This window comes from Lotus japonicus, chromosome 4 (assembly GCF_012489685.1).
Source record: "Lotus japonicus ecotype B-129 chromosome 4, LjGifu_v1.2".
NCBI lineage: Eukaryota > Viridiplantae > Streptophyta > Magnoliopsida > Fabales > Fabaceae > Lotus > Lotus japonicus.
Window position 1 is genome coordinate 82,929,198 of NC_080044.1, and position 121,930 is coordinate 83,051,127.

Consider the following 121,930-nt stretch of genomic DNA (forward strand, 5'->3'; position numbering starts at 1 on the left):
CTAGCTGATTCTATGAGTGTCTCATCTGTGAGGCCTTAGCTCGGAGTTTTCTCGTTTTCCTTTTCTTTTTTTTATGAACTGTAAAAAAAAATGGATTGCCAAAATAGAAGAAAACCTTAAAAATGTTTCAATTCGAATGAAAATTCTTATGATCATCCGATAATTTGAGTATCAATATTATATTAGCCTAACTGACAAACCCCAAGAACTAGTTCAAAGAGAATATCTTGAGGATCGTTCCAAAGTGTACACTTGCCTGGTCAACTTGAAAAACAAACTCTAAGTATCATCTCTTAATGCTAATGGTCATGACTAGCTCAAATGCAAATCATGATTATCTCGAAGACCAACTCCAGACATAAGCTCTGAGATTAAAGCAAAGGCAAGCCTCTATAGTCTATAGGGCCAATTCAAATACAAGTCTTCAATACCAAGTTCTCCATGTTAATTTAAAGTCATGTTGTACAAGATCCGTTGGAAGAGGAGAGAAGCACTCAAGGTTGAAAAGGCATGTTCAGAACTTGTTACGATAATCGATCGTCATCGTTTAATTAAGTGTATGACACTATATTAGAAAGTTTCTTTTAAATTGTAATGTAATCCGTAGGATCTAATTGACAATTATTTTCTTTAAGCATCATAAGTAGATGATTGTAATTCAAAATAAGGGATTTTTTTTTTACAAAGAAGCTTAAAGAAAAAAGAAAAAAACCACAACACTAGCACCTAAAAAATGAGGTGTCGCGGTAATCAACCGCCAACTGGTCATTGTTTCTTCAATGAAATATCTTCTTGCTTATAAAAAAATGCAATATCTTCTTTTACATTACCTATAAGTGCAGTTCAGTTTTTCATTATTTCTTTCGAATCAATATTCACCGGAAACTGTTGATTTCTCAGCTGGCCATTGAACAACTTGTTCTCGAATCAATATTCACCGGACTATTGATCTTTCAGACGGTAATGGATAACTTATTTGAAGTTTCTTATAAATTTACCATATAACTCATAATTATTATATAGTCACTTATACTGATAAAATTATAAAATTATCACATAATTTATCCTTATTTATGAAAAAAAATGTATTATATTAAGCTCCTCATGTGTTGGTTCCAATCTTTAGGAGGGAAAACGCAACAGGTGTTGGTGATGGTGACGAAAGCAATGAGTTCCATACAAGACGCGATCACACGCATTCTCAGAAACCCAAACACCGTCACTTCCACCCACCACGCCAAGCAACTCCATGCTTACATTCTGAAGACGAGAGGAACACTTCACTCCGACAACTCCCTCGTACTCTCACTCTACTCCAACCTCAACCTCCTCCACCACTCCCTCCTCCTCTTCCGCTCCCTCCCCTCTCCTCCGCCACCTCTAGCATGGTCCTCCCTCATCAAATGCTACACCTCTCACTCCCTCTATCACCTCTCCTTCTCTTCCTTCAATGCCATGCGCGCTCTGGGAATCTCCCCGACCCGCCACTTCTTCCCTTCCCTCCTCAAAGCTTCCACCCTTTTGAACCACCCCCACCTCGCTCTCTCCCTCCACGCCGCTGCCATTCGGCTTGGTCTTGATTTTGACCTCTACACTGCCAATGCTTTGATGAACATGTACTGTAAGGTTCAGAACTTGGGTGGGTTCGGGTCTGCTAACAAGGTGTTTGATGAAAATCCTCAGCGAGGGAAGGGCTGTAAGTGTGAGATAGATAGTGTTAGGAAGGTTTTTGATTTGATGCCCGCGAGGGATGTTGTTTCCTGGAACACTGTCATTGCTGGGAATGCTCAGAACGGGATGTTCCGGGAAGCGTTGGACATGGTTAGGGAGATGGGGGATGATAAGTTGAAGCCTGACTCCTTCACTTTATCCAGCATCCTTCCCATTTTTGCAGAGCATGTTGATGTTGTGAAAGGAATGGAGATTCATGGGTATGCTATCAGGCATGGGTTTGATGGGGATGTTTTCATTGGAAGTAGCTTGATTGACATGTATGCAAAATGTAATCGAGTGGAACATTCGCTTCGTGCATTTTACCTTTTGCCCTACCGAGATGCCATCTCTTGGAACTCTATCATTGCAGGTTGTGTGCAGAATGGCAAATTTGATCAAGGGATTGGTTTTTTTCGGCAGATGTTGAAGGCGAAAGTGAAACCTATGCAAGTCTCCTTCTCCAGTGTCATACCCGCTTGTGCTCACTTGACGGCTTTGAATTTGGGGAAGCAGCTTCATGGATGCATAATTAGGCTTGGGTTTGATGATAACAAGTTTATAGCTAGCTCTCTGGTGGACATGTATGCCAAATGTGGGAACATTAAGATGGCAAGGTATATTTTTGACAAGATAGAGACACGTGACATGGTGGCATGGACTGCCATCATTATGGGATGCGCCATGCACGGGCATGCCCTTGATGCAGTTTCCTTGTTTGAGAAGATGTTAGAGGATGGAGTAAGGCCCTGCTATGTGGCATTTATGGCTGTTTTAACTGCATGTAGTCATGCTGGGTTGGTAGATGAAGGCTGGAAGTATTTTAACAGTATGGAAAAGGATTTCAGGATTGCTCCTGGCCTGGAGCACTATGCTGCTGTTGCAGACCTGCTTGGCAGAGCTGGAAGATTGGAGGAAGCCTATGACTTTATTTCTAACATGGGAATACAGCCAACAGGAAGTGTGTGGTCAACATTGTTGGCTGCTTGTAGGGCTCATAAGAGTGTAGAATTAGCTGAAAAGGTTGTTGACAAGATACTTTTGGTTGACCCTGAAAACATGGGTGCATATGTTTTAATGTCAAACATCTACTCAGCTGCCAAAAGATGGAAGGATGCTGCAAAATTGAGAATCCACATGAGGAGTAAGGGTTTGAAGAAGACTCCAGCGTGCAGCTGGATTGAGATTGGAAACAAAGTACATACTTTTCTGGCTGGAGATAAATCACATCCATATTATGACAAAATTAATGAGGCGTTGAATATTTTATTGGAGCAGATGGAGAAAGAAGGTTATGTCCTTGACACGAGTGAGGTGCTCCATGATGTTGATGATGAATATAAGCGTGACTTATTACGCACTCACAGCGAGAGACTTGCCATAGCATTTGGCATCATTAGCACTACTTCTGGTACAACCATCCGAGTAATAAAGAATATTCGGGTGTGTGTGGACTGCCATACTGCAATTAAATTTATTTCAAAGATTGTAGGCAGGGAAATTGTTGTACGGGATAATAGCCGGTTTCACCATTTCATGAATGGGTCATGTTCATGTGGAGATTATTGGTGAAATAACAATCATGATTGGAAATCCTGTGTTCATAGTCCTAGCCTCTGGTTGTCATGGCAACTAAGTATGTTAAGATTGTGGCTGCACAAGTAGGACTAAACTGAGGTGGATTCAAATGATACAGAACGAGTGTAGAAGCAGACAAACTGAAATCAGGGCCATAAATGGGTTTGGATATTGGCTGTTCTGCTCATGCAGTAGGAAAGCCAAGCAATCAAAAAAATTGTAAGGCGATAGAGCCTGTTTGCTCTCTGCTTGGTGAAGAGAACTTGGATCCTGATTCCACATTGTTGGATTTCATGTCAAACATTTGACTTGAGTTCTGATTCCTACCTTATTAACAACACTGTGAGTGTTCAATTACTTTTGCAACCTCCTGTTTAGTTCAGCACAATGTTTTGTTTTGTTGATGGTGCGTTTTAACTTTCATTACATAATTCAACAAAATTAATTTTAATTAACTGTTGTAAAAGATCCATTTCAGTTCTGGTTGGTGAGCCTTGTTAATATCCAATGTCTTTTTCTCTGTTCTCATAGACTATACCATTATTGATTCCAGGGAACTAGAATTGTATAAGCATTGTGAACTTTTATTATTTTGAGATTAGGGCATTCCATAAATGGATTTTTGTTTGTATATATGACCCTGGATTTTCCTGTTTTTACATTTTCTTTTCCAGAGGCAGAAGGACATCAATATTTACTGCCAGAGATGCGATAACATGCTTCAAATATCACTTTTACCTTAGTTAATTCACAAGTAAATTTTGTATGAATTATCTTTGTTTTCCCCTTTTTAGGTTGTTATATGTTAGTGTTCAGAAGTCCTTGGTTATAATGGGAAAACCTAAAGTAATATTGAGATCAATTGCCTGATACTTTCTTCTTAATTAATTAGCAAATGAATTTCTCTTTAAAAACCTGCATGAGATAACAAGATTCTGCTGGAGGCAACTAGCTAGCTTATGGCATAACCTTGAGGATTAATGAAGCATCCTATTTTCAGATCTTGGTGGATGAGAAATCTGCATTTATCATGGCTGGGGAACCAGGAGTATGTCAATGTTTGTTGAAGGTACAACTTGGAGGTTAGATTGCATGAATACCTGCTTCTAGTTCTTGGATCTATGATCTTACCTTAGAAATTTTCTAATCTTTTTTAGGACCTAGCAACTATATCCCAGTGAACAGAGAGGCTGTTTCTGCAAGGCCAAATTGTATGAAGGGGAGGGAATGTTTAGGGCATATGATCAGCTTGTCAGTGGACTCTCCAGAACTACACATATTTTGATACCGGATGGTATCTCATTTGGAGATATATGAGTCTCTCTTAGTTATGGAAAAAATATTTCCTTTTATTATTTAGAAAATGAGCACTGTAATGTCTAATTTTCAATGAAGATTTATTTACATTTCTATTTAGCTTTTTGATTTCTTTGGATCAGTTTGATTCAAATAACCTTAAAGTGAATTGTGAGTAAGAATCAACAACATGAAGAAGTAAGAAAGTCAAATAAGAAATACTACAAAACAAGCAAATTTCTGCCAACAACATGGACTAACACATTAATCTCAAAACATGAGAAGTGATTGCATAACTAACTGTTATAAACGATACATTTCAGTTCTGATTGGTGAGCCTTGCTAATTCAACAAACCTTTCATTATTTTCAAAATACTGAAGAACCTCACCCTGTTGAATGCTATTCTGTGTATAAAACAATGAAGTCGAGCCAAACCTAAAATCACACAGCTTTCTTGAAGTTCCGTCTACAGGATCATAGACCATGGCTCCATATTTACCTGCAATCAACACCAACAAGTGGTTTTTTGCTGTGCGAACAATGTATAAGCCTAACGGAAGCTGATACCGGAACCAAATTATGTCTACAACAATTTCGCTACGCAGGGAATTAAGATCAAGATGATGCCTCCATGTCCATTCAGAGTAATCTTCCTTGAGCTCATAAATATCATAATTGAAGTTGAAGCCGAGCCTGGGACTTAGCATCATATGCAAACGACCCCCAGACTCTCCAAAATAATGGAGACGTCTATCATACCTTTTTGAATAAGCCGGAGGAATTGGAAGATTTTGTAGGCACTTAGTATCAAGATGAAAATATATAAAGAAGTAACCTCTGTTGCACCAATGAATAGCACGGTTGCAGTAAACCCCATGACCAACATCATCAAGTTCTGATGAGGTAGAGCGTAAAATCTCAGACTGAGAGTGAATCCAGGAACGAGATTTGAAGGAATATACATTAAAAACCCAGTCAAGCTTGGAAGCATTCACTGCAGCAACTGAAATGATTTGGAAGGGGTTAAAAGCAAGAAAAAGGGTTCTGTTGCGTGGGGGTTTGCTTTTGAACCAGGATGGCAAACTGAGAGAGGTGAATTCTCTGGTGATTGGGTTGCAGATGAAATAATTGAAGGGATCTAAGCCATGGCAGAGGATTATACCGTTGCAGGAACGAACGACGTTGAGTTCATATTGGTGGAGAAAATTGAGATTGAAACGGGTTGGGGTTGGGGGTGGGGTTGGGGTTGTAGCGGTAAAGCAGAGGATGTGCGGTATCTCTATACGTCCACTAGCCTTGGGGTTGAAAATCAGGGAAGTGTTGTAGCGTTGGTGTTTGTCGCGGTGAGACTCACGAAATTGTTGGTCGGAAATAAGTGTCAGCCACTGCCTCGAGACGCACTTTGATCGTATCAGGGATTTCAATGGCAGTAGGATAAGGATCTCCCATAATAGATCTAGGGTTCCGCCCACCTCCTCAGCGGCGGCGGTTGAACACTTTTTCCGCATTCTTTTTTCTCCAGATATCTTCTGTGTTAACCACAATTCAAATTCAAATAAAAACTAAAAACTAAAAGATATAGAGACCACTCTCAACGCATTAACTTACAAGCCAAAATAAAGCGGGTTTAACGGGCTATTGGGTTACATTCTTCAATCCAACTCGCCAAAAAATAATGGCGGGGCGGGCTGAGCCCATGCATATTGTCATCCCTACTTGAGTTGAGACTAATCTCCAATGCTCTAAAAAGTTTAAACAAAATACACAAGTAGACACATAATCAATAATTTAGGTAGAGAGACCTTTGCATTTTCATACTCAAGTGATTTATTTATCGGAAAATTTAATTTAAGGACCAATAACAATAATCCACTAATGTAAGGGACCAAAACATATATGGCTGCAAATAAAACAAATGAATTTATTTATTTCAAATTGAATGAAATTAATAGGAATTGTGAGTGTGAAAAAATGGAGATATGATATATGACACGACAGTTTCAGTGCACGATCATAACAATTCATGACGTGGGGCTCTTAGCGAAAATCAAGGTGGGTTTGTAAATAAGAAGAGAATTAAACATGTAAAAATCAACGACACATAATTAGTCTTGCAGTGGCGTTAATAAAACAATCGTGCCAAATAAATTTTCACAAAAAAAAAGGAATAGTGTCCAATAAGTCAGGGCGGCCCAAGGGACCAAACCACCCAAGCAAGGGCTTTAGACCTCCAATTTTTTTTTATTACCAGTAAAAAAGGCCTCAAAACTTTTTTTTTACTAAGTAAAAAATCCCAAAAAATGTTAATAAATAAATATTTCTTTAAGTAAAAAGGCATCACTTTTAAAGTTTGCTTTATGCCTCGTTTAGTATTTGGCGTAATAAGCTATTGAACAAGGTGGTGACACTCATAGGGTATCTAGGAAAGAGATGGACCACCACCCAAGATTTTTTTTTGCTGATTATATATACTTTTATATATGTGATTTTTAATTTTTAGTCCGACCCCAAATATTATGTAGAATTTCTAATACAATTGTTCGCCTCTCCAATATTTTTGTAGAATTGTAATTAAACCCCTCAATTATCATGAAACTTTATTGTTTGAAAAAATAAATCAATTCAAGATCCGAAGTACATAAAAATTGATTAAATTCATCATTTATTTTAAATTCTAAGAATTGAAAGATAAAGTTGATCTTAATGAGATAAAATGTCAATCTAATATTTTATTAATAAACAAAATATTCTTGATATTTATTTAATTCTTAATAGAAAAAATAGATAATATAAGTTAAATGAGATAAAATATTAATCAAATAAGAGATGAGATTTTGAGAAAGGAAAAAAATCTCTTATTTTCTATTTAATATATTTAAAAGATTTTGTACCAAAATTTAATCTTTTATAGATTTGCTTTTGATAGAAGCATCATATATGTTTGCCTCTACTAATAAGAGTGCACCGTAGTTGTGGATTGGTTTGTTAGTGCGGCCTTTATCACTCACTTTTAGAATGCGTCTTTTATTTTTCCTCCAGGGATTGCCACCACTTGATTAGGATAATGCCTCGGAGGGAGCTTGCCTTGCTTAGTTTTTCTTTCGAAATGTAGCTCGCCTTATAACTAAAAAAAGTACACCAAGCCAAAATATATTAGGTAATTTTTTTTATTTTTTTAAAGGGGTACAATTGTTGAAATAATAGCGTATAGAAAAGTTTGGTTAAATGACTCATGGTCCTAGGTGAATTAATTACATTTAGAATAAGTGGAATACAAATTTTACATCTTATTTATTAATTTATTCATAGATAATCATATTTATCCATTGCGCTGAGATTGAATAACCTTTATCAGCCATTGTAAAATTATTGAAGTTACGCTTCAAAAATTATATAAATTATAATAGAATAGACTAGAACTCGACAAGATCATTTCAACTGACAAACTAATAACTTTCCAGACAATAATTTAGTCCAAAACAACCAGTATCATCTGGCATTAAAGGTAAGCAAAGCAGGGTTCACAATAAAAAACTAATATATTTACAAATTTTCCTGATAGAAGCCAAACATTTGAGAAGTTGAATCAATACACATCTCAGTAACAACTATGTAGTATATAATAATTCACATGGAAAAAACAAAGATTATGTATGGGAGCACGAGGAGCCTACATTGTGACAAAGAAAGTAAACATCTTTTCACCACCAACCATTATCTTTTCCATGCCTAAAATAAAACTGCTTGCTCTGAAACACAGGCTAAACCTTGCACCATTCTCACTATATCAGTGTTATCATCCAGATAGTACTTAGCCTTACTAGGCTTTCTACCAACAGTGCATGCAAATACTTCAGCCCTTGGTGCTATGGAAGGACCAGCCATGGAACTTGTGATTACCTCAAACATGTCTTCATCAGAACGGTCGTCCCCTATGCACAAAACAAAATCAGGAGACATACCCTTTTCTTGCATGATGGAAAGTAGGCGTTTCGCCACAAGCCCCTTGTTTACACCCTGCATGTGTACATATATGCGTATTTTAGGTGTCAGAATCAATTCGGACAAAATAAGCTGATCCAAATATGCTATAAGTAACAAGCTTTTTACTGTCAACAAATCACAATCTTGGATACATACATGTATGCATGTATGCATTAGACGCTGTAAGAAAACTGTAAAATGGTTGACTAATATCTGAGCTTGTCATTTCTCAAACACCGCCTGGGAAGAAGATCGAAAAATAACCATTTGTATATTTCACCCTGTATAAGGGCTTTTCCCTTGGTTTCCTTTTATATTCTTTCACTGAAATTAATTCAGAGAGGGGAAAAATTGAAACACATAATTGATTCTATAGCAAAAATCAATTCTGAAGAAGCTTCTATGAATAGCTTCTTGGTTTCAGAATTGATTATGAGAAAACAAAAGCTGATCCCAACATGTTATGAATAATTATAATGTTATATTATTCAACTAGTTTGGGGAAAAATAAGTTGATCCAAATATGCTATAAGTAACAAGCTTTCTTAATTTGGTCAACAAATTTCACTCTTGGTACCCACTTTTTTCCCTTCACATTAATTAAACCTGTAACAGCAAAAAACTCCATATGATCTTCAATTTTTCCTAAGCTATATCTCTATTGATCAGTCTGAACCAGTTACAGCCTTCTTTTGGTACAGAATTTAATAGGACAAATGTTTTCCAAATTAACCAGATTGTTAAGCTTGAAACTAGATGATAAAAAAACATAATTAGATGATAAAAAACATAACTAGCAATTTGTGTAACCAAAGACCAAAATCCAAGAGCCAGGAAGAACTTATCACTGAGAACTCATTCCACAAAATGGTATACGCACCTGCGGTTTAACCTCCAAAGTGTTATGGCCGCTCTTGACTGTTACTGGTTCATTTGCAAGCACACTTTCAAGATGATTAAGAAGCTCTTTAGCTTGACATGATCCAAAATCTGGATCTGCATCCTCATAGCACCAAACCAATGCTGTCTCCTTATCTTCAATGGTGGATCCATCAGTTGTTTCAGTATAAAGTTTCATTACAGGCTCAGCAATTTGTTTCCAGCTGCAATCTGTTGGAGGTCCACAAGTTTCCCATTCTGCATCCCGCCTCAGTCTGAACCACACATGTCAACCATAAGCTTCGCTGATCAGCGTTTTCACAATTGATTGTAGTAAATGTGAGTTGAAAACGAAGTAATTTATGTTTGCATACATTTATGAAAAAAGTGGTTATAGTAATATTGTGAAATCCAATTGTAGAATCTCAAAAGTGATTATGATTAACGCATAAGCTAGTAAAGCTACTATCTTTAGCTTCTAGTAGAATTGATTTGATTCTGGGACGGAAATCAATTCTGCAAAATGACTCTCAAAACATCTATATTGTCATCAAAAATTGATTTCATTCTCTATTAGAATTGATCCTGAGGTCCCCAATGGGGGACCAAACACACACTAATCTTAACAGAAGTACCATCATGAAAAGGCCATAAGCTTCAGCAATTTACCTCAAAAAGTAACCATGCTCAGCAGCAATTCCCAGATTCTCACAAGGAGAAAACCATTCAACTAGAGTAATTCTGCTTTTAGCACTCACAATAAACACCATGTTGTTCTTATCTCTACACAAACTATTAAGCATTTTAATTGAATCACTGGTTGGGCTCTTATCAATTGAAGCCTGAGGCATCAGTGTACCATCATAGTCCAAAAGGATCGCTCTAGTCGTTGTCCTCTTGTAAGCTGAAACAATATGCTCCATTGAGAGCTTCCTGAAGTTTGGATCAAGTGCCACAACTCTAAAACTCAATCCAAACCCAATTCCCCACCACCTTCGCCGCACGTGATCACTACAAGACCTTTCAAGATCTTGCAAGAAGCTACGAGCCCAGTAACCAACATCATGAGTACTAACATATCTGTAATGCTTCTCATGCCTAAGTTGTTTCTCTGAATCAGCCATTTCCAAAGCTGAGTCCATTGCATCAGCCACAGCATCAATGTTCCATGGATTCACTCTTATTGCTCCACTTAAAGATGGGGAACAACCAATGAACTCAGACACAACCAACATGCTTTTCTTCTTAGTTGAGGAACACAAGCTCAAAACTTTATCTAATTTCTCATTTCCTTGTCTACTGATTATATATTCATAAGGTATGAGATTCATTCCATCCCTAACTGCAGTCACTAAACAACACTCAGCAACAACATAATAAGCAACTCTCTCATAGAAACTTAGTGGCTCCTCAATCAGAATCACAGGATCATAACCAGGTTTCCCAAAAGTTTCATTGATCCTTTTCACCATTGCATTTGTCTCATCTTGCACTTCCTTCACATCTTTCCCTTTTCCCCTTGCAGGGTTAGCTATCTGAACAAGCACAACCTTCCCATGCCATTCAGGGTGCTGAATGAGAAGCTGCTCCATGGCCAATAGCTTCAAACTTATTCCCTTGAAGATATCCATGTCATCCACTCCAAGCAGCATTACCCTTCCTCTATCAGTAAACTGTCTAATGAGCTCAGAAACCTTTTCTTCAGTCTTTGTTAACCCCAGAACCGATTGAAGCTGCCCCATGTGAATTCCAACAGGTAGTATCTTGATACTAACTGTTCTACCATAATACTCAAGCCCAATATAACCCCTTTTGGATTCATAGGTAAGACCAAGCATCCTACTACAACAAGAGAGAAAATGCCTTGCATAATCAAATGTGTGGAAGCCAATCAAATCAGAATTCAAAAGTGCCCTTAAAAGCTCTTCCCTTATAGGCAATGTCTTGTATATTTCTGATGAAGGAAAGGGGCTATGGAGAAAGAATCCAAGTTTCACCCTGTTGAACCTCCTCCTCAAGAAAGTTGGTAACACCATGAGATGATAATCATGTATCCACACAAAGTCATCTTCAGGGTTAATTACCTCCATAATCCTATCTGCAAATATCTTGTTAACAGACACATAAGCCTGCCACAGTGACCTGTTGAACCTGCCACCAAGGTCGGGCGAAAGAGGTAACATGTAATGAAACAGTGGCCATAACTGTTGCTTGCAGAAGCCATGATAGTACCTGGTGAAAAGATCACCAGGGAGAAAAGTAGGAACACATTTAAAAGTCTCAAGCAGAATCTGAGAAACCTCATCTTGTTCATTAGGATGCACATCTTCTTTAAGGCACCCAACATAAATAACCTCAATATCATCATCTCCTAACCCATCTTTGAGTTGGAGGAGAAGTGAATCCTCATCCCAACTGAAAAACCAGTTCCTGTTACCACCATCTTGCTTCCTTTGAGCCCTTATAGGTAACTGATTTGCCACTATTATGATCCTGTCTCTCTGAGCAGATGAAGAAGATGGGTCTGAGCACACACTCTCCAAAGGGTCATCATCAACATTAGATATCAATCCTGCCACAGTCATGATCCTTGGAATTTGCCTGTTCATGTTCCCAAAAGACGGAGCCTCACCAGATGCCAGCTCAAGTAGATTTGAATATGATCTTGACACCATTCTCACAACCCCCAAAGACCCAAAACCAGCACAGAACCAGTTAAACTCTACTCATCTCAGAAACAAGGTACCAAAACAAGGTAAATCAGATAGAAGGACAAAGGGTGTAACGTGAAAGGGAACACTTTGAGGTGTAGGTGAATCTGGGATAAGAAGCAAAGCTAGATGGGTACAAAAGTGGAAGCAGGGGAAACTTGTTAGAAGATAAAGCTAGTGAAGTGATTGCAAGAAATGGATAGATACATGAAGCTAGTTGTAACAATCCAAGAGAAAATGATAAAAAGAGAAAAGAGATGGGAAACAGCTAAGAAAAGAAACAGCAACCAAACAATAATCCAGTGGAGATTGTTGTCATGAATGAATGAATGGACTAAACTTGTAAGTCAGAACTCAAAACAGAGGAGGCAGAGAGAAGAAGCCAACTGGAATTAAAGAAATTACCAGTTTTGTTGTTGAGATTTGAATTCCAATTCTTATTTTGAATGGATTGGTTAGAAATTTATCAATCCAGATTAATAGTACTGGTTTTGATTATAAAACTTTTTAAATATGTAATTATTAAAAAAGCAGCATCCTAATCCTTATCCAGATATTTTTTAAGTGCATGGGAAAATGAGATAATATTCAATTCAGAAAAAAAAAAATTAATTATCTTTGTAACTTTCTCACTGATCACAGTAGCTAGTTCTCTCTCTCTCTTTCTCTCTCTCTCTCCACTGAGCTGAGACAGCATGCAACGGTGTGATATTTTTGGAAGCTCCCTGTTTTTTAAAGGTCAACAGCTGAAAATTTTCTTTTTTATATGTTCTCAATCCAAGATCCAAGAGAGAGAGAAAAGATAAGAAGAACTTTTCACCGTTGGATGAAACAATGACTTGAAAGTAAACATCATCAACGGTGAAGCAACCTGCGGCTGCATGAGAGTGAAAACAGTGAGAAGGAGAGGAGTTGAAGAAACCTTATCCTTGTTCTTCGGCAAGTTCGCTACGGAGGCATCATGCTCAGTGATGGGACCCACTTGAGGGCATTGTCTGAAGCTAGCTGTCACGAGCTCGTGCACAATGACACGTTTCGATATCCTATTGGTTACCACATGCTACGTGGCGAGTTGTTCGCGCCTCTTCTTGACAGCTACGAGCTTCGGTTTTCGTGTCGCGGGTTTGACTGATTTATCTCCGACACCGGCGTCGCGTTTCGGTGCGGCGGGAACACCGTGCGGCGCCGAACCAGAAATGTACACGTAGGATGAGATGGTGACGTGGAGGAATGTGATTGGTTTGGCGCTGTTGTAGTGGATAAGGTTGAAGAGAGGAGCGGCGATATCTCGGGGAACGAGAATTTGGAAAGAAAGAAAAAAGGAGACTTTGAAGTTGGAGCCGGACCCAGCATCATACAGCTGGACGTCACATAGACCTATACGCCACGTCATTAGACCGGGCCCACTACCCAGTACACTCCTCCAAGAGTCTCCAACTCCAAGTACCAAGTTGTGGTATTTTATGATATGATACGAGATTATAAGGATATATATTAAGGTCTCAACTCTCAAATATGAACACCTTCCATGAAAATTAAAAGTTAGTAATAGCATCAAACAATGAACTCTACTAATTAATGGTGTGTAGTGTATTTTGTACGTACCCCTCTTCAATTTCTTTTTTGAATTTTGAGAGTACCCCTCTTCAAATTTGTTCTAGCTAGTGTGTTTGAATTTTCAGTCTTTTAATGAGCTTACAATGCAAAGCACGGAAATTTTCATAAATTTTGTTATAACTGATTTAGAGACTCTCATCAACACAATATCTATATATACTACGTTTAATTTCTAATTATTTGTGCTCTACCCAATCCCACATTAAGGTTTTTTTCTAAACCAACATTATGTTATTGTCAACGTTTTGTCTCCTTTATATAACAACATATAATATACATAATATACATAGTCAGGGCCGGCCTGTGCAAGCAGGCCCATAGCAGAGGGCCTCCAAAAAAGAAGGGCCCCGAAAAAAATTTGAATACTTTTTACAGCGTTTTTACTTAAAAAAGCGCTGTAAATAGTCAATCTTTTACAGCGCTTCGTACCGCTGTATACTATTTAACAGCGGCGAGAGGTCCGAAGCGCTGTAAAATACCTTTTTTTGGCTTAGTGTACCTATTAAACTTTCTCTAAAAAAAGTTTAGGGGTCCATTTTTATTATTAACCCAGGGCCTCCAAAATGTCATAACCGGCCCTGTACATAGTTGAAAATGTCGCTATAAGCATGCGAAGATAATGTAAAATATGAGGCTAAATCAATAGAATTATTATTTTACGGTAACACGAAAAATTAATGAGACAGGATAAGATCATATACGATTTATATGGGTTCAGTGGTGGTCTCGTGTATCCCTATCCGGCTTATCCCCATCCCCATCCCTATCATCTACAAAGGAGTAATACCTAAAGCTTAACCTCAAATATAAATATATATATATATATTATATATGAGAATGCTAATGCATATCCACCCTTTTTTTAGAAGGAGTGCATTAGTAACATACACCTTTTTATTTGGACCAAAAATCCAACTCTCACTTAGTTAAGGTACTTTATAAGAGTATCAAAGTACTTTTGCAATCTACACTTTCTCTCTAATTCAGACTGGGTGATAACTCATAAGTAATTTACCTATATTTTTTTTTTCAAAAACTACCGTTTTCCCACTTCATTTCTATTTCTTCTTCATCTTCTGGGTCGTAACGTTTTTGGTCCGTGCAGCTCAAGCTGAAGAGCACCTTAGGCTCCTCTACGACTCCTTTCTTTAGATCGAAAATCTAGCCTCTGCCAATGATTTATTCAGAGTGTTCCACCACTGCTTTATTTGGATATACCCACCCACTTATAAATTTATAATCACATAACTTCTCAACCACCCCTAAATTATAGAAACTGGTATCAAAATCTCCAGCTTGATTTCACCAATTTCACTTTTTTTTCTCAACATACATCCACCTTTCAGTCTACAAATTGTTTTATTTTATCAAACATACCCACACACAGATTAGGTACGAAGAAAAAGGAAGAAGTGAAGATGTGTGAGGAAGAGAGCAGCGATGCAGAGAAAGAGAAAAAGAGAAAGGGGAGAAGATAATAAATGAGCTGAGAGAAATTAAGAAGTTTAAAATTAAAATAGTAATAAAATTACATATATACTCGTAACTTGAATTGTTTTAAAGGTAAGAGAATTGGATATATATAATTTTACATATATGAAAAAGTGATTTTATGTGAAAATATGAAAATAGATCATGATCGTTAAATTTTATTATGATCAATGGTTCAGACTATATATATAGTGTAAATATCAAATTAAACATTAGTTTAGTTTTTTATTTATTTAAATTAAATTAAATTTTTACTGAGATAATATTGTTCAAGTTTGAATTAAATCATTGTAAGCAATAAAACTTTTACACTTACACTCAATTTGAGATCTCTCATTAAATTGTACAGTTCAATTTTCTCCTTCGTCCATTAATAAATAAATCAATAAATTCCGCACATAAATGTGTTTTCCCATTTTCTTAAAGAAATTATATTGTCAAATAATTTTTATTTGAGATCAAGGCTGTTTATCAATTTTTAAAAAGAACTTGTAAATTTGAAAAAAACTAAGGTGAATAACAAAATTCTTTAAGTGTTTAACAAGAGTTAAATTATTAAACGATGTATATTTTAAAAATACGCTACCAAATTTTAGTACATTAAAGGGTCGGATTTGTTGCGGTGGGTGCCAATATCAACCCATAATTTTTTTTTTGTCAATAGTGAAAGTTTCATTCATTGAAAAGGACCTAGCCCAGTACAGAACTACAAGAGCCAAACAAATTCAGCCTTTTTCTACAGAACCCAAACTATCAACCCATAATTAACCTAGTTTCTTGTCCTTCATTTGGAGTCGCAAGTATGTTCATTGGTGAGGTGAGGATAAAGTATTCGTGGGCCTTGTGGGCCATCTTGCTTGCGCGTATCAAGATTCAAAACCACATTGGAATTGACCCCAAAAAAAAGAACAAACATTGGACGTAGAATTAAGTATTGACAACAACAAAAAACTCTTTCACACAATTACACATGTAGGACTGCATTGTAGTGGATTACCTATTTTGCATGTTGTGTTCATAGTGATGTTTTCCTTCTGTTAATATTAGATGTTGATTTGAAAGAATTGCTCATGATGTAAGAAACTCATGAATTTTATAGAAACGAAGAAAGGTGCAAATTAAACTGATGTGTGATCTCAAGGAAGAGACAACACAGAAGGATGGATTTGATCATTGTTTTAAATGTTCTAAGAGACTAACTCAGTGGCAAGTTTTCTTTTTGAACTAATGTGGCAAACTTCTAATTTTTTAAGTATCAAGTGACAAAAATCTTCAAAGGACTAACGTGGTGATACACTAATCTATTTGCTTAGAAAACAAGACACACACACACACTAATGTATAAAAGTTCAGGAGTAGTTTACTCTATAGTCTATACTATATAAAAGGAGCATTCTTATCCTAGCCCCTATGAACATTAAAATTCATCCACAAAATACTAAAAATATCTAGGATCAAGCCAACTTGTTAGTAATTGCTTAATAGCGTTGTGAAAGTTCTTCAAAATGCATGTCTTCCTATCATAACATTTTCTTGTTTCGGAAGAACAATACATACCTATATTTTTATGAACTGTGGGAAAATATATTTTGTTTTGCATACATAAAATATAAAATAGTAGTATATGATTCTCTAAATTTTCTACACTTTCCTAATTAACTCATTATTTTGTATATTAGTTTGGAAACACAACCCATTTTTCATTTTGACCCACGAAAATAGAAGCAACCTTTGTTGGTAGTACTCATTGGGAGTCACATTTTCACCACCAATCCCTTCCCCTTCATAATGAAAGACAAAGATTATTTCACCTAAAAATAGCTTTCTACAAAAAAAAAACAAGACAAATTTGCTTGATTATAAAGACATAATCCAACCAATAATTATGTCATTCATCTTAGTTTGTAACTGCAAGCATGATCTGATGCCAAACACATAAGGGTAAAAAAATTATTACAACCCCACTATTAGGCATTATGGAGAAGTAGAGAAGAAAGAAATTAGAGAATGGATATCACAAGACTTCATAACATGCACCATAGAAAATTGCACCAGATTAAGAGTCTTCAAAGAATCTATTTCAGCAGTCACCTACAAGAGTTGTGATCAAAGAACTAGATCCACAAATGTTTGGAGTGGATTAAACGTCCCTAGGTTAATATAAAAGTCCAGGATATTATACCTTTTTTGGTAAATAATTTTTGTTCACATTATTTATATTTTTTTTTCTTAGATATGAATGGATATTAAACTGAAACTGACCATATAAAATATTATATTTTTGAAATGATTATATATAGTATAAAAAATATCTTAGGTGTGTACTGTAGTCAGGGGATTCGAAAACCCCCAAATAAGAAAAAGGTTTTTTGTTTTTTTGGGAAGAAGAAAAGAAAAGGAAGCCAAGTTTCGTTTGAATTTCGAACAACAAGTCATCGATCTTCTCTCTTCTCTGATTGTGTGTGTGATGGTGAAATCCAAAGAGAATGCTTCTGGTTCTTCTTCTGTGGCTCCATTCCTTAACAAATGTTACGACATGGTGGAGGACGATTCCACCGACTCCATCATCTCCTGGACCGAACCCTCCGGCCACACCTTCGTCATCTCCGACATCACCGCTTTCTCCGTCACCCTCCTCCCTACCTATTTCAAACACAACAATTTCGCCAGCTTCATCCGCCAACTCAACATCTATGTTTGTATTTTAATTCTCTTTCAATTTCGTTATCTCAATTATCATGTCATGTCAAGACCATTAGTTTGCAATTAACATGTTACTCTTTTGTTTGCTTGAATGACTGCTTATGACATATTTGTTTGGATAAGTTTATTTTTCTGTCATACTAGAAGCTAGCTTATCCCCAAAATTGATTTTCAATTTAGAATCAATTGTGGACTGATTTCTGAATATACACTTACTGGATTGGAATTCAGGGTAGAGTTAGGTTTTGCCTGAATTACAAGATGATATCAGAGCCTATTTAGATCCCCACCCGTAAATTCACTAATACCTTTGTTTAATCTTACTCAAGTATAACATTTTGTTTAGGCTTAATTGTACTTTTGGTCATTCTAGTTTGGATTTTGTGTTATTTTGGTCTACTTAGTTTTTCTCGAGCTAATTAAATCCATGTAATTTAAAAAAAAAAGCAATCTTCGAATGGAATCTGGTTTTATGTCGGGTCAATTGATAGATGTGTTAGAAAGAGAGAAGATTTAGGTTTATGTGGGGTGCAATCAAGGTTGTTTTTCCTTTTACCTGTTACTCTTTGTTGGCTTGCCTGCTTACTGGATAAGAAATATCTTAAATAATACCTGACATTGTGAGAAGCTACAATCTTTAAAGACCATAATTTTGTTTGTATATGTGTGCCATGTTTGGTGCCTCTATCTGTTTGTTTTTTGTTATTTTAAAAATTAGGGATTGATAACTGGAAAATCTATCAGGGTTTCAGGAAAGTCGATACGGATCGCTGGGAATTTGCGAATGAAAACTTTGTTAGGGGTCAAAAGCATTTGCTGAAGAATATACGCAGAAGGAAACACCCGCACGTTACGGATCAACAAAAAGCATTGCCGGAGCATAACAATTCTGATGAACCGTCACGAGAAGCACCTAATCATGGCCTTCGCAAAGAAGTTGAGAATCTGAAATCCGATAGAAATTCCCTCATGCAGGAGCTGGTCCATCTCAGTCAGCACCTGGAATCTGCTGAGAGTAAGATGCTTGTCCTGAGTGATCGCCTTCAAGGAATGGAGAAGCATCAGCAGCAGATGTTGTCATTCTTAGTCATGGTAGTGCAGAGCCCTGGGTTCATGGTTCAGCTGCTTCATCCGAAGGAAAATAGCTGGCGCTTGGCTGAAGCAGGGAACATGTTTGACCCTGGTAAGGAAGATGACAAACCGGTTGCTTCTGATGGGATGATTGTACAGTACAAACCACCTGTAGGTGAAAAAAGAAAGCATGTAATTCCAATTCCATTATCTCCTGGTTTTGATAGGCAGCCAGAACCTGAGCTTTCTGCAGATAGGTTAAAAGACTTGTGCATCAGTTCAGAGTTCTTGAAAGTGCTTCTGGATGAAAAAGTGTCTCCACTAGATAATCATTCTCCATTTCTTCTTCCAGATTTACCGGATGATGGCTCCTGGGAACAGCTTTTTCTAGGTAGTCCTTTCCTGGAAAACATTGAAGATACTGATCATGAAAATGAGGAGCCTACTGTTGGTGGAATGGAGATGGAAGCCACTATACCAGAAACTCCAAATGAACATTCTCGGATTTTTGAGTCAATGATTATGGAAATGGAGAAAACTCAAGTGTAAGTTGGAATTATATGCTTATGGGGATAATTTGGAGGGGCCGTAGAGCTTGGAATCTCAAATTGAGCAAATGGAACTTGTAGCCTCTAAAACTAACTAGATAGAGGCAAGGAAGTAATAATTTCCAGCAGATCTTTTTCAGCTGGGCTATCTTCACTGATTATCTCGTGCTGTAGTTATAGAATTAAGTCACAATATAAGTTTTTTCTCTTCCATCTTCCTGCAGCGGTGATCTGTAATCAGTGTAAGTCTGCTCTCTCTTATTCATCTGTTTAGATGCTAAACATATAAGATGATGTTCTTTACAATATTCATTGTTAGAAAGATATAAAGGCTCTGTGGATTTTCTGCTGTTTGTAGAACCCACTTGTAGTATCTGAAAAATAACCCTGATTTTCATCTTTGACAGATCTTTGGCATCTTGATATGGTGCCCAACTCCTTGGAGTTATATGGCCTTGTGCCTACCTCTGCATGATAGGTCAAATATTTCTTATGAAAAGCAGCCTCAAGGAGCTTTATCTTTTGTGCCTAGTTAAGCAGTTACAAATGACTTCATATATGTTATAAAGTTCTCATGCAATTCACAGAAATCATGGTTTCTTGACATATTATTGCATCAGCCAGTGCTTCTCTACATGTTATTATCATCTCTCGTTTCATCCCTAGTTCTTATTCGTGTCTGTATGATCTTTACTTCTACTCTTGTTCGTGTCCACTGTCCAATATAGCGGAAGAGATATTGTTGCCCCACAAAAAGGGTCTCTCTTTTTGTTTTCTCTTAAACAAAGTAGGACTAAGGATTCACTCCAAAACATTTTATTGGTGCTTCATGGTACAAACAATTATTCGGCAAGGGATCTAAAATCAACAAAGAAAATTCAATACTTAAGAACCAAGGAGCGAGAGAGGAGCTAATAATGAATTTGGCTGAACATTTAACTTCATGAGCTAATTCACCCGGAGGATCCAAACTTAGGAGTTGTATACCCTCATGGGCCGACCAAATAACTTCAAGCCCAGTACACCTAAAAAACAAGGGGTGGGGGGTCAATGTGTCATCCTAGCCCTTGGTTTGATTGAGTCTAAAGAGTTTGATTTTGAACTCTTAATTTGTGGCAATCAATGAATCATTATTGTTCACAAAGTGAACCCTAGGAAACCAAATTTAACACGAAAGGTAAATTCAAGACTCAATCTTCTGAATATTCAAGTGAGCACGCCCTACTAACGTACGTTCAACCTTTTATAGATGGAAATTGACCTAGCCCACTCGATGCCCATGAGCAACCGTCCCCCCCCCCCCCCCCAACACATGGTTACATGTGAAATATCCTCTAAACCAACTCGAAAAAGTCAAAACCTCCCCACTGACTAAATATCTACGAGTAGCTTTCTTTAAGGCTAAACAACAGCCTCCCAATGGATCTGAGCTTCTACTTTAACTCTGACATGTCGGTCAACAGCTTGTGAGTCCTTCTACCTCTCCTGAGAATCGGATGTGCCCCCACATAATGGAAAATAAAATTTCCCCATCTCACCCCTTGGAGGAGGGAGGGAGGCAACAAGTTCAAGCAAGGCGTGTAACGCTTAAGGGAAAAGGGGAAGAGGAAGCTTTGATAGGTTAAAAGAGAGAGAACTCAAGTTTAAGGGCATTAATTGGGCGAATCTTCTCAATTCTCATAGTAACAGGGTAAGTCACGAATCCTTCCAATACACCTTCTCATAAGCAATGCAGTCGTATTCCATAGTCAAGCAAATCTACACATAGTAAGGCCGATCGCTCGGATGTGTAAATCTATTTGGCTTGTACTTCATGCTCACGACCCAGGTTGGTCATACATGTCCAATTATCATGATAGCATCAATTAAGAGAAATTAAAGGGAACTATTATCTCCACCCTTCAACTTGGATTCATAGTATTAGTGTAAAGTTCACCCTACAATTCTGATCAACTTATCTATTTTAGGGACCTCACTATAAAAAAGTAGACCATCTCCACACCCACACCTTTTTAGGGACTGATTTAAGTTGGCCATATCCTCCCACATGAGTTCGTTGGCCAAGAAATTTACATGAATAATATTCGATTTTTACATTGATATTATATCGTTGGCTTTTAAAAAATGTTATGACTTAATTATGAGATTTAATATTGTGTTAGCTCAACCACAAAAAGGCCAAAGATCAATTTTTTGCATGTAATCACCACCCTATTCGTAATTAGGAGCAAATCTTGAGTACTACATGACTACGGAATATTGAGCACTCCCTTTTTTTTGATACATCAGAAAATATTAAACACTCCCTTAGTGTAAAAGTAATAATGTTAAAAAAAATTAAATTGGATAACTAATCATACATGAAAATGTGTCACAATATGAGTGAAAGTAATACCGGAAACTCCTTCCTCTAAGACTATTGAAAAACTTCCCCTAATTAAAACTTAGCATCATGGATTTAAAATAACTTGAAACCTAGTTCCAAAACGGGTCCTAGAACCCCGACGGAAAGAAATTTAACGACTTAGAATTAAGCGTGGTACTGACTCAAAGGTGGGGGAAAATCCTCATGCAAACTTTTTCACGAGTGTGTGTTTGGATATTAGTTGAGTTAATGTCAAAAACATAAATTCCAATTCACAAAATAAGTCCGTTCGTGCAATGTCGTTGATGAAACAATCGTACCAAATAATATTTCCCAAAAATAACAATAGGAATAGTGTCATAGAAAACTATTGAACGAGGTGGTGACACTCATGAGCTATCTAGGGGGAGGGATGAGCCTCCCCCAAGATTTTGTTGTTGTTGATTATACGTACTTATACATAATTTTTTATTTTTAGTCCAACCACTAAAGATTATGTAGAATTTCTAATACAACTATTCGCTTCCCCAATATTTTGTTATAATTTTAACTAATCCTTCATTTATCACGAAACTTCATTGCTTGAAAAAATGAATCAATTCAAAATTTGAAGTACATATAAATTTGATTAGATTTATGATTTATTTTAAATTCTAAAAATTGAAAGATTTATGAAAAAAGTCAATCAAATATTTTATAAACAAAGTCTTATTTAAGAGATCTGATTTAGGTCTTCGACTTTGCTTGTTTCAGATTTAGCTTCGTTGCAGATCTTTTCTCCGCTATGTTTCCGCATTCAGCTTCGTTTCACTCATTTCGCCCCCTTGGCTTCAACTTTCGCTCTCTATCTCACGCTAAGCAAAAAAATCTCATTCTAATATGGTACAGTATTCAATCGCATTTCGAACAAGTGTCGTATTAAATTATAACATTTTCAAATTAAAATAATATATTAACCTAACCTAATCATTAGTTCTGAATTCCCAATTTGTTTTCAATTTTCATGCAATTGAAGGAATGACAAAGAAGATCTGGATCAAACAAAGCTAATCAAGCTTTTAAACTAATATTATTTTTTATTTTCTTGTTATTTTCAAAGAAAAATTCAAAATACATGGAAACCTATGGATATTTCAAGAAAGAGCAATGAGGGTTTATGGAAAACTACTGTGTATATTCACTCTCAATTTCAAATTTCAGCAAACATATAGAATCTGTGACAGATTGATTGTGTGTGTTTCCTCAGAAGGATTATTAATTTATTGTTTATAAGGAAAAAATGAATGGTAAATTTCATTTCTTTTTTAATAACTCTTAATAAGATCGTTTCTCATTGTGAATGCAGAGGGGCTCATCGCATTCAGCAACCACCAGATCCGATTCATCAAGTCATAAAGGACTTCTGGAGCAGCCACCCATGGAGCAACCGCCGGTTCATCGACACTGTATGTGTTTTTGATGATATGCAATACAACTTAATCCATAATCACCACAGTCACCATAAATGTCAGTCAATGATCAACATTTATGCATCATTCTTTTCCTACCTAACTCATACATGTCTTGGTTCTCTGCAGTTTAAAATGAAGGAGACTCGGTCAATCAACAAAAAAGTAGTCAGGGTCGACCAACACAATCAACTATGTTACTTTTTCAAAATCTTATATAATAATGAAAAATGATGTATTATTCTTTATGCACTTAAACAATGATGGATCCAGAATTAGTTTGTGGGAAAAAATATACATATAAATTTATAGTATTAAAAATAAAATATATTAGTAATAATTTTTTAATATAAATCATAATCATTTCTACTAGTTTCCATGTTTTAAAAATAAAAACAAATTTTTTTATCCTCATCATGATTAATTCTTTTTTAATTTATTAGAGGCTTTTTGTTAAGATGAAAAAACATTAAAAGAAAAAGAAACGGAATGGTAAAGGTTTTTTTTTTATAAGCCAATGGTAAAGGTTGGTAGTATTATATGGGAAAAAGAAAAGAGAAATATGGATGAGAAGTTGAGAACAAAGATTAAGAAAAGAATAAAGATGGACATGAGGGTATCTATCAATGACATACGGAAATTTGTTAAATTAAACACTTAATAGTGCCCCATATATATTACTATTGAACATGAAAATCTTGTGGGGGCAAGTGACCCACCTAGCTTAACATGGATCCTTCATTGCACTTAACTCATGCAAATGTTGGTTCTCTTCAGATCAAAGAATTGTGAACCAAAGATCAAGGAGTCAAGGTCAAGGAAGGGGATACCATAATTATTAATTTTTTTTGGTAAATGATACCATAATTATTTAAATAAGTATAAAGGAAAATATTATTTTTCTAACATTTTGATCTATAAAGACTTAGGAAAAGAAAACAAGCAGAACCAACCAGTCGTAATTCCTTTTTGCTATGTTTGGATTGGTATAATATAGCGGAACATAATGAAACGGAAATTAAGGAATGGTATAGAACAAAATAAAATTTTATTTTTATTGTTTAGACATTTTATGATGGAATGAAACTGATTTATCAATCTATTGCTTGGTTAGCGGACAAAATGAAATGTTTTTTGATTTTTTTATTCCTAAAATACCCTTATTTTACAAATCTTAATTGCAATGAATAAGCTTGAAACATGTCAAAGATACCACTAAAAACTGAGAATAGAATGTAAAACAGCTTTCCTTGAAACTCTTGTATGTGCCCTAGGCTTCTTTTTAAAAAACTCTCAAAGTTTGTTTATGCTTGTTGCACGAGACCCAGAAAACCACCTTATCCAGATACACATTCTCAAATCTCACACACATCATTCGCAACCATTAAGTACATTTGTTTGATGGTACCTTGCACTAAACCTTCATAGTGCAAAACAAAAGCACAAAAGCGAGAAGTAGAAAAGCAGGAAGGGAAAATAGTCACGGTTATCACAAAAATTTGGAGTTTAGAAGTGGTTTACAAGAGGGTAAATTAGTATTTTTATAATTTTATTAAATGATCACTTTTGTGCTACATCCCATTCCTCCCAAATTTGGGGAACAAAATTGAGGGGAAAGACTGGTATTTGATGGGACATGTACCATTGAGTTCCACTCTATTCCATGAAATTTTAAATAAAACAACCAATAGATTTGTTACTCCCTCTCCTTCAATCCACTCCACTCCATTCCTCCCCACAATCCAAACGAAACCTCTGCCACAGAGAACAAGAAAAAAAAAAAAAGGTTTTCACCCCTAAATTTAAGTGTACAACACCTATACTAGCTAGTTACTGACTTACCCGATATAATACTGCTACTTTGTGAGGAATAAGTAAGAGAGATAAAATATGAAATGTGATAGATGATAAGGCGAGAGAGATAAAAATAAAAATATGTGAAAATGAAGTGTTTAAAAAATGAGGTGTGTATATATCATTATTGAAGAATATAGTTTAAATTTTACACATAGTTGGTAGAACTCTATATTGAAAAGAACCGGAGGTAACAAACATCATAATTTTATACAGAAAGTGCTTCAATACACCTTAGTTCAGAGCCACAGTAAGATGAAGATGAACCCCATGCTAACCATGGAGGCATGGAGGGATTGAAGCTAGTTTGTGTGAATTCTGGTATTGAGTCTTTTTACTTCTATACGTATGGGTTTGATCATGAGAAAAAAGTGGAACTAGTTTTGATATTCCCAGCACTCTGCCACAAGGTAGTACAACTTATAATTTTGTTGTTTGTTTAATTGATTTAGTACTATTTGAATACGGAATATTGAGCACTCCCTTTAGGAAACTAATTATACATGAGAATTTATCACAATAAAAGTGAAAGTAGTACCGGAAACTCCTTCCTTTAGGACTATTGTAAAAAATTCCCCTAATTAAACTTAGCATCATAGAATTAAGAGAACTTAAACCTTAGTACCAAAACTGATCCTAGAACCCCAACGGAAAGAAATTTAAGGACTTAGAACTAAGCATGGTATTAACTCAAAGGGGAAAAATCCTCATGCCAACTTTTTGATAAGTGTGTGTTTGGATATTAGTTGAGTTAATGTTAAAAACATAAATCTCAATCCACAAAATAAGTCCGTTCACTTTTCATTTTGAAATGAGTTCTAACATTAGACGGGTATTCATACATACACTAAGTCAATGGTAAGTTCTCATATTCTAAAAATTTAGCTCCTAGTTTCGCCATTTGCCAATAGCTAACTAGTAAGTACCATTACCCTTCAACCTTAAGGATTAATTTCAGGGCTACGTACTGGCTAGCTGAGGATACATGACAAAAAATATTCTAGCTCATACAAAATTCAAAACCACGTCAAATAGTTTGCAGCACCAAGATGAATACACACATTCGAGCTATCAAAAGAGACGATTAAATTGCCAAATGATACTAACCACAAAAGTTCACGACAAAAGTTCAAAAGGGGGATTGTTTATGAATCCATGGTAGAAAAATGAATTGAAAAACTGCAAGAAATAACAACTATTAATAAATAGCTAATAAGATGGGAATGATAGTTTTCAGAAGAGTCTTCATTGCCACCAAGTACAGAGCATGGATCTAAGGATGGAAAGCCTTTGCCAAACCGAAAGCAGCGGCAGAAGCAATAGCACCAATAAGAGCAGTTTCCAAAGCACTCCTGATAGATTTATTACCAGTGAAGTATCCCTTGGCAAAGCCAAAGACCAGCAATGCAAACAAGGAAACCACAACTGAAATCACCACTGCATCTGATGCCTTTGGAATGAAAATGTAAGGAAGGAGAGGAACAGCCCCACCCAATATGTAAGCAACTGCAATTGTAAATGCACTGTGCAATGCTCTTCTTGGATCTGGCTTCTCTAGTCCCAGCTCAAACCTGCAAAGCCAAGTTAGCACCTTGTTACTTTGTCCAAGCATTTACAGACTACAGAGCCACCCTAGGCAGTAGCAATGGACCCATCTTTTGATATTTATCAATGGTATACAATTAAATATCAATTACTAAGATTACTTTTTTAAAATTTCAAATAAATGGTATTTTTTATATTTTTTATTTAATTTTATATCTCAAAAATTAAAATACCCGGTGTATATACTAGTTCACTTATCATATCAGAAGTACAGCAACATTAATAAGATCGTACTTGCGCAGGATCATCATAACTAGTTATATACGATAATAAAATAAAACCTCTCAAAATGGTACCAGTATGTGACGCCCCTAGAATCATCCCCCTTTCCCCTGTTTTTTCAGGCTTCATTTTCAGGTCCAAGTAGAATGTGCTAAGCTTATTTCGTTAAGTTTTTTTTTTTGAAAGTTATCATTACGCTTTCCTGGGCCTAGCCCTCCTTTTAACCAAGAAAAAAAGTTATCATGACTTTTTTACCAAAATAAAAAAGATTAAAGAAAAATCATTTTTATTTTATATAAAGGGATTGCCACTTATTTCACAAGGTATATGGGTGCAATAAAAATTAAAATATTTTGAAACTTATATATCATCCTAAATTAATGACTTAATTACACTTTTGATCCTCATAGTTTCATGAATGCGTGATTTTCGTTTCTATAGTTTCATTTGCTCAAATTATGTCTCTTTCTACTTTTAAAATTGAACAAATTGTGTCCAAATGATAACTTATCATCAAAGTATTAATGGAAAAAAAATGACATAAAAAATGAAAAAAATTGACGCCAATCACAATTTTTTTACGCGAATGACAATTTAAGATGATTTATGTTATTTTCAACATAAAAAAGTGATAAATGCCAACTTTTAGATGACAAGTTAACATTTTGACTTATTTTATCAAATGTTAAGACTTAATTGAAAATATAGAGACTAAAATCACACATTTTTCAAACAAAAAGAAAGAAAAATGTAATTAAACCTAAATTAAAAATAGTTCGAGGAAAAACAAACAAATGAGTTCATAAAGAGTATGTAACAGAAGCGCGCATGACCAAATTTTGGACTCTACAGTGACCACAAATCAAAAAGTGAAAACTACATTGCAATTTGTATCCACAAAGTAAAAAGTGGCTTTTCTATCTTTATGTGTGGGTGGTGCCACTTTTCAATCCCTATCTCGCAGTTCAACTATTCACACACATAAAATATTCAATACATATAGATCACAATTAACACATAATATAATAAAATAAAATAAGAAGCATGTTTGTTTTTGTTAGAATTGAGATCATGAAACTTACTTCATCATGAAATCAAGCCATGCCTGAGGATTCTTCCTGAGAGCATTCGCCACAGGTGTATACTCATGTTCCTCTACCCCATACTGAGCCAATATTTCAGCTACCTCTGCTGCTTCTGAATTAAAAAAATAAAAAACATATTTATATTAGCAAACAAATTAAACATGAAAAATAATAATCAGAAATTAAAATAAATAAATAAAAATTAGCACACACCAGTTTCTGGTACAGCGATGATTTCTTCTTGCTCCCTTCTCAATTCTCTGTCGTAATGATCAGCTTCGCTTTTTGCCGCCAAATACCTGAGTTTTTTATTTTTTTATAGCAAAGTGATGTGAAATGAAAACGTATAAGAAGAAGAATTGAGAAATTTGAATGGTTTGATACCCGCCGAGACCCATGGAGATGGCGCCGGCGGCGACTTCTTCGATGCCGGCGGTGAGGACGATGGAGGAGGTGGCATTGGCGCCGGAGAGTCCAGCGGCGAGGGCGAAGGGGACGGTGAGGCCGTCGGAGACGCCGATGATGATGTCGCGGACGATATCGCCGGCGGTGAAATGCTTCTCGGTGTGGTTGTTGAGAAGACCCTGAGTAGTAGTGTCAGGTTCGATGAGGCTTATTCTCTGTTCGGCGGAACCCATTTTTGAGTGTGAAAAGGATCTCGCTATCCAAACAGAACCTAGTCTGAGTCTGAGTCTGAGTCTGAGGAATTTGTTCGCGCTGCGTTCCAATGCACATAAATACACACACTTGAATTGTGAATTCAACCCCCATCACGTGTTTTCCACTCTGTTTGCATTATTAATTCAATTAAATAATTGACTCACTCGTGGTGGACACACGCCATGTAATTTTCAATTCAAAAGAAATTATTTTTGTATGAATTTCTTTAATTCAATCCGAGTGAGTAAATATGAGCTAAAATCACTCAAGGTAGTGTAATGATATTTTAACATGTGTGTGGGGTCAGGGTGGGAAAAAAATGAGATTTGATTACTAACACTAATTAGGATAAAAATCTTCAATTAATTGCCAATAAAGTTTTACTATATCAATTATAGAACCTTAAATGAATGCTTTTAAATGAAATTGCAAAATTTTATTGTTGGAATAGGGAAATAAGACATTTTTAGGACATGAATTACACGTAATAAAAACCTAGCCATTTACTCCCTCCGTTCTTATATATAAGTCACAAATAACTAATTCTCTTAGATTAAGAAAAGTAGTTACTAGTAATAAATTTGTAAAAAAAATGATTTACTTTCCTAGATTACCCTTATTTACTTTCCTATAATTTTCTCTCTCCAAGTTAATACTTCTAAAGTTTATTATCTCTTTCATATTAAATATGAGGGTGAACTTGGAAAAAATTATTTAATGTTTCCTAGATATTAAAAAGTGACTTATATTTTGTAACAATTTTTTTTCAAAAAATGTGACTTATAATAGGGAACGGAGGGAGTAGTAGTTATTAAGAAATATCGTAGTATATGGTAAAAACATCAACCTCCGTAAAACTCATTTAAGAAGTTTGTTTTTTTATTTATCAAAAATTTATATTTTTATGTAATCTCATTAATTATGTTTAATTTTAAGAATTAAAACCTTTTTAACATTTTTCAAAAAAGAAGGTTTTTTAAGTGAAAAAAAAGAAGGTTGTTATATTATAATACAATATAATAAAAACGACTATATCAAGAAAGATCATTCACGTCAAAAAAAGGAGATCAATATTCTTTTACTAGCTGTTATGATGCCTTTAGAATTTAATTCATACAAATTAATAGAGTTAAATAACTTTATACAAAACGTTTTCAATCACATCTTTTCATCTTATCTGTTTAATATTTAAATATAAATTTAATTGTATTGTAGGAAAACAGTGAAATCTTACTAACCTATGTATGAGATGTATTTAGTACATCGTCTTTTTTTTTTTGAAAGGGTATTTACATTGTCAGATGCGTCATGCGTGTATAATTATTAAGCTAGTTTAAAAAAAAAATTATGAAGGTCATTTAACTTCATATTTATCTAATTTGTTATTTCCTCCGTTCCTTTCTATAAATCTTCATACAAAAAATTGCGTTTATTACTAAAGTACTAAATGTGTCAAGTTAATTGATTGGTTTTAAAAAAATGCATACATTCTTTCATATAATCATCATTTATCATTTTCTCTCACTAGTAGTTAGTTGGGTGAGTAATAATTAATGACAGGTGGTAATTAAAATTTTGGAATTGAAAGCACACAATTGATGTAAGAGGTATATATGAAAGAGTATAATACATTTTGCTGGATTATTGTAAAAGATCTTATATTTAGGAATATGAAAAGAATTAAAGGGATGTGCACCGTTAGTGTAAACAGATTTTACACAGTCATCCTGATCTAATTGAATTCTGTCTCATCATAAAATATATTTTTGTTTTAATCAAAATTTAAAATCAAATTTATTATTCCACTTACGTGGCATGTTGTGATTGGTTGTCAGTGTAAAACTGGTTTACACCGACAGTGCATATTCATTAAATTCTTTTTTAAGATTAATTAAGCTCTTATATAACAATAAAAAAATTCAACAGTATTGGTCAAATATATATAATAGTCCATGCTAAAAACAAGTATTAACAAAATCACATATTTCTATGGATAATTAATTTTTGTACATTTTCATCTCGTATGATACTTTTATTAGGAATGCATGATTCTCTTCTGAACATAATTACATAATTCTATACTTGTCATTTTTCGAAGTCTACATATTCCTTCTTTCTTGTTACCAAACAACCATATCAACCTGCATGCTTTGATCTTTTCGTCCAACTTACTTTCCACGTGACAAAAGTTCCTTCTCTATATGTGTTAAAATGAAAATATCAACTATCAAGTACATGGACTCCTCATTCATACACCGCTCATTACCCCCCATTCATACTCACATCACAAACACCACATTTTTCTCAATATTTCTTATTTTTTATCACATCATATATATCATATCTCACATTTATTACTTATTTCACTTCTATTTCTTTCTCATTATATATATATATAGACGTACACATGCTTTGGCAACTTTCCCCTAATAAAATGAGCCATATACTATCATATCATTTTTTCTTATTTAAATTAGAATAGCATTTTTCAGAGCTATGAAAAAACTTTTCAGGGACCAATTTGGATCATGCTCTATATGTTACGGACCTGAAACATATCTAACCCTTTAAATTTTTGTTGAACTCAATGTCGTTTAAGTCAAAGCAGGGAAATTTTACTTCTTCATTAGTGTGTTAAATATGTTTAGTTCAATGGAAGGCCAATGCTACCTTGAAACTTCCTTTTCACATTGTTGATTGTCCCTCAGAATACAAAATACAAAATTCGGCACTCCAATGCATAGAACGTGGTTTTCAATTAAAAACTTGGAAACCAAACATACACTTATGCTGTTAACTCCTATGTTCACTTAACTGCTACCATTTCTCCTATTTTTACTCGCATAGACACCATAATTTTGTGCCTTTTAAGTGAATTGATGTCTATCTTTATTCTACAGAAAATTTGCAGAAATGTCAAGGCTCCTACTGCGTGGGTCAACATTTGAAAAATGCATAGCAAGAATTCAAAAAGGAATTAAAGCATCGAGCTATATTCAAAAAGCTATACGTTAAAAATTTAAAATGGTCCTCATATTAACTTTCAAGCCACAGTTTACACTAAAATAACCCATAAATGCTCAACAGCATTTATAAATCATGGAATCAAATAAAACGGGCATCCTCTGTGTCTGTGATGAGTGTTCAACATGAAAATGGGTATACAAGCTTGATAGTAAGGGACTGGATGTATAAAATGAAACGAGTTTGTGTGTCCACCATATCCATATAAATTCGAAAGACCTGAAATAAAAAAATATCACCTATTATCAATTTCAACAAAAGAATCACTTATTCATAGCGATACAGAAAGTGGAAACAAAGCGAAGCACAACACACCCAATTACCCAAACCAAGATCAATAAGGAAAACCTTATTACATTTAGCTATTCCAGCATGACCAAGTAAACAGTTTTCTGGTTTTATAACTCCCTAAGAAAGCCTAATTCAATGATATGAGATTCACATATGACCTATGACAGTAATTAGTCAGAACCTTGAAATAAAAACTAGGAACATTTATTAGCCTTAACATGTTTCAGTGATTTTACCCGTTCCAATGGAGCTTCTCCAGATTTTTTCATTGTGTGAAACAGTTTCGAGCGTAGAGATCATTGAAGTGGGTTTTGCCTCTCCCAATAAATCATTTTCCATACACATTGCCCGGGTCCAAACCCTTGTAATCATGCTTAGGGGACTAACCTATCTACCAAGTAGCCATGTTTGGCGATATCCTAATAATGAAGCCAAAATAATAAGTAAACAAATAGGGGAAGCCAGCTGAGAAGAATGATGTGTTCTTGGTAGAGATGTTGGAGGAGGAAAATGGAGTTATGGGAAAACAGACAAGTTTCCATATAACAACCTGTTTCAAGTACTTCTGAATGTTAAAAAAAAACGGTACTTCTTAATGCCAAAATAAAAAACAAAAATCAGAAACAGAGAATAAAATTTCAACATTTAAGGCTTGAAACAAGTATTCACAACAAGCCAGTTTAAACAATGATAAAATACTTTCCTGTAGATAGAGACTTGACTGGGAATAACATGAGACCAGGGGGCTCACCAAAGGTCTTCAACCAATCTTCTTGTGTTGCCACAGAACAGATTATGCAGCTTTGCTCCAACTAGATTCTTCAATGTCATTAATTGGAACTTTTAGAAAGCTGGAATAGTCACCAGCAACGCCATACTCTTCTTTTTTCTTTGGCATAAAGAGGGCATATTCCACACTCTTTTACCGTGAAAGCTGGCTTAGAATATGGCTTCCCATATTTTCTGATATTCAAAAGCAAGCTGTCTGTATGAGATGACCGCAAATAAACATCCTCATATTTGTGGATCTTGAAATTTAAGTTGGGGGCGTCAGAAAGAATGTTTCTGATGCTTGCAGAGTCCAAGTGATGTTTCCATAGGAAAGTGTGATCTTGGACGAAAGTCCTAACTTGTCTCTTCCAGTAGAAATGGCTTTTTAGCTCATCATGATTTAGAGATTTCTTCATTCCATCACCATATTCAAATTTTAACTCGTATGGCAAAGAACCAGTTCTATCATTTATATCATCCATGTCTTCAATTTGCAAAACGACACATAGGGCGAAACCAATGAGTCTGTTATCACTGAACCAATTTAGAGAATCTTTACTTGCAGTTACTGAATGTCCCTCGCAACGGTAAGGAAACCATTGTGGAACTGCACTCCCTGGAAAGCAAAAGAATACGGACCTATAAGCCTCCTCAGTCATCCTTAGCCAAGCAGCAGCCACAATATTACTTCTAGCAACTGCATCCAGTTCTTGACTATTGGTAAAATGAAATTTGAAGGTGACCTCTTTGGAACCTGATGGGAGTTCAAACCTTGAGTTTGACATCACTCTTCTAATGGATGGACAATCAAACGCCAGCAACTGTTTTAGATATGGTGGAAGCTTTGGGATACATTCAAGCTTTTTGCAATCACTCAAGTCAAGTGATTTCAAGCTTGATAGATGAGCAACACTCTCTGGAAGGCTCACAACACCGCTATCATGCAGTGACCATTCCCTTAAGGATGACAAGCAACCAATATCATTTGGGATTTTAGTTAATTTGCCGCAGCCTGAACAATCAAGCTCGGATAGAAGGCTTAGATTAGCAATGCTGTTTGGAAGTGACTCAAGATCACTGCACAAGTTCAAACGCAAGGTTCGAAGCCCAATCAAATTATCCAAGGATGAAGGCAGTTCTTTAATTGCTGTTTTTGTTAAGTTAATGTGAGCAAAACTTTCTGCAGGCTCCAAGATCTCTGGGAAGGTCTTTAGCATTGTGCAACCATGCAAATCAAGTTTTGTCAACTTCAAGTTGAAAATGCTGCTTGGAAAAGTTTCAAGTGATTCACAGCAGGTAAGACGTAACTTGCAGAGTTTGGTGAGACTTCCAATAGAAGAGGGAATAATCTCAAGCCTTGGGCAGTTGTGTAAGCTCAACTCTTCAAGCCCAACAAATCGGTGCAAGGATGAAGGTAGTTTCTTTATAGCTGTTTCATCTAAGATGAGCACCTTTAAATTTTCCATTGTATCCTCAATTTCAGGGAAATTCTCCAAATTTGAGCAACCACGGAGATAAAGTCTTCTTAGAAATTTCAACTTACAAATGTCAATTGGAAGGCTGGTAAGTGATTCACAGTCAGATATATCTAACCAACAAAGCTCATTGAGACTTGGAAATAATGAGGGCATAGTTTCTCTCATCACTTTCATGTTCAGTAAGTGTATACCATCCACCGGTTCTCTTATGCTAACAATGGGGTCAAAAGTATCTGAACAATATTTAGCCTTCATGTAACCTTTTGCATTAAACTGGATAAGATTTCCATGAGACAGGTTAGCTTCAGCATCAGTGAAAACTTCTCCTGCGTCCAAACGCAGGTTAACTTTTGCATAATGAAAAATTTCTTCTGCTCCCCAGTATCCATCACAACGCGGTGTACCATATGATTGAACCACCTCAGTTCTGCCACTGATTAAAAACTCTTCAAGCCTGCTACACTTACAGAGAACAACTAACCCAGAAGATGTTGATAGAATATTACTGGGAAGATTTAAACTCCTAAGCTCAACACAACCATTTAAATATAAACATTTGAGCTTGCTGAGGAAACTCGAGGAGTGAACTTGAATCAAGCATTTACAATGACTAAGAATTATTTCCTCAATATTTGGACACAAAGAGAGGTCTGGTATTCGAATCAGCTTCCAAGAATAACTAAGATCGAGCCTTTTCAAATTGGGCAAATCCTGACACATGATGTGAATCATTAAGTAACAAAAAGAAAAGTTTATGAAATTAACCAGACACACATAATAGCATAACAAACAAGTGAACTATATTATTATTGAACACATGAGAAACTGATTTTTAGCATCCAGTCCTACTAAAGACTTTTCATCACTAAAACAAAAAGGAACATAATATAAAGCTAGAAATACCTTATCTCCCTCCCAAAGTTGTTCAAGGTGGCTATGACGCATATCAAGTTTAACAAGATTTTCCGGGAAAAATTGCAACGGCAAAGATCTTTGAGGGAAGCCGTCCCAACGAAGAATTCTTAATTCATCTGGAAGACTGTCAAGAAATGTAGGAAGGACCAGATTTGAGCCTTGCCAAAAGTCAGAAGACTTGTAGAACTGGAGCATTCTCAGATTATGCATCTTTCTGAAAGTTTCAGAATGTAGTTGAACTGTTTTTATTTTGCATGTATCGAGATATATACACTGGATTGCATCTGTCCCCTAAAAGTAAACACACGAGTTAGATAGCTATGTGACTTATCTAGTAGGATTTGAGCTACAGAAGAATGTACCTTGTTCTGTCTTAGAACATGACAAACTTCTTTGTCCTTCCATAATCGACTCCGTTTTGCAGGATTGTTGACACATTGTTGGCGAACAACTTCTTTTCCCATTTCCTGTATTAGATCATGCATTACGATTCTACCTTCCAAAATATATATAAGGCACCTATCTTTGAGAACATCCAATCCAATGTCAGCAGAGAAACCACAGCTATCTAGTGTTTGTGCTACCATATTCTCGATATGTCCTCTATAGAAACAAGCTATGTCAAGAAATATATCCTTTTGTTCATCATCAAGCCCATCAAAACTTAACTTCAACACATTGAAAATGTCAAGATCTGGAAGCCTTTCCAGCTTTAGCAACTCACTTTCCCATGCTTCCCTTGTTCTACCATAAAGAAATGAGCCCAAAACTTTGAGAGCTAATGGAATCCCTTTTGCATAATTTAATACTTTTTCTGATAAGCCCATATAGGTTTTTATGGGATGGGTTTGTTTAAAGGCATTTAAACTGAATAGCTGCAGAGAGTCTTGAACATTCATCTCCTTGACTTCATATATTTCATCAGCTTCACAATTCTTAAGAACTTGCATGTCTCTACTAGTAAGAACAATTCTACTTCCCCGGCCGAAGTTGTCACGTCCTCCAATTAATTCTTTAACTGGACCCCATTTCTTGACGTCATCGAGGATAAGGAGCACCTTTTTCCTTTGGAGCCTATCAAATGACAACCTTAATCCAGAGGATGTGCCTTCCTTCTTCAGAAGCTCTGACAAATATCTGTTTCGAGTACGGTGTACTCCCTCTCTTTCTATTTCTTCGTGAACATTAAGAACGAAGCTGCTTGAACTGAATTGAGTTGCCATTTTGTGATATACTGCACTAGCAATTGCTGTTTTACCTATTCCTCCCATGCCCCAAATTCCTATGATCCGAACAGCCTCTGACTCAAGGTGCAACAAGGACTGGATTAGTGCAACGTGATTGTCCATTCCAACCATTCCTTGATTATCACTTGAGAAAGAACGATCCAATTTTCTTAAAATATCTTCCACAATATCTGCAACAAGTATGGATTCTGGCCTGACACATAATAAAAGGAACTAAAACATTAGTCTTTGATAGGAAAGAACATTTGAAATTAGAGCCACTGAATGGTGTCATATTATTACTTCTGAATATGCCAAAAAATGAAGATTACAGCATTGCTTGCTATACACATGATAAACAGTTCTGGTGTCAGGAAAAACAACAAATATACAAAGTCAAAAGACGTGTGTGTGATCTAGTAAAATATCATAAAAGAGAATGTAAATTGGTCACAGAAAAATAAAACATGATTAAAGTGGAATCAATCAACACAATTTTCACTAGTATGCAAGTAAAAGAGAATGTAAAATAGCCATTCACCTGGTGACTTGTGAATCCCAGCCTGAGAGTCCAGCTGCTTCAGCTAGAGCATCCTTCCACCTCCGTGTTACTTCATCCTTGAATCGCAGTTCATGCTTAACAAAAGCATCTGCATAACTCCCTCTTTGGTGCCTAACATTTGATGGATCCACCTTGTAGAAAACCGGTATCACCTCCCTTCCATATTTCTTCCTGCACTCCAGAATCTTAACAAGTTCATCCAAACACCACGACGAAGAAGCATAGTGTTCCGAGAAAACGATGACATAAATCATTGAATCTTCAATTGCTGTATAGAGTGCTAGTGAGATCTCATCGCCTCTGGCTAGCCTGTTATCTATGAAGGTTTCTATATTTTTGCTGCAAAGTTGAGCATAGAGATGACTAGTGAAGTTGTCACGGGTATCTTCCCCTCTAAAGCTGAGGAACAAATCATGCTTTGGAGGAGAAGGAGCCATATCAGAAGAAGAAGAACTCCCTAACATTGCATTTTGCAATCAATACTTGGTCAGTGTCTCAGTTTTTCTTCATTGCCATCTAATATTGACCCGGTCACTATAGACATCAGATATATCATATATTATAATCTAATTAAATGATACTAAAAGTAATTAGATATATAAAGGGTGGCAATTTTGAAAAAAAAGAGTGTGGATTTGCGTCAACGCTGCAAAATCTTAGTTTTCTATTTATGCATTAGGATCTGTGATTTACATTATATTGGTGCAAAGAGAAAAATAAAGACTTAGAACAGTTGAAAATGTGGACATGGCTCGTGTTTTTCAGTTGGATTCACCAGTAACCTCCATGGAGGGGTAACCGTTTTCGGCACTGGATCAAAAAACTCTTCATCTAAGGCTTCTCAGCTCTGTAGTTCACGATTAGTCAACTCTATTGTTTTTTTTCATGCCTCCACTCGGTGAGATAATGCTTACGCTGGCTCTGAAAATTGAAATTAGTTCATGAATTGCACTTCGGGCTAAGCTCTCTTTTATTTATTTTTTTCATTTTCCATTAGATTAAATATGATAGTATAAATAATTTTACTTTTATTTAATAAAGTAAATGTCTATTGCCGTCGTGAAAGACAATGTGGGTTCAACAAAAAAAGACTATTATGTGTTTAAATAGAGTTAGAATGTTACGAGCCTTATTTTTTAGAAGACATTTGATATTTACCACACACAAGTCAAAATTGCAAGACTAATATAACTCACTAAAACAAGGTTGCTATTGGTGTCCAGGTAGGGTGAGAAATACTTTCTAATGAGGCGAGTTCTGCGGTCAAATGTTGCCTTGCCGATACAATGCCACAAAGGGAAAAAAACACCTTGATCAAGACGAGTTAAAAAAAATAGTTGAGACCCCACCTCCTACGCGAGACGACGCTACCTTCACACAAGGAGCCTCTTTCCCTCCTGCCCAACTCGCCGAAAACAACGTTCGACTTGCATGTGTGAGATAGACAAATTCCTTACATTTTTTCATGGCAGTAAAATAAATGTAAATAAAGTATTCAATAAAGGTACGCGTATCACCAAATAATGTATAAAAATTTTTTTCTAAAATCACATGATCTTTAATCTCTACGACTCTACCTATCTTTTTTTTTTAAAAAATCAATCTCCACCTATCTTTTGTGTTAGTGATTTGTCCACTAAACATTATTATTGTGAAACATTTTCCTAAAAACCAAAGGGTTTGGTTGGTTTTTGAATATATTTATTTAGGACAAGAAGCACAAAGTGTATTACACCCTCTGTTTCCTGTTTTCAAATCCACAACTTTTGCTTACACTGACAGCCGCCACTCCACTACCAGCCGACGACAATGGCTTCACTCTCTCTTTCGCGCCACCCTCACCTCTTCTCCTCCGCCCTCCCAACCCGACCCAAACCCAGATTCGCGGCGGGCCCCACTAAGATCCGAATGTCCCTTCAAGAAAACGCCCCCTCCATCGCCATCGTCGGTGTCACCGGCGCCGTCGGCCAAGAGTTTCTCTCCGTCCTCTCCGACCGCGACTTCCCCTACCGCTCCATCAAGATGCTCGCCTCCAAGCGCTCCGCCGGCCGCCGCCTCACATTCGAGGACAAGGACTACGTCGTCGAGGAGCTCACGCCGGAGAGCTTCGACGGCGTCGACATTGCCCTCTTCAGCGCCGGTGGTTCCATCAGCAGGGAGTTTGGACCCATCGCTGTGGAACGAGGAACCGTCGTGGTCGACAATAGCTCCGCGTTTCGAATGGATGAGACGGTGCCGCTGGTGATTCCTGAGGTGAACCCTGAAGCCATGGAAGGTATCAAGCTTGGAACAGGGAAAGGTGCCCTCATTGCCAACCCTAATTGCTCCACCATTATCTGCTTAATGGCTGCTACCCCTCTTCATCGAAGAGCTAAGGTTCAACTCTTTCAATTCCTTTTCTGATTTTCATGTCAATTCATATGTCATTTTTTATCAGTGGCTGGATTTCCCAATTGCTTAGAAATGGTTTTTTCTTGTTTATTCAATCCAGATAGTCTTCGATTTGGGTTGAGTTCTGTTCTGGTGTCATTTTAGTGTCAATTCTTGTATTTGTACTTATATGTGATTTTTGAATCAATGGCTGAATTGCCAAATTGATATGTGATGGTGAATGAATGTCAATTTGCTTCGAAATGGTATTTATCTTGTTTACTCAATTCATTTCTTATGGATAATGTTCAATTGGGGTTGGGTTCTAGTGTCATTTTGGGGTGAATTTATGTATTTTTGTGGTGTTTTTACTCTTTAAACTTGTTCCATTTCCCTACCATTGCTAAATGTTGCAGGTGTTGCGTATGGTTGTTAGTACCTATCAGGCTGCTAGTGGTGCTGGTGCTGCTGCAATGGAAGAGCTTGAGCTGCAAACTCGTGAGGTTTGGTTGATCTGCATAGCTTGTTAGCTTCGTGCAAATTCTACTATTGTAATTGATATTTTTGTCACCTTTTTTCACTTCAAGGTATTAGAAGGAAAATCGCCGACATGTAAAATATTTAGGGAGCAGGTATGTGCAATTTTGTATGCATCTCTTGTGATCAGAAACTCAAGAACTACTTCCTGATGAAGTTGTTATTTTGCAGTATGCTTTTAATATATTCTCTCACAATGCATCTGTTCTTTCAAACGGATATAATGAAGAAGAAATGAAAATGGTCAAGGAAACAAGAAAAATCTGGGTAAGTTGAAATTGAGTTTTTAAATCATGTTTCTTAGCTTCTTTTTTTCACTATGGAATTCCTATACCTTGCTTATCTCACTTTTAAACTTTTGCAGAATGACAAGGACGTTAAAGTTACTGCTACATGTATACGAGTTCCTGTCATGCGAGCTCATGCTGAGAGTGTGAATCTTCAATTTGAGAGACCCCTAGATGAGGTAGTTCATGTTTTTATGTGTCAGCCAAATCAGTCACAAAGTTGAATTTAACTTTTTATCCCAAATCCAGCACTCAGCTCAATATATTCCATGCTTTTTCATGTTTATTTTGGACTGAACAATATTCCATGCTTTTTCATATTTATTTTGGACTGAACAATTTCCCCCTCCAAAAACACAAGGCAGTAAAATGTGCATGATATGTGTTTGTTGGTTTGCCGTACTAGGATCAAATTGGTAGTTTGTACATCATTACATGAGCATAAAATTTCCTACATGTTCCTTTGTTTGAAAGCTCTGATATCTTCACTTTGCTAAGACTGATTGAGTCAATAATATTGAAGTTTGTTAATGAGATTAGTGAGAACTAACCCACCAGTGAGTTATACCTAATTCTATTAGTAATTTGGAATGTTCCCTTTCAATTTAAAGTGTGGTCCTGTCATTTTTTGTTTGTGCACCGTCATGGTTATAAAATGCATTTGGACTTTGGAGTGAGAAAACTTGTCCTGAAGATCCTGAAGATCCCACTTCGTAATTGATTTGGTATTGATTTCTTCAGGACACTGCAAGAGAGATTCTGAAGAATGCTCCAGGTGTAGTGGTAATTGATGACCGTGAAGCCAACCATTTTCCAACTCCATTGGAAGTGTCTAATAAGGATGATGTTGCTGTTGGTAGGATTCGCCGTGACCTGTCACAAGATGGGAATCAAGGGTAATTTCCTCCTTGGCAATATGTTATTTTGTTTTCAATTAGCATTGCAATTTACCACAAGCATTTTACATCTGATGGATTTACACAGGTTGGACATATTTGTATGCGGGGATCAAATTCGTAAGGGAGCTGCACTTAACGCAATTCAGATTGCAGAGATGTTGCTATGAGTTCTTATTCTAGGCTCTGGTATTTATAGATTATGCTTCTTTGAGTCAGTTTTGTATCTGCTAGTTGCGAGCCCTTTTTCATTTTTGTTCATCTAGTCTAAGGATCCCTTCAAGCTTGTGGTAGTTATCTTGAAACAGATTATTTTCTTGCACACTTAAGCATTGGTTTTGGCAAGGGAGACATTTCCCACATTTCTTTGATATTTAGTGAATGGAGGAGATTTTGGGATAGATTAAACTAAGTACTTTTAAGTCAGTGTGAGTGTTTATACAAACACACTGAGTATATATTTGGCTATGCATTTGGTACTCACTGAAGTGCATCCAACCTTCTCAAATGTGGTTTCTCACTTCTCCAACATGTTTGGATGAAAATTTTGAAATCTCTTCAAGCTGTCAGAATCGAGTTGAGGCTGATGCTGGAAGACCTAGTTTTTGCGTTGAGGTGGAATCGATTTGTGGCTAAAACATTAGACCAAGATGAAGGAAAACACTTTTGAGTTGTAGTTACTCTAGGCACTTTCATAAAGAAACAGCCACACCTACCTATCAAGATTTTCTCAGTCAGTTATCTATTATCTCCGTTTAGCTAATTGTCAAATGTCAATGCATAAATTTGGTTTTTAAGAAGATATTTCTGATTGAAATGGAAAGGGACAAAAAGATTCAGTGCATTTCGCGTTGGTCAATTGAACTGTGACATGGAAACACCGCAAATGCGATAAAATTCAACCCTAAGTTTTAATCTTTTGCATTAGTGCATTCTTCATAGTAGTAAATTAAGTACAATTTACCTGTGGTTTAAGTCAAATCAATCTGATCCTTTACTAATCAACAATCTTTCAATATAATTAATAATTTACCCTAAATTTCATTTCGTCCACAATTGCACTTATTTCGCTATGTGTGTTTGAAATGTTCCATAGGTAGGGGAAGATGGAATTAAAGGAAAGCTGAGAGCATAAGATCAGGTGAAGAGGGCATGGGCATTTAGCTCATATTTTCTTTAATATTTTAAGGCTTAAATACTCTAGGGGTCCCTGAAATTGTACCCCGTATCAAAATAAGTCCCTGAAAATTTTTTTCCCGATTCCGGATCCCTGGAATTGTTTTTTTAATCAGAATAAGTCCCTACGCCGGAGAAGACGGTGGTTGACGACGGCGGTCATGGCGGCGCTACGACCAGGGTGTTGGGCCGGCTTCGTCTCGTCCTCAGGAACTCAGTGGTGGTGGTCTCGTGGGCTGGGTCGTCACAGTTGAAGAGAAAAGGTCAGTCGCAAGTTGATTTCTTCTCGCCGGAATTTATGGAGCTTCTCGGTTTCTTTGTTTTAGCTTTGTTTCTTGCGATTTCTTCGCCCAGATCAGATATATGAAGGTCTAGGAGTGTTTTAAACATGTTATTTCATGGTTTGTGGAAACAATGAGGAGGCAACCACTGTCTTCTCCGGCGTAGGGACTTATTTTGATCAAACAAATTTTTCTAGGGACCCGGAATCGGAAAAAAAAATTTCAGGGACTTATTTTGATACGGGGTACAATTTCAGAGACCCCTAGAGTATTTAAGCCATATTTTAATATCAAAAGTTACATCAATTTTCAATGACTTAATTAATTGCCATTTCATTAAATGACATCTTAAATGACTAGATGTCATTTAAGTAACAAAAAACAAAAAATATTTCCTTTAATATTTTAATATCTTACGTTACATATTTCATTAATATAAATTGACATTTCACTAAACAATTAGATGTCATTAAATCAAATGTTTAAATTATAAAAACAAATCTGTAAATTATAAATCGACATGTCACTTGGCTTGTGGGGTGGGACACCGGGGATTGAATAATGACTTAATCAAATGTGTAAATTATAAATTGACATGTCACTTGGCTTGTGGGGTGGGACACCAGGATTGAATAACTTAATTCAAATGTGAATATTATATAATCAAATGTGTAAATTATACTTCATCTGTCTCCCATTATAAGTCACTTTTTTTTTTACTTTTTCTTGGCTCAAAAAATAAATAATTTTACATTTTCTATAAAGTAGTTCCATGTTTACCTTCATATTTAATTGTCCACATTTAAAGAATTTTCATGTTTCCAAAAATTTGCATGATGTGAAATGCTAATGTGGAGAGAGAACTTCATATAAAGGTGATTTTTAAAAGTTTTTTTTAAAAACTACAAATTTATTGCCCATAACTAATTTTAACTACTATCCTTAATCTTTAAAAATTTGGTAAAAGCGATAGGGGACACCAAGGATTGGATAATGACTTAAATCAAATGTGTAAATTATAAAATAAAATGAAGTTGCATTCCATTTAAAGAAATTCACAACACTCCGTGATCAATTTCACAAAACAAAACCTTTACTTTTATTTAACTTCTACACAAACACAAAGACCCGTGCTTCCTATTTCTGAGCATTGATGGTGTATAATACTTTTGCTTCCAATTTCTCTTGCCTTTGTTAACATTTATAATGCATTGTGCAAAGAGAAAGAAAAAGAACTAATGAAACACAAATGATATGAATCCCACAGAAGATCATTGCACTACAACCTTCTTCCACTGCAGTTGATCACTAACAATTTTTCATTAGAGCTGCTTGTGTCATACAGGTGCAGACATCAATACAAAAATACAAAATAAGATGTATATCAGAGGATTCTGCTACTAAATCAATACTAGAGTCCATTAATGAAAGTGCCCTCCACATCCAACTTAGATGCAGCCAATGAAAATAGATATCCAAATACAAATGGAACTCGTCATTGAAGAATAGACCCACATCACAATCTATCTATATGTCCATATCAAGTCATCACTTGGGGTTCCTGAGAACAATTATCACAGAATCCCCTCTAAGGAACATTTTACTTATAAACCTGTCCTTGTTGACAGGTTGGGCCTTTTTCTTTCCTTTACCAGTCTTTGGCACCTGGTTACACACACACAACACATTTAGCTGATGTAGTAAAACCTGTTCGTACGCAAATCAAAGAGCACAAATTGAAGCTTATCTCTAGTGCTAGATTAACTCCAATAAGTACCTTTTTAGTCCAAATCCAAATGAGTTCTTAGAGCTCGTTTGTTTGGATACAGGCAAAAGAGCACTTATTGGATCTTATCAAGTGTTTTTTCTAGCAGATAAACTAAGAGCTCTTTGTTCCATATAAAATCAGGCTTAAGTAAGGGTAAAGAAAATCAAAATAAACAAAGAATACCTCAGTCCACATTTCCCTAACATTTTCAAGAACCATGTTGCAGTGCCTATCAAAAGCCCTGACACGACCCAGAAGCTTCTTGTTATTTCTACAATTTATCAGTACCTACACAGGTTGACGTGTTAGGGTAAAACCTCACATAAAATGCCTTCTACTGCCTCAGAATCCATAGTACTATCTAGTCTAATGTAAAACAAACATACCTGAGTATTATTTTTAACACTCATCATCAGAACAGAAAGTGGTCCAGTGTTGAATTCCTCTTCTTCATTCTTAGTCGTCTGTACAAGAAAGGAAATGTCCAGGCCATATGGTCACATATCACCAAATTAATTAATGGAAACATGTCAACTAAATTACATGCTTGGAAATCCTACTGATGAATTTTTTGTTCATAACTTGAAACCCAATCTAGGAAAAACGATTTAGCCATCACCACAAATAAAAATCAATTTCCTCCCTGGAAAAGCGATGGTATAACTGATATCGGGAAATACAAAAGATAAGATGCTACTCAAGATCAGGTCAAATTGTACAAAACCATGATTTCATGTACATAAATACAGATGTTCAGCACACGAGGCTGTGTAGATAGAAGATGGAAAACATGCACAACAAGTACAGTGTCAAGATCATGATGTCAAACTTAACATGATAAATATCCTTGAAGAATAAAAGAACTTACATCTTCCTCCATTGGCCGGCTTGAGAGCAAAAGTAGGGGTTCAAAAAAACAAAAATGTCAAATATGAGATAATAACTAAAAGGATAATAATACAGAATTCACGAAGTGGACAGGAAAAGAAGAAATACCTCATTTTAGCAGGAACTGAACGGCAGTAGCAAAATGCTGCAAATAAAATGGAAACTACCATAAGAAAATCGGAAATAATAAATTGAAGCAAGAAAGGAAGAAACTAAGGCATTAAAAGACTAAAATTTTAAATAAACTCCAATGAATAAAAATATCATAATACAGAAATTATAGAAGGAAGATGCGGCACAAAGGGAAAGATAAAAAAGATTAGCAAGCCTCTTCAGTTCAGGTCTCCATATAATTTCCGCATGGATAACTCGGAAGAACGAAAGTTATTTTTCTGATCATCCTCAGAGGCTATTTAGGTTGGTTTCAGAGCAGGACAGGCTTCAGACAATTAAACTCATACAAGCAGAAGAGTTGATCCATTAATAAGGCAGTAAGCAAACAGGTATATTGCAATCAAGCTTAGCTAAAGCAACTGAATATAGTGAACATAAAACTGAAGGAAAACATGTAAGAAAGCCTCTTCAGTTCAGGTCTCCATGTATTTTCCGCATGTACAACTCGGAAGAACGAAAGTTAATTTTTTTTAACATCCCCAGAGGCTATATTTGAATGGTTCAAGGCAGGACAGAGTTCAGAATACATAATATACACAAGTACAGGAGCTAATTGATAATAAAACAGTAATACAAACCTGAATTAAAAGAGCTTAAACTGTTTTCATTAGTTTAAATAGACGACTAATCATCCTCATAGGGAGGAGCAAGGAGGAAAAGATGTATTAGAAAGCCTTTTCAGTTCAGGTCTCCATGTAATTTCCGCATGGGTAACTCGGAAGAACGAAAGTTATTTTTTTTATCATCCTCAAAGGCTATTTAGTTCGTTTCAGGGCAAGACAGACTTCAGACAATAAAACTCATACAAGCAGAAGAAGGGACATAATATTGTGAAACAAGATAGTAAACAAAAAAATGAAGGAAGACATGTGTAAGAAAGTCTCTTCAGTTCAGGTCTCCATGTATTTTCCGCATGGATAACTCGGAAGAACGAAAGTTATTTTTTGATCATCCTCAGAGACTCTTTTAACTGGTATTGAGATAGAACCACATATGTAGACTAATGAACATGATTCATAAAACTAAGAAAAACTCAGATCATTCAGATAAAAAAACAGGATGGTTTGTGTCAAAACTTAGCAGAAAACCCCAAAACTAGCATATAAATTTTATCAAAACAAAACACTACTTATCTCAAAGGGGACAGTGAGGGAGGAGGTGTAATAAAGCCTCTTCAGTTCAGGTCTCCATGAATTTTCCGCATGGACAACTCGGAAGAACGAAAGTAATATTTCTGATCATCCTCAGAGACTTTTTTACTGGTATTGAGATGAAAGCAAGAATATAAATACTAGTGAACATGACATTAACGAAAGTAAAAATTCAAACTCAAAGGCCATCAAAATCAACAAGGGTTCAGATCAAGACTAGGATTGGTGTAAAAATCTTAACAGAAAACCCCAAAACATTAGCATAAGAACCCCATGTGACTCCTAAACTCTCAGATCCAAGGAATAAGCACTCAGGAACATAAAATCATTTTTAATCATACTAGAATGAAAAACAAACATGAATTATTATAGACTGTGTCTCTTCAGTTCAGGTCTCCAAAACAGTTTTCATCATGAATTGTCTAAGCTAGATCGGATCAACATCAGAGACAATTTAAGCACACTAAGACAATCTGAGGCGCATTACTTGTATTGCAACACCCTACCTTTGTAGAAAACTCTAGATGGTAAAGCAGACCCAATTAACTTTAGATGAGATTGTTTTGTACATTCAACACATTTCAGTACTGTTATTTGCAGAGAGCGCGATGATTTTCATTGTTCAAAAGGAAAATGGAAGAAGAAAGCGTGCTTACCAGAGGAATTTCGTACGGCGGAAGCTCAACCAGTAGAGTTAGATTTAGGGTTTCGAATATTCAGCTCAGGGTACAAGATGATGATGATAGTTCGGGTTTAGGGTTTTTAAAGCCATATCTCCAAGTCTTTTGTTTACAATTTGGGCCTTTTGGGCCCCTCTTTTTATTTGTCCATCCAACCGAAACAAAAAAAGATTTAAAAATTACTTAATAACTATTTAATTTATCTTTTTTTTTGGAAGGAAAATATGTGTTAAATTAAATCAAAGCAGGAAATTTAACGCCCACAAAAAAAAGCCAAATACATAAGAACAAACTAAAGGCGACAAACTAGGGGAATCTCTTCCACTCGAACTAAATTGTCAAAGGTTGAAGCTTTTCTAGCTAGATAATTAGTCACAAAGCTTAAGCTCCTGTGAGCGAAAAAGGATATCAACAAGGTCAAAATACATTGGAATAGAGCGACAAACTGAAATAACCAAAGCTATAGAGGAAAATCCTTTAGAACGATGTCGCCACCACTTAAAATGTTGCAAATAATCGGTCTGAAAATAAATGGATCTGGAACTGGATCCATTGCCAGCGTCATAACCCAACGAAGACCAAGAACTTTTGGCAACTCAGTGATTGCAACTAAAATAGGAAACGAGGAAGTTGAAGCCAAGACCTCTCCATTTGCATCCCCGATAATCATCCCAAGACCCGTTACTTAAGCATCTCGAACCGAAGCATCCACATTGATCTTGATCCAATCCAAAGGAGGACAACGCCACAATGAAGATTGGTGCATAGCAGGCATGAGGAACCTCCAAAGAAGGTCGCGACAACGCAGACAAGCAGCCCAAGCCGACACCGAGTCGCACGAGAAAGGGGCTCCATACAAAACCACACGATTCCTAACTTCCCAAATGACATAAGCCATCGTAGAGAAAGAAGCATGAACACTGCAACACTCAAACAACAATTGTGAGAACTTGGGGAAAGTCTGCACCACCTCAAGATGAAGGCCCAACGAAGATGCTAACCAAACGCACCTGACAACTGGATAAAAGAGGAGAGCATGAGAGGTAGTTTATGTTTCCAACCCGCAATAAGGACAAAAAGGATCAAGGTCAATGCAGCGATGAACCAGCTTGGAAGAGCAGGTGCTTTCGATAAAATTATTCCATCCAAGTGGAGCTGCTTGGGGCAAAAACCGCAGTGCAAATAACGGTGGTCATCCCTAAATATGCAAATATTCTATGGTACAAGATATGTATGTACCTAAAATAATGTATCTCAGGATGTCAGTTGGGCCTCATTGGTTAATAGCCTTGGAGATGGTGGAAAAAGAAGAAAAAGAACACATGGTGTTAATGGATCCGTTCCTTCTCTAGAGTGTTTAACTAGCAAAAACAAATGGTTGCCTTTAATGCGAAGACCACAAAGAATAATATGCCAATAGGAACTCATTTCAAGTACTATGCATCCTCTACTCCTTGGTTTACCACCATTTATCTAAATCAATCATATTTGTGAAAAACCAAAATTCCACTAGTTGTTGGAACAAACATTCTTAATGTGTAGTCTCTAACGTGTATTTTTACCTGTCTTTTTTTTTTGTCTAAACGTGTATTTTTACCTGTCTATAAATGTGTTCTTTCACCGGTTGTTTATATGGTCCATATAAATTTCTCGAGACGTTATGTTTAATCAACTAGTTCAAAATCGCAACATAAGATGAAAAATAATTGCCCTAAACTCTCATGTCATGTCTGGAAAATGGATTCAAGGTCACACAAAACTAAGTGCATGTTTGGAAAACCTTCTACCATTGAATCTAAAGCTAAATTCGATTATGAGGAAAAGTTTATGTGAATAGCGATAACGTATTAGAATTGATTATGACGAAAAAAAGATCCAAGCATGTTACAAGTAAAAACAACCTTTGAAGAGTAATCATAACTATAGCCACCATATTCACAGTCATATGTCTCGTCTGCATTTTCTTGATACAAAGTAGATTCATATTCTCTATCCATATCACCGTCCTCAAATTCGCCCTCTGATCCTAGTTCATCATCTGATTTTGTCCCCTAACTCTGGCTCAAAATTATCATGATTTTCAGAGGGTAGCTCCTATTGTACTTTCTTGGGATTCTCTGAATTATCCTGTTAACAATAAGAGTTAAATAAAAGTAGTGTAATATGTTATATCTTGATACAACTTTTCCCATCACTATGTGAAAAATATATCAAAAGAAAAATCAAATGCATTTGGATTTTAAATTCAAATGACACAGAAGATTAAGACAGTGACTTTCATTTACATCAAGTAAATATGTGTATCTCATCTCTCATCTTTGTGGAACTATGTCTGCACATACGTTGAAAAGCAAAAACAGTTGAAGGAGAGAATTACAGTTCCGAATAATTTTTCCAAGAGATCAAAATTGACTTTGCTTTCGAGCCTCTGCAACATGATACATGTAAAAAAATATCATTAGTACTAATATACGGCCATTTTCAGAAGATACTATGTAGCGAAAGATATCAATGCAGCAAAGCTACGCAATCCCTCAATAAAGATCATATGTCGACAATATAGAATTCAAACTACTAATTTGATCCAAATCAGCTTCTTAACTTAAGAGATACTCTTGATTGAAAATGGAAGAATTATGAATTCAATTATTAAAAGTCCCCATTTTTCAGTTATTTTCACAAGCATTTTTTTCATTATCACCTCTAAGAATGATACTAATAATAACTACGTAAAGGAGAAAATGACATTTTCACTAAAGAATATATATGCATAGCAGGAAAGGAGAAGGCATCATAATTATTTTAATAAACAAAATATATAAAAATGCATCTGTTTTTTGATAAATACCTTTCTTTTCAACATTCGGCTTGAGGCATCTGGAGGAGATTGAGCAGGACCCATGCTTTTTTCCTCTTGAAGTTGTTTCTGTCTCTTTTCCTACAGATGTGCATGTTTCATATTGAAAATACTATTACCCTGAAGTCTTGCAGTTTATGCAGCATATTTTACAACCAAGGAAAAATTACACACATACACAACCCTCAATCACAAGTGCAGGCACAAAACCCTCAATCACAATACGATGGTTTCTTCAATTCATTTGGGGACAGTCCCAGAGAAGAAATTACAAAGTATGACTTTTAGGGTTTAGGGCATGTCCATCCATTCCACAAATCTTGGATCTTCTAAACAACTAATATCTAGTCATTCCTGGTATTAGCACTGGCTGAATGAAAGTATCATATCACAACAATTTCAGTCGCAAATGCATCACCAATACCATTCATAGCAGGTAACTGAAAATCTGTTAAAAGAATAAATGAATCCTATATATCACAACCAATCTTCAAGAGAGATGAGTATTGTGTTTGATAGATTCACTTAATTTAATTCTTACTTTAGTTTCAACACACATACAAAGAACACAACCAGAAAAGTAATTCAAAAGCTACCTTTCTGGATTTGGCCACAGTTGCACCAACAGATTGAACAAGTTCTCTCGCTGCAAGGAAATCCTCAGAACAGTTTTGGAAATTTGCCTCAGCTTGCTTGGCTGCTTCTTTCTATAGAAGAATAGAAGTTAAGCGAGATCCACTACACATTAATCTATCACATAAGACAAACCATGAAATGGAAATCCAGAGGAAAACACATTACAAGTAACAAGTATAAGCAAAAAGGACCAACTTTAGGGATTAAATAATGATAGGAAGTGGAAAAACTGCCATAGAGCTTTATCCAACAATATCTAAACAGAAAAAGTAAATATAATTAAATATTCAGTACCTCAAGATATTCTCGATTCATATCTTCCCATAAGATCTTCTTCATATTCTTTTCCTCCTCATTGAGAAAGTACCCATCAACCTAGGCAGCACACGACATTATATCAAGGAGAATAATCAAGCATAATAAGCAAGTCAGAGACATGACATATATCAAGAACTAATTAAATATAATCTGCCCAGTCCCTAATAGAGAGCAAAGCATAAAGAGCAGTATGGCTGCAAAATGAACGTTTTGCAAGAGTTGGCATGAACCCCATACTTGTCTTCCTACCCATTCTAATGAAAAATCCATACTTCTTACCACCCGATGCAAAGAAAATTAGGTTCCTAAAGGAAGCACCACAACTATTTACTGACAAGAAGCTGCTGAAAAACCTTCATTAGCAGCAAGATAAGCTAATTGAAACACTTGAAAATTTTAATTAGATACTTTATTCCCCATGTATAATCCACCTTCCTACATAGACTTACAATACTCTTTGCACATAAACTTTTGAAAACATGATGCTTCACATAGACTGAAATTTACAAACACTTCTCTAGGAGTTGTTTACGTAATAAACATCTCCCTTAAAAACACCTCACAGAAATCGTGGCAAGAAAAACAGATAAGAAAAGCCAACAGATGAAGCATGGAACTTGTTAATAACCTCTTGATCATCAATATCAGAGAGACTTTCTGATTCGCCAAGAGATTCCGAATTCATATCATTGTTATCTGACTTAGCACGCTCACCATCTTTGGTGGCCATATGTACATTCACCCCTGAAAGCATTTGAAAGAAAGTAGGATTGAAAAACTGAAAGCAGAGAATTTGTAGCAGATGTGTGTGTGTGTGTGTGTGTGTGTGTGTGAGAGAGAGAGAGAGAGAGAGAGAAGAGCATCCACTAATCCTATTAGACTCATACGCATGTAACTCTTCTATTCATATCTCACATAAACCATATGATCCTTTCACCACCTGAACAAACAAAAAATTCTAGATTTTTAAGCTAACTGATAGGCTCTTTGAAGATCGTCCATGGGCATCATGTGGTCTAGATGTAGTTGATTGCAATGGTGTTAGATGCTCATTTATACGGCTTGACAGAGGTTCATGTCCATGTAAGTAAAAGGTTAAAAGCTTCACCTAGATCACATTTCAACCAAGACAGTTACTCTCGCTATCAGGGGTATTCTTTCAAGGGTGATTTGGCAAGGGGGTTCCAAAGGCTCACATACTAAACAGAAAGTATAGGATCTCGATTGCCTAATGCTGCCACGGATATCCAAGGCTCCTGATATTCACATTATACGATCTCGATTACCTAATGCAGAATGTAAACCCTATTCTACAACTTGAAATCCATCACTCTTGAAATCCTAAGGCAGCAAAACCTTTAAATATATCAAAATTTATTGTACCATTGTATTAGCATGCCCTAATTATCCATTGCCATACTATTCGGAAAAAAGCAAATGTTAGAAGATAATGTGAAAATAAATATAAAAATTAGAATCGTTGGTTCGGAGTGAAATATTAGTGAAGTTTGTTAAAGTGGTGCAGAAGATGATGTAGCATTAAGCAAAGTCGTAAAAAATGATATGAATTTTAAATTAAACAATCTAATTAGTTGCTTGAATTAAAGATGGTAAGTATACGACCTCTATAAGATAGAGCATTGCGAATTGAACCTAGTATGGGTAGATAATATATAAGAATTAATTTATGGTGTCATTCTAAAAAATGAGACTAGTTATAATTTAATTAGTAATCAAGCAACTTCCCTTATCAAATTTGTTAGAAAAAACCAAGTTAAATTTAATGATTGGACCTTGAAAAATTCAGAAGATCCTATGCAGCTGAACTCACGTTACAATACAAGACACCAAATGTGAAAGTAAACATGACCTAAAATTAGCTTCTCCAACACCTACAGTCTACCGCAATCATGGGTTGGATGGGATGAGTTTGTTATCCGTTTCTCCTTCAAACTTAAAGTTGAAAAACCTCTATGCTTTCGAAATATCTTTTCCTTTTTAAGATTTTTTAACTTCAAACCAACAACAATTTTTCAATCAAAAAATAGAAATTAACCTCTTGCTTTTACTGCATTAAATCTTTTAACGCATTTCCATGTGTTAATGTTTCAATAATATTACTATTTAACACATTGTAACACCACTACGTGCCTACCAGCTTTGGAAGATGTTCACAAGATACAATCAAGAGTAATGAATTAAACTTCAGGACATAATTTCAAAATTTTCAACAAATATAATCAAATAAATCAAATAATAGTATCTTGTAATAGCATCAGTAATAGACGTATTGAACCATTAACTATTTATTGTAGTTTAAATTTGACAGTAAAATTATTCATTAGCTGCATTTAGTTTATTAATAAACAACCATTTTCGACCTTAAATTTTGGCTAGGCACCTAGATAACCTAGCCTACATGCACGAGCGCAAGTTAATTAAGCCACTGCATGCCTACAGCTCGTGAAGAAGTTTTCAAGTTCACAATTCAAGCAGAGGTAGGGAAAAAACACTAGCAATACCAACAAAGCCATGGCTCCAACCAGGGTAGGAGGAGAGAGGAAAAACAAAAACAAAATCATTGTATTTTCACACAAGCCGACATCCAACACAAAATAGAGTACTTGTATAAAGTCTCAGATATAATAAAAATTAAGGTAGAATATCAAATACTTAAAAGTTTGAATGTCGCTCAGGAAAGAAACCAGATCCTACCAAAAACGAAGACAACTTGTCCAGTTATAAAAGCATACCCTCAAAAGGGTAAAAAGCATACCCTTCCAAGTAATAGCTTTTCACTTGAAGCACTTGGCATCCAAAAGAGACTCGCCCTCAAAAGGTTCATAATCTTCAATCATCTGATTGACACGCTCCTTTTGAGCTTCATCATTGATGTCAACCTTTGTCCACTCATAAAGCTCCATGTCATAGCACTCATCAATGACAAATTGAGGGACTTCTTGGCCACGGAAAAGCCACAAGCCCTTCACCTTAAATGGAGGCTCTGATCCAATCACAAGCATCTTTCCAAATGCATACTTGCGGGCCAAATCCATTCGCTGAAGAAATCCACCAACCTTGTTCAATGTCACAAAGGAAACAGTGTTCTCACTGTTGTATTTGTAATCACAGAACCACAGAGAGTATCCCTCGGGATCATACATGTCCCAAAATCCTGCAAGATAAGAGGATTTAATAATGATTGTCATATCACGACACGACATTCTCTGAAAGAATATTCCTAACCACAAATTTTGTAATGAATATAAGCTACAGTCATAATCCTAACACTGAAGTTGATAAACAGACAAAAGGGGATAAAATAACAATACCTTTGATTGCGACCTCACGGAAGTTGGTTTTAGTGTTGGAGTAGAGCCTTTTCCACTCATCCAGAACCATCTTACTTGGAGGAAGAAGATCAAGGGGATTCTTGGCTTTGGGCTTGGGGGCTACCTCCTCTTCTTCTTCTTTGGGCTCTGGCTCTTTCTTGGCCACTGCCTTAGGCTCACTCTTTGCCTTGGGCTTAGATTCCTTTGGCTGGGAAGGCTTCTTAGCAGATTGAACAGCTGGTACAGCTTCAGCCTGCTTGACCTGACCAACAATCTTTCGGAAGTTTGGCTGATTGACCAAGGTCCAAAAGTATCTCTCAACATGAGGAAACTCAGATGTGAAGCTCTTGACTAGGATATAGGCAAAACCAAGATACAAATTGCATGTCAATATTATGTCAGCCAGGGTCACAGAATGCCCAACTAGATAAGTATTGGTGGCAAGGTGGCTGTTCAAAGCACTCAAAGCTCTCTTCAGTGAAGTAATTGCAAATTCCTCAGCCTTCATACAAACACAAAAAAGATCAGACTAAACTGTCAAGCAGACAAGTTGGAAAGAACAAAAAATATGAAGAACTTAGGGGAGTTAATTTGAGAATTTTATTTTATTTTTTCATTTCATTTATAAAAAACTGTATTTTCATTTTGTTTCCCATTATTAAAGATTTGTACAAGACAATATGAAAACAATAAAAAGTTGCTTTCCAAGGTTCATACACACATTTAAAACAAAAAAATGACAAAATACAAGGCAGCACTTGGTAAATAAAAGGGAAAATAAGAAATGGAAAGAGGAGACATTTTATAAAACCAAAGAAATCCTGAATAAACCAACTATGACCAGATGAATTGGACATATATCCATATTCATTTTAACTGCAGCATAACTTTCCATTATCCTCAATGTGATAGCATTGACAATTAACTAAACTGACATGTTTGATGGAACTTGCAACTTACTGGAGGAAGGAATGGTGCATATCCAGCTCTTGGATAGTACCACTTGGCGATATTAGCATCAATTTCCATAGATGCAAAATCAATCCATTGTTCAATTTGAGCCTGGTACATTAAAACATGAGCACATCAGATAATAGAATTATCATAGGAACACAAACATCCTTTTCAGAAAGTAAAATACACAGCATGAATTACACCAATGATAATCATATGACAAATTTGAAGGACAAGACAAGACTTACATATTCAATCAAAGAAGACCCATACAAAGTGTTGTCATCCTTTGATCGAGCAACTGCAGCAAACCAGTAATGTTAATAAAAAAACCACAACAACCTCCCATGCATGACAACAAAGGTATGACAATATGATTGAATTAGCTTTGGTAAACTCTTAAATCATGGCATTATGGTTCCCAAAGCTAAAGCAGACAAACTGAAAAAAAAATTACTTACCATAACGAGCAATAGCATTGCTCTCAAATACAGGGCCATCTGGGGTTTCCAACACTGGGACCTGAAAGAATAAATAATTATTTAAGTACAAGGTGAGACATCTAACTCAGGTAAATCAATATATGTGAAGCTATGGATATAGATATAATACCTTTCCAATAGGATTCATTTTGAGAAATTCGGGAGTCTTGTTAGAAACACCCATCTCGAAATTTGGGGCCAACTCAACTTGCACACCAGCATACTCTGCTGCAATGAGTGCCTTGTAGGCATTTTTGTTTGATTTCCCTGCATGCAAAATCTACAGAACGAACAAACAATTAGATAAAAGAAAAACGAATCAAGTGTGAAATCCAGAAAAGTACACACAGCATAAATCGATCGGAGCAAAAACGCAGTGAATTGTGATTGCACTCACCAGCGACATGGCTCCAAGTTAAGATGCGCAGCGCACTCTTACGCTAAGATCTGAACCTGCTAATCAAACATAATCAAGAAATTAAGCAAGATTCAAAGTCCGTGAAGCTAACAAGAGAATCAATCAGAGACAAACATAATTGAAGACACAACATGGTGGAGTGGGGTGGACGAAGAAGATCCAATTGAGATTGTGAATGGAAAAACGCTAAGTTAGATGAAAACCCTAGTTCGTAAAGCAGAATCAATTCGAGATTTCGATTTTGAATGAGATTGTTGTGTACATGCAACCCTAAAAGCATGATTGACATTGATAGAGGAAGAAAAGCGTGTTCACCTGGTGAGGTTCGTGGGGAAGAAGCACGATCAGGATTCAGAAGAGTGAGTTGGGCGCTGAGAGGAGTGAAGGCAACAAGGTTGATAAGAGGTCGGGTTTGCCGACTAGGGTTTCTTGAAGGCTTTATCTCCAAGTCTTGTTCTCGCTTTGGGCCTTTTGGGCCTCTCTTGTAATGTATCCAACCCTCAACCAAAAATATATCTTTATGAATTATTTAAGAATATCATTGATATTGATTCAGTTTTTATTTTAAAAATCAAGATTTTTGCAATCTATTGATTAAGATACATAACTTTCGAAAAAGAGATAATGAGTTTTTTAAAAAAAAGAGATAATGAAATAACTTCATGATATTCAATAATCCTTTTCAATAGGATAACCCAAGTTTATTAACACATTTTTATTGGACAAAAAACTCCAACTCTCTCTTCCTAAAAATAATTTAAGTGATAGGTATCTATGCAATTCTCTTTATATGTTTATGTTTATATATGGGGCAAGGCCGGATCTGCATGATAATTAATAGGACCCGCCCAGCAATAAGCACGGATCAGTCGCTGAACTGCTAGGCTAGGGCTTTGAGGGGCAACCCAGCACACCCATCGACATACTATATCATGATAGGGCAAGCCAACCCCTAGTTATGGGGTCTGTCCACACCGTTAAGGATTAAATTTAGAATATTTTCTTGTAAGGACTCTTGAGCCGATGATATATGAGACATAAGAGTCCAATTAGGTTGAGAAAGATTCCCCACTATAAAAGGAGGGATTATTCAAAAAAAAAATGGAGGCATTTTCCTTATAATGAAGGTTGGATTATTATTAATCGTGGCAACTTGAGAGTGTAAAAGAAGGAGAGATATTCAAGGGAAATCTCTCAAACTTCTACAAAAACTATCATTTAAAATTTTCAAAATTATTATTAAAATTTGATTTATAATAACATATTAGCACTAGAATTGTAAAAATATTGCTAATTTTCAAAAATATGTATTATTTTTAATTGTTAATATAGTCAAACACATAGTAATTTATAATAAAGTTTATATGTAAAAGTTACAAACATAAATTAGAGATATTTGGCCATTGATAAAATTTTATGAGGGTATTATGCTCTCTTCTTTTTTGTTCCAGAGAATCAAAATGCACCATTCGCCAAGCTTTTTGTCATGTTTTGTTCCATCTTAAAAATATAAACGAAAGAGAGCACATATGTTTTGTTTGAATAAAAGCTCCAAGAGACCAATACCATGTCATTGGCGAGTTGCTCTGGGAATCGACGGAATTTAAGAATTTTGTTTCAATAGCTACTGGTTACAAGATTTGATTCGGCATTCTTGAGAGTGTAAATTACACTTAATATATACAGAGAGATGTACACACAACAGAACTCTTTCTTCCTTTCTTAAATTTACTGGTGAGAAAATTCAACAGTGGAAAACTTCCGGACCTTATTGAGGAAAACAAGGTCAGAAAAGCAGCTATGCATGCCATTCCTCAGTCGAAAAACTTGGGTTTCCTTTCCTCAGTCCAGTGAAAAAGCTCCACTGCAATACCTGAAATATTCAACAACAACGAAGTAAGAGACAATTCATCTTTTCAGTCAGCTTCAGGAGCATCAAAACTCCTGTAGTACCAAAGTCTCTATGCTCTCACTTATAAGGATTTGATATTTAGAAAATGAGATAAGGAAAAACTAGCCAATTATAAGACATGTACCATTATTTTAGTGAAGGGAGTACATGATACAATACTGTAGATTATTCCCAGTTTAGGGATGAATACTCGGGTCTGCCAAGTATTTTTTATATCAGGGAAGAGTATTTCTTCATCTAGGTTAAAACAGAACAGAACTCATTGGCTTGAAATCTGAAATATTATGAGGTTTTTTCCTCTTTGCTTGTTTTCTTGGCTTTGTTACATTATAAGAAGAATAGGGGTAGTGCCGTAGTGGTGTGTTTGAGTAAACAACTTAATTAAGCGCTTATGACAAGCTAATTTGAAAATAAATCGGAAATAAGTAATGGATAAGCAGAAACTCCTATTTATAAGCAAATCTAAAGAGATTATGAAAATAAGCTCAAAAAACTTATAGTAGGTCATAAGCTATTTGCATAAGCTCTTCCAAACACTTGAATAAGCGTTTTTGCTATAAGATAAAGCTCAAATAAGCTTTTCCAAACAGGGCCTAACAATATATGCATGAGAAGTAAACTACTAAAGCACATTAATGATAGGAAACCAGTTGGATACCTGTTGCTAAACTTTTCAACAGCATCTGAGGCATATAGAAGGGTTTCATTAGCTTTCTCTAGAACAATGTATAGCTCCTTCCCTCTAGTGACTCGAGAAATAACCCAGGCATTATTTTTTGCTCTGATGCACACCTCTAGATCTTTCTCACTACTACGGCTATCTAGCTTCGCCCAACTTTTCTCCAACTCAACCTCTTGTCTGAGCTTATTCATAGCAAACAAGGACTCCTGCACCAGGCACAAAAATGAACCAGAGCTTAGATGTTTTCAGCTAATTCACACGCAAAGAGAGCATTAGTGAAAAGTGATAATTGTATTATAGTGCCATCCACAAAGCAGCGCCATTAGAAGTCTGACCTCTAGAAGTTGAACTTGAATAACAAGTCATATCTTTCGATTTATAAAATGCATTTCAAACATTATTGGTTAAATGGGGCGAAAAAAGTTAATGGAAAAAGGGAACCAGAACACAGCTCAATGCCAACACCACACCTTAGTCAAAGTTGTGACTTTTGTTGCAGGAGAAGCCCTGGATACATTTCTATCACCATCCACTAGTAAATAACGGTACCCGCTGACATGATACGCATTCTCACCACCCCATCCTTTGGATAGTTTCTCTTCAACTTTCATTATCTTAAGTGATGCCTGATGTATTCAGCAAAGAAAAAGTAGATGCTCAGAGAAAAAGATATGACTACTAGATATTCCAAATTAAATTTCCTATGCTTAAAACTGAAGAACCATTGTGCATTGTTGATCAACAAGAATATAAGATTCTCAAGCAGATTAAATTGGAATCCTGATCAGTAATGAATATTTAGAACCAGATAAAAAAAATGAGCACTATAAACCAACAGCAAACCCTAAAGAGTACTATAGAAATTGCAATATAGTATTCTGCCAGTTGAGCACACAAGATAGTAGACGTGTCAGCATCTCCTCAGCAGGGTACCAGGCATTTGAACTTCAATTAATTATTAGTATAACAAAAATAAGCACAAATAGTTTATTTTCTTTTCTGAAGTACTAAAGTATCATCCTTGTATAGCCAACATCAATATCAATAAGTGGTTCATCAGACAACCATTGATCCTATTTTTCCGATTCTCCACAGCTTCAACACTTCACATGAAATCACTAAACCAACTATATCAGGGGGACACTAATGCAAGTATGCGACAAAGCATGGATTTCTATTGTATAAAGAATCTATGAACATTTATTAAATACTTTCCTCAAATATATGCCATCATATATACTGTCTGCTATCAAAATAATAATGCTTTACCTAAATTAACACAAAAATAGAACAGAAAAACAACAGAATGCGACTACATTACAGAAGCAGAATAATCCACAATCCCCTCTTAATGAAATACTCTTTCATGTTTGTCACTAATGGAACCACAAATAAATCTTGTATATGCTATTAAATTGAACTCGGTAATAATACAAGATACACGGGTAAGTAATTCCCTGTGACTTGGGTAAAGATAACCCTACAGCAAAAAGGAGTTCTGTCAGGGGACTCTAGCATGCAAGGAGTTTGACAGGGTCATAGGGACTGGTATTTTATTACACATAATCAGAAAAATCTCCCTTGTCTACAACACTACATAACTTTGAGGGTCTGCAAACCTCCTGCCCAAAGGCCCCAATTCTCAATGACTAGATATCTCTCCCTCTTAAACCCCCTTCTTCTTTATAGGACACACGCATTATTTCTCTAAATACCCAGCCCCCAACTAGCTTACTAACAAATGCTAACAGATATGAAATGACACCAGATAATTATCCCAACTAACTAACTCAGGGTTTACCTCTCAGGGTTCAACCCAACAGGAAAGTTTAATGGAACAAAAACACGACAATATTCTGTTTCCCTATGCATGGTTCATATTATGTGTAAAAGTAATGATAATTCATAAGGAAACTGACATTTTCTAGAACTTGCTGCTTCACTGCCGACACACCTTGCTCCCCATTAGGTATGGAAGATACAGGAATGAGAAGCATCAAAGTAAGACTTCTATGCTGATAAGCACAGAGATACATTCTCTCTCCAGTCTGTTGAAGCAAAACTGTTGGGGTGGCAAACACCCAAGTACCAACCTCTGCACCCCATAAATCAGTGACAAGATAACCATCTTTTCCTTTGGACCACTTGTCACGCTGTAAGGGACGCACAACAAGATGATGGTCATCTATACCAGGGGATATATTAGATGAGCCATAAAAACTTTCAGACACAGTGCTTGGATGGGCCACGTTAGACTCCGTAGCAACATTAGATGCAGTGTTTCCTTTCCGTAAGTATGACCAAGAACTTGCCCCAGAAGATAGAGCATGCGGAGTCAACCTTAGCACAGCGTATGTGAATAAATTTATGGTATCATCCTGAAAAAAGAGTCAACAGTAGTAACACAATGAATGACCAAGCAACTTGCCTAATCAAATTTTTTGTCATAAGAAAATTGTATTTGAAAGCTAAATCATACAGGAGATAGTGTTGTAGACACCAGCAGGTCTTGAAACAAAATCATAGAGTAGCAGGCAGTGTTTCCAGCAGAGGATTCGAGCACACTGATAAGCGACTGTCAAAACAAGAAATCAACAAGTGGAATTTCATAAACAAGCCAAACTTTAATAAAAAAAAGTAGCTGTAAGATTGTTAGTAGCTTATGTGGACAGTGGGATGAAAATGCACAATCACTTAATGATAAGAATCTGAAGCTTTAAAAAACTTTCAAAAATAAAATTGCAAAATAGAAATTCTGAAGCTCTACAGTCCTATTTTTGGCTAATGTTTGTATTTTTTATATCACTGGTTAAAACTTATCTAACCTGAACCTCAATGGCAGCCTCCCGACCTATTGTCAACATCTGCGCAGTTCCACATTCCTTTAAGCAATCACGGAATGAAGGTAATAGGAGCTTTTTCCCCGCAAAAAAATCTGCCTCAAAGAGAAAATGAAGGTTTGAGAGACAGCTACTTGAGCATAATGAGGTAGCAAGATCCAAAGGAAACCATTTGAGACAGCAACTTCACCATTACCACAGCAGCAATAATCCGACGGAGACGGCTTTTTACATGCTGACAATTATGACTTACAATGAAATAGTTTGAATCATAACTCTAATGACAAATGATGATTTATCAAATTGACAATTCACATGCGTGGTCTGGTATGATGACTTACCCCTCAGATAATCCATGATAAAGGAATGCAAATGACGTCTTATTAGACCTCCAGCAGGTTCTTTGTCCAGCATTGTTCTTATAGATCCATGAAACATGACAAAAAGTGAGTGAATTTCCTTGAGAAGTTTTCGCAACGCGTCATCTCTCCATATAGGTTCTGTGTCATTGGTTTTCTCCACCACCTAGAAGAGCACAAGTGAAGTCACAGTGGAAAGAAACATGGTATAAATCCAAACGAGAATGGGGAAAAAGTAACAGACCATGACCATCCATATATCAGGTTCAGGCTCGTAAAACACATGAGAATGTCGTTCAGCTTCGATGACCTCGCAAGCAGCCTCTGGAGAGAAAATCCTGCAAAAGAATGAATCAATTAATTCAATTGAATTCATCAGCACCAACTGCAACTGCATTTGATTTGTGTAATCAATTAATTAATTAGGTACCTGGTGAAAGTGATGAGACCTTCACTGAGACCAATGAGAGAGAGTTGCTTGGAGAAAGGCAAACCCGCGGGGAAGAAGAACAAGATCTTATCGAGTTCCTGACCTTCGTGTTGGCCTCTCCTCAAATCGAATATGCAAATTTCGGTCGATTCGTTTGAGTTTGAATTTGAAGACAAACCCATTTTTATCAATTCAAGGGGTTTAGGTTTGCGTTTGTTTCTCAAATCTCACTCCTACTTCTTCTTCTTCCTTCTTCTGTTTCCTGCACTGCACCCACCTAACTCAACTCAACCCTTTCTCTCTCTCTCTCTCTCTCTCTACAATCCCAAGCATTAATTTCACAAAGGGTCTTTTATATTTGAGTGCAATTATTCGACAAGAAAAAAAAGGGTTCTTTTAAATAACATAAAAAATCCTTGTCAGCGAGTTGCGACGGAATATCCATCCGTCACAAAACCTTGTAGGCGAGGTGAAATTATCGACGCAATATTAATCCGTCTCTATGGTTTGCGACGAGTTCATCCGTCACAATCCTTGTCAGCGAGTTTGCGACGGAATATATTTGAAAATCTTAGGAATGTAATATTATATTTTTAAATAATTAACAAAATTTCATTTAATTTAAGAGAAAAATAAACTTTCAGGGATAATAGGCTTCGGATTAATTAACCAAACCTTTATTTATAAGTTTCTAAATTGGTAGATTATAGATCAACCAGACTTATTATCACATCACAATCAAATCCTATTGCTATTAGCCAACTTTCAGTCCCCACAACAATCAATCAGGTTTATCATGACATAATATGGCAAACTTCCGGCAGCTGAAGACTGAAGACCCCTATAACTAAGCAAACTAAATCAATGCAACTGTACTCATAGGCTGCTGATCATGTTAAAAATTGAAGTTGTTTTTGGATATCCATTTGCAAACAAATGTTTACTCGCAGTTCAAGATAAAAGAGTAAATAAAACTCTTCATAAGAATTAGGTTGAAAGTTCACTCACATATTAAACTCAACTGATCTGTACATACTGAGCTATATATTAGTCACTTTACTCGGTATGGAGGAAGAAGAGCAACGTAAGAAGGGCAACACTATCACAAGTCCATTAAGCAAAATGCTTAGGACTTGGAGAGCTGTGTACGTACCCGGGTCAATCCATATAGTCATATAGAGAACATGACCGAGACCATGTGATAGTTGGAAGATCATGAGCTAAGAGAACTGTGACACCCAAGTTAACTAGCTAATCATCATTACATTATTTAATGGCACAATACTTGCTCAATAAACAATTAACAAACGTAGAGAAACGGTTTAATACGAAATAGGGGACAAATTTAAGACCTATAAGACATGAAGAAGATAAAACCAGATATATTCACTCTAATACTAATTCTGGGGGCTAGGCTTTGTATCCTTGTCGCTTGGTTTGGAGATAACAGTATTGAAACACACGCTGAGTGAGCTCAAGTCATATAATCCCCAACTTACTATCATGTTCTGAATTAACACCAACTTTTGGAGGGCTCCCAGGTGCTGCTGCTGCTGCAGGAGGTTGCTCAGAGTGCACCTTTGCCAATCCATCAACAGCTTCATCTTTTTTTTCACTGATAATGATCTCCTTCTTGTCCTCCTCAGCCTTTTCAACCTTCTCTTTGGTCAATGTGCTCACATCCTCAGCTGCTTTTGCAACAGCAGTGATGGCACTTGACACCCATGAAGCTCCAGTGGACACATAAGGGTTGCTCATGATTGCTGTTCCAGCACTACTTGCCTTCTGCTCAGCAACGGCAATAGCAGATTTTGTCTTTTCAGAAACCTGAAACTTCTCATCCATCACTCTCACCTTCAGGGACAGAACGAGAAAAAGTAAGTCAGGGGGTTAAAATTTAACACATTAAATAAAACAAACATTGGTTAATTAGAGGAGACATTATGAAAGTTTTGAGGGAGGCAAATGCAAAATCAAGAAAACAAATTCATCCATCACGCTCACTTTTTCATTCACAATTGCTGTTCCAACGCTTAGTTTACCGCTCAATCCTATTTTGCGGTCAATGGAAGCAACTGTGGCAGTAGCATTTGAGGTCAAGTTGTGGCGTTCATCAAAGGACTTTGCCTTGCTAACTGCATCTTTTCCTAGAATGAAACCCTTTGCTAGCATAGTGCTCACCACATCTTCAGCTTTCTTAACAGCAGCAAAAGGTTGTTTTTTCTCCTGTGAAAAGCATTGTACCTTAGAAGCTTCACTAATTAACATACCAAAGAAACTAATTGCATGTTTGAAACTCCTTCCACAATTAATTCTGAAGTCAAAATCAATTATGGGGAGATACTTGTTTGTAATTTCTAGGTGTCTGAATTGATTATGAGACAGTAGAAGTTGATCCAAGCATGCTATAAGATTCCCAACTCAAGGTGGGAAAAAAAAGAATTTCTGTAGCCAAATGATGGGATAACTAGAAAATCTCCCAGAACATATAGCATACAACACAAGGGGTCATTTGGTCTAAATAGATGTTGCACCATTGTTTCCATGCAAGAGTTAGTTTGCATTGATTATTATGCTGCAAACATGTTGCTGACACCATGACAAATATATTAGGCACCCTGTATATCTATCTGCTAATCATGAAGCTGCATGTTTCAGAACCTGCTAAGTTATAAGTCATACATCTCAAACACACAAGCAATGCTAAGTTACTTGAACTCTGATATTTTGAGCACAAGGAAGCAAAATTGAACATAACTAGAAGATCAATTGAATGCAATAAATATCACAGAATTCGAATCAACAATTAGGAACTTACCGGACTCAAGGGTTGAGCCTCAGGAGGGAGCTGGTAGTTCTCAACGGGTGAAATTGTGACAGGAACATTAGCAATATTGGAACCCTATAGAGGCATAAGTGTATGATTTAGTTTGTCGAAAAAGATAAAAGATTAACTAAAAATATCACTTCCCTTTATCAATCAATTTTAGTAATTGAAAGCAAATGATTTAGTGTGTGTTCGAATAACGTTTGTAGAATTGATTTTAGACAGAACTAGTTTTTGTATAATTGATTATATGGTAAAAGTGATTTTATAAAATCATACCGTCAAGAGTACTGCTGTGTCTGCTCCTTGCGTATGCTTGAAGGTAACATATGCAACCTGAGTGGTCTCAGATTCCCTGCAAAATTAACAAGAAATGTATACTGAGGGTGACATTTTACCATAATTTAAATGAAAATGAATGAAGATAAAATACATGATAAGTTCGACCTTCGCATCTCAACATATTGAATATCACCAGAGAATGAGAAAAAATCTTTAAGATCCTTCTCTGTAGTAGCCAAAGATACATTGCCTACCTTCACTGTTCTTACCTGTAAGAGGAATTCTCCATTAAGGGATACATTGCACAAATTTTAATGCGAAAACATGCATACAGATTTATAATGATAATTAGCCAATATGAACAATTTGTTCCTCACATCTGAAACTTGAATTGTCCAATTTGGTGTAACTGTAGATTGGGGAACTGCTTCTACGTTTTGATCAGTATGGTCCGCTGGGGCCTGCACATAAAATGCAAAAAGTTTAGGTGTTTCTAGGATAATGTTCTATAAATTGACAACCACCTAGTTGAACAGAAATGGATATTCTTTTTCATCATTTTTGGAACAATTATGAAGAACAAATGAAAAATATATTGTATGTTAAATTGTTTAATCAAAGTAGCAATGTTGGTATGAGAAGGTGAGAACATACCGACATGTTGTTGTTTTCTTATGAGAAACAATGGAAATGGAATGGTGGTGGCACAGAGAGAAAATGTGATTGAATTGAAAAGAGAGAGTGAATGAATGAATGGTTTGTTTTGAAGGGTGCAAAACGGTAAGGGAGTAACGCAGAGTTCGCGCGCCTCTGCTTCCACCAACCAACCCACGCTCAACGGTTTACTATTTACATTTCATAGAAATACTATTTATATTTAGAGAGTCTACAAAAAAAGCGTAAAAGATAATTCCTCAAAATGCAAAGTCAATTTACATTTGACCATGAAGTTTTTTTTGTCAGAGTAAGATATTTCATTCAAAATGGGCCAAGCCCATACAAAGGGTTGAGACTCTACAAGCTGTTAAAAAAACATTGCATAGCCCACAACATAAGCACAAGAGGACATTGCATTGCATCAAAATTTGATTACACGTATTTTTTCCATGTCAATATTGAAAGTCCTAGAAGAACAATGAGATAGTAAAATGATTGATAATCCTATGTAAATAAACGATCAAACTTGTACTTATAAACATGGTAAGGAGGAACATACCCAAGACATTGCGTCTTAATGAAGTCGTTATATGAACCTTATGAGTTAACAATTGCTAATAAGTGACATTCTAATAACGTTAAAAATGTGTCAGCTCGATGATTGACTATAAGTTAGATAAGAAAAACTTACTTCTAAGCATCTCTGCTAGTGCTAACCATTATAGAATCCATTTAGTTGTAAATTATTTGAGCCATCTTGGGCTTTATTTGGCCTTGTAACCTTTTGGGTAATAAAACAAATCATGAACCCTAAAATAGAATAAATAAAATTTGGAAGGAAGACTTTAATGTGAGAACCATCCTCTCGTGAGTGTCTTTATCACATTGAGCTACCACTCAGCCGAAGCAATCTCATATCTATATTGGGCCACCACATAATTGCATCTTCATTTAAAAATGGAATTTGGACAAAACAAAAAACTAGTAAAAATAAAATTATAAATAAATATAATAAATTATGATTCCGAGAATTTCGGTTAAATTGGCGGGAAATCGGTGGAAGGCAGCTAGCGACCTTTTAGGGATTTCCAACCTTTTCTCAACCGTGGGTCCCACACGACATTCAATCCTGACCAACCACCACCGCACGATTACATTCCAATCCAACGGCTAAACAGCATTCATCTTCCGCAGAGAAAGAAACGATTCAATTTCCATTTTTATTTTTATTTTTTCTAAATATATTATAATTACATTGATAATTTAATATTCCTCTTTTACCCTTTTCCTTATTCTATTTCAGTCTCTTCACATTCACAATGAGAGAGAGAGAGAGAGAGAGAGAGAGAGTCTCTGTTTCTTCACTTCCTCTACAAGCCGCGTCTGCTACTACTGTGCAATCCAACCTCAAATCCAGAGAAATGGTAAGAAAATAATCAATTCTGTGTTTTCTGGAGTCTAAATTTTCATTGGTTATTCAAAAGTTTTGATTTTTATCTTTTAATAGATTGTAACTTGCTTGCAATACCATGATCATTTCATTGTAATCATTGTAGTAAATTAGTAATCTTTCTATCAGTGTAAGATAGTCTCAGTTAAGTTTAGGATTGAGGGGTATCAATCAATATGTCAAATTTGTAAATTGCATTTGCAGATTAGGTTGGTTTTTTACTTTTTTCATTGTGTCTTGAAATTTTTAGATTTGTGTGCCATTTTTAGGTAATATAAGTAGGTTTAGATTTCTTGGAGACTAATGTGATGGTAATTTTATTTAGGAATGTTTACTATTTTGGTCCTTGATTGTTGAACTGTGTTTGGTTGTAGTGTGTTTTCTTGATTTCATTTTGTGGCTAATGGATTGATTTTGTAGATGGGGCAGAATCTTTCACCAAAGGAAAGGAATAGAGATTGGATTAGAGCTCTTATGAGCAGTAGGTCTGGTTACTGTGATGAACACTTTGACCTTCGATCGAGTGAGAAGAATATTTTCTGTGTAGACTGTGCTGTTAGAGTTTGTAGGCACTGTAAGGAGGCTCATTCCCTCCACAGAAGCTTTCAGATATACAAATATTCCTATCAGGATGTTTTCCGCCATTCCGAGCTGCAGAAGTATTTCGACTGCGAGAATATTCAGGTTCTCTATTTTGTCAAAGGATAGTATTGAATTCCTTGTTAGAAATGATTGATTGATTTTGTACCCAATGTGAAACCAATTCAATTTCATGATGTCAATCTTATTCGTTGCTGGTTGTTTTCTTGATTTGTTTTGCTCTTATAGGTTATATATAACCTTGAATGATCTGATGGAAAATCATATGTAGTTTTAATTTTTCAAATGGATTATGTAGTTCAAGTAGATGTTCTTTGGTGGACCTAGTGATAAAGTGTTGAAACCATTTATCTATTATCAGCTTTAACCAATGAATGGATTACCCTGTGATTAATTTTCTAATGCTGTCGTCTGTGAAATAAGCTATTTTTATTTCTCTTTTGTTCTATATTTGTTGTTGAACATTGTTGTTAAATACCTGAACCTCATTGTTTCATTGGTATATCTGACTCACTAAATCTATCTATGCTCTCATTAGTAAGATCTGAATTTAATTTTGTAACTAAAACTGATCATCAATTAACAGAATTTTCTTCTTACAATGGTGATACAATTTGGCAGACTTACATATCCAACAACGAAAGGATTGTGCATCTCAAACCCCGACCTGCAATTGGTAGACCTAAAGCTGTTGATCTATGCCCTGACTCAAAATCTAAAGATTACAACTTCTCAACAAAACTGAAATCAGGTGGTACTTGTGAAGAATGTGGAAAACACTTGCCAGATGAGCGAAATTGCTTCTGCTCCATTACATGCAAGGTAACATGCCATGTCTGATTTATATTAAAATTTTGTTGTTAGGTTTTATATCACTTTTGATTCAAATCATGTGCTATTGTTAGATCTCAGCACTTCCAGTGGATCCCCAAAACCAAATTCAAAATCACCTTTCTCAAAGTAGTCCAGTAAAACTTGAAGCTATTGACTGCACTATGAATGATGCTCATCATTCAGAACCTGAGTCATCTATCTCTGAAGCTGAGTCATTTGGGTGGGTTGAAGTCATGAATTTCAGAAAGCGGCCCAGAAAGACCACCCCGCAGAGGCCTATCTTTGTTTTCACGTCTTAGTGAGCGAGCCTTTGGTTTCTCAATTTGCACAGAATCTTAGTCACGCTCACTCAAAAGCCAAGAGGCTTTTTTTAGCTTCTAACTAGAAGTTTTTTTGCAGCATTTCACCATGGAACCAAACACAGTATTAGAAGTTATCACTAATCTATTGTTTTCTTTACTTCATTTCCTTTTATTTTTGCTTCCTACTTTCCATTTTTGGAGAATAAGATTTCTTGAATATTTGAGGGATACTCATTTCCACCATATTATAACTTGGGAATTCTAGGTACATTTGCCATGAGAAAAAGTTACAAGCTGATATTGATATTGTACAGCATTAAAGTAATGCTATTGACAGTATCTCTTATGGTCAATTAACAACTCTTTTACAGGGTAATTCAAAATTTTCGATTCTTTGCTTAGAAAATAATGGCCATGTGTCTTTTATTTGATTTCTGTAAAAGGAGCTGAGAGTTATATATTGCTCTCACTATTCCCCATATTCAATTCTCGTTAACAGATACTTCCTCCGTTCCTATTTATCTGTCCAGAAAGAGAAGGTTCACACAAATTAAGAAAAGCAATTAATTGTGGTGATTTTCATAAAAGTATTATTTGTTTTCCTATATCACCATTTTGATTGTATTTTATCTTTTTTCATTTGTTGCTTATGTAAGGGCATTTATTGGAAAAATATCAATTAATGCTCTCTTGAAACTCTAAGTGGACAGTTATATAGGAACAAAAAAAATTCTTCAAAGTGGACAATTAATAAGGAACGGACAGTAAGAAAACTAGCTACTACATTTATTATGCTTTTATTCTCATATAAGTCTTCTAATAAAATTTCCGGGAATCTTATTCTCATAATTACATATCCGAAAACCTAAGTAATAAAATTTACTTTTAAGCCTTAATAATTTTATAATCGGCCTGCCACTCGATTAGGATGGCAAAGATTTTTCACCCCACAACACAGTGAATGAGAAATCCATCTTTACATGAGCTTCAATTTTTTGGTTGAGATCAAGTATCCACCGCCGACAATCCTCTAGTAACAAATGCTCATTTCATCTGATAAAGACTAAAGTACTTTGAAAATCATTATATGCAAACCTTGCCTCATTGGTATGGAATATCTAATTTGTTATATTGACTATGGAGAGTTTTGTTTTTTGGTCAAAGACTCTTGAGCTTAAAGATATGCATATGTAGCCGGCTCCACTCTCTAAATTTTATTCTAAAAAAGAAAAGAAGTTATTTCTTGTGCCTGTTGAAGCACATGGTTGATCAAACCATTATTAGCGCACCACCGTCCTTTATCTCATTTTTATTTGGCATGTTTGTTTGATAGAGTTTTTCTCTACCAAAAAAAACAGAGCCTTGGCTTTCAAATATCAATTTAATTAATTGAATGCGGCTTTCAACTGGATGGATTGGGAAGAAAAAAGAGCAGATGATAATAGCGTAGCATGTGATATATTCAGATTTCACAAGCCTTGAAGAAAAAAGAAGCCAAGTTGAAACAAAATTCAAGATTACAAAAGTATGCCTATAGCACAGGTATAAAAATTAATTTCACACTGAATGAGGAAACCCAGTGGTCTTGGCAAAAAAATTAGAACAATATATTCAAATACAATAAAGTTGTAGAGTATTAAAATAAATGTTTTTGAAACTATAACCTTTGCTTTTAAGAAAAAAACACTATAATTTGTATAACATGCTTTCTTTTTTGTGGGAGAAAATATTTTTGGCATGTCCAAAGTAATATCTTTTATTTTGTAATTTTGAATGTACGTATGTAGAGTTTCGAAACCAAAATCCAACACCAAATTATGCAGGGACTTTAGATTTAAATTGGGATACCAACTTACCAAGACATTATTATCAGAAATGGATGGATAACACGAGCTCTAGATTACTAGAAGCATTATTGAAATTGAAACTGACAATATGGATTGATAAGATATCACTCTACATCCCCCTCAAGGGAAAACAGGGCAAGAGTTCGAAATAATTCAGATTTTCTCGGCAAGTTTCCAAATAAATCGATGACTACTAAAATTTCTCCAGCAACTCGTGCATTATAAATTGTGTTTCCCGACACAATGATGCTTCCTCTGTTATCTCTTTTTTCAGAAAAAATAAAAGTCTCCAACAAGGAAAAAGAACCAAGAAAGCTTGCTAAGCTGGCTACAGCAATGGAAACACAGCTCTAGTCCTTGCTAAGTTATTCCCCAACAGTCAAACCAAATCCAAATTTGTAGTCTTTTTTCTTGTGATCAAGCTGCAATAAGCAAACATGAAACTCATGTCAAGGCAAAATTGGAAAATGAGACTGACATTTCAACATCCCCAACAAATATTTTTGTGGCGTATACCAGTACAGATTAACAATGAGCAGAAAAAAAAGTGCTCTGACCTCTGCAGAAAGAATAAAATTGAGACCCATATTTAACCGCTCCTCCAGAAGAGCCCCGACACAGCCATTGGAATCAACCTTTCCCCTAAGACGGCACTGTAACAACAAACCAAAACAAGATGTACAATGTAGATAATAAGGTCACTTTTGAACACGACAATATCGGTCAGCAATTCTTCATTATCATCAAAGTTCAAAAGCAGAAGTTAAATGTCTTTACACAAGTAATGAAATCGCCAACTGACCCAAAATCAACCACATAATAATCCATTTCACTTGAACTTCTATTGCCATGAAGAAATATTTTTAATGCCAAAGCATGTGATCCTATAGACCTTCAATGAGGGGTGTGCATCCAAACAGTTTATTACTTTCAATTTCTTTGCCCTTTTTTTTCTAGTTGAAAGGAACCATGGGTAGGTCAGCTTATATTTCAACAAGTTCAATACCATAGCTAAATTGCTCAATTCTTCACTTATTATAGCAGAAAGTCAGAAACGCAGAAACATCTTACCAAATAAAAATTTCAGGTACAAAATTTGTTCAGCTGTCCGTAATCAGTAAACTAATTATGAAGACAAGATATCAGGAATGAGAAGACGCTGAATAAATGTCAGGTTTCATAGCAGTATCGTGTACAGTCAAAGATACGAAGAAGTAATCTCAAAACATGAGAAAATTATCATACGCAAGGTTAGGCATTCACTACCTACTCACCACATGATCTAGAGGTGTTTTCTATCTACAGAATGAGGTGCAAATACATGCAAGCAAACATACAAACATTTAATTATGTCTGCTTAAATACTTAAATTGACATAAACAGCAAGCAATGAATGAAACTTAATGTATTTAGACATGTGGTGAAGATTTTATAAATTGTTCATTTCCACTCCAGCTCCAGCCCATCCGTTACTGCAAACTTCAGTCCCATGAACCCAAGTAGATAGCTCAGAAAGCTCAATTATAACCAATAAATTAAAACGTAATGTCAACTGCTCCACAAGTTTGCATCCATGTTGTATTAGTTAATCTGTGACTGAATTCAAGAAAGACAGAACCTACCTGTCTAAGGATGTAGTCATAACCAAAGCTAGCAGTGACATCTCTTGACAAGTAGTTACACATCAACTCAGAAGCTAGAGAAACCTGAAAGGGACACGTATAAGAAATAAAAAATTTAATTGAAGGCATAAATCAACTATGGCACGAATAGATTGACTCACCTTCTCAGACACCTTCTGAACATAGCTTAAAAGAACCATTCCAGTGCTAGCAACTTGCCCTGTAGCAACCTGGATGTAATAGAGTAAGTCGATAGAATCAGTATAGCATAATGAATGTTTGACAAGGCGGATACATAAAGAAGCATACTGTATCCACTCAGTATTTTAAAATGTATAAAACTATTTTTCTCCAGGAAAATTAGAAATACAAAATCTTTGAAAATTGAAACTAGTTGATGAAGCAGTATAAAATATACCAGAAAGAAATGTTTTACAAATATCAGATTAAAAATATAATTTAATAGATAAATAAACAAATAAAAATTCAATATAAGGTATATAAGAAGAGAAACAAGGGCAACGAGCTGAAAAATGTAAGTAGGGGCAATTCTTTAGTCATCATACCATTTGATCAGTGTTGTAGCGAGTAGCAAAACCAACACCAGACTTACGATGCTGACCAGCCCAAAATACCTCACCGCCCAGTGATAAATTGCGGGTCACGCTCTGTAAAACAGAAGTCAATGTTTTCAATAATAAATCAGATGAGTTCAAATACAATTATGAATTGTCCCATCCGATGCAGACAGAGATCAGAGTAAAGCTCAGCAATTGTTTATAGAGAATGATGCTGTGCAATGCACCTACTGTAGCGATCTTCCGATCACCCAAATAACAACACTAACTACTTATGCATCAAACCGAAGGTAACAGGAGAAAAATTGACCATAATAAGCTAAGTGTATAAAGAATCAAATTGATAGTAACACTATGATGAGCTTTGAAACTATCAATTACTAATATTAGTAATAGTATAAAACTAGTCTAGCATCAAGATCTTAGTATCTCACTAATTACAAGCCATCCAAACAAACCAAATAGCTGATCAGTAAAACTATTTGAAAGGAAGCAAATAGTGTCCACAGAAATCAAATGAAATTAAATATCTATACCAGAAGAACATGGTTCAGGAAATGTTCACGCACTTTGTTTTCAATAAAAAAACGCTAATGGCCAGATGCACAAGTCCACAAATTCAAACTTATTAAACCACTTCATACAAAGAAGCGTTCAATAATTCTGTCATTCAACAATGAAATTGGCGTATTTGCCAACCACATGACCTTAAGTATTAGCCAAAACCAACACGAACCAGCCAATAAACAATTATTTATTCACCAGCGAGGTAGCAACAGTGAGAGGGATAATTCCCATGAAAGCTTAACGCCTTTCTTGACTTTTAATTGAAGACGTACAGGCACTTGCAACCAAGCTACTATTGAGTTAAAAATGTTGGCAACAATCAATTAACTATCAATAAAGCCTCAAATATTCCATTTCTATACAATGTGTTTTCTTCCATATTTATATCCACCACTGCATAACTAGACAAAGCTATCTTTACCTAAAACTAATTTGCAGATAGAATCCCCACACTGCGCAATTATAAACATCTTTCCTTTTATGCCGGGGGGGGGGGGGAAACATCATTTAGATTAAATGAAATCACTTATACTTGGCCATTTATCATTATTTTGACAGACTTGAATAACTGGATGAGTAAAATGTCAAATAATTCCAACTGAAAAAGGAGCCTGTATGTTGATAGTAAAACTAGCATGGCAACATCTAAATGTCCTTCCCTAATATTCACAATACAAAGTTACAAACAAGTAAATGACTTGACAGTCTTCTTTGTTAATCTCAGCCAGATTGTCACTTAAATATAAAACCAAACAAAAAGAATAGAAATACTGCACACTGCATGCAGATGCCCAACCTGAATGTAGCTTGCTCCAAGCAAAGCGCCATTTCCAAATTGAAACTGAGACCTGTAGTCTGATCCCTGAAAAACATAATGAATTGAGAATTATAAAACAAGGAAAGGACTTAAAGACAATTTCCCAGGATAGTCATGATACTTCCATTAAGAAACTTGAGCAGAATATATGTCAAACAAATGACCATATTTACTGGAAAGAACATGCAAATGCACAGCTAGAAGAGGAAGGCTTCAAATGATTTAATCCATAAATGAGAAACTAGTTGACCTTGTAATCGAAGTTCATCATTCCATGAGACATGTGTGGCTCGTTCGAAAGCTGTTCAAGCAGACAAAAAACGTAAGGTTACGACAAGTAAAAGAGACAAGGAAAGCATAAACAAATAGTAAAGAGACAAGGAAAGCATAAACAATGTCATTAACCAATAACTATACAATAATAATGGCCTTAATAAGTCGTAAGTCAGTGCCTCAAACTTGAAGCCGGACATGACAAAATAGTATTAAGGCTTGAACTTATAATCAAGTCTAAAAGATAGATACTAACTAATCCGGGAAGTAGCAGAATGTCGAGGGCGCGTGAAACAGCAGAAAACTATGGACTGCATTTGACATAATAATAGAAACAAGCATAAAAGGTACCTGAGCATTGGCTTTAAAAGTGACATTTTCAGACAAATCACACTTGACCCTTGCATTCAGCCTGCCATCAGTCATGACTCTCCCCCATAGCAACAACTGCAGAGAACCATCATCATCATTGAGAGTGCAATTTAAAAAATCAAACTAAAAGGTCATTTCAATCAAACACAACAAGTTACCTTAGGATGATCAATGAAGGTTGAGCCAAACTCATAGTGCGCGGTAGGAATCTTAATAGTCTCGGTCGACTGAGAAGGAATCTCAGTAGGTCCCATCAACACACTGGTAAGATGAAAAAACCAAATAAATTATCAACATTAAATAACTTGCATAATCTTCACTTGAGAAATACAAATCAATGAGAAGAGAAGATACCTGTGATTGAGGGAGAATTTCTGATTGAGCATCTTGGTGAAATCAAAACGCATACCCTCGAAAAGATCAGGCTTCAAAGACACTGACAACAGTGAACAAAAACAAGGAAATTACATTCTCCGAGATGAAGGGAAACGAAAAGTGAAATTGAAAATGAAAATGAAGAAGGAACTGACTCATGGCTTCACGGTGGAGCTCTTCGAAGGGAATGGGACAAGGAAGGTTGAAGTAATCGGTTTTCTCATCGGGCTTGGTGGCGGTGGGAGGAGGCACGGTCGCCATTGCTACGGAGGAGAAAGAGAGAGATAGGGTTTGGGAATGATGAGAGAGAGAGAGAGAGAGGGGAAGATTCAGAAAATTTCTAAAACCCCTCTCCAAACAAATCTTCGACGACTGCTAAAACCCTAGTTTTTCTTCTCTTACGCTAAATGCTAATGCCACCACACTCTTTGCCTTACCTCACACTTTCTACCCGACCCGTTAGCGTACTCATTCGATATCTGCAACCGTTTACCCGTACTCATAGTAACTAAATGGTCTTTTTTATAATCTTTTTTATAAATTAAATTAAAACATTATGGTGATTTTATTATGGTGAAAAAAATCACCATAATATATTTTTTTAATTTTGTAAAGTACTAATAAGTTTTTTTTTTTCATAGAAGTACTACTAAGCTTTAATAATGGTTAAACATCAATCTTCCGATGCACAAAAAAAAAAAATGGTTAAACATTATTTTTGTCACGGTAAATGTAACTAGGTTCAATTTTAGTTACTAGTCGATTTTTTTTTACTTTTGCCTCTCATTTGGGGAAATGTTAGAATTAGTTCTTGCTGGAAGGCTTTGTTTATGCAATGTTGTCTACTACCAGATTTTTTTTTAAAGAATCTACTACCAGATAAAAAATGTGTTTGATGCATTTTATGCTTGTTTTTGCTTTATACTTTTACCATTTTTCACATAAGTATTGTTTCAACATAACCACTAAAGTAAATAATCAACTCAACTAATGAACTAATTGAAAACTAAATTAAGGAATTGTAAAATACAAGCAAATGGGCCTTAAAGCATGTTGTTCTCTAAAATAATGATATTTTGAGTTATGCTTAAAACATAATATTTGTAGCAGACAAAATCATCGGCTTACAAAGCCAGTGGTGGAGTGTTTGGTGGTGGTAATGATGGAGGCCATCGAGTACGAATTGGTGGTGGTGGAGGAGGGTTTGGTAAATGAGGAGGGCTCTAAAGTGGTTTTGGAAAAGTAGGAGGACTTTGAAGGGTATTCGTGGAGGCTTTGGATAGGAAGGTGGTGAACTTGGACGGGCCATGGTGATGGCTTTGGAAATGGTGGAGAGATAAGAGGAGGCGATGGCTTTAAAAAGGATGTCGAGGGCAACATTGGTGGCAAAATTGCCAAAGGCACCGGTGGCCTTGAGTCGTGTAAGTGCTGGCTTTGGAAAGGGTTACGAGCATGGTGGTAGGGGTGTGCAACTGTGCATGGTCTTGATTAACATTCCTCGATCTTAAACCAATTATATAGATTGATTAAATAAATTGAACAAGTTTAATGCTCCTAAAATCAGTTTTATGTTTGCCAAACTAGTTCAGGTTCAAAGTCGGATTAGAAACAAACTATCCCTAAAAATCAAATTTCATTAACAACATATATTTTTTTAAACCTGCTAAATTTTTCAAAACAAGTCCAAATTCCATTGAAGTCATTGATTTATTACTTTATGTAATGAAAAAAATATAGCAGACAACCCTCAAAGTGATGTAATTGATTTCCACTAAATTATCAAAGATGTATTTACAACGCAAAAAGTGAATTCATAATTTCTGGTTGTAGACTAATTCATCCCTTGTTATGACATTGTTGTATAATCACACGATCCTTCTCATGCATTTGCTACTAGAGCTATTTTAGAAAGAGAGTATTAGAACATATCATACAGCTATTTTAGAGAAGTATTAGAACATATCATGGGCCTTAAGGTTTACTCATGAAGGTAAAGCATTAGCAAGCTGACTAGATTCTTTTACTACTCTATGGATCAAGGCTGTCTATCAGACGATTTTGAGAGTTTTCAAGCTACCAACATCAGTTTTGTCAAGTGAAAAAAATCACCAGCCAAGCCGCCATCGTTTGAGGAATAGTTATGAATTGTTCAGGCGGTACAGGTCACGATTTTCCCTTGTGAGCTCATAGAGGTTGTCGATCTAGCAAATTTCCACACAAATAGAAAACGAGAAAAACAAGTCCAAACAACACAAACACAGAAAAATCTCAACAAAATGCTATCGAAGAGGCTAAACAACATATCCATACAAATAAAATAACCCCAAAAACCCAATGACAAAGGAGGGTTGTGCACTAACATTCTTCTTGCATAGTGAGAAAACTTCAAATCCCAACCTTAGAGGTGAATCCATAGTGAGATCCAACTTGGTCAGATCCAACTTGGTCAAGTTGTAGCCCAAATCAAAACCGACCATGCAAGACCATTTGAAACTAATTTAACCAATATAACACCCGTCCAAACCCAATAGTTAAAAAAATGGGTTTCTTCAGGTTCCTGTAGGGTCAGAAATTCTTGAACATCCATACTATGGATATGAAAACCGTGTGCGCTCTTAATATACACAAAAAAAAAACAGAAAACCACATGACAAAAAACCATACAATGAGACCGGAATTCCTGATTTGCAACAAGAAGTAAGTCTCGCCATGTCATTTTTATGATTCAGAACTATGGATCAATACCTAATAACCAAATAACTAAATTTTGATCCTTTAAAACACAAACATGCATTTGTTACATGAATGATTAGGTACACATGAAGATTCTAAGTGTGAATGTAAATCTCAAAATGAGTTGAAAATCTGTTCATTGCACTAACATGATATCCTAACACACTTTACTCTTATGAGCATGTGATTGACCAATACAAATGCGCTCAAATCAACAATTATAACAAAAGTAAAACTAGACAGCATCCATTTCACCACCAACTAGCATGTTTAAATTGACAAGGGAAGTGAACAGAATGGATTTCATAGTTGCATTTAAAATAGAACGAGTAATGCAAATTTAGCATAACTTAACATCAAATAGCTTCTTTCAAATTGACTTGTCATCCATAAAAGCTAATTCTAATTGCTTCTCCTAAGATCACTTCTCATTGACAAAAGCTAATCCTAATAGGCATAGTCTCTCTTAAAATCACTTCTCATACAAAAAAAGCTAATCTTAAATTCATAAAAGCATCTACTTAAATCACTTCTTATCTCTAGCAGATTTCAGAATACAGCTACAGATGAACCTTAGATGCAGTAACTAAAACATATGCACACAGAAACACAATCCACACTAAGGCCAATAACATCAACACTATTCCCTGAAACCAAACAAACTATGAATTGAAACCTAGTAACAACATTCAAAAGCTCTTATAAATCGCTTAATATCACAAACACAAGCGCCTCCACAATTAAAAAAACCAATTCAAAAATGCAAACGGATTCAAATTCAATGATAATAGTAATTAAAGTAAAACTAAAACATCATTCAATCCAGACGAGCGAATATGTCTAAATTAACAAGAGAAATGAACTTAAACTTGTTCTATAATCTTATCCAAAATATGAAATAAAAGCGCAGGACAAAATAGAGAGCACCGAAAACTGAATCAACGGTAGGACTTCTGGAACCTAGAACGAGCACCACGACCACCGAACTTCTTGGGCTCGCAGCGCCTGGGATCAGCGACGAGGAGAGTACGATCGTAGCGGATGAGGATATCCTTGATCTCCTTCTTGCTCTGCTCATCCACATACTTCTGGTAGTATGCAACAAGGGCCTTCGCGATGCTCTGACGGATGGCATAGATCTGTGAGGTGTGACCTCCACCCTTCACACGGATGCGCATGTCAACGCCAGCGAAGCGGTGGCGTCCAAGGAGGAGGATGGGCTCGAACGCCTTGAAGCGGAGGATCTCCGGCTGGATGAGCTCGATTGGGCAGCCGTTGATCTTGATGAGACCACGGCCTCTCTTGCAGTAGGTGACGGCGACAGCATTCTTCTTCCGGCCGAAGCACTGCACCTGCTCCAAAGCTCCTGCTCCTGCTCCTGCTGCTGCAGCCATCTTCGAATTAGGGTTACAATCTTTGCTTCTCGCTCTATATATACTGTGTACGCAAGAGTAGGGTTTTTCTCAGATTGTCGAAATGACTTTGTTGACCCCGCAAAGTGGAACGTTTCCTCATTGTTGATAGAGGAGAAAATGGACAGAACAGAATAATATTTTGATTAATTATAAAAAGTGAAAAAGAAGAGCAATGCTATATAGTACGAGAGGGCAGGTACGAGCAGTGTTATCAGACTCGGACCGGTGATCGACTCGGTCGAGACACTGGGTCAATGAGTCAATGGTTCAACCACTGGGTCATTGGTTCGATTGCTTGACTCGGTTTATATTAAAAAATTATAATAATTTAAAATATAACCTTAGTATATCATATATATAAAATAGTATGCATTCTTCTTAACGAGAAGCAAAGTGATGTAGTGGCATAATGGTTGGCAAAAATCCTTTCCTTCCTCTTTCTTTTTTCACCTGCGTAAGTTTTAATTTTTATAATGGGAAACTCTTATAAACATATTGGGCTCCATTTAAGATCAAAATGCTTATTAAAATCAATAGTTTAACTTTAGGCTTTGTAAAGTAAAGCCCAAATAACTCAAACCCTAATATTTTGGTCTCCTCATATGACACTTTATAGCTACAGCCGCTTCCCTTCTCTTTTCTTCTCTATCCACCATTTCTTTTTCATCTTTCTTGTACCAGATCTATGTTGTGCGACCAATGAGATATCATATCCCACACGGCTGAAATAATGGAAACATGGGTTGTTTCAAATTTTTGCATCTCTTCTCCATTCTTCCATTAATCCATCCAATTGCAGGTTCAGAACCTCATCGGATACTTTTTTAATAAGAGAATCTCATGTCCTCATCTCTATTTCTTTGAAAATGCACAACTCGGCCGGTTTTTGAGCCACCGATTTTTCACAAAACCAGCCGGTTCATTCCGGTTCATACCGGTTCTCACCGGGTTGAATGCATGACCGATCTGATATCTAACTCGAACCGCTTAACTGTCCGGGTCCCGGTCGGACCGGTCCAACCGGCCGGTCCGAGCCGAGTTTAATAACACTGTGCACGAGAGTAATTTTGTGGCGGTTTTAAACCGCCACAAAATTACAACTGCCAAAAAAAAAAAGCAAACCTACTATTTCTGGCGGTTCAAAACCGCCACAAAATTACAACTGTCAAAATAAAAAGAAAAGCTACGGTTTCTGGCGGTTTCTAACCGCCAGAAAATGCTTCGTGCGTGGTGCACGAGCCCCAAGGTCGTGCCCCACAGGGTGGACACTTATTTTTTTGGTCCACCGATGCACCATAGTTATACACCATTGGATCTGAAATTTTTGAAATATTTTTTAATCTAATGGTTAGGATTGAATTATGATAAAAAGGTTAAAATTGTAAATTAGACAACCCCTCCTCTTTTCATCTGGTCCACCATTTCCTTTTCCCCACTTCTGGTGCTTGCTCCGCCGACGGCCATGCCACCACCACCGTCCACCTCACCAGCGCCGGCCACCTCACCGCCGTCACCCCTTGACCTCTGATCTAACAACTTTTCCGGCGAGTTCCAGTTGAAGCTTTATGGGTTTTTAATCAAAGCTTGAGTTCCTGAAACCACAACCCTTCTACCTCTCTTGAGCATGGCAGATTTTAGGTAATCAATTTCTGGTGGTTGCAGATATGACCTTTTTCTTTTATTTCTTTTCAATTTTTCTATTCTAATGGCTCAAAATCATGGTGGATCTTGATAAATCCTGTGAAGTAAGATGCGGGGTTTTGTCTAAACACGCGTTTGCACCTCGAATTTGAACAGATCGGGTCCTATTCTGGTTCAGTCTGAAGAAAACCCAGATGCTAGATACAAAATTGATGATGAAGGCAGCTTGGAAGGAGAATTTACCTATGTCACATGCCATGTACCTAACAAAACCTTCACCAAGGTTTACTATATGGTTGTGAAGGTGATTTTGGGAAGAACCCTAAAATTAAAATCGGTGTTCTCAGAAGAACCCCACCACAAAGTTTTGAGCCTGAACCATTGTTTGCCACCTCGATTTTTGTCAGTTCATGTAATTTATGGGGGAAGAAGCTTCATGGCAAGGATATATACATGTACAGGTATTGATTAAATCAACTAAAAAACTGTTCTTTGAACTTGAGATCTCAAAAAAAAAATCAGTCATTGTGATGATGGAGGAAAGAAAGATGGAGGCTTTCTTGTGTCTTCAACAAAAAATTTAAAGAAAAATCACGAGAGGAAGAAGAGAGTGGAAGGGTGAAGGAGAGGAAGTTGAAGATTCAGAGATCCAGATTCAGATTGGGCCGTGAGAGCAGGGGCGGAGGCACCGAGGTGGCTCACCGGTGCCGCCGCGCCCCCCATTTTTTAAATTTTCATTCTAAAAATATGTATATTATCCTTTTAGCACCGGTGAAAAACTAAATATATTATATCGGGTGTAGCACATATCATATAATAGATAGTAGTGCAGTGGTTTGCACTTGGAAATTTTCAACCATGTCCCCGGTTCAAACCCATTTGCCACCATTTTATTTTCATTTTTGGACAAAAAGGCCGCTGTAAAAAATGCTTTCATTAGGAATCAAACCCCCTCCAATGAGAATATCTTCCCATAACATTACCACCAGGCTAGGGATAAGTATATTAACTTTTTTGACGATTTATTATTTTATGCAAATACAAATATTATTGGCTATTTTTGACAAACTTATAAGTTGGTTAGTATTTCTTATACTCAAATTAATTATATATCTCGCCTGCTTGTAAAAATATCAATTATATTAATTGATTTACACATGTGGAGTCTTTTGGATTATTGTTTGATAAAGTTATATATGATATAATGAAATTCGATTAAATAAAGGATAAAAGATTAAATATGTGTATATAAATTATACGTAAAAGTATGTTAAAAATGAATATTGTTTAGATTTTTTTTTTGCCAATATTGTTTAGATAAAAGAAAGTAAAATAATTTTTTATATAATATTTCGCCACCCCGGAGCCAAAATTCTGGCTACGCCCCTACGTGAGAGGGTGGGAGGGAGAAGATGAGAAAAGGATAAAGTCTAAAATATCCCTTATGCAATGTCTGTAATGCCCATGGTGCATGGGTGGACCAAAATAATAAATGTCCACCCTAGTGGGGCACCGTTAGTTAATGAATTAATTTAAATAAAAAGATACATAATAAACAAATTATAAATAATTACAATTTTTGGATACAGAAAATTTATATGCACTATCTGTATATACCACCAAGCAATGGAACAAAAAAAGTAGCACATATTTTTTTTTTTAAAAAAGCTAAATATATTTTTATGTATACATTATTTTTTTCCGCATAATAAATACATTAATATTTTTTTGAAATTACATTAATATAAATTAATTTATGAAAATATTGTATATATTACTTATAAATCAATGAGAGTGTATGTACCAAAAAATCAATGAGAGTGAGCGCCCATTTGCAACATAAATTTTTGTAAGGGATACTTTCTCAATATTTCCTCAAAAAATATTGAGGAAATTTGTTCTCATTAAGACTGAGCACCCATTTGCTATTTCTTGTGTTCGTACGTGTGTGTGTGTTAGAATAAAAATGTGTGTTATAATCAAAAAAGAAAATCCAACTAAGACTTTACCTATGGACATTTAGACAATTTTTTTATGCATTTCAGATTTTAAATTGATTTAGTTTTTTTCAAGCAATGAAGATTCATGATAATTGAGGGGTCACATTAAAATTCTATAAGATTGTTAGGGGGCGATGGTGCCCAAAAATCAAATGAAATAGAGTAATTAGTCTAGCTAACTTAAATGTAATAGATCATATGATTTTTCTAATGTTAAATAAATAAATTCTTGAATTACACATACATTCTTTTCTTTGAAATGCAGATTTCAATTTTTTAAAAGAATATGTTATATCAAGGTAACCGAACGAGTGAATAGTTTGACTTCTTAAGTATTTAATCCAAAGTTTGATCTCTAAGTGTGCTAGAATGATATGTTGGAATATGTCTATTTATTTAATGTGATCTTTAAGTATTAAAGGGATTAGTCTCAAAATTGTCCAGACAACATAAAAAAAAAATATGTTGATATCATTGAACATAAACTCACCTGTCTAATACATTTATCACTTTATAAAATACATGTTAATAAGAAAAGAGTTTAATGGATATGCACTGACAGTGTAAAATAGTTTTACACAGTCATCCAATCAAAGCATGCCACATAGGAGAGATAATTACATTTGACTTTAATTTTAATTAAAAGAATAATATATTTTCTGATTTGGCGGGATTCAATTGGATGTCTGTGTAAAACTATTTTACACTGTCAGTACATATCCATTAAACTCATAAAAAAAACGGATGTACATTTTTGTTTTTGTCAAAGCACTCGGGTAACATATTTGGGGTATTTGTTTTTGTCCAAACATCAGAGGCGGCTTTTGCAGTTTTTAGCTATAAAGCCCAAATAATTTCCTCTAAATCAGTTTTTTTTTTTGTTCTTATTTTTGGCAGGCTTTTATAATGAGCTTGTGTGACCACTTAGAAAAAAACAAAGTCAAGGTCACAGCTTAGAGTGATGAAAAAAAATTAACGGTGGTGGTTGTGGAGTCATGGTAGTGGTGGGTGGTTGCGCCAATGGTTGTGGCAATAGCGATGGCGGCATCGACGATGATGGCGGAGGAGGCGGCAATGGCGGAGGTGGAGGATGACAGTGGGGGTGCAGTGGTGAAGGTGGTGGTGGAGGCGGTTGTGGAGGATGATGGTGGTGCTGGTGGCGGAGGGTGGTGATGGTAGCGATGATAGATAGTGGTGGTGGCGGTGGATTAAATATTTTCATGTAATTTATACATGACATTCTTATCATGCCTTATCCATCATCTAGATGGTGGGTTAAATAATCCATCAATTTAATATATAGGTGAAGATTAATGGATAAGCTTATACAATACAATGTTAGCACCAAACAATGGATAAAACTATAATGTATTATATAAACTTATACTATGATGTCTAATACGACATAATAAATGAGCCCTTTGACTTTATACTATACAACATACTAAAGGACCCTTATTTTACACGAGAAATATTTGTTTAAAATAACTAAAATATAATTTTGTAATAATTTATATAAAATTAAATTTAACGTGTAACGGTAAATCTAACGAAAGCAATTTAATATATATTGAGAAGAACTAAATTAATAATTAAAATTTTAATGTTATCATAGATGTGATAAAAAAGGGTCACATAAAATAAACTAAGAATAAAAAAAATAACGATACACATAATATTTTTCAAAGTATAATGATATATTTAAATCATTGAGTTGTTGTGATTATACATCATATTTTTACTTTAGTTAACGCTATATGTAATATAGTCAATAAAATAAAAAGTTATGATTAAAAAATAATTTTAATAATTATATAACACTATGCTAAATAGGAGATAAAATGAAAAATAATATGACTACCAATTAACATCAAATTCATTTTTTACTTCATAATGTAATTAAGAGTTGTTTTCCTTTTCATTTCATTTGATGTAACACATTTGGATTTCATTATAATATTTCGTACGGTATGAAATAGTCAATACTTTAACATAGATGCTACTATATGACATAAATAATAATTACATTTATTTTGAAACAACAATTGCATTTTATTTAACAACCAACATATCATGAGTGTACAAAATAAGATGACAATAATATATAAATTGACATAAAATATAGATAGCTCTATTGTGAAGTATGTTAAATCTTGATCACACAATGCCACAAACCACATTTTTACTTTTAGCATATATCATTTATAATATGTTCCTTATAATATGTTCCTTATGAGTCAGATTTTTTTTTTTAAAACAACAATTGCATTTTATTTAACAACCAACATATCATGACTGTACAAAATAAAATGACAATAATATATATATAAATTGACATAAAATAGAGGTAGCTCTATTGTGAACTATGTTAAATCTTGATCCACACAATGCCACAAACCACAATTTTACTTTTAGCATATATCATTTATCATATGTTCCTTATGAGTCAGATTGATTTCCAAATAATTATTTTAATTTGAACTAAATTTTTCTTAGGACATAATAGAAAAGGTCATATATAAAAGAGACGTTAGGTAGTCAAAATAATTTTCAAGAGGGGCGCTATAAAAAAATCATACCAATTTTTCCATTACTAAAAATCATACTACAATAGAACTTTCATTTTTTAGTTTTTTAAAAAAATATCTAACAAAAAAATGTATATTGATATATTCTTGCGCAGCACGCGGGTCAACATCTAGTTCAATATGATTTTTGGCAATAATAGGTGGATGCACTTTTCAGTGAAACTAACACAAGTCCTTCACGACTTAATTGCAAGAAGCATTCGTAATGATAAAGATGTATGAGTCTCGCCTAGTTCTGACAGAGAAATCTGTATGGGTTTCGCCTGGCTTCGCTTCTTGAGCCGAATAATAGAGTCGAAGAAGTTCTCCAAGAAAGGCATGAAAGTCCAATTCTTGGAGATCCAAGTTTCATATGAGCCCATGACTGAACAAAATCAAGTTCAACAACAACAATTGATCACTGCCGCATGTCCAGATGCCGCAGGTGCAGGGAATGTTGCAGCTTCCTCTACTGCAAGTGATTGAAGTGATTAAAGTGATAGATAATATAAAATTAATGTGCAGTTGACTTAGGAAATGAAGCTCAATAGCTGATAATACGGTCAGAAAAGACGCATAAAATGATATTCTATTTCTTTCGTTTAGTTAGGCATAAAGGAAAATGTGAATTCATTTCCTCATATTTAAAATTTAACATCAACTCATAACCAGAAGAGTACAACCAAAGTGCATTATAGGTGCGTGTAGGACACCAAGAAAGAAGAGAAACGTCTGTAACTTATATTTATGTTTCAAATTTAAGTTTCAACACTAGACTAAAGTACCATTTTAAAACTTATATGTATATCATGTTCCTATGTAAAATCTTATGAATTGATTGTGTTAAGGAGGGTAACATTTGGGGCACAAAGCTACACGCAGATCCTACTGAAAATTTTCAAGGCAGGTTAGTCACACTTGTTAGGGGCAACAATACACAGAAACTAGGAGAATAAAGTATTTTACCTAGGTAACTTGAATGTAATAGGATTATACGATTTTTATAACGTAAAATAAATGAATTCTTCTAAGAGAAAAAAATTATTTATTAAACATACAATCTTTAATATGTTGATATAAATTTCTTTTATTTTGTCAAAAGTAAACATTTGATTGATAACATGAGTCGGACTCATAATTCGATGGGGTAATACAACTAGTTGGGAAAAGCCACAGAGAATTATAAGTAAGTTGCCAGTGGAGGACCTTGTGGTGACGCCAGTGGGGGCCATAAAGATGATGCATGTGATGAGAGAAAAGGCCACACAAACAGAAGTGGTCGCATGCGGCGGTGGTGATTGTGAGATGAGTGTGGCGACGACGACACGACGACGGTTACACGACGAGAGAGAGCGTTCGGAGACATGGGGTGAAGCAGATAAGATAACCACCTATTGTGGTGAAAAAAGGGCCAACCTCCCCAGTAGTGGAAAAGGGGAACCTTGAGGGAGCGATTTCTTAAAGCATATGTTGATATCACCAACAAGGTATGACACAACTGGTGGTTAGTTGAGTTATGTAAACATTTAGTCCATAGTTAAATTCTTGGGCAGTGCATATAGAGAATTATTTGTTGGAAAAGTCTTACAACTATCGGCTGAGAATACATTAAAAAATAAGAATATGCTTACATTATGGTGTTTTTTTTTGTTAGTGAATATATTTGGGGTATTTGTTTTTGTCCAAACATCGAGAGACGAGCTTTGTAGCTTTTAGCTAAAAAGCCCAATTAATATCCTCTTAGGCTATATTTGGATAAACAACTTAATTAAACACTTATAATAAGCGTTTATCGTATAAGAGTTTATGTCGTATGCACTTAAATTTAATAAGTTTGCGTTTGATGCGCACAATGAAAATAGCTTATACATAATTAAAGTGTTTGGATACATTTTACAGAAGCAGGTTACAAATAAGTGAAATTACTAGAAGTGGCAAAATTGAACTCGGTTGGATTTAATGATAGATATAGAGATAAGCTCTGAAAAAGCTATTTCATAAGCTATTACTAGGAGGTAATTGAAATAAGCTAAAAATAGCTTATGAGAGTTTATAAGTTATTTCAATAAGCTTTTGCAAACATGCACATAATAGCTTATTTTATAGAATAAGCTCAAATAAATTATTTATAAGCTCTTTTAAACGGGGACTTAATCCAAAAAAAAAATTTATTCTTTTAAATTGGCTTTTATAATGAGCTTGTTGACCACTTAATAGAAAAGACAAGGTCAAATTAACATAATGTTTCAATGAGTATAAAGAAACAAACTTAGATGGCATGGAGAAAACGAACATTTAAGTTATTGAGTTATATGGATGCAAAAATGAAATTTCTAAGTAATTGACAAAGTTGAGTATTAGTGAGATCTCTTAAATTGAACAACGATGAAGATAAAAGAAAAATCTTCCCATGTAGCACTCATAATTTACCCCTAATTTACTTCTCATGGGAAAATGACTACCCGGCCTGTTGATCAAGATTCAAGGATAGAGAGGGAGACTAAGAAATTGCATTTAGTATAAATAAATGAACAAAATAGAAAATGTGCCACATAAGATGGGAGGGACTTTTGTCGCTACTCTCTACATTACGAGTGTAAAGGAAAACAATTTGAGCAGTGCTACCCGGCCTGTTGATATGAGTATCAAATAAACTCTAATTCTACCACAAAATGATCAACTTTATGAAAAACATAAATAATGCTCAAAATTAGACTTGACTAAGTTTTTGCACTCTCCTTTGATTCACCACATAATTAGTTTACTTTTGTCATAATAACCATATATAGTGTCTAAGATTAACCACACTATTTTATATGATTAACCATTAAAACATAATTTCTCCATATTCCCCGAGTCACTCACTAGAATCCGCCCAAGCACAATGGTATCTCAAAATTTTGTCTTTACACATGATACAAGTGTAACTTGAGAAGCACAATGTTGTTCCAAAATTTCGTCTTTGAACAATGCTAGAAGTGTGATTATGACTTATGAGGAATTCCCAAGTAGCCCAAATCTCAAGGCTACAGTTTTGCAGGCTGTGTATCTTTCTCTGTCTCTTTCAAGACCCAATAGTTCACATCTCCAATCGCTTTGTTTATACTCCAATAAGCCAGCTACTTCCCTCGTAGTTGTAGCCGTGGCAGTAACAAACACAAGAAATCACTCTAAAAATACATTATTTACCACTTGAGCAGAGATGGTGACAAAAAACAAAATCACCACTTCATATTTAAGGTTTGCCACCTTCATTCTTCTCCACCCCTCAACCTCTCTTTCTCTGTTCTCACGCAGAGAAAGTACATGTTTGATTTCACAATTCATACAGAATCCAAGTTAAATTTATTGGGAAACTAAGACTTATAGCTTCTAGCCAGAATTGAAGGGATTTTCATTCTAAGATAATTGTGAAATCAAATATACTGAAGGAGGTATGCAGAGGCGGTTCCTTAAAGTTTACACTGCTCTAAAAGAGCACAGCTGCATCAGCTATGCCAAGATTGCTTCAGCTGCAGGTTTCTCTGATATCAACCTCATCATCATCAAAGCAACTGCACCTGATGACTTTCCCGTGCAAGAAAAATACATACAACTTCTCTTGAAACTCTTCTCCTTATCTCCCACCTTGTGTCACTCATTTGCCATCAGCTTCACTCGAAGATTTGGCACCACACATAGCTGGCGAGTCGCGCTCAAGTCTCTGATTCTTCTCCACCGTTTGCTTCGCTCTGTCCAAGGAAACAGCCCCCTCTGGACTGAACTGCTGTGGACTCGTTCCAATGGATTGATTTCTCTCTACCCTTGCCACTTCAAGGATGCTTCATCCTCATCTTCCAAATCCTACACAAACTTCATCATATCCTATGCACACCTTTTAGATGAAGCACTTAACTGTGTCCCCTTGGATCGCACTAGTAGCACCATGTTTGAACACCAACAAAAAGAAAAGGAACAAGACACTAGGCCTCAAACTTTTCACAACAAGATGAGAGAAATGGGTGACATGCTTGAAACCTTACCACAACTCCAGAGCCTCATAGACAGGGTGATGGATTGTTACCCTAAAAGGGTGGCAGCAAGAAGTTTCCTTGTCCAGTGTGGCATGAAACTCATAATCCGAGACAGCTTCATTTGCTACACAAAGTTCAGAAAAGAATTGGTAGTGGTTTTGGACAATCTCCTTGAGATGCCTTATAGGAACTGCATAGCTGCTTTCAATATATACAAGAAAGCAGCTATGCAGTCAAATCAGCTTTATGAGTTCTATGAATGGTGCAAGGCCAAAGGGTTGTGTGGTTCCTATGAGTACCCTTTGGTGGAACCTATCTCACATTTACAAATCAAGGCTCTAGAAAGGTTTCTGAGTGGCATGTGGCAGTTGACAGAGTCATCATCATGTTCTCCAACTAGCCCTTCATCATCTTCTGAGGAAACTCCCTCAGAAAGACAGGTGGTGATGAGAAGTGACACATTCCACATCAAAGAGAAGCCTTTGATTGATCTGGAAGATGATAGTGAGGATGTTAGTTGGGAGGCACTGCTGGAATCTTCCATTAGTTTTTCTCATGCTTATGATCAGAGTGACTTAATCAGCTTATTCAGCTATCAGCAAGGATGGGATGATGATCATAGCTTCGAAGTGAACGAAAAGCAGCAAAAACAAGTCACCACGTACAAATCTCCTACTGCAGCTAACAACCCTTTTCAGGAGTCCAACTACTATGGGAGATTTGCTCATAACCCTTCATACCCTTGGGGTCTATAATGGATTTCATGTCCTGGATCCATGGTACTACTATACCGTGGGATTTTCTCTTATTTTTTTATTGTTTTAGTTGTTATCCTAATAAGAGGGTTATGATTGCGGTTGGTCTATTTGATCTAGAAAAACTAGTCATTAAATGCAGACACACAGCTGTCATTTTTTTTTTAAATAAGCTCTTAGCAAATAAGAAAAAAATAGGCTTAAATAAGTTTTTCGTCCCTAACCTTTCCATAATACCTGGTTTTCGTCCCTCGCCGGAGCAAAGGTGGGGTTTAGTCCCTAACCTTTGCCAAAACGTTTGGTTTTCGTCCCTCCGGAGCTCTGGGTCAACGCCGGAGCTCCGGTGGCCCATGTGGCAATGCCACATAGGATTAGTCAGGCCACGTGTTATTATTATTATTATTGTTAAATTTTGGATCTCATCCTCATGTATATAATTGAATTTGGTTTTAGTCCCTGGAATAGTAATCATGATTTGGCATGCATCCTTACATAGAATATTGATCTGTGTTTTGGTCCCTTATTGGACATTAAAAGGCTACTTAGGAAGAAAAAACGTGTTAAAGTATGACAATTGCTAAGGCCACAACATAATTTCATGCATAAGTCAAAATATTCTTACAAAATGATAGTGGTCCATCCACAAAGACATAAATTGCACAATATTTTGACTTATGCGTGAACAGGTAAGCCCGTCGGACCACTTGTGCAATTTATGTCTTTGTGGATGGACCACTATCATTTTGTAAGAATATTTTGACTTATGCATGAAATTATGTTGTGGCATTTGCGATTGTCATACTTTAACACGTTTTTTCTTCCTAAGTAGCCTTTTAATGTCCAATAGGGGACCAAAACACAGATCAATATTCTATGTAAGGATGCATGCCAAATCATGATTATTATTCCAGGGACTAAAACCAAATTCAATTTTATACATGAGGATGAGATCCAAAATTTAACAATAATAATAATAACACGTGGCCTCACTAATCCTATGTGGCATTGCCACATGGGCCACCGGAGCTCCGGCGTTGACCCAGAGCTCCGGAGGGACGAAAACCAAACGTTTTGGCAAAGGTTAGGGACTAAACCCCACCTTTGCTCCGGCGAGGGACGAAAACCAGGTATTATGGAAAGGTTAGGGACGAAAAACTTATTTAAGCCAAAAAAAAATACTGTTGACATATTTTTACATGTCTAAGACAAGTATTCAAGCCAAGCCATGTAGACAATCATTATTGGGTGAAAATACCAATAATAATCAAGGCATTTGTTAATCCTATTAGCTAAATTTATATATATTAACAAAAAGTGTATACAAATAAATACTCCAATATACAAGAACGAATTTTTAACTGAGCTGCAAACAGATTAATCAAATTATGATTCCGAAGCTTGGTTTATTGTTCTTTTCACAAGTAATGATACTAAGATATTCAAACAATACAGAACCCTCTCAAACCTCATTTTTCTTTCTCTCTCTCTTCTAATGACATCATATATCATCACATTCATTTCTCACTCTAGGTGTTTGAACTATGAAGATGTCTATGAATCATTTTCCTTTTCACAACCATATAAGTAAATACTTCCTCCGTTCCTTTTTAAGTGTCGTTTTAGCTTAAAGCTCTCCAACCAAGATAGTAGATTGTCAGAGTTTTTTTCTCCATTCTACCCTCTTACATCCCAATCATAAAGTCATAAAAGCTCTCCAACCAAGATAGTTGATTGCTAGTTTTTTTTTTCACTCTCTCATATCATTAAACCATTACCACTTTCTCCCAATCATATATTTATAAACCTCTTTATAGTTATTGGGAAAGGAGAATCTTATAGGAAATGTGAAGTGGAGTTATTGAAAAAGTAAGGGTATAATTGGTAAATGATGACTTTAAAACATCAAAATGACACTTAAATAGGAACAAAAAGATTATTCTAAAACGACACTTAAAAAAGAACGGAGGGAGTACTAAATACTACCACAGAACTTGAGCCTCTCTTCAAGTAACCGTATCTATCTTGCAGAAATACAAGAGCCGGAAGGTATAGAGTTAGATCAACAAAGGATGGTGTACAGGATTACACATAATGGCAAAGGATGAAAGTTCAAGTGCATCGAACCCTTCTCATGTAAAATCAGCAAAACATTTAGACAAAGTCTACAAAACTTCATGCTCCCTTGTTGGACTATTCTTATAAATGAAGGTTCAGGCGAATTAATCACATTTTCAGAGTGCACATTTCATCACTGTCTACCCAAAATATACAAAACTATATACAAGTGTACAAGTCAATTCATACTTTCTTTGCTTTGGCTTCAGAAAATATACCAAATAGTTTGAACAGCTGAAAATTTGGTACAAGTTACCAAAGCATGATGGGGATAGTAGTCAAAAGTGATGTGAACCCAGCACATCAACACACTTGCAAGAAGTCAGCATTATAGTCCCTGCAAAAAATAAACGACCTTTTGAAAAGTTTACTTGTGATTCCCCCCCATTGGTATGTTACTTCCGGTGCCTTCGCTTTTGATCAGCTCTTTGTCTCTTCTCATCATCCCATTCACGGTCATACAAGCTAATAGTCAATTAAGGGCACAACAATGTATCATTAAAACATGCAAAAAAAATTTAAACTAGCTATCCTTTTGATTAAGAAAAAAGTGAATGAACAGCATGCAACCCAAACAGGCATATATATTATACCATATTGTGGAGCTTTAAGCAACTAAATCTACCAAGTAAACATGCAGCTTTATCCATGAAGATGTAACTGGTGGGGAAAAATGTATGCAGGTGAGGTAGACATGTAAACAGTCTAGTGATGCACCAGTAGAAGATGGACAGAAAGAAGTGTAATGATGTATTAAATAAGCATGCATATCGGGCTAAGCATTACGCGACTGAGGATACGGATCTGAATCACGACGATTCATCTTGCCGGCTACCTCTTTACTGTGAATCCTGAGACCCGGTTCATCTATGTAACTTGCATGCTGGATCATGGGTCCTTTTCTGTCTCCCCTGTCTCTTCCATCATATGCTTGTGTTATACCAATACCAGGGGGAGGAGGGGCCACCGGTGAGTACTCCCCAGGTTCACCAGTTGGTAGATGCTCCCTCTTAAGCTTACGTCTCTTGGATGCAGCATTTAAATCCAAGTCTTCTTTTAGAATGTTGACTTTCTCCCTTTCTCTCTCTCTTTCTCTCTCCTCCACCTGAATAAAAAACACAGACAATAATATCAGATAGAAAAGAGACCCATGGGAAGCAATCTTCACTATACCCTTAGAACAAATAATCATAGAACCCTAATAATGCCTTACATTCTAACATTTTATGCTGATAACTTTCCACATTGGTTGCGCTTTCAATCTGAAGTAATAGTTAATATTACCCATCAACTGAGAAAACAAGGAAGTTCTTCATAGAAACCAATGCTTGTTAAATACATGTCAGATCATCACTTTATATCATATTTGATCATTGAAAACAATCAATTATGATAACGCTGATCTAAAAATATGTAGTTCATGGACAGAGTGACAAAACTCAACCCCCCTCCCCGCCAAAAAAAGAACTACATATGATACATATTAGTTGGCACTAATCCGTAGTTGTATACTACATGTGCATGAAGTAAATATCCAGAGTAACAGATCCTGTAAGAAATCAATACATATTAGTGGTCCATACCTTCATTTCCTCACGCTTTCGGTCTCGAAAATCATCTTCTTTTCTACGTTTGGGATCATCCTGAGAAACCACAGTCTCTTCAGACCGTCTCCGTTCTTTTTCTTCATGCCTCGGAGAGAGTCTTTGAGAATGCCTTGTAGCATATCTCCTGTCTGCATCTTCATCACGCCTACCAGCACTAACAGATTGAGGAACCATATTCGGAGGTAAAGGGGGTGGCGGAGGCAAGCTTTGCCCATGGAAACGGTCATCCGCATGAGACTTTTCTACTACTGCATCATTGTAGCGTAATTTATTTCTATCATCCTTGCTTCTTTCATCCTTAGCCTTCTCAGGGAGTCTATTGAAACTCCTCTCACTACCCCTCTCTTGTATTCTCTCAACAGATCGTTCTCTTCCATATCTTTCTATTGACCTATCCCTAGGTTTTTCTGCAACAAAGTCATCACCACGAGACTTATCCAGACGATCCAATCTTTCCCTGTGTTCCCTTTCGTATCTTTCATTACCTTTGTCTTTTGGCCTTTCCAATGGCTTATCTCCTGCCCTGTACAGACCAATTTCATCAAGTCCCAATTTGTCATCAGCCAATCGAGGATCTATCAGCTTCTCTCTTTCAGAGAAACGAGCTTCACCCTCTAAATCTCTTAGCTCTACATCCCCTTTCCGCCGTTTACCTAGTCTGTCTAGCTCTTCAGCAGAACTAGCTCGCTTCTGACTTTTATCACTTGACTTTGAAGTGACTGTGTTCTCATGCCTAGGGGAATGAACTACACGAGAAGATCCTCTAGTGAAGTCAGTAATATCATTTCCATCATCCTTCCCCATAGAAGCCCTAATATCGGAAGACTTGGAAGCCCCGATATCTGCCTTTGATTCATTACCAGGACCATCAAATGAAACCTTTGCTGATGGAGCTTTTGCAGAACCTGAAACGGTGTTACCATTAGCGCTCGCAGAAGATGCATTGGTATTTCCAGTGTGTCTTCCCTCTGATGCATGGGGTTGTATATCCTTGTCACTGCTCATGGAGCCAGAAGCTCTAGTAACAGGTTTTCCAGATCTTCCATCCTCTTTTGCAGGATCTTGTTTTGAGGGCTTTGAAAGTGAACCAGCAGGCACTGAACGTTTTGCTGAAGTTCTCGACTGAAAACAAGAGAACCAAATTAATATGGATCGAATGGAAAAACAGTATCAATACCAAAGAATAGAAGAGAAAAACGAGTATGCACCGGAAGTAACGAATACCTTGTCAAGATGGGTACAGCATAATTATTTCTAAACTTTTCTTAGTCAATGAACAAGATACATTTTTTAACTATTTATTAATTTGTGCAAAATTTGAATTATAAAAAAAGGTTCTTTAACTTTTCCCATGTAAATGATAGTAGTATAAATTTTCCTCCAGGTCACAATTATACAATTATTCTCTCAACTCCGCCCGCTACACAAACAGTAAGCCAAGGAAAGCAGGTACTCAACAATGCAAAAAGTGATGCAAATGAGACTATTCACAAGCCCATTATACAAATAAAAATGCAAACTGCACAGCACAACTGAGACATTAAAAGCTACCTCAGCAGTTCTTGTCGCATGTTCATCAGATGCTCTAATTATGGATTCTTCCACTTGCTTTGGGGTTTCCCCTGATTTTGACGTCCCAGATTGTCCAGCAGATGAGGGTAAGGATGACTGAGCATCCAATCCATTCACTATTGAACTACCCTTGATTTTTACGTGGCCAGAATCAGATTTCATTGCTGTAATGCTTTCAGATCTCTCTGACTTGCCATCTGCAGTTTTTGTTCTTGTTATCTGGTCTTTGACTGTGTTTCCGGAGTCCAAATGTTTTCCACTGGCAGACTCAGTTTGAGAAACACCAAGACTTATCCCACTTTGTACAGTTACCGAAGTTCCAGCTGAAGATTTAGTCATAGATGGTGCAGGCTTCAGCTCAAGATAACCCATACCAAATTCTTCATCGGTAACCCAAGAAGGCTGCATAATGGATGGAATTAGTGTGTTAAACAAAGTATGGCTAAGCTTGTAAGTTGTAACAAGGTAACAGCATACCTTCCTAGCAGCCAGTGCAGCTGCAACGCCAGTTGCTAACACCTTAAGATCCTCTCTCTCATCACCTTTAATCTTAGCTACCTGCACGGGAGATAAAATCATTTTAAAAAATGCATTATTAGTCAAATAACTAGCATAAGCAAAGTTTAATATAAGGATTACTTACCCGCTTTTCAAGGTTAATCCCACTTTTTCTAGTAACAGGGAAAACACTAGAAATTTTTGTCAACATTATAAGAGCATTTCTAATTTCCATGTACTCGCTAGATTCCAGACACTGAATAAGTAAACGTGTGATTCTTTGACTCCACTTCCAGTGTACCTATCAGCAAAAAGAAAATATAAAATGATTCCTCACAGCATTAATTTATCTTCGGTAGACCAACAGCAAATCCTTTTGAAAAAACCAAATTGATAAAGATAACAAAAGCCAAGAGATCTAGACAACACAGTCAAAGAAAAAATTCAAAGCAGTTTTAAACTAGCATATAGTTAAACTTGCCTTAATGAACTGCCCATATGCAACTCGCTGGCTATTAGGATATCTGTAATAAACAGCAAATCCAGGCATGTTTCCACATTCTCGTTCGTAAATAGATTCATCACTCTGAAAATAATAAAGGTTAGAAAAAAAAAACATAAAAAAATGAACGGCCCCTGAAAGGCATTTAAAAAAATAAAAAAAAATAAAAAAAAATGTAAACAAGTAAAAATCAATTACCTTCCAATAGTAAGCAATCTTCAAAGTCTCGTACAGAAACCTGCCAAGCCTGCCTACCTCATATTCAGTGCAGCAGCATATCATTGGTTGTAGGGTCTTACAAATCAGAACATCTATGTGGTTGACTGTGTTGAAAAAGGGGGTTCCAAGTGAATGAAGTGTGTGCACAAACATAGCACAATAAACAGCATCCGGCATACTGAAAGTACATCGTGGGAATATACAACGCTGAAGAAACTCCATGTTAATCTTCAAGGTATCAGGACAGGAACTTAACCATTTGTCTTTTTCATAAGAAAGCCTTCTACGGACAGATGCAACATTCTCTTCATGTTTGTGGAGTTCACTAGTCAGACGATCAAGAGATTCTTGAATTCTTTCCTTTTCTTTCTTCCTCTTGGTGATTGCTGAGCTTGAATTGTCAGAAAGCTCCTCCAAAGACTTAAGATTAGCATGAAGCTTGGTTATTTCCGACTCATAACGATTTTTCGGAACATACAGATCATATAATGTGAGACCCCAAAATGTAGCATATAGGTCAGGAGAAAGGCTATTCCAGGCTTTAGAAGGCAACATGGTTTTAACAGTATCTAGAAGATATGACCAACTGCATACAGTTATAAAATAGTAAGTAGTAATCCACAAAATAGCAGAAATAAACTCTGTATATCTTATACCTTGTAAGATCACAAAAAGTCGAAAACAACAAGTTTAGACTTAAGCCTACCAGCTAGAATGGCATCTAAAACCATCTCAACACATTGGAAAGTTTAAAATCTACACTGTAACATCTCAAAGCATAGAAGGTTTAAGGAAATATGAGGAATAAGGTTAGGCCTTTAACCTTATAGGACTTTGACCAGAGCCAAGATCAAGAACCATACTACCAGAATGATCTGCAAGGTCAGACTCAATGTTTGAAGATACATCACTTGCAGCACTTCTATCATCCAAGGGCCAGCAAACATCAGGATTCCTATGAGACTTGAAAAGCCTCATCACAGGGCGATATATCAAGAAAGCAACCTGTGTCCAAGAAAAAAAAACAGTATTTAATGCAGGATCAAGCAAAGAACATTGTCCATAAATTCTACAACTAAAGGGAAAATCAGAACATAGAAATCATAAAACCACACAGTATTTATCATGAGAACATGTCGGAAGTTTATAAGAAAAATAGACACAGGATGGAAAAAAAAACCTCTGGGTCCAGGTGGTAAAGGTGGACCAGGTCACTGAGAGAGGGAATAAGAATAGCATAATTTGATGCTGGTGAAACTGCACTGCCAAGAAATTCAACGTACTGAAGAAGCATTCCATGGCATCTATCAAACTGCTCGCTAACCATCTTAATGTAGGGTGCGTCTGCATTGATGACAACCCTGCAAAACCATTAAATTTGAGAACAGAATCTAGATAATTAGCTCTAACAATGATAAGTTAACGATCTTACAGAGAACGATGTTGAGCAAGTAGCAGTAAGAGGGGGACTGCCAACTTTGGTTCATCTTTTGGAAGTAATGAATCTCTCAACCTGCTAGAGGACTTTACCAATGCCTGCATTAGTAATTCCATATGGTAAGTTAAAATGTCAACCCCCAAGTTACATGATGAAACTTAAATGAGGCACCATTCCAAAATACATAAAATTTAATATAGTTTTCAGAAGCTCACAGAACAAGATATGTGATTCACTAGAGCCAACAAAACATGATGATAAGAAAATCAACGTTAAACACAATATTCAAACAGGCTCATTGCATTCAACCGGCTATCTTTTCAGTAAAAAAAAGAAAATAGATAATCCAACAAATAGGTATTTATTCACACTAGCCCACGTTTCAGGAAGTTCATCTTTAAGCTCAATCAACAAGGCAAAATCCAAACGGTGCTCACTCTATAAAAGTTTCAAAATTATCAATGCAATCTAATTAGTATTCTTTAACCAGTTCAACAAGTACAAACCAAAGGAAGCGGGCAAGCAGTAAAAAAAATCTTACACCTGGAGTAAAATTTCAATCTGTCTAAACTCCAATTTCATAAGTATCTTGCTTTCCAAAACTTAACTTCATAAGATGTACTTATTGTACCTTATTATTTCGAGTTACTCCAAACGAAGTTGCTTGATATCTGAGAGTCTCACTCCCTGCCATAGCATCCAGCTGTTCCTCAGTTAAGTTCTCAGTGTACTGAACATTTGCCATTTGCTGAATAAGCTCCTGTTAAAAACCAGCAAAAATATTTATTTAGGGCCAGTATTAGGCCTTTTCATGTGCTGCAGTGCATATTGCACGACATTATTCATCAGTGAAGATTGACAAAGAAAAAAAACCTGCAGCAGAACAAGCTCAATTCCTTGCCCTTTTTTTAGCTGGTTCACAAGATACTGGAAAAGGCCCCGTAATTCCATTGATGGGTACTTCTTACACCTACAATAATTACTTGAGCTCATTAAAACATTCAAAGAAGACCATGCTTCATGAAGCAATAAACGCAAATCCTACTCAATTCTGAACATGAAAAGGCAATAATAAAAACCAAAGTCAAACTATTTAAAACAGCTTAACCAACATCGACATAAAGAAAATTTAAACATGATAAATCTTACAGAAGACCAGCACGAAACTTAATGCACAGTCTCATCAACAGAAACTGAATGCAAACTACATTTGCTCACTATTTTGAGGGCCAACAATATCAACTGATATATTTTGTTTCTTCAATAGTTTCCATTATAATTTTGTTTTCGATTGACCACTCAAATTAGTCTATACGCGTTAGTAATTTAATCCGGATCTCTTTGAACTCTTCATTTTAGAGTTTCAGTACATTTGTCTAAGTGCATATCTTCTTTTTAGTAATTCCGCTCAGCAAACAGCATATCTAACTAAAATTAATATTCTTTTCCAAATTATTAGTTTAGTCTGTTTTGTTTAACTTAATCATGAAAGTTTGACCTTACCTTATTAAGAAGGCAATATTATTCCACTACTTGATTATGAACTTCTTTTCAAATCATATATTTTAAGTATCACACAGGTTCTGCACAGAAGGCAACAGCTACACTTAAAAGTAGCCAATAAATAATCTAATATAAGCCCTTCAAAGAAGCTAACCAATAAAACATTTTAACAATCACTTTAACACGCAAAACAGGAAAATTCAGAAGGTTAACACAGAATATAACCTCACTCCATTTTATTTCATATTATTACACACGCTCAATATTTTATTTATCAAAAGAAAATGAATGTGCTAGGAGAGAGAGAGAGAAAAGAAAACCAAACCAAAATGCTCCAGGTATTTCAATCCCCATCCCTCCAAGGCAAAAACAAATTCCTAGCGGGATAATGGCCCCCAAGGTTGTTCAGGATTTAACAGGTATGCCCAGCAAAATTAATGCAGCCACAAGCATCTAATTCTTCATTTTTGAAATGTAGCCCCACTAAAACCAGATATTATGATTTACGCAAAACTTGTTATGCCATCCGTTCTTTAGAAGAAGAGCAACTCAGTGCTATACAGACAACACAATCATGAATCGCCCTCTTGTAGGGGAAAATTGTTGATCATTGAAGGAAACTACGGACGATAAAGTCATAAGAAAAGCTGTATTTTCCATCTTGACCTTCTTTGAAGAAAGAATATACCATCTAAAACTACTACTCCTTTATGTCCACTTGTAGATATACACAGTAAACAGCTTCAGAAAGAGTTAATGGTTTCTTTGATATCTTTTGCGGTCTCATTAGCATCACAGAAGGAAAGTAATATCTAATGGAGCAGACCACATGTAAGAATGCTACTATCCACTGAAGTCTCATCAGATGGATCCAGACCTACCTATTATCAGCCCAACACCAAAGACTAAGCATACATGTCCAACAGTTGAATTTCAGCAATGATTAATCACATAGCAACCACCCAAAGTAAACAGTTGAGGTCCTCCCTCTCTACAAGGCCAACAGCTTAGGAATCTGTTCCCCTAGTTTTTCGAAAATCATCACAAATTAGCAAAGACAAAATGGTAAACGCGCAGTACTATGGATGTGTCCCCCTCTTGAACATTGCTCGATAAGTGCCAATAATCTGTCATTTCGTCATTGATATTAGAAATGACAAAAAATCAATGAGAATGACAAATATCGTGCATACAACATAGATCATCCTTCACATAAAGCAAAAAAACTCCATGACTTCCAACTGATGTCACTGCAATTTGCAAACACTCGTTCTTTCATCTCCATTGACTAGTAGTGTCTGGTAACAGTACTGACCTTTCCAAGTTAAAAAAGAAAGATCAACATCCAAGTTAACGGATAGCTGACTACTCACTTGCTTATCTTAAATGGCACTTCTTAACATTTTAAACCCCCTTGTAAAATTATGAGGACAAGAGACTAACAAAGGTTGGAACTTTGAAAGGATAACCCACGAATGACACCCCCTTTCAACCTCGAATGTCTTTTCCAAAAAAATCTGTCAGCAAAAACCAGTAAGCACACATCATACAGCTGTCAGCGCATGGCCACCATCTGGCAAGCAAAGTGGTTCAAATTGATCTGATGTTAGCACTCAGGGATACAAAATGCTGCTATGTCCAGTAAACCTGCATTTGCTAAGGTTGATCTGCAACCTGGAATTTGATACAAGGCATCCCGGATAGATCTAAATTCCATAGGATGGCGTGAATGTAGACAAATGACTCATGAATGACATTTATCAATAATTATTACTTAAGCATAAAATAGTTTCAACAAAATTAGAGCGTTCAAAAATAGTTGTCAAAAGACAAATATCACCCAAGACACTTATGACAGACAACCTATAATTGAATTGTTCATAAACCAATTATGCAGCGAATAAAAATAATGCTTTAATCAGAAGAATAAATTGTATAACCCAACCAGATTCAGTCAGACATCCTGTTGGAAAACCCCAAAAGGATCATAATTACTCCCCAGAACTTATTTCAGATGTGCATGACAACCCATCAAGAAAAAGTTAACGCAGACCTCATATCTCAATCATCTAAATAGAAGTGCTAAGGAAACAAATATACATACAGGTGGCCCCAAAATGACGCTAGAGATTGAAGCCAGTCTGACAAATTGAGCCCATCATCCTTTAACTTATCACGTCCACCAAGTGCTAATCGCTCGATCACAACATATTCCAATATATCATACTCAAGCTGTTAAAACAAAAAAGTAAGGTTCCAAGTTACCAATATGCAAAACAGTCTCAAAAAAGCAGAACATAATGGGTGCACAAAATTAAAAAGTAAAAGCTAGTGTATGAGAGTGCTATGTACTCGAGTGTATGGTATCCTTCCCTTAGAGGCAGTTAGTTTCTGCTAGTAGTTTGTTAAATGCCAGCTGTATAGTTAGTGTGAGTAGTTGCTATCCTCTCTTGTAAGCTAAGTAAGTAATGTAGCTCTATATGAAGAGATACTCTTGTACTCACTGTTAAGAAATCAATTCATATCATTCAGATCACAATCTCTGTCTCCCCCCCCCCTCCCTATTGTTCTACTCTTGTAACAAGGATGGTTCAGATAACAAGTAAATTGTAAATGAGTGAAATTAACATCCAAAAAGGCAAATGGTCACTGAAATAATACAGAATATAATTAGCAGCTTGAAGATGGCACTCTTTTTCGTCTTCATGCTTGAGAAGGAATTACATTTAAATGGTGATTTGGCTGAGTGCGGCCCTGTGGGCAATAATGTTTAGAGTTCAGACTAATTGGAACGTGGAAGGCTTCTTTTTTCTCACTAGATGGTTGTGTTACTATAATTCCGGTTTGTTTATATCTTCTTTATAACTTGAGTCTTCTCCAGATTTCAGTGGGGCAGGGGTGACTCAAAGGATTTAAAAATAAATAAGGTCACACATCTCTAACTGCCTAATAAGGTCACAAATTATGATACCACAAGTGGATGCAGTCAACATGAAACCAGAAGTTAAAACAAAAAGAAATATACATGCCTGAGTCAAATACTTAAATGCATCAACCACAGGAGTAATCATGTCTCTGTATGCCTCAATCTGCATATCAAAGTATAAAAAATTAACATAACAGAATGCACATCATCAACATCTGCCAGGGCTTTTCAGTCGTCAGAGGATACAGGATCTACTAAATCAGCACCTGATGAACAATTGTACGGAGGACGGTCATAGGGTTTGCATGAGCTAATTTTGCAACCATCCGACCCAGCTGTTTCAAATTTTCCTTCGCTAGCCGTTTCAAAATACGTCTAGTGTCCAACTACATAGAAATAAAGCAAAGAAATAAAGATAACGAGGAATAAAGCTTGACAGATTCATCACAGATGATCCAAAAATATATAGATCGACAAACCTTGGCAGTTTGCCTTGCAGCCAAGAGCATAGGAATGCGCTCATCATCTTTTTCCCACTCGCCATATAAGCGATATCGCACCTAGATATACATCAACCAAGCTTGTTGATACTAGTTAATAATATATCAGGTAAAAGGATAAAGAATCAATGAAAGGAGAACCTCATAAGGAAGGAGACTCATAAGTTCCCAAATTTCCTGACCAACTGCTGGATTCGCAGGAATCAACTGTAGAGAAGGTAGTAGACATGCTCCAAGAGCATCCTCCACCCTTAGCCTTGCATCCTTAAGGTGTAGGTGAGGGCTTCCAGTAACGTGAGATTGAGGATTCAAGGCGCCATTACCACGATTTACAAGCTCTAGAGCAGAAAGGTAATAACCTCGCAACACTCTACAAACCTACTCATGTTTTAGAGAAAAATGGGAGAGAAGGGGAAATCATAATCAGCATTGAACATACCAATTGGAAAAGTTAACAGAATATCAAAACAACTTTATGCACCTTCTGTAACAACATAGTATCACGGTAGAGATAAGGTCCAGTGCAAGCAAGCATCTGAAAAAGCTCCTTTGGAAGATTTATAAAAGAACCATGTCCTGAGGAGTTATCAACATCCATAGCATCAGTGCTGCCTCCTGTGGAGGATCCAGGGTTTTGAACATGTGCTTGACGAATAACATCATATGCTGAAGAAATTGACTTCTCAATAAGCCTGGACAAAGATCACACAATATTATTTGAAGCTATTCAATCATTCAAACAACCTACTGACACGACAAAACTTGGAATAGTTGGCCCAAAGATACAAGTTGTTAAATGCATGCACATGCTATAAAATACAGGCATCCTCATGAAAGTTGGGTGTGAACCTCCACTTTGGGCCAGCTTCTCAGTTCTCAGTTTATTTTGAAAGACTTTGGAAGAAAAAACACAGGGCAAAATAAAGGTGTCATTGTGAATTTGGTTGGAGTGTAATGTAATTTCAACAAATCACTTTGCCCTTGCTTCAGGACAAGATAGAATTTATGCCATCGCTCTTAAAAGCCATGAATACAGCACTACAATATCAAAACATTTCACATGTCTTTATCTAATAGCTTAAACTTATGGAACAATTAGTTCAAGACACAACAGTAAAGACTCTATGACCAAGTGGTCTAAAATCCAATCTATGCCACCCCGTTTTTTAAATAAAAAAACTGACTTTCTATACAAAAAAGTGGATGAGCTTGTGCACAGTTCACGCTTTAAGTCCTAAAGGCTTGTGGATGATGGAGCATGTTAGAAATTAATAAGAAAATCATTCATGTGTCTGCACCCCCTAGTTTTATTTTTCTTTTATATTACTTTAATCTCAATTAAAACTAGATATACACCCTCATGAATCTTGACATATATTTCCAAATGCATTATCTGGAAAAATAAATTCATGACAAAAACATTTAATAGACATACATGACCACAAATGCACCCAGAGATAAATTAAATTCTTAACTCTATTTATAACGTTTGCATAAAAAGAGCAAGAGATATACACAAGCTTTACCTGAACAAACTATCACATATTTGAGTATGTTCCACTGCATTGAGTGTTGAGAGGCGTTCAAATAGTATATGTGCGTGATACCTATGAAAGCAAAAGCAAAAGATCCCATAAACATATATTCACCAGAGGGAAATTCTATGAGCACAACAAATATTGTACAAAAAGAAAGATCTTGCTGAGCCAGCCATAAATCAATATATTAGGACTGAAAAAGAAACAAATTTCAAACAGAAAGTCATATTTGTCTCAATAATCACACAAAACGTTGATTAAGTCCCCGTATATAAAAACACCAATGCAAGCACTGACAAATGAGTTAATTCAGGGAAGTATGACAAATGTCACCACGTATCCGCGTACAGTGAAACAAATTTCAATTTTTATCATTATATGAAGTGATTAAGAGTGCATTTGCAAGAGCTTAGTGTATTATAAGCTCTTAAGCAGTTGTTATCAGTAGAAGTCACGTATACCAGTCATCAACAGCAAGAAAGCCAGTAAGCAAGCCCAAAGTTTGACTGTCTTGAAGCTCAGACATTCGCTCTTCAATTGCTTCAGTTTCCGTGTCTAAAGCAGCAAAAAGATCTATGGTAACATCCCCCTGTTTCTCCTCGTCCATTAGATCTTTTCCAGTAGCAGCAAGGTTTATTCTTCCAATTTTATTGGCCTGTAATTAAGATTGTCAATCTTCTAGAAATTCAACCAGCACAAACAAAATGAGAAAACAATAGGGAGATATCATTAATTTTTTTTAATAAATGGATATGTTAATATTATGCAAAATGAACACCACAATCTCTACTTCAAGAATCAATATTCACTAATGCAAAGAGATCAAGATTGAAAAATAACAACAGAATGTTGGCCGAATCTAGCGAAACTAAAATTTTGACAAGCCAACTTAGTTAAACAAAGGCCAAAGTTGTAAAAGGAAACAGATTAACAGAAGCAGCCACCTACAAACTAAGGACAGATAGAGGGAAGCAAAGCATGATTAGATCTCAGTCTTAATCAGCCCCACACAAGGCAACCATCAACACAAAACCACCAAAGCAAGCACCTTGGCTAATCTAGACACTAGTAGCCACAGGCCCATTTAAACAACAGACCAACCAGTGGGTATCAGAGGGTGATATGAATAAATAAAACTGTTCTAAACTTTGAAAAATAGAGGGGGATTAGACAGATTTGTTGCATTTTCGTACTATTTTCGCTAGTATCCCTTACATTTCTCTTGTTAGCTGAATTTCTTATTCTCTGGCCTGATTTACTTTTTCTCTTTTCTTCCTAACAAGAATCATTTTTAATCACAACAACAACAATGACAATAATAGCTTTCTACAAGGTGTCAAAGCATGAATACCTCATCAAAACGCTTGGACGAGAAAGTGTTATAATGCTCAAATGCTTCATCATCCTTGGGGAGTAAGTGAGCATATCTGTAACCAAAATTGTAGTTTCAAAAATGTCTCAAATTACATAATGCAAGTATGCAACTCCAGCCCAGATGTCAGTAATATTACCACAGGTGACATACATGTCAGCCCCAAATAAAACATTTCTATCCCTTTAAAAATTTGTCATACATGATTATATGATGCACTCCAATACATCAAAAATAACTCCTAGAAAGTTAAATATCACAACTCATACAACAAGGGTTCATGTTAACAGTTTATTAACCATATAAATGGAATTTGTAAATCTCCTTCAATGAAACAACCACTTATAACCAGAGCCCAAAATCGATACATTATAGAATCACGCGTGAACACATCTTACATGCTATCAAGATCAATAAAATCTTGCTTCACGAGTAAGGCTGTAAGTCTATAGAGTCCAAATGGAACAGGATTGCTGACTTCCATCCGCTGATAATATTGAAATTTAAATCCAAGAATTTGGGAAGCATGGGACTGCATAAAAGAGAAAAAATCATATTACTAAAGCTTCTCAATTAAATAACCAGATTAAATATAAGAATATTCTAGGCTTCTATTTTAATCCACCTTGGGAAAAATAGGAATCAGCTCTATGAACACATCGTTATTGGGTTGAAGTTCAAAACACTCAAGGACCTGATCAAAATCATTCATCAGTAGTTAGATAAAACATGAGATGAGAATAGAGACAGGCAAGTAAACTGGATAAAATTAAGAAAGACAATTAAGCTGACCCAACTTACAATATCAAAAACACGATTTGGATCCAAATCAAAATGGCCAATTAATGACTGCAAAAGTAATTAAATCAGCACTATGATCATCATCAACAAACAAAAAATTGATAATGGAATAGTTATAGTTAATAAAATCATCAAAACCTTAATAATGCCAATTGTTGATGATGTTTTTTGAGTCGGCGCTTCAGAGTCCCGACAAAGAAGAGTAACCTACACAATTAAACTAAATTGAATACAGCATACAAAAGCATAGTATCTGGAAAGCACTAAGGCAAGAAGTTTTCAGAAAATGCAAATATATTAGTGTTTCAGACCAAGTAAAACCTGAACTTTGAAGAGTAGTAGAACATCTTTTATTACCATTATAGATAGTAAACTATAATATTGTTTTACTCTTCTCAAGATCCTAAATATTATGGTTCAGGATCAATTAAACTTCAAAAAGGAAGACACTATTTATCTTACAAGTTTTGCATTGCCTCATAACTGAACATACCCAAATCAAGAGGTCCAATAACAATTTATTCCAATAAACCTGACATCTGCCACAATTATAATCATTAAATCCTTTTTATGGCAAGCTTGGTTTGCTCAATTTTGTTAAAATGATGAGACCAATGTGGTTCAGTATGGGACCAAAACATAACCAACCCAACATGCTGCACCCATAAATCCTAAACCAAGGGCGTACAAACTTCTGATTAAAAATTTACTGACCATACATCTATAAAAGATTTATGTAGAAATCCATCCATGTATAAAAGATGCATGAAACGCATATAAAACAAAATAATCATACAATTGCAAAACATTAGATGAGATCTTTTTAGCCAAAACCTCAGTGGTAGTAAGAAGTGATAAATAATTCAAAAGAAAGGAAATTCTGCTTATACCAGCTTTGCATAGCCCTCACTCTCTTCTCTGAGGAGATTGAATTTGGTTTGTTGGTAAAGGAGTCGTGTATTGACTCTGACCTGAAATCAACAGCACAAATGAATAAAATACATACAAGAATTGAATTTCCATTCAAGCATATACATGGTTCTTATATATTTAACAAGAGGAACAAAAGGAAGAGAAAAAAAAAGGGGAAGAATTTGGGGTGGGGGGGGGGGGGAGGAAGCAGCAGAAGCCCCTTGTATTGAAATTAATTGCTCACCTCTTTTCCCTTCAACTCCTGAGCCTTTATTTTGATCAACTCAGCCTCCCCCAAAAATTCTTCCTTCAAATGCAAAACATACAAAAGCTTAAACCTGAGGAAATTTTCTTCAACAAACTAAGCCGAAGCCATAAGATAAATTATAAAACTAATTATATGAAAATGAGGAGCCGAAATCAGAAAAGCAGACCTCACAACGTTCATGAAGTAGCCGAACTGGAACCAAATCAGATTCAACAAGCCATCTTGCCTGATAAATGGAAACTAATAAGCAATAATGAATTGCATAAAAATACCAAGGAATGACAATCATAACAGTTACTCAGAAAATACTAATATTAATACATCAATATTTGCATCAAATAAAGCATGCAAATACTGACCAGTTTAATGAGACGAGAACGGAACTCTCCTGACATTGTATGCTGTAACAAAGGAGATATAAGCATGTAAATAGATTTATGAGCTTAGTATAGGCAATATAGTTATAAATTATCAAGCATTCACAATTGAAAGACAGTCCAACATATCACTGATAGAAACATATCAGAATATCAATGCGCACTTGCACGGTTACAGCCCATTAAGTACTACATAGAAAAAAGATCATCACCCAATCCTTTTCTCACTAGGTGAATTAGGTGCATGAATGAGTCCATGTCATAATACCCTAGCATGATTTATTAAGTTTTCAAATAGATTATTTACCTACAAAGCCCTCTTATATCTAATTTGACATGTTATTTTCCTAGGTCTCTCTAACTCTAACTATTGGACTCTCTTTCATCCAATCAGCCCTGACTCTACAAGTAGTTAGCACCCTATCCTTTACTAGTAAGAACTAAAAGGGGCAGTGACTTACATCTTGAGCCATCTGGGTGACTATATCTGCAAAATTTGATGCTATTTTGTCAGGCGAAGCTTTCTCTGAGAATATGACAGAATCTAATGCTGTTTTACACTTGTGCAACGGCAATTCACCTCGAACCTGAAAAATAAAGAAACCAAAGCATTGCATTGACAAGCCAAATCGCCAAATTTGCAATAGAAACAGCAGAAACAAAATGAAATGAAAGACGCACCATAGTCCAGCAGAGCTCATAGAGAAAGCGAAGCATTGGGACGGGTTCAGAGACCTTGAGGGCAGCATTGCCAGTCTTCCATTCGCGAACACAGTCCTCTGTTACATAAACACGCTCTATGGCTGGGAAAGACATTCTTCTGATTGGGAAGAGTGAGTGAGTGAGATTTGAACTAGTATTGAGATGGATTGTGATTGTGATTGTGATTGTGATTGTGATTGTGATTGTGAATGAGGGTTTAAGAAGACAATCGCATCTCCATCGGAAATTGGGAATCAAATTTAGGGTTTTCGGAGAAGAAAGGGGTTAGCGTTTACAACATTTTGGATTGGATTCTACACAAACTAAATGTAGGGAAAATGTGTTTTATACAGCAACAACAATTGTTTTTTTTTTTTGTTACAATAATAATTGTTTCTAATTTATTTATTTTTTATAACTGTTTCTAATTAAACTTTGTGAAACATTAACTAAAAAACAAGAACTTTGTGTAACATTAATTTTTCTTTGTACTAAAATCACATTTTAGTCCAAATACATCTATAGCTTTTCAATTTAGTCAATTATACACCGATACTGTAAAAAGTTTTACACGGTCATTAATCACATCCTTCTATTTCCTATTTTAAATATTATTAAATTCAAAATTAATTATAAACTAGTAAAATGGAAGGATGTGGTCGAATGATTGTGTAAAATTTATTTACACTATCGGTATATAAAAATTAATCTCAAATTTAAAATGCATATTTTTTTATCCACCACGTATTTACGACCAGTATTATTAAATAATTTAAAGGATTGTTACCAAAAACTTTTTAATTGAAACACCAATCTTTTAATTGAATTTGTTGATGTGACGTCCAATAAGTTCATTTAGCCTACAATTGAACAACACAGTAACACTCTGTGTGTTATTAAGTCTAAATGTAAATATCTAAAAAACCCTTAAGTATCTTTTTTTTTAACTCGGCCCTTAAGTATATTTGATGATAACAGTACACTAGTTACAAGGTCATCTAGTAAGCAAGTATTTAACCAAAATATTTTGAAATTTTAGGAAAAAAAATACATTCAAGCATTAAGTCAAAGAGATCAAACAACTTTGTATTATGAAAGACTTTGTCTTACACCAAAGCAAACATTGTCTTACATCTTGAAGTGAAGACTTCTTATGAGAATTTGAAGCATGTTTTGTCTAATCAAATACATTGAAGACCTATATCAAGTACAAGTACAAGTCAGAGGATGATGGTGACCTCTATCTTAGGGTATGAAGAGTGACTTTTATCATATATACTTTTTGTTATATGAAAAGTATACATTCGAGAGTCAACCATAAAGACAATAACAAAGTTTTTTTAAAGACCACATTTTGTACCACCATTTTTTGCAAAGATCTCACCAAGCCTGCCAAGCTAGGATCTCGCGTATATATCAATGACCATATGAACTAAATGCGGATTCAAGAGTTGTTTGAAGTCTGGAGAAGAAGAGAAGCCCAAGCCTGATTTCCTCAACTGTCTTATTTTCATAATGGCTTATTTGGATAAATATTGAAGACTAGTTATACTTTTGTATTTTCATGCAAGATTTCTTACTTGCTGAAGTCTTACATTCTTTCATTGTACACTTGTAACTTAAACACTCACAAACACAAGAGTACTTGAGCTTACACTTCCCATCATCATCTCTAAGAGAGACCTGAAGTAGAGATCTCACACTCTTTATCTAGGTTGTGAATCTTGAAGAGACTTGTAAAAATGAATCTTGTGAAAGGAAATTACTTAATAATACTTGTAAGAACTTATAGAATACTTGCTTGTGATTAGTGGATAATCTTGATTGGAAACAAATGACCGGACATAGTCCACACATTAACGGTGAACCACGATAAACCAGCTATCTTCTATGCTCCACTTTTTGTCAAATATTGCTCAGCTGGCTAGGGTCTATTACAATTATGTAGTTAGAGTCAGTTAGTTAGACTTGATAATAGAAGGTAGCTGGATCAAGACGCTAAGTTTATATTAATTTGAAAACACGAAAAAACTAAAATTAGAAGTGGAAAACTAATTTCAACTTTCTAATCTTTACTAACATGCAAGGTGCATGTGAAAGCACCAATGGAGTAATCACATCTAAATCCTTGAAAAATAATAAATAAACAAAAGATCAACCCTGTTTTCAGCACTTCTATCCTCCTGCATCACAAAACTTCAAGAATACCAGAAGTTTTATCATTTTTCAAAAGAAAAGAAACCATCAAGTTCAGAGTACTATATGGTGGCTGTAGGGTGAGGAAGTGAAACATGCCTGACAAAAGAAGTACATACATGGAAGCCAGAGCTGATATAAAGTCTATCTAACTTCGTACATGTTTGTAAACGCTTAATATAATCATTTTTAAAGCTAAAATCAAGCATTTGTAGCAGCAGCTTCTGTGCGCAACAATTGATTCTGAGAGAAAAAAGAAGATGATCCAAACACGCTATTCATGGTCCAGAAGAAGGTGTAAAGGAACCTGCATTGTCTGATTGTTGAGTGGTTGTGTTTGACCTTGTATTATCTCCACTAGTAGTATTATGCAATGATAAATCCAGGGTGCTAGTTCCTTCAAAATCCTGCCACCTTTGGAGTGCTTCTGGTAATGTCATATTAAAGTTGATCCCATAAACGTCTTCAGCATCTACCTTTGTAGGCTTCCACACCTCAATAAGAGGTAATAGCATATTCACTACATGGCTCATGTCGGGTCGCGGATAAGGGTCTGTTGCAGTGCATTGCCCTGCTAACTCAGCAACAGTGCTAATGCTGGTGTAGGTTTCCTCATCAACTTCAATTGCTGGGTCAATGATGGTTCTCAATGAGTCTTTCTCCATTAGCATCTTCCGGAACCATGTAACAAGGTGGATGTTCTCATCGGGTAGGGAGTTATCAAGTGCTCTCCTTCCAGTTATCATCTCCATGAGAATCACCCCAAAACTGTAGACATCAACCTTTGTTGTAAGTCTTCCGGTGGCTGTCAAGTCATTCATGAAATTCCCATGTTAGTGCCTTGGATAATTGAACATAGAAAGGATAGAAATGAAATCTGAGTAGGAAGAGAGAGATAAACACGAAATTTCAACATGAGAGAACATGAGAGTTTCCACATCAGAGAATCTTGATCATATGTTAAGAATTACACATTCTCATGATCATTCGAGTAAAGAGCCACAAATTATTTGGTCAAGTGGCTTGTTTATATGTAATTACAGCAGCTACTTATGGCAATGCAAGGTGTAAACAACAACACAAGAGAACAAATCATGTCACTCACTTTCATAGTCAATGATTATACTAAAAATTGCTTTCTGATAAACTATAGTATAAACTTAATATCAACCCTCAAAGCAGTAGTAATGTTACAAGTTATGCAAAGTGGCCAAAGAGATTACAGAAAGTCCAATGACTTTTAGAATGCATATTGAAACAAATTTAATAAACCAGTGGGGTGACCCGTCACATTCATGGGGCATACAGTTCACAATTGGAATTGAAAATATGTGTCTGATAGCATTTATGTATTAACTTTGATTTTTTTTTAAAAGGTGTTACAACATGTAAATAAAGAGGGGAGACACTTGATGCATAGTTGCAATGGGTTCGGTTCTTTCCTGTGTAATACTCACTATCTCCAAAAAGAGGGGTTCATCAGGAATTGGCAGGATTCTTTTCTTACATTTTCTTTGTTATCTACCCAAAGTATCCTATTGGTGCTTCAACAAGCTCATTGCACAAGTGAAAGTAGAAAAACAAATTTTAATTACATTTCGATGCATATGACAAAAGTCAGATAAAACAAGCATAGCCAGTATGTAAAAAGCTAATTAATCCACAAAGAACACATTTCCAAAACGAAAATTTAAATGTCTACCTGCATACTCTGGTGCCATGTAACCAAAAGTTCCAGCAAGTCTAGTTTGAAATGAGGCTTTTCCTTCAGGAACAAGCCTGACCAATCCAAAGTCTGATACTTTAGCATGCATATCATCTCCAAGCAAAATGTTGGATGGTTTGAGATCCCTGTGAATAAAAATCTGTTGGCCCAGAACATGAAGATACTCAACACCTCTAGCAACATCCAAGGCAACACTAAGCCTTGTCTTCCATTCCAGCGGTTTTAGTCCTTCCACTTTCCAGTTGAACAAATGTGTACTAAGAGCACCCTGAGACATGTACTCATAGACAAGAAGTCTCTCACTTGCATCCAAGCAATAACCTAAGAGTGCAACCAAATGCTTGTGTCGAACCTTAGTAAGCACTCCAATTTCAGCCATGAACTCATTCAGCCCCGTCTCGCCCACCGTTCCTAGCTGCATCCTTTTCACAGCAATCTTTGTCCCATCATGCAATTCTCCTTTGTATACAGTGCCAAAACCTCCCTTCCCCAGTATGTTTTCTTCATTAAAATTGTCAGTAACGTCTCTCAAAACTTCAATTGAAATCACCATATTACTAGCGTCCCCCTGATAACAAGTGGGGCTTAACACATTAGTTCCTTCACCACCAACACCATCACTTGTAATCTGTATCTTCACCTCCTTTCCATCCTCATAACGGCGAGGATGTGCCCCGTTTGCAGTTTTCTTTTCAGCTTTTCCCTCCTGCTTCCACTTTCTCCTATAAAAAAGTATCGCAGCCACAACACCAAGTAAAATGACAACACCTACCACAATTCCAACAACTATGGCTGTAACATTACGTTTGTTGCCTCCAGAACCTGAGCCATTTTGAGAAGAAGGTTTATTCTTTCCAATATCAGGGTTCCCACCTAGTTTGACATCCACACCATCACGGAACGACGGTTTTCGGCCATACAACTGATTATTTGAAAGATCTAGCTCTTGCAGAAGAGGCATACTAGTGAGTTCCTTTGGTATGGTACCAGTGATAGCATTGTTAGCAAGAAGCAATTTTGTCAGAGAAGTAATGCTGGCAAAATTAGGAGAAATGGTGCCAGAAAGACCCATGTTCTGAAAGTTGATCACAGTGATGTTTCCACCAGAGCAAACAATACCAATCCATTTATTAGCACAAGGATCATTACCTTGCCAACTCTCAGCAAACTTGAGAGGATAACCCAAAGGCTCCACAACAGATAGCAGAACATTCACCAAAGGACTACATGGCTCCCCAGGTACACTTGTGCAGAACTGGTTCCTCCCTCTACCAAGATCATTGTCCACTGCTACCCCATCTCTGAACTTGGGAATTGGACCTTGAAAATTGTTGTTGGTCAAATTCACAACTTTGAGGCTTGGAAGATCCCACAATGAGGGTGGAACAACACCAGTCAACTGGTTATCCCTTAACCCCAAATCAAATAATTGATTAAGCTTTGACAAGTCAGGGATTGGACCAGTGAATGCATTTCCATGAGCCCAAATTTGCTTCAAGGAAGTCATCTTCTGCAACACAGCAAGTGTACCATTGAGTTTAGAGTTGCTGTTCTGTCCATTCACCAAGAGATTCTCAATTGAACTACCACCAAGGGTTTCAGGTAAACCACCTTCAAGAGAATTATCAGACAAAGAGAGATAAACCAAACCAGGGAATGGACCATCTTTTCCAAAGAACTCAGGGATAGTTCCAACAAGGTTAGCACTCTCAGCACTGAAAATTTGCAGCGCAACGCAGTCTCTGAGTGAGTCAGGAACCTGCCACTGAAGAAAAGGGTTGTTGTCCATTCTCACCTCTTGCAAACTGCTCATACCCTTGAAGAAATCGCTGGGGAAGGAACTGAATTTGTTTCTATGGATGACCAATCTCTGCAAGGATTTTGAAAGGTAAGGGAATGACCCAGTTAAGGCATTTCCCTGGCACTCAAATATCACCAATTCTGTGAGCTTCTCGAGTTCTTTGGGGAGAGAGCCTTGAAGATTCTGGTTCCCGATTTGAATGGCGGTGACACGTTTTCCAGGACCACACTGAACGTGCTTCCATTTGCAGACATTAGGGTCTGACCATTGGAAGCTAACAGGGGGTTGAATCATGTTCCTCAAAATGCCCATTACCTGTGAATCATCCTGGCACTTAGCTGGGGTAATCACAAGAGAAAGCACTAGAACAAGACCGAAAATGAATAAACCTCGGAATGAAGCAAAACCCAGTTGAGGTTTCACCATGATTTTGTTTGTAAAGATGAAAACAGAGGAAAAACAGAGGTTGGTGATGAAGAAAACAGAGGATCCCCCTGCCCCATAAGGGTTTAAGGAGGAAATTGATGACGTTGCATTTGTGGATGATGGAGAAGGAGGAGAAGAAGGAACCCCTAACGGAAAAAAGCGAATTTTGGTGAGAAAAAAACTCGCTTTTCGATTTGTTAGGGGAAAGAAAAAGTTGCAGGAAAACAGAGAAAACAGAGAAAGAGAATGCAGTTTATTTTGTTTGTTTAGAGAGAGAGAGAGAGAGAGAGAGGAGATTCGTGTGTTTGTGTTTTTGTGTGTGTGTTTTGGAGGTTTGAGATCAATGGCTTGGAATGCAAGTTCCAATCTCACACTCCTGACATGGAAATGCACGTAAGGGTTGTTTGTAGTAAAGGTGTGTTTGTTTGAAAGAAATGGATCATAGAAATAGGGTTAGTGCTCTTTTGGTTTTTTGTTTCATTTGTTGGGAATTTGTCAATTTTTGACTACCTACCAATCAAACCTTCATTCTCTTTGTGATGATACCATCATATCACCATCATTCAATTGGAAATTGATTTGGGTTATTAGTATTCATTCAAACATATTAAATCATTATTTACCAAAAAAAAACATATTAAATCATTAATCATTTAATGATATTATTAATCATTGAATGAAATTGATAATTAAAGTATGTATGTGTCTCCACATTTATGAGACACGAAACTAATATATTAGAAAGTTTAAAATTACATTAAGCGGATGAACATTTTTCAACAAATCATTTTTTCATACACAAGTTCAATAGTCGAATCTTAAACTAGATGCTTAAAAAGATTAACTATCTATATATATTATACTTTGTTGGTATTTTATAGAGAAACATGTATTTTTTTTTGTTACAAGAGGAAAGCAGAGAAACATGTATTTTGATTGGATGTATGTTTTTTTAAGAGCTACACAATGTTAAAATTCTTTTAAAATTAAAATCATGTGAGCTGAATCCAGTCTGGCAAATATAATTAGAATGGAATTGATTTCCAGAAACGTATGATCAAATCTAAAATTTTAAGGCTCAGATAAATTCCTATTTGCGAATATTTTGAATAAGGAATTTCAGTTACAAATCCAAATCAGTTCCTAAATTTAGTGATTTTAGTCGAAGCAGATAGAAACTTTCCTATTAAGAGTGTATTATGCGTGTTTTTTTATTGAAAAAAATAATCTTTTAGGATTTTATAGAATGTTTGGATAAGTTTGAAAATCAGAATACAAACAAAATCTATTTTTTAATTGACTTGATATGGAGCTCTATTTATTTGGTTAGATAATTACTTTATTTAAAAAAAAAATCATTTATGCATTTTTTGTGACGGGAAACAAAAGACAAACTTATGTATTTTTTAAAAATATTTGTATACGCTTTTGAGTAAAAGTAAAATTAAAAAAACAAAAATCTAATTATTTATTTAAGCTATTTCTAGTAGCTGGAATAATCAATTATTTCTTGCAACTTTTTAAAGTGAAAATAAATTTTCATATTTGTAAGCAAATATAAGTAAATTTTCTGTTTCTCAAAAAAGTCTCTTCAAATAAAATGAATTTTTTATATAACTCTAAAACTACTTATATTTTAAAGGGAAAACAAATGACCCATAAATTAATGTTAGTAGTTTTTTTTTTTCCTTTGGTCACCGGTTTCCACGGCGGAAAAAGACTCCACGTGACTAATCTAACTCGAGATACAATAGTGATGTCCCTAATCTCAAATGTATTATTTTTTACCTTAGAGAGGATCCAACCCTGGCTAGAAGTCTAGGCGAAATCCCTCAAGTAAATTCACATTCACCCCCTTGTGGTTACTGTGAGTAGCTTTTAAAACTATTATAATTTTAATAAGATTTTAATGTAAATGTAGTTTTTAAAATTGTATTAAGTTCAAAAAAAAAGTATTCAAATAAATTTATAAGTAAAAAAATCAAATATTAAAATCACTTAAAGGACCTCATTTGAAATAATTGATTTGTTTGGGACAAGTCCGAAAAACTTTCATAGGGGAAAACAATCTTTATGGGTATTATTAAGGAAAAAGGGTGGAACTAATTAATTAATGGATTTGTTTTATAAATCTATTAACAAATACACGGTGGAGACTCAAAGAAGTCTCACACATATAATATGTAATATATAATTATATAATAAAAGAACAAACACACTCATTGCCTCAAGCTCAAGGTTTTGTGGTGTGTGGTTCTAACTTATGATTTGTAATATGGTATCAGAGTTGATTTCCATCCACAGCCATGGTTTCCACTTTGGAAAAATAAAAGAAAAAAAATGCAATTCCAAAAAAAAAAACGAATCTAAACTGGTCCGAATCTTATATATTATCAAAAAATAACAAACAAAGATCGACGACTAATCTATGACTGCAAATCTCATAACCAACATAAACCAGAGAGTAATTTGAATACTACGTGAAAAAAAAATGATGATGTAGCTAGGTACTTCATGAAATTCAAGATTAATTCCTAGCTATATGGCTTTCTCAGCAATGATATCATAGTTGTCTTCCACGAAAATATTCCTCCCTTGCGATGTGAACAAACAAGAGAGTAGCCAACCAAAGGATGCCCGAATGCAAGGATAAACAGGTAGCGCTAAAAATGTAATTACTTTGATAGTAATTAAGGTAACCAATATTGCTAGGCACAATTGAAGGATTATTACGTACTTGGTGGGAAATCTTAAGTTCCACTATTGTTGGCATCAACAACAACATTGTAGACAATACACTTGAAAACCTAACATCAAAAAAATGGTAATCATTCAATTAGAAATATTCCAGCAGGTAGTCAATCTTAATTTTTAATTTATCTATTTCAATTAGAAGTATTTGGTGTATTAGGGTTCCGAAAGGAGAACATATATAATCATAAAAAAAAAAAAACTTACAATGGCAATAAGACCACGAGGCCTAAGTTCATGTCACCAAACAAAACCTTTAGCGGAACATACATTCCCTTATAAGGGTAAACGAAAGAAATCCAACCACACTTGAGGCAAGAAGAGAAGCAACACTAAGATATACCAATATAGCTGATGTTGAATCATATACCGCTTTAGGATCACCATATAGACCCTATAAAATTATTTAAAAAATTAAAGTGCAACACATTAAGAATTTGAGGAGTAATATCATGTAATGTGACAATTAAAAAGTATGAGTGAAAAGGACAAAATTATAGTATATGTAAGGTGTCTGTACTAAATGTTGTCAAGAGTTTACTGTTTACCTTCTTGATGGTAGCTACAAATCCGAATGAGAAAGACAATATGGTAAAAAACGAAACAATCAAGGCCATTTGTTTGATGGTGAAAGCCATAGTGAAGTGGCTGCGATAGAAGAGAGGAACTGAAATTTCTTATTGTTTGGTTTGTCTATCAACATCCCATAAGTCTATTTATTTATACACAGACAAGTTTAATTTTGGGCAGAATCTTGAATTAAACAATAGCAATATTTTAAAAGGGGAAATAATATACATAGTGCCGTGGCATGTAGATTTGATAAATTTTTAATACAATTTTGTCTACAATCATATAATCTAAAATTTTGGAGAATCCATATATAATTTAAATTAAGATTGTTCCTTATTTTTATTTGAAGCGGGCCCAAATGTGCGAGTATTCTCTTGGGCTCACACTTGAAAGCTTTTGTTTATTTTTTGGGTCTATCACTTAAATAAGCTTGTCTAGAAAAATCAATAAAAAAGAATGGAAAAATACATTTAGGGCCCGTTTGGTGCGACGTATAGTATAAGGCCTGATAGTATAAGACCTGATAGTATTAGGCCTGATAGTATAAGCCCTGATAACTTTTTTATACTATCCAGCGTTTGGACATACTCTGTATAATTTACCATATCGTTTAAATTGATGCAATTTTATGTTTAATGAAGTATTGAATAATGGTATATAATAAAAATCAAATATGGAGATGATTATAACGGTGGTGGCGGTGGTGATGGAAGTAGTGGTAGGTTGGTGGTGGTGGTGGCAATGGTGGTAGGTTGGTGTTGGTGGCGGTGGTGGTGACAGTGGAGATAGGTTGGAGGTGGTGGTGGCAGTGATGGTGGTGGCGATGATAGGGTGGTGGTGGTGGTGGTAAGGCGGTGGTGGAGGCAATGGTGGTGGTGGTGGCGATAGGGTGGTGGTTGTGGTGTCGGTGGTGGCAATAGAGTGGTGACGACGATTATGGTGGTGGTGGCGATAGGGTGGTGGTTGTGGTGTCGGTGGCGGCGGTAGGGCGGCGGCGGTGGTGGTGGCGGTGGCGGCAACACCGGTGGTGGCGGTGGTGGTGATCGGGTGGTGGCGGTGGTGGCAGCGATGGTGGTTGTGGTGTTGGCGACGATAGAGTGTGGTGGTGGTGGTAAGGCGGTGGCGGCTTAGTAAGGTGGCGGCGATGGTGGAGGGTGGAGGCAATGGTGGTGGTGGTGGTGGCGGCGACGGTGATCGGGTGGTGGCGGTGGTGGTGGTGGTGGCGACGACGGTGATCGGGTGGAGGCAATGGTGGTGGTGGTGGTGGCGGCGACGGTGATCGGGTGACGGCGACGGTGGAGGGTGGAGGCAATGGTGGTGGTGGTGGTGGTGGCGGCGACGGTGGAGGGTGGAGGCAATGGTGGTGGTGGTGGTGGCAGTGACGGTGATCGGGTGGCGGCGGTGGTGGTGGTGGTGGCGGCGACGGTGATCGGGTGGTGGCGGTGGTGGTGCCAATGATGGTGTAAGTTTGCAGCAATAGAGGGTGGTGGTGATGGTGACTTATACATCACAACCTTATCATGCCTTATCCATCACTCACATGATGGATTAAATAATACGTCATTTTAACGTATAAGGGGACTTTGATGGATAAGCTTATACAATACAATGTCATCACCAAACAATGGATAAACTCATAATGTATTGTATAAGCTTATACTATCATGCCTAATACGGCGTGCCAAACGAGCCCTTATTGTTTTTATGATTCTATACATATAAGTAGATGTATACAAAACAACATTTACGAGGAATTTGTGATGTCAACTAGACCATAGTTTTGAGTCCGTTGATTTAGCTGCATGTGTAACATCTGTCCACAAAGTGAAAATTAGTACGTATATCTGACCTTTATTTGTTTATTTTGCTTTTGGATCAAATATGTTTGAAGCCGAGCCCAAAGGTTCCAGCATTGAGCTCTCACTTGAATACGTTTCTTTCTATAGGTCATCACTTGAATGAGCCTACTTGACAAAAACAAGAAGAATTTGACAAAAACAAGAAGAAGGAATAAGCTTATCTAAAAAATAAGAAAAGAATGAAAATGTGTTACTATTCCTCTAGCCTAGTGAATCGGTGTGGGAGGGTGGGTAAGCATGAGGTGGCTGGGTGGAGGTGGTTGAGAAGGAGAGATGGAAGAAGGAGAATGAGGAAGAAAAAATGACTTAATTCAGTAAAGATTACTTTATTAAAATTAATGTGAAAATTTCATATGTAGAACCAATATCTGCTTAAGATTATCAAGTGGACGGATAACTGAGTACAATTTTTGTAATATAAACTTTCGGATATCATTTGAGACTTTTCTAAAAAAAATCCAGACACAAAAAGTTATAATATACTTTTTAAGTACCCTAATTTTTTTAATTATAATTACGTGATTGCATACTTTTTTTATTTTTAAGTGGTTTTAGTTCATTAATTTTCTTAATTAGTTTTTTTCAATTTTAGTTTCACTTGCCCACTAATTGAGTTTTACTGGCTCCGGGGGATTCGAACCCTCAACCCGTGTGAAGTTGAGAGTTAAACTCATAACCTAAAGTCAATTGTGTCAAC

At 35.9% G+C, this 121,930-nt stretch overlaps 18 protein-coding genes and 5 non-coding genes across 36 annotated transcripts; 5 read left to right on the forward strand and 18 right to left on the reverse strand.

Moving 5' to 3' along the window:
* Positions 1 to 1,119: 1,119 nt before the first annotated feature.
* LOC130712069 (putative pentatricopeptide repeat-containing protein At3g23330) lies at positions 1,120 to 4,720 on the forward strand. Of its 4 annotated transcripts, none has more exons than XM_057561906.1 (3): positions 1,120 to 3,630; positions 3,963 to 4,370; positions 4,446 to 4,720. In XM_057561906.1, the coding sequence occupies exon 1, from the start codon at positions 1,153 to 1,155 to the stop codon at positions 3,280 to 3,282; it is 2,130 nt and encodes a 709-aa protein (XP_057417889.1). In that variant the 5' UTR covers positions 1,120 to 1,152; the 3' UTR covers positions 3,283 to 3,630; positions 3,963 to 4,370; positions 4,446 to 4,720. The 4 variants fall into 4 exon arrangements, with proteins under 4 accessions (XP_057417889.1, XP_057417888.1, XP_057417887.1 ...); XM_057561905.1 differs by having other exon boundaries at positions 3,963 to 4,357; XM_057561904.1 differs by having other exon boundaries at positions 4,289 to 4,370.
* Positions 4,721 to 4,903: 183 nt separating this feature from the next.
* On the reverse strand, positions 4,904 to 6,094 carry LOC130713470 (F-box protein At5g07610-like). The gene has a single exon (XM_057563234.1). The coding sequence runs from the start codon at positions 6,092 to 6,094 to the stop codon at positions 4,904 to 4,906; it is 1,191 nt and encodes a 396-aa protein (XP_057419217.1).
* A 1,960-nt stretch (positions 6,095 to 8,054) lies between these two features.
* LOC130712068 (alpha,alpha-trehalose-phosphate synthase [UDP-forming] 6) lies at positions 8,055 to 12,636 on the reverse strand. Its single transcript, XM_057561902.1, has 3 exons — positions 10,119 to 12,636; positions 9,451 to 9,724; positions 8,055 to 8,603 (listed from the first exon to the last, which is right to left on the reverse strand). The coding sequence occupies exons 1-3, from the start codon at positions 12,122 to 12,124 to the stop codon at positions 8,316 to 8,318; spliced, it is 2,568 nt and encodes an 855-aa protein (XP_057417885.1). The 5' UTR covers positions 12,125 to 12,636; the 3' UTR covers positions 8,055 to 8,315.
* Positions 12,637 to 17,597: 4,961 nt separating this feature from the next.
* LOC130713730 (heat stress transcription factor A-8) lies at positions 17,598 to 20,209 on the forward strand. 2 transcript variants are annotated; one of them, XR_009011005.1, is made up of 3 exons: positions 17,598 to 17,963; positions 18,716 to 19,832; positions 19,998 to 20,209. XR_009011005.1 is itself a non-coding variant. In XM_057563528.1 (2 exons), the coding sequence occupies exons 1-2, from the start codon at positions 17,736 to 17,738 to the stop codon at positions 19,589 to 19,591; spliced, it is 1,104 nt and encodes a 367-aa protein (XP_057419511.1). In that variant the 5' UTR covers positions 17,598 to 17,735; the 3' UTR covers positions 19,592 to 19,950. The 2 variants fall into 2 exon arrangements, 1 of the variants encoding a protein (XP_057419511.1); XM_057563528.1 differs by lacking the exon at positions 19,998 to 20,209 and having other exon boundaries at positions 18,716 to 19,950.
* A 6,272-nt stretch (positions 20,210 to 26,481) lies between these two features.
* LOC130713471 (vacuolar iron transporter 1-like) lies at positions 26,482 to 28,807 on the reverse strand. The gene is made up of 4 exons (XM_057563235.1): positions 28,554 to 28,807; positions 28,383 to 28,468; positions 28,167 to 28,281; positions 26,482 to 26,828 (listed from the first exon to the last, which is right to left on the reverse strand). The coding sequence occupies exons 1-4, from the start codon at positions 28,805 to 28,807 to the stop codon at positions 26,531 to 26,533; spliced, it is 753 nt and encodes a 250-aa protein (XP_057419218.1). The 3' UTR covers positions 26,482 to 26,530.
* Positions 28,808 to 31,826: 3,019 nt separating this feature from the next.
* On the reverse strand, positions 31,827 to 37,635 carry LOC130715725 (disease resistance protein RPV1-like). Of its 3 annotated transcripts, XR_009011750.1 has the most exons (6): positions 37,076 to 37,635; positions 35,671 to 36,748; positions 35,297 to 35,599; positions 32,896 to 35,104; positions 32,381 to 32,563; positions 31,827 to 32,072 (listed from the first exon to the last, which is right to left on the reverse strand). XR_009011750.1 is itself a non-coding variant. In XM_057565844.1 (4 exons), the coding sequence occupies exons 1-4, from the start codon at positions 37,558 to 37,560 to the stop codon at positions 33,005 to 33,007; spliced, it is 3,966 nt and encodes a 1,321-aa protein (XP_057421827.1). In that variant the 5' UTR covers positions 37,561 to 37,635; the 3' UTR covers positions 31,827 to 33,004. The 3 variants fall into 3 exon arrangements, 1 of the variants encoding a protein (XP_057421827.1); XR_009011749.1 differs by having other exon boundaries at positions 31,828 to 32,072; positions 32,381 to 35,104; XM_057565844.1 differs by having other exon boundaries at positions 31,827 to 35,104.
* A 1,176-nt stretch (positions 37,636 to 38,811) lies between these two features.
* Positions 38,812 to 41,557, forward strand: LOC130713513 (uncharacterized). The gene is made up of 7 exons (XM_057563279.1): positions 38,812 to 39,472; positions 39,883 to 39,969; positions 40,054 to 40,098; positions 40,175 to 40,270; positions 40,368 to 40,469; positions 41,032 to 41,186; positions 41,275 to 41,557. Exons 1-7 carry the CDS (start codon positions 38,906 to 38,908, stop codon positions 41,354 to 41,356), a joined length of 1,134 nt encoding a protein of 377 aa, XP_057419262.1. The 5' UTR covers positions 38,812 to 38,905; the 3' UTR covers positions 41,357 to 41,557.
* A 2,387-nt stretch (positions 41,558 to 43,944) lies between these two features.
* On the reverse strand, positions 43,945 to 47,404 carry LOC130714035 (uncharacterized). The gene is made up of 6 exons (XM_057563885.1): positions 47,281 to 47,404; positions 45,408 to 45,444; positions 45,280 to 45,298; positions 44,798 to 44,875; positions 44,595 to 44,699; positions 43,945 to 44,308 (listed from the first exon to the last, which is right to left on the reverse strand). Exons 2-6 carry the CDS (start codon positions 45,410 to 45,412, stop codon positions 44,192 to 44,194), a joined length of 324 nt encoding a protein of 107 aa, XP_057419868.1. The 5' UTR covers positions 45,413 to 45,444; positions 47,281 to 47,404; the 3' UTR covers positions 43,945 to 44,191.
* LOC130716387 (small nucleolar RNA Z159/U59) lies at positions 45,626 to 45,709 on the reverse strand. Its single transcript, XR_009012003.1, has one exon. It is a non-coding gene; the product is annotated as a small nucleolar RNA Z159/U59 (small nucleolar RNA).
* On the reverse strand, positions 45,876 to 45,960 carry LOC130716390 (small nucleolar RNA Z159/U59). The gene has a single exon (XR_009012006.1). It is a non-coding gene; the product is annotated as a small nucleolar RNA Z159/U59 (small nucleolar RNA).
* LOC130716389 (small nucleolar RNA Z159/U59) lies at positions 46,146 to 46,229 on the reverse strand. The gene has a single exon (XR_009012005.1). It is a non-coding gene; the product is annotated as a small nucleolar RNA Z159/U59 (small nucleolar RNA).
* Positions 46,353 to 46,435, reverse strand: LOC130716388 (small nucleolar RNA Z159/U59). The gene has a single exon (XR_009012004.1). It is a non-coding gene; the product is annotated as a small nucleolar RNA Z159/U59 (small nucleolar RNA).
* Positions 46,642 to 46,725, reverse strand: LOC130716386 (small nucleolar RNA Z159/U59). Its single transcript, XR_009012002.1, has one exon. It is a non-coding gene; the product is annotated as a small nucleolar RNA Z159/U59 (small nucleolar RNA).
* A 1,724-nt stretch (positions 47,405 to 49,128) lies between the features above and the next one.
* Positions 49,129 to 53,534, reverse strand: LOC130714037 (transcription factor IIIB 60 kDa subunit-like). 3 transcript variants are annotated; one of them, XM_057563890.1, is made up of 6 exons: positions 51,744 to 53,534; positions 51,092 to 51,172; positions 50,758 to 50,868; positions 50,153 to 50,242; positions 49,682 to 49,732; positions 49,129 to 49,431 (listed from the first exon to the last, which is right to left on the reverse strand). In XM_057563890.1, the coding sequence occupies exons 1-6, from the start codon at positions 51,867 to 51,869 to the stop codon at positions 49,399 to 49,401; spliced, it is 492 nt and encodes a 163-aa protein (XP_057419873.1). In that variant the 5' UTR covers positions 51,870 to 53,534; the 3' UTR covers positions 49,129 to 49,398. The 3 variants fall into 3 exon arrangements, with proteins under 3 accessions (XP_057419873.1, XP_057419872.1, XP_057419871.1); XM_057563889.1 differs by having other exon boundaries at positions 49,590 to 49,732; XM_057563888.1 differs by lacking the exon at positions 49,129 to 49,431 and having other exon boundaries at positions 49,515 to 49,732.
* Positions 53,535 to 53,680: 146 nt separating this feature from the next.
* On the reverse strand, positions 53,681 to 56,772 carry LOC130714036 (elongation factor 1-gamma-like). Of its 2 annotated transcripts, none has more exons than XM_057563886.1 (8): positions 56,617 to 56,772; positions 56,281 to 56,336; positions 56,014 to 56,163; positions 55,863 to 55,923; positions 55,650 to 55,702; positions 55,408 to 55,509; positions 54,448 to 54,949; positions 53,681 to 54,290 (listed from the first exon to the last, which is right to left on the reverse strand). In XM_057563886.1, exons 2-8 carry the CDS (start codon positions 56,287 to 56,289, stop codon positions 53,911 to 53,913), a joined length of 1,257 nt encoding a protein of 418 aa, XP_057419869.1. In that variant the 5' UTR covers positions 56,290 to 56,336; positions 56,617 to 56,772; the 3' UTR covers positions 53,681 to 53,910. The 2 variants fall into 2 exon arrangements, with proteins under 2 accessions (XP_057419869.1, XP_057419870.1); XM_057563887.1 differs by having other exon boundaries at positions 56,281 to 56,339; positions 56,617 to 56,756.
* A 1,061-nt stretch (positions 56,773 to 57,833) lies between these two features.
* Positions 57,834 to 62,856, reverse strand: LOC130711215 (vacuolar fusion protein CCZ1 homolog B-like). 3 transcript variants are annotated; one of them, XM_057560738.1, is made up of 10 exons: positions 62,525 to 62,856; positions 62,339 to 62,432; positions 62,077 to 62,260; positions 61,932 to 61,970; positions 61,721 to 61,830; positions 61,375 to 61,470; positions 60,815 to 61,273; positions 59,366 to 59,521; positions 58,872 to 59,101; positions 57,834 to 58,174 (listed from the first exon to the last, which is right to left on the reverse strand). In XM_057560738.1, exons 1-10 carry the CDS (start codon positions 62,704 to 62,706, stop codon positions 58,144 to 58,146), a joined length of 1,581 nt encoding a protein of 526 aa, XP_057416721.1. In that variant the 5' UTR covers positions 62,707 to 62,856; the 3' UTR covers positions 57,834 to 58,143. The 3 variants fall into 3 exon arrangements, with proteins under 3 accessions (XP_057416721.1, XP_057416720.1, XP_057416722.1); XM_057560737.1 differs by having other exon boundaries at positions 61,926 to 61,970; XM_057560739.1 differs by lacking the exon at positions 61,932 to 61,970.
* Positions 62,857 to 63,011: 155 nt separating this feature from the next.
* Positions 63,012 to 66,449, reverse strand: LOC130711216 (binding partner of ACD11 1-like). Its single transcript, XM_057560740.1, has 7 exons — positions 66,288 to 66,449; positions 66,011 to 66,094; positions 65,799 to 65,902; positions 65,631 to 65,706; positions 65,343 to 65,426; positions 64,529 to 64,750; positions 63,012 to 64,378 (listed from the first exon to the last, which is right to left on the reverse strand). The coding sequence occupies exons 1-7, from the start codon at positions 66,291 to 66,293 to the stop codon at positions 64,004 to 64,006; spliced, it is 951 nt and encodes a 316-aa protein (XP_057416723.1). The 5' UTR covers positions 66,294 to 66,449; the 3' UTR covers positions 63,012 to 64,003.
* Positions 66,450 to 67,579: 1,130 nt separating this feature from the next.
* LOC130716071 (uncharacterized) lies at positions 67,580 to 69,706 on the forward strand. 2 transcript variants are annotated; one of them, XM_057566254.1, is made up of 4 exons: positions 67,580 to 67,714; positions 68,161 to 68,424; positions 68,962 to 69,162; positions 69,246 to 69,706. In XM_057566254.1, the coding sequence occupies exons 1-4, from the start codon at positions 67,610 to 67,612 to the stop codon at positions 69,471 to 69,473; spliced, it is 798 nt and encodes a 265-aa protein (XP_057422237.1). In that variant the 5' UTR covers positions 67,580 to 67,609; the 3' UTR covers positions 69,474 to 69,706. The 2 variants fall into 2 exon arrangements, with proteins under 2 accessions (XP_057422237.1, XP_057422238.1); XM_057566255.1 differs by having other exon boundaries at positions 67,603 to 67,714; positions 68,170 to 68,424.
* A 1,670-nt stretch (positions 69,707 to 71,376) lies between these two features.
* Positions 71,377 to 76,347, reverse strand: LOC130713850 (mitochondrial import receptor subunit TOM40-1-like). The gene is made up of 11 exons (XM_057563665.1): positions 76,083 to 76,347; positions 75,907 to 75,988; positions 75,711 to 75,813; positions 75,532 to 75,627; positions 75,158 to 75,208; positions 74,887 to 74,952; positions 73,512 to 73,613; positions 73,107 to 73,175; positions 72,946 to 73,029; positions 71,881 to 71,976; positions 71,377 to 71,745 (listed from the first exon to the last, which is right to left on the reverse strand). Exons 1-11 carry the CDS (start codon positions 76,186 to 76,188, stop codon positions 71,689 to 71,691), a joined length of 912 nt encoding a protein of 303 aa, XP_057419648.1. The 5' UTR covers positions 76,189 to 76,347; the 3' UTR covers positions 71,377 to 71,688.
* A 3,084-nt stretch (positions 76,348 to 79,431) lies between these two features.
* On the reverse strand, positions 79,432 to 80,072 carry LOC130714864 (40S ribosomal protein S16-like). The gene has a single exon (XM_057564834.1). It carries the CDS (start codon positions 80,052 to 80,054, stop codon positions 79,599 to 79,601), a length of 456 nt encoding a protein of 151 aa, XP_057420817.1. The 5' UTR covers positions 80,055 to 80,072; the 3' UTR covers positions 79,432 to 79,598.
* Positions 80,073 to 89,532: 9,460 nt separating this feature from the next.
* LOC130714122 (putative clathrin assembly protein At2g25430) lies at positions 89,533 to 91,161 on the forward strand. The gene has a single exon (XM_057564010.1). The coding sequence runs from the start codon at positions 89,720 to 89,722 to the stop codon at positions 91,049 to 91,051; it is 1,332 nt and encodes a 443-aa protein (XP_057419993.1). The 5' UTR covers positions 89,533 to 89,719; the 3' UTR covers positions 91,052 to 91,161.
* Positions 91,162 to 93,155: 1,994 nt separating this feature from the next.
* LOC130712015 (THO complex subunit 2) lies at positions 93,156 to 110,215 on the reverse strand. 2 transcript variants are annotated; one of them, XM_057561834.1, is made up of 32 exons: positions 109,881 to 110,215; positions 109,661 to 109,786; positions 109,182 to 109,223; positions 108,989 to 109,048; positions 108,799 to 108,861; positions 108,533 to 108,613; positions 107,781 to 107,849; positions 107,643 to 107,690; positions 107,467 to 107,535; positions 107,240 to 107,373; positions 106,821 to 106,896; positions 105,931 to 106,124; positions 105,458 to 105,538; positions 104,413 to 104,623; positions 104,073 to 104,309; positions 103,911 to 103,991; positions 103,698 to 103,817; positions 103,535 to 103,594; positions 102,610 to 102,737; positions 99,876 to 99,972; positions 99,634 to 99,762; positions 98,997 to 99,100; positions 98,745 to 98,925; positions 98,388 to 98,569; positions 97,544 to 98,150; positions 97,325 to 97,429; positions 96,989 to 97,144; positions 96,823 to 96,903; positions 96,325 to 96,747; positions 94,750 to 95,895; positions 93,967 to 94,271; positions 93,156 to 93,631 (listed from the first exon to the last, which is right to left on the reverse strand). In XM_057561834.1, the coding sequence occupies exons 1-32, from the start codon at positions 110,013 to 110,015 to the stop codon at positions 93,562 to 93,564; spliced, it is 5,601 nt and encodes a 1,866-aa protein (XP_057417817.1). In that variant the 5' UTR covers positions 110,016 to 110,215; the 3' UTR covers positions 93,156 to 93,561. The 2 variants fall into 2 exon arrangements, with proteins under 2 accessions (XP_057417817.1, XP_057417816.1); XM_057561833.1 differs by having other exon boundaries at positions 97,325 to 98,150.
* A 1,883-nt stretch (positions 110,216 to 112,098) lies between these two features.
* On the reverse strand, positions 112,099 to 116,444 carry LOC130713666 (receptor protein kinase TMK1-like). Its single transcript, XM_057563450.1, has 2 exons — positions 113,800 to 116,444; positions 112,099 to 112,902 (listed from the first exon to the last, which is right to left on the reverse strand). The coding sequence occupies exons 1-2, from the start codon at positions 116,048 to 116,050 to the stop codon at positions 112,376 to 112,378; spliced, it is 2,778 nt and encodes a 925-aa protein (XP_057419433.1). The 5' UTR covers positions 116,051 to 116,444; the 3' UTR covers positions 112,099 to 112,375.
* Positions 116,445 to 121,930: the final 5,486 nt, after the last annotated feature.

What these genes read in the sequence shown, in the direction of transcription:
- LOC130712069 (XM_057561906.1), top strand. Translation starts at nt 1,153, where the DNA reads ATGGTGACGAAAGCAATGAGTTCCATACAAGACGCGATCACACGCATT.
- LOC130713470 (XM_057563234.1), bottom strand. Translation starts at nt 6,094, where the DNA reads ATGCGGAAAAAGTGTTCAACCGCCGCCGCTGAGGAGGTGGGCGGAACC.
- LOC130712068 (XM_057561902.1), bottom strand. Translation starts at nt 12,124, where the DNA reads ATGGTGTCAAGATCATATTCAAATCTACTTGAGCTGGCATCTGGTGAG. An exon ending in GAGCATGGTTACTTTTTGAG is followed by an intron (nt 9,725 to 10,118) that starts GTAAATTGCTGA and finishes TGTGTGGTTCAG; the next exon opens with ACTGAGGCGGGATGCAGAAT. An exon ending in CTTTGGAGGTTAAACCGCAG is followed by an intron (nt 8,604 to 9,450) that starts GTGCGTATACCA and finishes GTACACATGCAG; the next exon opens with GGTGTAAACAAGGGGCTTGT.
- LOC130713730 (XM_057563528.1), top strand. Translation starts at nt 17,736, where the DNA reads ATGGTGAAATCCAAAGAGAATGCTTCTGGTTCTTCTTCTGTGGCTCCA. An exon ending in TCCGCCAACTCAACATCTAT is followed by an intron (nt 17,964 to 18,715) that starts GTTTGTATTTTA and finishes AAAATCTATCAG; the next exon opens with GGTTTCAGGAAAGTCGATAC.
- LOC130713471 (XM_057563235.1), bottom strand. Translation starts at nt 28,807, where the DNA reads ATGGGTTCCGCCGAACAGAGAATAAGCCTCATCGAACCTGACACTACT. An exon ending in ATCTCCATGGGTCTCGGCGG is followed by an intron (nt 28,469 to 28,553) that starts GTATCAAACCAT and finishes TAAAAAACTCAG; the next exon opens with GTATTTGGCGGCAAAAAGCG. An exon ending in CATCGCTGTACCAGAAACTG is followed by an intron (nt 28,282 to 28,382) that starts GTGTGTGCTAAT and finishes TTTTTAATTCAG; the next exon opens with AAGCAGCAGAGGTAGCTGAA.
- LOC130715725 (XM_057565844.1), bottom strand. Translation starts at nt 37,560, where the DNA reads ATGTTAGGGAGTTCTTCTTCTTCTGATATGGCTCCTTCTCCTCCAAAG. An exon ending in ATGTTCTAAGACAGAACAAG is followed by an intron (nt 35,600 to 35,670) that starts GTACATTCTTCT and finishes GTTTACTTTTAG; the next exon opens with GGGACAGATGCAATCCAGTG. An exon ending in AACTTTGGGAGGGAGATAAG is followed by an intron (nt 35,105 to 35,296) that starts GTATTTCTAGCT and finishes ATCATGTGTCAG; the next exon opens with GATTTGCCCAATTTGAAAAG.
- LOC130713513 (XM_057563279.1), top strand. Translation starts at nt 38,906, where the DNA reads ATGGCTTCACTCTCTCTTTCGCGCCACCCTCACCTCTTCTCCTCCGCC. An exon ending in TTGAGCTGCAAACTCGTGAG is followed by an intron (nt 39,970 to 40,053) that starts GTTTGGTTGATC and finishes TTTCACTTCAAG; the next exon opens with GTATTAGAAGGAAAATCGCC. An exon ending in TTGAGAGACCCCTAGATGAG is followed by an intron (nt 40,470 to 41,031) that starts GTAGTTCATGTT and finishes TGATTTCTTCAG; the next exon opens with GACACTGCAAGAGAGATTCT.
- LOC130714035 (XM_057563885.1), bottom strand. An exon ending in GTGTTAAAAATAATACTCAG is followed by an intron (nt 44,700 to 44,797) that starts GTATGTTTGTTT and finishes CAACCTGTGTAG; the next exon opens with GTACTGATAAATTGTAGAAA. An exon ending in TTAGGGAAATGTGGACTGAG is followed by an intron (nt 44,309 to 44,594) that starts GTATTCTTTGTT and finishes GTGTGTAACCAG; the next exon opens with GTGCCAAAGACTGGTAAAGG.
- LOC130714037 (XM_057563889.1), bottom strand. Translation starts at nt 51,869, where the DNA reads ATGCTTTCAGGGGTGAATGTACATATGGCCACCAAAGATGGTGAGCGT. An exon ending in CTGATATTGATGATCAAGAG is followed by an intron (nt 51,173 to 51,743) that starts GTTATTAACAAG and finishes TGTGCTGCCTAG; the next exon opens with GTTGATGGGTACTTTCTCAA. An exon ending in CTGTGGCCAAATCCAGAAAG is followed by an intron (nt 50,243 to 50,757) that starts GTAGCTTTTGAA and finishes GCACATCTGTAG; the next exon opens with GAAAAGAGACAGAAACAACT.
- LOC130714036 (XM_057563886.1), bottom strand. An exon ending in GGTCTTCTTTGATTGAATAT is followed by an intron (nt 55,510 to 55,649) that starts GTAAGTCTTGTC and finishes TTAATGTACCAG; the next exon opens with GCTCAAATTGAACAATGGAT. An exon ending in ATGCACCATTCCTTCCTCCA is followed by an intron (nt 54,950 to 55,407) that starts GTAAGTTGCAAG and finishes GTTTGTATGAAG; the next exon opens with GCTGAGGAATTTGCAATTAC.
- LOC130711215 (XM_057560737.1), bottom strand. Translation starts at nt 62,706, where the DNA reads ATGGGTTTGTCTTCAAATTCAAACTCAAACGAATCGACCGAAATTTGC. An exon ending in AGGCTGCCATTGAGGTTCAG is followed by an intron (nt 61,471 to 61,720) that starts GTTAGATAAGTT and finishes TTGTTTTGACAG; the next exon opens with TCGCTTATCAGTGTGCTCGA. An exon ending in GTTGAAAAGTTTAGCAACAG is followed by an intron (nt 58,175 to 58,871) that starts GTATCCAACTGG and finishes TGAATATTTCAG; the next exon opens with GTATTGCAGTGGAGCTTTTT.
- LOC130711216 (XM_057560740.1), bottom strand. An exon ending in CAATATGTTGAGATGCGAAG is followed by an intron (nt 65,707 to 65,798) that starts GTCGAACTTATC and finishes TTAATTTTGCAG; the next exon opens with GGAATCTGAGACCACTCAGG. An exon ending in ACACAGCAGTACTCTTGACG is followed by an intron (nt 65,427 to 65,630) that starts GTATGATTTTAT and finishes ATGCCTCTATAG; the next exon opens with GGTTCCAATATTGCTAATGT.
- LOC130716071 (XM_057566254.1), top strand. Translation starts at nt 67,610, where the DNA reads ATGAGAGAGAGAGAGAGAGAGAGAGAGAGAGTCTCTGTTTCTTCACTT. An exon ending in TCGACTGCGAGAATATTCAG is followed by an intron (nt 68,425 to 68,961) that starts GTTCTCTATTTT and finishes ACAATTTGGCAG; the next exon opens with ACTTACATATCCAACAACGA. An exon ending in TCTGCTCCATTACATGCAAG is followed by an intron (nt 69,163 to 69,245) that starts GTAACATGCCAT and finishes TGCTATTGTTAG; the next exon opens with ATCTCAGCACTTCCAGTGGA.
- LOC130713850 (XM_057563665.1), bottom strand. Translation starts at nt 76,188, where the DNA reads ATGGCGACCGTGCCTCCTCCCACCGCCACCAAGCCCGATGAGAAAACC. An exon ending in AAATTCTCCCTCAATCACAG is followed by an intron (nt 75,814 to 75,906) that starts GTATCTTCTCTT and finishes TCATCTTACCAG; the next exon opens with TGTGTTGATGGGACCTACTG. An exon ending in TTGGAGCAAGCTACATTCAG is followed by an intron (nt 73,614 to 74,886) that starts GTTGGGCATCTG and finishes TCTGTTTTACAG; the next exon opens with AGCGTGACCCGCAATTTATC.
- LOC130714864 (XM_057564834.1), bottom strand. Translation starts at nt 80,054, where the DNA reads ATGGCTGCAGCAGCAGGAGCAGGAGCAGGAGCTTTGGAGCAGGTGCAG.
- LOC130714122 (XM_057564010.1), top strand. Translation starts at nt 89,720, where the DNA reads ATGCAGAGGCGGTTCCTTAAAGTTTACACTGCTCTAAAAGAGCACAGC.
- LOC130712015 (XM_057561833.1), bottom strand. Translation starts at nt 110,015, where the DNA reads ATGTCTTTCCCAGCCATAGAGCGTGTTTATGTAACAGAGGACTGTGTT. An exon ending in ATACTATGTTGTTACAGAAG is followed by an intron (nt 104,310 to 104,412) that starts GTGCATAAAGTT and finishes AAACATGAGTAG; the next exon opens with GTTTGTAGAGTGTTGCGAGG. An exon ending in TTGAGCTTGTTCTGCTGCAG is followed by an intron (nt 99,763 to 99,875) that starts GTTTTTTTTCTT and finishes GGTTTTTAACAG; the next exon opens with GAGCTTATTCAGCAAATGGC.
- LOC130713666 (XM_057563450.1), bottom strand. Translation starts at nt 116,050, where the DNA reads ATGGTGAAACCTCAACTGGGTTTTGCTTCATTCCGAGGTTTATTCATT. An exon ending in CATGGCACCAGAGTATGCAG is followed by an intron (nt 112,903 to 113,799) that starts GTAGACATTTAA and finishes ATGACTTGACAG; the next exon opens with CCACCGGAAGACTTACAACA.